Source organism: Oryza brachyantha, chromosome 5, assembly GCF_000231095.2.
Source record: "Oryza brachyantha chromosome 5, ObraRS2, whole genome shotgun sequence".
NCBI classification, from domain to species: domain Eukaryota; kingdom Viridiplantae; phylum Streptophyta; class Magnoliopsida; order Poales; family Poaceae; genus Oryza; species Oryza brachyantha.
In genome coordinates this window covers 13300853-13417788 of record NC_023167.2, presented here as the reverse complement: position 1 = coordinate 13417788, position 116936 = coordinate 13300853, and the positions used below count along the sequence as shown (strand labels likewise).

The 116936-nt window shown below is 39.3% G+C and overlaps 12 protein-coding genes and 1 non-coding gene across 18 annotated transcripts; 4 read left to right on the top strand and 9 right to left on the bottom strand.

Annotated features, from left to right (window-relative positions):
• Positions 1-10181: 10181 nt before the first annotated feature.
• Positions 10182-15966, bottom strand: LOC102709926. 2 transcript variants are annotated; one of them, XM_006654358.3, is made up of 4 exons: positions 15646-15966; positions 12231-13260; positions 10862-11726; positions 10182-10661 (listed from the first exon to the last, which is right to left on the bottom strand). In XM_006654358.3, the coding sequence occupies exons 2-3, from the start codon at positions 13197-13199 to the stop codon at positions 10869-10871; spliced, it is 1827 nt and encodes a 608-aa protein (XP_006654421.1). In that variant the 5' UTR covers positions 13200-13260; positions 15646-15966; the 3' UTR covers positions 10182-10661; positions 10862-10868. The 2 variants fall into 2 exon arrangements, with proteins under 2 accessions (XP_006654421.1, XP_040380059.1); XM_040524125.1 differs by lacking the exon at positions 15646-15966 and having other exon boundaries at positions 12231-13335.
• A 3742-nt stretch (positions 15967-19708) lies between these two features.
• Positions 19709-20787, bottom strand: LOC102721167. Its single transcript, XM_015837478.1, has one exon. The coding sequence runs from the start codon at positions 20639-20641 to the stop codon at positions 20099-20101; it is 543 nt and encodes a 180-aa protein (XP_015692964.1). The 5' UTR covers positions 20642-20787; the 3' UTR covers positions 19709-20098.
• A 2267-nt stretch (positions 20788-23054) lies between these two features.
• On the bottom strand, positions 23055-31210 carry LOC102720881 (uncharacterized protein At5g08430-like). Of its 3 annotated transcripts, none has more exons than XM_006655271.3 (14): positions 30957-31210; positions 30098-30177; positions 29460-29653; positions 28209-29079; positions 27848-27969; positions 27611-27670; positions 26464-26514; positions 26144-26214; positions 25845-26002; positions 25459-25515; positions 25327-25395; positions 24296-24352; positions 24089-24151; positions 23055-23663 (listed from the first exon to the last, which is right to left on the bottom strand). In XM_006655271.3, exons 1-14 carry the CDS (start codon positions 31100-31102, stop codon positions 23314-23316), a joined length of 2349 nt encoding a protein of 782 aa, XP_006655334.1. In that variant the 5' UTR covers positions 31103-31210; the 3' UTR covers positions 23055-23313. The 3 variants fall into 3 exon arrangements, with proteins under 3 accessions (XP_006655334.1, XP_015692824.1, XP_040380049.1); XM_015837338.2 differs by having other exon boundaries at positions 23055-23654; XM_040524115.1 differs by having other exon boundaries at positions 23314-23533.
• A 6096-nt stretch (positions 31211-37306) lies between these two features.
• LOC102709645 (cytochrome c) lies at positions 37307-40008 on the bottom strand. The gene is made up of 3 exons (XM_006654356.3): positions 39803-40008; positions 38803-38936; positions 37307-37707 (listed from the first exon to the last, which is right to left on the bottom strand). The coding sequence occupies exons 1-3, from the start codon at positions 39912-39914 to the stop codon at positions 37615-37617; spliced, it is 339 nt and encodes a 112-aa protein (XP_006654419.1). The 5' UTR covers positions 39915-40008; the 3' UTR covers positions 37307-37614.
• A 1310-nt stretch (positions 40009-41318) lies between these two features.
• LOC102709365 (proteoglycan 4-like) lies at positions 41319-47293 on the bottom strand. The gene is made up of 10 exons (XM_006654355.3): positions 46915-47293; positions 45503-45626; positions 44481-45158; positions 43094-44149; positions 42884-42945; positions 42747-42797; positions 42570-42654; positions 42020-42109; positions 41801-41892; positions 41319-41659 (listed from the first exon to the last, which is right to left on the bottom strand). Exons 2-10 carry the CDS (start codon positions 45572-45574, stop codon positions 41635-41637), a joined length of 2211 nt encoding a protein of 736 aa, XP_006654418.1. The 5' UTR covers positions 45575-45626; positions 46915-47293; the 3' UTR covers positions 41319-41634.
• A 13066-nt stretch (positions 47294-60359) lies between these two features.
• On the top strand, positions 60360-61053 carry LOC107304193 (ethylene-responsive transcription factor RAP2-1-like). The gene has a single exon (XM_040524370.1). The coding sequence runs from the start codon at positions 60360-60362 to the stop codon at positions 60990-60992; it is 633 nt and encodes a 210-aa protein (XP_040380304.1). The 3' UTR covers positions 60993-61053.
• Positions 61054-62926: 1873 nt separating this feature from the next.
• On the bottom strand, positions 62927-65962 carry LOC102709079. 2 transcript variants are annotated; one of them, XM_040524084.1, is made up of 3 exons: positions 65596-65962; positions 64713-64855; positions 62927-63818 (listed from the first exon to the last, which is right to left on the bottom strand). In XM_040524084.1, the coding sequence occupies exons 1-3, from the start codon at positions 65852-65854 to the stop codon at positions 63135-63137; spliced, it is 1086 nt and encodes a 361-aa protein (XP_040380018.1). In that variant the 5' UTR covers positions 65855-65962; the 3' UTR covers positions 62927-63134. The 2 variants fall into 2 exon arrangements, with proteins under 2 accessions (XP_040380018.1, XP_006654417.3); XM_006654354.3 differs by having other exon boundaries at positions 65602-65961.
• A 2681-nt stretch (positions 65963-68643) lies between these two features.
• TRNAI-UAU lies at positions 68644-68717 on the bottom strand. Its single transcript has one exon. It is a non-coding gene; the product is annotated as a tRNA-Ile (tRNA).
• Positions 68718-70374: 1657 nt separating this feature from the next.
• LOC102720607 (GDSL esterase/lipase At1g71691-like) lies at positions 70375-74486 on the bottom strand. The gene is made up of 5 exons (XM_015837852.2): positions 74112-74486; positions 71720-71841; positions 71380-71607; positions 71050-71299; positions 70375-70969 (listed from the first exon to the last, which is right to left on the bottom strand). The coding sequence occupies exons 1-5, from the start codon at positions 74473-74475 to the stop codon at positions 70743-70745; spliced, it is 1191 nt and encodes a 396-aa protein (XP_015693338.2). The 5' UTR covers positions 74476-74486; the 3' UTR covers positions 70375-70742.
• A 472-nt stretch (positions 74487-74958) lies between these two features.
• Positions 74959-77212, top strand: LOC121054447. Its single transcript, XM_040524161.1, has 3 exons — positions 74959-75274; positions 75937-76196; positions 77086-77212. Exons 1-2 carry the CDS (start codon positions 75187-75189, stop codon positions 76155-76157), a joined length of 309 nt encoding a protein of 102 aa, XP_040380095.1. The 5' UTR covers positions 74959-75186; the 3' UTR covers positions 76158-76196; positions 77086-77212.
• A 10083-nt stretch (positions 77213-87295) lies between these two features.
• Positions 87296-92043, top strand: LOC102708619 (KH domain-containing protein At1g09660/At1g09670-like). Of its 2 annotated transcripts, XM_006654352.3 has the most exons (7): positions 87297-87920; positions 88422-88507; positions 89000-89145; positions 89886-90002; positions 90111-90227; positions 91167-91310; positions 91419-92043. In XM_006654352.3, the coding sequence occupies exons 1-7, from the start codon at positions 87811-87813 to the stop codon at positions 91569-91571; spliced, it is 873 nt and encodes a 290-aa protein (XP_006654415.1). In that variant the 5' UTR covers positions 87297-87810; the 3' UTR covers positions 91572-92043. The 2 variants fall into 2 exon arrangements, with proteins under 2 accessions (XP_006654416.1, XP_006654415.1); XM_006654353.3 differs by lacking the exon at positions 90111-90227 and having other exon boundaries at positions 87296-87920.
• A 12883-nt stretch (positions 92044-104926) lies between these two features.
• On the top strand, positions 104927-109535 carry LOC102708338 (protein root UVB sensitive 6-like). The gene is made up of 13 exons (XM_006654351.3): positions 104927-105298; positions 106207-106305; positions 106391-106504; positions 106860-106931; positions 107020-107130; positions 107260-107379; positions 107557-107658; positions 107737-107809; positions 108154-108234; positions 108321-108385; positions 108488-108589; positions 108687-108872; positions 108996-109535. Exons 1-13 carry the CDS (start codon positions 104942-104944, stop codon positions 109062-109064), a joined length of 1551 nt encoding a protein of 516 aa, XP_006654414.2. The 5' UTR covers positions 104927-104941; the 3' UTR covers positions 109065-109535.
• A 1858-nt stretch (positions 109536-111393) lies between these two features.
• On the bottom strand, positions 111394-116102 carry LOC102720332 (PHD finger protein ALFIN-LIKE 5). Its single transcript, XM_040524071.1, has 5 exons — positions 115872-116102; positions 115672-115704; positions 114767-114995; positions 112020-112149; positions 111394-111953 (listed from the first exon to the last, which is right to left on the bottom strand). The coding sequence occupies exons 1-5, from the start codon at positions 115972-115974 to the stop codon at positions 111672-111674; spliced, it is 777 nt and encodes a 258-aa protein (XP_040380005.1). The 5' UTR covers positions 115975-116102; the 3' UTR covers positions 111394-111671.
• Between the last annotated feature and the right edge of the window lie 834 nt (positions 116103-116936).

Below are 116936 nucleotides of genomic sequence, written 5' to 3'. Positions count from 1 at the left end.
ATATGAATCTAGACAAGGCTATAAAGTCTTACATTGTGAAACCCAGGAAATACTAGTTTTAGGATAACAATGATGGTGCCAATAGTAACATGAAATGCAACATTAAATATAATATGCCTTTACATTACAGCTTCGGATAATCCCTGAGTTACAACCCTCAATCATAAATACTAGCAACCAAACTTAGTGGGTAGCAATCAACATGCAGTAGTTTAGGGGTAGGGATAAAGCTCGCACCTTCATATATCTTCTTCCTAGACTTAAGCCAAGGGAAGAAAAACTACAACAATGGGAGTGAGTACTTTGGTACTCTGCAAGCCATGGAAAATGTGTAAATACAAGCTGCAAAAGTGGGCTCATGTTTATTTCGCAAACAAGTTAGTTAAAACATTTTCCAAAACTCTAAGCGTGGGTTTCAATAGTTCTCACCTCGATCCATTCCCGAGTTTCTGTATAATAACAAGCAAAAATATTTAGTATTTAGTAAACATTTGTTCCATCATTAGTTTCTTCTCACTTTCAAAGCATAAAACAACATTTTCTCAAAACCAATCATTAGCAAGTCTCTTAGTTAACGAGCCTTCTTGGCTCTGGATCCAATCCCCTCGAACGGTTGACCCAAACTCGGTCGTCTTGGCCCCAAAACTGGCCTTCATGGCCCACACCCTCGTTTGGACATCTTAACCCTATGTACCAAAAAGACACCCCAAGTCACACAGGCAACGGTCCATCATCAATAAGGACTCTGGTAATGATTTCCATCACAAGAAATATTTTTCCAAACATATTTTAAAACAAATCTATACTAAGAGAATCACCTTACATTCACTCTTGACCATGTATACTTTATCGAGTCATACAACACCAATCATTAAAAAAAGATAGCATGGTTTATTTTATTAAAAATTATGCAAAATACTTGGGTGTAGTGCTTCCGTCCTTAAGTATACACAAATTTGTCTAGGGTATAGGAAGATTAAGCCCACGTTCGGCTTGGGGTATATTATCCGGTACGAAAATTGTAGTAATAGATTAGTACATGATTAGTTATAAAAAATTAAAAATATATTAATATGATATTTTAAAGCAACTTTCCTATAGAAAATTTTTTAAAAAACACGCCCTTTAGAAATTCGGCAAGTGTGCGCGTGAAAAATGAGGGAATCTGATTAAATAAGAGGGGATTGCTGAACGCGGCTAAGTGTCATGGTTCTAGGGGACAAGTGTCCCCCTGCTGCATTTATTTCTATCCTTATTCAAAGGAAATACTTCTTGAATTTATACTACCATTTTAACGTACCAACCTACTGATTATTATCATCGTGACGATAATAAAACTTCAGGTGTAAGGCTTCTTGCAATAACATTAATACATACTATGGAGGTAGTATATCATCATGAAGTGGAAATTCAGGTCGGTTGAGAGTTTTGTTTTGTCTAAATATGTTTCCTACAAATTTACAATATGTTAAGTTATGTGTTTTTTTATGTGTATAATCATTAACATGTGTTATTTCAATAATTTCTTAATATGAGATGAAATTTTGTATGTCAACTCAACTCAACTCAATATATGTCAACCCTACGTAATAGTAAGGACAACAATAAAACAATTGTGGTGTATTATTAACATGCTTCTTTTTTAGCAACCTTTAAACTGTAAAGGTCATATGTAAATCTAGTACTAAATTACTAATGCTATCCCACCTTATTGTAAAACTAACATATATTGCACATTATAATTTAAACTATCATAGAGTATAATATTATAACTTTATAAATTTATCAACTATAATGTAAATGACACAATTCACCACCATACACATTGAAAGTGCCCCACCAACATGAGAACCAATGACGCATATATGATTAAAATTAGAGAAAATCTAACAAATACCATTGATAGACACTTAATTCTAAGAAATATCATCGATGAGTGTGTGTTCTATAAAATGCAATCGTACAAATGAATTTGTCTAAGAAATGTCATCGCCGTTAGGGTTCCGTCAGTATTTTTCCGTTAAGTCATATAGTGTGAACAATGTATTTAACGACAAAACTGGACGAAACCCTAACGGCGATGGCATTCTTAGACAAATTTATTGTATGATTCCTAGAACTCGCACTCGTCAATGACATTTCTTACGCTTAGATGTTTGCCGATGGTATTTTTTAGATTTTCTCTTAAAATTATGGCTAAACCAAAAAAATATAGCTTCCATTGTTGCACCAATATATGATAAACTAACAAAATATATATACATCGATATGGTGACAACAGGTGTATCTTGCAGATGAACCTCAAGAAGATGTTGTCTCTCTCTGGCTTAATTTAGGCTCAAGACTTCGTTGCTACCGATGTCGAGTTTGCATTTCTGATCCCCCTCTAATATGTGCACTAGCTTGCGCTTTTGTTTTTGGAGTTAGGAAATTTGTTTGCCTTATCTTTTCAGTTACCTTTTCAGTTATGTTTATTATTATATTCCAAAGTTTGAATTTCCAAACTCAATTTAGAGTTAGTTTTGAAGTTTTTTTCATCATAATTTATTTTTCAACATTTACTTTCAGATAGCTAGGAACAGGTATATAAAATTTTTATTCACAAATTACTTTTTCTTTGTAAATATGTCATTTGGTTTTTCATAAAAAGGTGAAAAGATGACCACCCTGTGATTGTGCCTATGATGGATTGCGTCTGAATTTTGTGTTATTTTTTTGCCAATTTTTTTTTCACATGCAGAGTAACTCGTGTGAAAATTGATTTTTAACACATTCAGCCGATCCGTTTGTGAAAACCAATTTTCATCATCTGTGAAAACGATTTTCGTAGTAGTGATTATGACTAAACCACCGAGATATATAGAGCCCACAAAGAATCCAAATTCCAGGAAAAGACCGGCCAGACATCCGCGCACCCAACCTTGAAGATATGCATTGGCCACGTGATAGATAAGTATCCAGGGTAAGCTCCCTTTGCACATCAACTAAATCAGCAAGATTAATTAGTTACGATCCAATCAAACAAATCCGATCACATCTTACTTTCAGCCTCATCTTTTAGTTTGTGCCCAGAATTCTAATTAAAGTCTTAGCTTTTATTCACAAATTATTTTTCATTTATAAATATACTAAATAATCACCCCTTAAATTTCGCAGCCTCACGTAAATCAAAAGAGCTTTCCGATCGACGCACGAGCCAGGCAAAAAAGCTTATATCATGCACTGTTCGGACCCTGTACCTTTCAGAATTTAATTAGGTCCAGGAGATGCTGTGTTTAATTAAATTAATCCAGTCATTATCTCGAACTCTAATCATTAATCAAGGGTGGTGTTACTTTAATTCTCCGCTGCATTGCACAAAATCAGTTGAATCGATCGACGTACACAACGAAATTTCTCAAGCGATTAATTTGATCACGTAGATACTGAGAATAAATTGTTGCTCGAAACTTTGATCGTGTAATGGTGCGTGCGCGTCTTCCGTGTGATCGCGAAACAAAATAACACGAAAGTACGGGATGAGGTGTACGTGTTTACGCTACACGGATGATTAGCTAGCTGTTTGAAGCGTACGCGTAACCGAACGTACGCCCGAAAGTACAAGACGGATCGATCGACCTGGCGCCATCTGCCACGTCGATCGAGACGGGTAGTCGGGTAGTGTCACGTACACATCATGTGCAGCAGTAGAGCAGTAGCTATAGCTAGTGTGATCGATCCATGCATATATGTACTGTCCTTTTCTAAAATATTGTATTTTTATGTACTAATAACGAAATATCGAAAGATTTTCTCGGTTACTTAGTGATCAATTTTTAAATTTTAAATTAATTATATTCTCTTCACATGTGTATAATTGACTTAAACTATCGAAATAATTAAAACCATAGAAACACTTATCTTTGGAGTCAGCAACGAATACAACACGGATGTGGTGGGGACTCGAGCCCTCAGTAGTCCGTTTGGTCTATGAGAACCCTTATAAAGTTTTTTTAAAAAAATTTTATATTAAAGATGAATGAAAATGGATTGAAACGTATCGTTTGCTAGATCCATAACTATTTTGGACTGGGTATATATTCTATCGTTATCTCCTAGCTACCTTTCACGATTGATAGGAACTAGAGATTAATTGCAGCGATATATCCACGTACGCATGAATTCGTGTCTTGTCCTTAGCCGGTTAATTGGGCGTGTGCGTGCCTAATCGCATGTTTGACCAGTAGCGAGTGGTAATCCAGAAAAAGAAGATTAATTGTGGACTAAGTTAAGCAGGGTCGCACGTATCTGCATATATATATATATATATATATATATATATATATATATATATCGGCGTCGCAGTTTTGCGAAATAAATAATAAGCTTAGAGCTCAACACATCAGCGGCGGAATGCGGTTCGCCGTTGAAAGCAAAAGCATGGGAAAATTAATCCAAAGTTACTCGTGTGTATTTTTAGTGAGTTTTGATGCTTACCACCTCCGTCTAAAAATAACTGATCATGTATAGTTCATGATGTTAGACTGAAATGAGAGAGAACTCAGGCCGGTGATTAGATTGATCCCAGAGTAAGTACATATATAATATAGGTACTATATTTCATAAATCACATAGCATATCGATTATTAAAAATGAAACCACGACTAGAAATGAGGCTCTTAATTATCAAAGGAGAGCATAAGATATCACAAATAGTGAAAGAGCGATTAGGATGAGAAATGTTATGCGGCTAATAGGTAATGGGTTAAGAAAAACCATCACCAATCATAACGTGTTAGGGATCGCGGGAGGCGGGTAGGTGACTAGAAAATGTTCGAGGTCATGTGTGCAATGGTACTCATATCCATATACCATTCATGAGAAGTTGTTGCAAGATGGTGGTGTTTGAAAGAATCGACAAGGGACACTTGGTCCCATTGCATAGGCACTACCTAGAACCACCCGTGTGAGTCAGCAGCTAGGTTTACATCATCTGGGGAGGCACCATGGGCTGGAGAGCCTACTGAAAGGCCGACACCAAATAGGCAACATGTTGGGTCGGCTCAAAAGATGACCTAGTAAGGACGACACCAACAAACGGAGCAGTGGCATGCATGAGGCCGAGCACACTAGGCCTCACGTGGATGGTCTTGGCCCAAGGGTGATTGGGCGATGGCCTTGGCGATGGTAGTGGTTGCCGTAGCGATGGCCGCGTGAGTGGAATCGAAAGAAGGTGACGTCCATATGATGACGGGCGACGCGAGTAGAGAAAGGCATAAGCATAAGTACGCTGAAGTGAGATCAATTTGATACCATGTGAGACTGTAAAGGAGAAATGACTTAACACGATGATTATAATGATTCCAGAGTACATACATATATAGGTCAATCTTCCATGAATCAATCAACTGACATATATAAATAGAATTAGGTGAATAAGGATGATTGTTACCGAAAGTAAATAAGACAATATACACTTACACATAAGATGGAACAAAAAAGAGTAAAGCATCCATTATTAATAAAAAATAGTTAGTATTAAAGAGTCAACTGAGATCATCTGTAGTATTGCCCCTATAGTACTGCAGACTGATATATAGGCCCTACAACATGTGGGCCCCATCTATTAGTGAGCAGTACTGTAGAGAGGATAGGCGCTCTCAAAAGGTGGACAGTAAAAAGTATTGAATAAATAAATCTTACTTTAAGGACTAGAGGTAGACACACAAGTAAACTAAGGCCACGATCTCTATTGAGTAAGAGGAGGGTTGTTATCCGACGCAGAAAACATAATAATAGATTAGTACATGATTAATTAATTATTAATTATAAAAATATATAAAATAGATTAATATGATTTTTTAAAGTACCTTTCTATAAGATTTTTTTTGTAAAAGTACACTGCTTAGTAGTTTGGAAAGCGTACGTACGGAAAACAAGAGATTTAGGGTAACTAAGGGCCTTCACCGAACGCAGCCTAACTCTGGTATAAACGATAAATACTAGAAATTGATTTATGTTGGGATGGAGCAGTACACTAGTAGTATATCGAGGGTAAACGAATTATTACCTTCATAATTGAAAAGAACAGAAAAAAAAACCCAAGCCGTTTTGTTTCTCCGCGTGAGCTTCGATGTCCCCAGCATCAGCTAAAAAAGTAATAAGATATCAGAGAGAGGTTGAGCAAGCAAAACGAACAAAAAGGATAGCACTAGTCCACTTGAATTTGGAGATGTGATGGCGACCCAAAATTAACAAAAACAATATCGATTGCTTATACCACCGGCCGCTGCGTCGGCATCGGCATCAGATCGATCTGTCCATATTTTCCGTACAGAACGAAGATAGTTTACGCATGCATGGCCTCGCGAGTGATCGATGCATGAATGCCCTAGCTCCACGTGCTTAGCCCACCTTGCAGGATGATTTACTAATTTGTCAGGTTTAGGTAGTGATGATGATTGATTAGTAAGGGGATCATCTTATCGTTTTTTTTGCTTTAGTAGAAAAAACTCGAACAACATATTTATATGTGTTCATAGCAAGCTAAAAACAAATAATGAAAATAAACAGCGATGAAGAAAAACACAAAATCAACTTGAATTTTAAGATTGTAAATTTTAAATTTTGACTTATAAGCCAGCATATAAGAAAAAAAAGTGTAAGTATGAAATAATGGTTTAGTTAATAAGAAACGCCTGGATGGATGATGCATATTCAGGTCCATATAAGCTACCGTGCCTTGATAATCAGCTCAATCTGCATTGCCAAACCGGTTGGTTACTGATTAGTTGCCACGTGTGTGTCTCAGCCCTCTAAATGCTAGTATTTGGACAAATCCAGCTGCAAATTGATGCTGTACGCTAACGAGAAACGGAACAGAAATTTATTAAGCCTAGAACTTAATAATAATATATATATATATTTAAATAAACTATAATTAGAAATAGTAATTTCGCAATACAATCTTTTGGCTAGGCGTGGGCTTCAGCCCAACCAGTCCCACGGCTGGTACCGTCCTGAGTCGCTAACCACGAGAGTATTGACGTGTGCTGCGATTGCGTTGTTGTGTAATTAAGATCGAGCTGGTTAATTATCTGGCAAACTCTCCTGATGATTCCGTATCTCGCGTGCCTGCCTTTGCATTAACTATATTAATTCGTGTTTAGTGAGTACTGTGCGTCGTCGATCCGGTTGGTGTAGGAGTACGTGACAGCGGTCCCAACTCCGTCACAATTATTAGACAGAAACTTGGAGTGGCTTTTTAAATCAAAATTCGGATCAAATCGGCACGGAAGATAGGGTAGGATCAAATCGGCACGAAAGATAGGGAGATAATTCTTTATATACCACTAAAATTAGATTGGATGTCACTTAAAATTGGCCTTTTTGTCTGTCATATTATTGTTTCAAATTTACGCACCCTACTATGACAATATGACAATGGTCATCACCGAATCACTAGTTGGCAACTAAGTCAACGAAAAAAAGACACATTTAACCCTTAAGAGGTGCTATAGATAGTAATAAGGTAAAATATAACAGGTATGTGTGTGTATGGAACCAGTTGGATATGAACTACTAGAAACAAAATTTTGACAGTGGTGGCATAATTAGGTTGGCAAATGCGTATTTTTTTTTATTTTGACTTAACGATCAACTAAGTCTATTGATGGTGGTGGCATAATGAGATGGACAAATTTAAAATAACCACATAAAGGAAAAGAATCAATTTTGAGTGTTATATAAATAGATCAGTCTAATTCAGTGGCATATAAAGAAATCTAGATAATTTTTGTAAAAAAATATTTTACTTTGAATAGTTTTAAACCTGGAAAAAGAAAAACAGTATAGGTTATCGTCTAATTCGATTTCTCCTAGTATGGAGACAAAGCTTAAGCTACCATCTTTTGCGTCAAATTATTTCTTGTCTTTTATGCGTATGCTTCCTAAGTCGAGGAGCTGTCATACATTGGGGCCGTCCTAGCTTGGTTCGTGTTGGGCATCAGAGGCCTCTATGGAGAATAAGTTCACTTTGACTCCCTCAAAAGTGACAGGAATCTAATACATGACCCTAAACCGTAAAACCGGATATTTTGACCCCCGAACTATTGAAACCGGTACAATTTGACTCCCCGAGAGGTTTTGGAGAGCGGTTTCGCTGACATGGCACTCACTGACAGGGTGGGCCCCACATGTCATACTCTCTTTCTTCTCTTTCTCTTCTTTCTCCTCTTTTCACCTGTGACTGTAGCCGTCGTCGCCTCCCCATGGCCATAGCCAACGCGGTCCCGCGCCTGTGGTCGTCACCGACGTCGACGTCTCCCTGTGGCTGCGTTTGCCGCCGACACAGCCCGCGCCCACGACCGTCGCTGTTGCCTCCCCACGGCCGCGTCCGCAGCCGACATAGCCCCGCACGTGTGGTCGCCAACGTCGACGCCTCCTCGCGGCCGCTGTCGTCGCCGCTTCAGCACCCTTCGGTTCGACGCGCACTACCCGCAGCTCACGCCGGAGCTCCACGCCAGCCTCTTCGACGACGCTGTCCGGCCAATCTTGTTGGTCCCTGTCGACACCAAGCGCCAAAACTACTATGGCCCCGAAAAGTCGTTCCACGGCTACCTTGGCGGCCTCCCGGGCGTCGACGCCTACGAGAGCCTCGCCATCGTGGCCGGCCTCAAGCCCGAGAACGTCCGCGCCTTCGCCGACGTCATTTGTCCCCGCGGCAACGACGACTTCTGGTAAGCAATCAATCCCCTGTTCTTTGCACTCAAGTTCTATTCAAGATTTGGTTCAACTATCTCTGCTACGATCGACACAGATACATAGTGAGATCGTTCATGGCGCGGTGAACCGCATCAAGTTTTGTGCAAGATTTAATTGCAGTGCCACATAAGCGCCATGCGAGACTAAGACCAAGTCAACACCGCCCCATCAATGCCATGTCAGCAAAACCGCTCTCTAAAACCGCTGGAGGAGTTAAATTGCATTGGTTTCAATAGTTTGGGGAGCCGTCCTATCCGGTTTTTGGTTGAGGGGTATGAATTAGATTCGGTCTATTTTTAAGGGAGTGAAAGTGAACTTTTTCCCCTCTATGGACATCTCGGCCCAGACCCATGACAACGCTGTTGTGTGTGGGCGATCAGTCACCATGGATCATGTGACAGCACAAGCAACGCTCATCGTCACCACCATGGATCTTCAGTTGGCAATGACCATCGTCGTGGATCTTGGAGTCTATGACAACACTAGCATTATGGACGATATGACAATTACTGCAACGATCATAATACTTACAGCAGCGATAAGAGCAAGTACAATAGCAGGCTATAAGCCAGTTATAAACATATTTTAAAGAGACAAGAGAGGAGAGAGAAGAGTAGTACGCTACTAATTTGTTGTCAGCTGCAACACGGACTCTAAGACACAGTGTGTATGATATGTGGGACCATGTATTAATACTGTATAGGTAATTATTGTATGAATTGGCTATTAGATTGATTATAGATGAATTAGAGTTAGTAGTTGACTATACCGTTGAACTTGCTCTAATAACCTCTATGGATACAATAATAATTTTAGTTACATCCATCTCTTTGGATCCTATGATACCAGTCATTTTAATTCTTAGCTTTTGCTTCAGCATGCTTGCTACTTGCTAGAGTACATTTCAAGCAAGGGGCACAGTCTGTTCGGGTTCACCGAGAACGAAAAAACCAAACCAAATTTATTTGGTTTAGTCAGCTTGATTTAACCTTTTTTTTAAAGACAAATGCGTTTGCCGTATCTTCAAAACCCATACACACCACGACCGTGACTGTTGATGGATCATTGTGTAGCTCCTGATCTCCTGTGGTCTTTTCTTTCCTTGAAAGGATCATTAATTCGGTTCTAGTTGTAGAGACAATAGTGTTGTTTTGCCCTTAGTCCTCTACATGTACTAAGGGCAAAATAATATTATATATTTCATATTATAAGTCACTTTGTGTTTGTCTTAAATTAAATATTTTTAAGTTTGACAAAGTTTATAGAAAAATACAATAACATTTTCAATGAAAATAAGATATTTTATAGTCAATGGTGGATTTAATAAACATAATTTGGTGTTGTAGATGTTAACATACTTTTCTAAACACTTAATCCAGAAACCAATTTAATCCTCAAACATATACATATAACATTACAATATGAAAGCACAACGTCCATCCTGAAGAAAATGTACATTCAATCCGTGCAGCACATAGAAAGCAGTGCCACGGTGTTTGCCCCCTGGCAAAACTTCACACCAAAAAAAATAATAACAGTTTTGTCCATTCAAAAGCTGAAAAATCGGTGAAACACATTTTACAACACCGAACATGAAACTACCCCCAAATAGAACACACGACCGAACGACTGACAAGCACAACTAATCCAACATGGTGATGACTGATGAAATGATAAACGGCAATGAAAAAATCAGCCTCGTTCCCAATAGGATAGTTACAGTGGCACCAGCTTTGTCACTTTTGAAAGCCATTAGCCATTATTGCAGGACTTTCCGTAAGCTGGTTCCATCTAGTTCACAACTTTGTTTCCTTTTGTTATAACACTTCGTTTCAGTTTACTCGTACAGAAGACAAGCAGGTGGTTCCATTGTTTCCACTAACATAAGCAACACCAACAATCATCCTGAAGAAGGAAACCTGCAAATTAATGGAAACCAGAGGCATCTCAGTGACAACTGATTTGGACATAGTAAAATAGAAATGTAATCTCCTGGGTTGATAAGGAATATTGTACGTGAAAAACTTCTGGTCAAGACTTTGCAGTGCAAGCATCAAAATCACTTCCACTAATATTCATGTTTCTTCTTGCAAAGAATTTAACAGGAGACATAATTTACCTGGTTCTCAGCTTTTCTCATACAAATTTTGTTGGTGGCTATCATTCTTCCATTCAGTTTCATCGTCTGCCTCTCCAGTTGCATCGTTCTCAGCCTCACTTTCACTAGCTGTTTCCCACTCAGAGTCATCTGCCTCTTGACCAAAAGCATCACTAGCTTCTCCCTCACAATGGATTCCCCCATGTTTCAGAGCTGCCTCCCTGAATAACCAAGCTGCACGCATCTGCTTCTTCACCAGACGCTCAGCATAATCAGGAACTTTATTTTGTTTTAGTGACAGATCAGGATCATTCGACTGAGAGCATTCATTTATAAAAAGAATTGCATCCAACAAGCTCTCTTTTGCTAAACCAAGCATATCATATGCTTGAGCTCTTCTCCACAAGCTTTTGGCATGGCGATTCAAAGGACTGTGAAGGCACAATGCCCGGGTAGTATCACTTATGGCAGCCAATGGCTGCTGCAGCAGAAGATAACATTGCGCTCGATTACTATAAAGCACCACTCTTTCTTTCTTAGACTTCATTGGACACAGTGCAAGTGCTTCAGAGTATTTTGCTGCAGCTCCTGCTATGTTCCCTGAAGAGAAAAGTGAATTGCCTTCCAATTTTACAACCAATGCTGCTGCTTGTTTTATATGAAGATCCTCCTTTGGCATATTCTTTTCCAATTTTAAACTCTGCTTGGAACTCAAGAGTTCATCAATTTGTTCTCTGGTGTGAGTACTAATTGAATTCCGTGAATTCGTATATTGTTGCATACATTCTTGGAGCACTGTGACAATAGTATCACCAAGTTTTTTATAATCACCGAGCATTGAAATATCAGCTAAATCTATCAATGTTGAGGCAACTCTATCTATTACCTGTACCAAGGGAAACAAAACGTGTGACTAAAACTTAACAGATCTGTGTTGCTTGCATTCGGACTGTATTAGCAGCCAAAATATAAAATTACTCTTGCCAACAACTGAAACACATAAGGACCACCAATGTATCTTTAAGAAAAAGAAAGAACAGGCGACAACATAGGTCTCATCAAAACAACCTTCTAAAATGCTAATCAATCAACATAACTACCCATTATAAAATAGAGTTTGTGTATGCCTCCATTGACCGAAACTAAAATTTATCATCAGAGTTAAATATATCTGGTGTGGTTTGCTTAAAAGGGTTGTAATATGTTCCAGATAATTTGTGTGTTTTACTGTGTTAGGTCTTAAGCAACCTCAATTAAAGAGTTATAATCTGAAGTATCTTAATTCTGAATAGACCTCAAGTTATTAAGACAAAGACACTTAAATAAATTATTTGGTCATGCTGTAGATTCCCTTTAAGTAATGCATGCGATGTAATTAAGGAGACTATACCTTATGGCATGTATTTGAATCCTGCACCAACCAAAGCAAACAATCAACAGCCATGTATTGCCAGTCATCTGAAGAACGAGCAATGTTGCACAGAGCTTCGACAACACCAGGAATATTAGCAACATGACCTCGGCCAAGCTTGCTCTGGCAGATAGTTCTTAGCAAACCAACACCAGCAGGTGAATTCTCATTTACAAGTCCACCCCACATTCCAGGTAACTTGACTAGAAATTCAGCCTTGCAAATATCATGGAGAAATTCAGACTTAAATGCAAAGCAGTTAATGAGTTGCAAAGACCAGCACTGGAGTTGGCTAGCCCATTCCTCAGCTTTGCGGGATTCCATTTCCACACCACCCATGCCTCGTGTCAGAAGATCACAATGGTAACCAATCCTTCGGTCCACAAACTGGTAGAAGTGAGAATACACAATCTCTAGAGAACTTGAAGCAAGTTGAATGGCAAGTTCAAGTACTTCTCCATGATCAGAAACTGCAGGAAATGTACTGGGATATGTAGCCAAATGCCCCAGAGCTCTAACAGCAACCCTTTGCTCCACCCAAGTCAGCCTGCCCCGTAAGAGCTCAACCAATGGAGGTATTACACCAGCACGAACAGCACGTTCCGCAAACTCCTCCATATTCATTGTGTAGGATCCAATTATGTGTGCTGCATAATATGGGATGTAAATATTCTGATCATGAGAAAGCCAGCGCCTATTTTTCAGTCCCTTCCATATAAGAGCTGACATGCATTCAAATATCCCCAGGTTGATGAATTCAGGGTCATTTGGATGTGCCATCGCGGTGTTCCAAAGACCACTAATAGGGAGAACTTGACCATCATCGTCTTGGGAAGGAAGTTCCCTAAAAAACTTCAGTACACTTGCTCTTCGTTTACCAGGGTTTGCCTCTTTCATAACACAGAAGAAACATCCAGGATAAGGGCAATCAGATTGTATCTTATCCATCGTAAGAGACAGTTGACTTTACCAACTTCTTTTACTCAGATTCTCAAAATCATACTCCAATCTGTGTGAAAGGAACTCAGTAAATTCAGCAAATCCCTTTCTCCATTCATTCAATGAGAAAACGGAAGGAAATCTTCTGTATTGAATGATCATGACAGTTTGAGAGAATTATTTGTCAGAAAAGGTGAATAGAATTATGCATATGTTACAAACTATAGAAATTTAGAAAAATGTACAAGTAATCTGCATGTATGATGTAGGTGATTTACTGTTGCTCGCACCGCACATGCCATATCAAGTTCATGAAATTTGAGCCAACTTGAAATTATAAGTCAATGCATTTCTAAAACCTGAATGAATGTAAACAGTGATCTAGTCCATTCAATTGGTTCAACGGTTTCAGGAATATGAAAATGGAAGAAAACAGGCATACATAACAGTCAAAACTACAGCATCATGGTGACCATATACTAATCCAAAATTTTGCACTCGGTGGGTGATTTACTCCTCATAATCAGGTCCAGGCGTCCAGCACAGTCTAAACGACGCATCAACTGGTCTCTTAGCCTCACACGGGAGAACAAGCGACTGGCTCAGACTGAACGGATTTTTTGCCTCCAAAAAAGTCACAGGCTCAGTGCACAGCGGCACAGCCTCGCCACCACCTTCTCTGTCACCAAGCTGGCCCCAATCCCTGCTACTCCACCACGCGACTGCCGCTCCACCTTTGGTGAGACCCGCTCCTTGCAGGGAGTCCTCCTCCTTTTCGTTTCTTCCTTGTTGCCACTTCCCAATCCTCATTCTAGAGTTTCGCTGCCACATTACGGTTAGCTTATGCGTTAGGTTATCAGGAGGAAAGTTGATGGCTGGCAAATCTACTATTTATTGTCTCCAGTTCTTGTTGAGATGTGGCTTTAGCAGATAGGCCTGTTTATTTCTTTCATCTGTTGTTCTAAATTTTCTTAACATTTTCATTGGGTTTTTACTGTACTTGTGTTGTACCAAAAGTGAGAGAGCTCCCTCATGTTATTTTTGTGGTTGGAAAGGACTTCCTACCACAAAAACAAGGCTCCATGGACTTCCTAGAAGTTGCCTGCATATGGTACCATCAATGGCTCCAATATAATCCTAGTTGTCTATATAAAATTGAGTAAATTTCAGAAAGATACAACTATTTTGTCAGAACGTCTGCAACTATTACTAAACATTTCAGAGAACTGCAACAATAGTTCATGATTTTAACATAAAGCTGAAACCTTATATGTCTCACAAGCTTTGGCACACCTGCCATACACAGATGCAATACTCATGTTATTGCACATTGGGCCCACATGTCATACTCATATAGAGGATAAAGTTGCAGTTTTCCAATAAAAACATTAATTGTTGCAGTTTTGTGAAATACCTGGTTAAAGTTCTAGCAAACTAGTTTTAATCAAATAATTGAATATTTGCAAAACACTACTGAATAAAATTTAGTAGCTAAACAAAATCAACTTAACTCTCAAGCAAACAGTGGCTAATTTCATACCTTGGAATATTGGTCCTCCTAGAGTTGCCCGCAATTTTGATTGGGGTATCCAATGAAGGTGGCGTAATAAGCTCACTTCTGAGCTCTCTATGTCATGTCATGGAGGACAGCTCTTAAGTACCGGCTAACTGTTCCATTTCAATCTATCAAAATTGATAGCAGCTAACCTATTCCTAAGGTTGTGTTTAGGAATATTGCAACTTGCTCTTCAACACACATGTATGGTATCTCCAAGCAAGCCACATTCCCACATAACTTCACACAGACGGAAGAAAGGAGATCTTGGGGATGATTGTTTGGCTTATTCAAGGAAAAAGTAAAATGACGTATTTGCAAATGAAAATAATTTATAAATAAACTTTTATATATGTGCTCTTCGCGATCTAAAAGTCAAGGTTAAAAAATAAACTACTATAAAAAACCTCACCAAAATCTATTCCAAATTTAGGGCTGAAAATTCAAACTGTGGCTTATAAGCATAAGCAAAAGCGAAAATATGGGGCTGCTTGTAAGCCTCAACATTTTCAGGCAAGTTGAAGTATTCTGGTTAATTTAAGTATTTAGGCAGTCAATTCTTGTAATTTTGTTCTATATCTTTCCTCCATTGGACCATGGGTAACACCTAATCTGTGCTCTTCTTTTCATTAATCTAGACCTGCCTACCATAGAAGCAGAAAACGAACCAGCAAGCCCAAAATGTTCATCACCTTTCTCCTTTTAGGAGATCCTCTTGTCCATCAAACAATACATGGGTGCAAATGACTAGCTAGCTGTAATAACACTAACAAAATGCATTTAGCTAGTGAGAACATTGTAACATCACCATCAAAATGTAGTTGCAGATGAGCAATCAAAACATGCGGCATAGGTATTACTAGTAACAAACTGACAAACCGAATCGATTTGCATACGTACCCAAAGTTTCTGGGAGCGCCACGGACCAAATCGAGTAAGGTGGGAGAAAAGCACCGGATCTGACGAGCCGACGAGCCCCTCTCTCCCTGCCCACCAGCCCGACGAGACGCTGCAAGGCGGCGGATCTGGCCTGCCTGCCTGCCTGCTGGCTCGCCTCGCCTCGCTTCCTGCTGCCCCCGTGCGGCGTCGCCGGCTGAGCTCCTCTCCCCGGCCGCCTCCCTCGCCGGCTCGCCCGCCGCGCTTCCCGCCGGTCCCCCACTCGCCGGCTCGCAGCGTGCGCCCGGAGGTGAGAGGAGATCAGGAGAAGGTTTGAAAGGGAGGGAACTTCCGATGACGATGTTAATTAGCGTATACTGCCTCCAGTATTTGGATAACTATGGGTCTTATTTAACTTTTTCATAATTAATATTTTTATTGCTGGTAAATATTAAAATATAGATAGTATTTTACGATTTATAGGTGAATATTTTTTGATTTTTTTGATATTTTTTTATCAAACATTAACGTTAGATACATAAAAAATTAAAGTCTTTTTTTTACGGGGAGCAGTTGTGTGCTAGTTGCATTGGGATCCGGTTCAACTAAATTTGATATAGCAACTGCAACTTTAACGGTCGCATCTCTATCGCTAGATGAAAATCGGATGGCTCAAATTAGCTAGGGCACTATAGCAAAAATACTATAGTACAAGATCTAGACCGTTGATTCTCGGAATATACGGGCTAAATTTTGTGCAGTCCTAACTTGTAGTTGCCTTTGTAACTTCAGCTGATCCTAGCCGGTTGTGTTGTTGGGCACCATTTTGATAGGGTAGTCATATTCTTGGTTTGTCCATGAACATCATCACGTAAGAGTTGTCACTCCAACTCATCTATGGCTAGGAATGTCACAGTGTAATAGAAAAATGATCTTTTTAATGTCATGTCCTTCCTGTTTTCATGATTTTTATGCGTACGTCACTTGACTGTGTAATAGTTTTTATGTGTATATTCAAAAGTCAAATATGATCATACAAACATATGTTAATGCTTTGGTCGTGGAAAACAATTTTTACCACTGACGCATGCATGCACATGCACTGGAGTGCCTAGGGAGCCTTTTCTCTTCTTTTTTTCGAGCACTGGACTGCAGGGAAATAATATTTTGAGAGACTGAGGGGTGATTTAATCATTTCCAGTGTTTTTATAGGAAAAGAAAAAAAACATAGTATAGTGTAACCGGTATGGTCACGATAAAAGTGTATCACTATTTATAATGTCATTTTAGCAAATCCTACGGTTTTGTGATCATTTTAGTGAAACCATCTGATTTCGTAGCTAAAATAGAAAAAAAAACTCTAGCTGGCACCCCAAAAGTCATGGTCACCGCACCCAGTCCTCTTACCCTAACGCTCGTCGGAGATGCGCTGTTGAGGAGATCGGAGAGCTATGCCGCGAGCACGAGCGCCATTTATGGATCTAATGATGTCCCTCGAGGTCTAGACCACACCTCGGGATCAAGGTGAGGCTCCAGTGGGGGAGGGGAGGCGAAGCAGGAAGCCGTCTCTAGCAAGGACGGCAAGGAGGAGGTCGGGGCAAGGATGACGCCAGTAAGGGTGTTAGTGGCGACAACAAGCTCATAGGTATGGAGCCCCGCTGCCCAAGGGCATCGCACCGTCGTCAGCGCTGTCCGCAATGACACCGAGATGGTTCTTTCAGTGGTCGTTCCCGCTAATGTCGTCGGCGAAGCACATCAAGGCATTCTGGGGTGCCACTTCGGGTATCGCTCATAGATGTTAGTGCAGGAGCATGTCGCGATGCTACCCGCGAAGGTCACGATCCCAGAGAACGGGGGCAGCAGTGGCACGGAGGTGGAACACAAGCTCGACAAGAGCTTCATCTATGACAACCACTTTACGGTCAAGTACAAGTTGAGAAAGGAGATGGGACATGGCCACTTCAACCATAGCTGCCTCCCATGTCCATAAGGGCAGCAAAAGAGCCACCTCCTCATTGTCAAGGTCATCTCCAAACCCAAAGTATGACCAATCGTGATCTCGTTCTCCACCCCAGTGTTCACCAAACCATCGGTTTCTCTGTCGTGTTATCCACAATCGTGATTATCGCGACATAAAACTGTGGAAGAACCGTAATAATCACGCTCCATAGAGTGGTGGCTTTGGAGGGCTACGCGGTAAGGTAAACCCTGCTCCACCCTTACAGAAGCGCACAATCTATCGAAGTTTTTTATGCCAGGAAAGATTTGCTTCAAGTGAAGGTGAACAAGTTGACATCGATGAAAACACGACTACCTTACTCTTATTATCCCCTCCCTCTTACAGAATCAATAGTTGAAAGTTCAGAGAATCTTGGAGAAGTTCTACGTGGTGATCGCATTGAGAATTCTCATTATGTGGTCAGTACTGGACTAGTACTATTTTACTGACCGTCTGAGCGTACTCACCTATTAAAGTTCCAAATTATCATTTACTTGGCTCTCTGGACTATATATCGAGATGAGAGAGCCCAATATTAGCGAAGCATCCATTAGCGATAAACAAGCAAAGGAGCTAAATGAAAAGATAGAGGATGAGCTTAAGGAAAATATAATTGTGTTGTGTGGGTTGCTTTAAATCTTCTTTGTACGATGGGTTATATATGGAGTAACGTGGTTAAATTACTTTACAGGATTCTTGACAACCACCCACTGGTTGTGCTGCCTAATGCAAGGCCGGTAAGGATGCTGTTGTTTTTCAGGATGGATATCATGTTGGGGTTAAGGGCCAATATTCTGTTTTAAGTCTCTGCCCTCAGCTTACCATTTTTGTTTGGAAGATGAGTAATGATCTTTTAAAATATATTTTGCAGAGCGAGGATGAGAAGTACTTGATCCATAATCACTTGTAGGATTGTTGGGTTCGAGGTGAAACCATTTAGGTCTGTTCACTGAACCTTTCCATGTTTGTTTAACAGAAATGAAAATATCGCACCAATATCATCTAGCAAATTTGAGAACTCTATAGTTCCTTTTGGGTCTCAAAGTAAAAGGTAAGAGTCCATTATTGTTTTATGGTGCTCACTACATTCTCTAGTTATTTGCTAAATTGTCGAGTTCCACGTCGATGCTAATATTGTAAGAATATACGCACTCTATTTTTTACTCGATACTGTTGGCTTTTGGTTCTACATTTATCATATATTTTATTCAAAAAATTAAAAATTATTAATTAGTTTGTGACAATTTGATTTGTTACTGAAGAACTTTAAGAATGACTAATAATCTCGTATATTTGCATAAAATTTTTTGAATGAGATGAATTGTTTAACATAGATTCAAAAGCTAATAACGTCTAATAAAAAACGGAAGGAGTAATTACTAATCTATCACCATCGTGTAGGCAGTTCATATTTCCATACAAGTGTTTATATCAATGTATATAAGAGACATCTACTTTATTAATTACCCTAGCCTTGATAAGTGTGCTTATGTAATTCAAGCAATGTTTCTAGCTCCACTCTACTTTATCACACAACAAGTGTACGTTGTAGATGATGGTCAATATGTGCATGTATATCAGAACGAAGACATGTATGTAGTATTCTATCCATGTTTTTATACGACGTCATTGATTTTTAGATCTACGTTTAACTGTTCATCTTATTTAAAAATTGTATACAATATGTAAAATAATAAGTTATATTTAAAGTACCTATAATAATAAATCAAATTAACAAAATAATCAATAATCATATTCTTTTAATAAGACGAATAGTCAAGCGTAGATCTAACAGTCAATGATTTTATATAAAAAAAACATGGGCCGCATTCGTTAGGGAATCTAGCGCACAAACATAGCAATAGATTAGTACATGATTAATTAATTATTAATTATTAAAAATATTAAATAGACTAATATGATTTTTTCAAGCAACTTTTCTATAGAAAACTTTTACAAAAAATACACGGTTTAGCAATTTGAAAAGCGTACGCACGAAAAACGAGTGAGATAAGATAACATATCTCACCTGCCGAAAGCGGCCATAGATAACATATCTCACCTGCCGAACACGGCCATGGAGGGAGTATATAAATTGTATGCGAGAATAAAGATACATGTGTTGTATATAAACTGGTATTTGCAAGTGTGTATGCAACTCAACGTGGTTCTTTTATTAAATGTTTGTCCGTACTAAAATTAATAGTACGCAATATGCATCATGCATGTACGCATCATGCATCATGCATGTACGCAACTGGAAATCATGCTACGTGATCTCAATCATATTTGGGCCACCTAATAATAACTTGACAGAATATATAATTTCTGACATACGCACAGACGAGAAAAAAGATCAATAATAAATAAATATCCCAAATGAATCAAATGAACCGGTTAATTAGCAAGGCATTTTTGTGTTCGATTGTTTCGTCCGATTGCAAACAATAATCACTCGTACGTACTCAACGGGTGATTCTACATCACCGCGACGGCGATGGCGCCGCCGCTGTGGCGGTACCGGCACCGCGGCGACTCATCGAAGCTGTCCGCCGAGAAGGACTGTGAGAGCGGACCGACGTAGAACATTAGGTGGGCGGCGTCCGCCATGACGACGCGGTCGATGCCCCAGTTCATGAAGAAGACCCTCACCGTGACGCCGTGGAGGTCGCTGATGCTGCCGCCGGACACCCTGCCGTAGATCCGCCGCTGGTAGGTGAGCCGGTACCCGCCGTCGACCTCGAACTCGCACGGAATATCCTCCGTCCCCCCGAGGTACACCTCGAACTCACCGCTCGACGGCCGGAGCGTGTAGCCCGTCACGCCCTCCGGCAGGATGCCCCTTGGGAACCCGAACCGCTCCAGCATCTCGTAGGCGCTCGGCTTCTCGTCGCCGCCGCCACCGCCAAAGAGCGGCGTCTCGGGCGCGGTCTCCCCGGGGGGAGCGTCCCGGGCGGTCGAGACGGGCACGGCGGCGCAGGCGAAGAGGAGGAGGAGGAGGAGGAGGAGGAGCGGGAGCATGATGAGGAGGAGGAGGTGGTGGCGGCGCGGCGCGGCGGCGGCGATGGCCTTCCGCGCGATGCTGCTTGTCTGTTGCTAAGTTTGTTGGTGCTGAGGTTTTGTTGGTGGGGGATGGGAGGGAAGACGTGAAGGAGGTGGAGTTAGCGTGAGACCTGACCGACTTGGGTTGTAATTTAAGGTGGATATATATAGCCCTCACACGTGCCAGTTAATCCTCTGCTTTTCGAAACGCCGGACGCAATCTGCTCCACAATTTCAGAGACGTTTACCGAACGGTATATTTATAAGCGAAAATATGTATTTTATATCCGTATTTTTATCTAAAAATCGATATTAAAAAAATAAAAAAAAACTTGAAATCAACTTTAAATTTAATATTGAAAATTTAATTTTTGACATATAAACATAATTGAAAGCGGAAAGACAAGGGTGTTAATCTAATTGGACAATGACTGGAATAGTGCCTCATGGTTTGCAACTGTTTTGCAGATGACAAAGCCGATTGTATTTGCTCCTGTTTTGCAAATGACAAGTGTTGGCTTGAAGACAAATCTGTCACCAGATCGAGCTTGTTCGATAAATAATCGACGAACCCTCAGCTGAGACAAACCAAATACTTTTCTCTACTCCTCCTAACATCCGAATTAGTATCTGACCCAACATTAATTGAGTTAGTTAATCTTTGGGCCAACATTAATCGAGTTAGTTAATCTTTGAGCCAGTATTGAGCCACGTGTGAGGGGGTGCAGATGGCTGTATTGGTAAGGAGCAGGCAAGCAGCCAGCGTCCATATAAGTCGACTCCAGCTCATACGTCCAAATAAAAGATTTGGAATTAGCTATTACAAACTTAAAATTCTATTTTAGAAGGTACGATGATAAATTTCTGTATAAAATTATTTTGCAAAAAAAACATCGTTTAGTTGTTCGGTAAACATCGCATAAAAAGCTAACGAAAATCTAGAAAATCCAGAGTAAAGAACGTTTGCATTGCTCGTATATACCATATGCATCGGAGCTCCAAGTACATACGGGTGGGCACAAAAGATATTCTTTGTCTGCAAAGATCGAAGTTTGTTCGGTTAAGACAAGTTCAAATACAATCGTCGTCCTGCTAGACCCAATCAGGGTATACAAAACTGCGGTAATAGTGACAACTACCATGATAATCGCGTCAACCGCTAGGGCACGATCTCAATTTTTTTAAAAAAATTAGAAATAAATTCGTAAAAATGTGGAGATAGTTCTCTTTATTAGAATTCTATGGTGAAGAATTTTTTTTTCAAATATAACACATGTAGCATCATATTATGGTCAGAAGGTGAATTGTTTTTTAATAAATAAATACTATAGAGGTCGCAACTGTTCATACTAACCAATTTTTCAACTAGCCAAAAAACCACATTTACTCCGGAGATATTACATCAAAAGAGGTAAAAACCTTGTGATTATCGATATTGATCGTGCCACTACCACCACGATTATCGATATACATATCGTGATTATCTATACTGATAGTGTCACCATGATTATCGAAATATATATTGCAATAATCACAAGATATCACACAATTTTGACACATAAACTGTCGCGGCTCTATTCAAACTTTTTGGATTTCGAGTGTTTTTTGCGTGATAATCGTCAGGTGGTTTCGGCCTAGGAAAGGGTTTTGTATACGCTGGACACACTATAGTAAATCTTAACCTCCATACTATCCCTGGATATACAGCCGCTCCACTCTTCGCAATAAAACTCTAGATAATTTCTGGATTTCTTTATATCTATGAAATTGTTGCTGGTATTAGCTATAAAAATTTTGAAAATGGTTCATAATTTGCTGGTATTAGCTATAATTTGTGAGAAAATCCCGTAAAACTTGTAAGTTTAAAAAGAAAAGATTTGAGCTTGTTGATTGGGCTCGTCTTGCTGATCGTCCTGTTGAGTGCTTGTCTCTCACATATAGAAAACAGGTGCAATAGCAATGTGTGCACGATACAGCTATTACGTATAGACGCGACGTTGACGCCCACAATCATATTACTCATCCAAAATAAAAATATTGATTAGATTCCTGGCTCCTATAATTTGCAGGGTTTTTGCTATTCTGGAATCATGCTGATGCCGTGCAAAGGAAAAGAAAAGCAACAAAACTAGAAAGTTAAGTGACCTAACCAAATAAAACCACACTTGAATCCACAGCGAGCTTGCTGCGACAAGAAAGTGAATTCAGACGTCAGGTAACATGATGTAAAGTTCACTTCTCGCAGCAGCATCGCCACGGGTCCACGGCACTCAAGTCATTTCAAAGCAGCTCTCTTTTCGAGCAGAACAAAAAAGGAGCATAAATTCATACAAGATGAGCACCAGTTGCAACTTGCAAATTGCAATAGGTAAAACACCAAGCCAACGTCCACATCCCCAGTACCTTCGCATAAACACGCTAATTTATGAGCACAAAATACATCCGTGGGACCAAAAGGAGCAGCGCTTTGGTCCAAAAAAAAAGCCATTCATTCTACTACCGTCAGACAATACATACATTATACATACCCCGCTGACTGGCCCTCCCCCCACAATATGTTACATGAATGGGGGTCCTCCTGCATTCTGCCATATATGTACATGCATCTAGAGACATCAAGTTAATTACAAAGTGAGGCTCTTCAGTAGTGCTTAGCTTGTCAGGAGCAAAGCATCTTTGAGCAAGATGGCGGAGTCACAAGATTGGCCTGTTCTCCAGACTCTAAAATCATCGCTGAAGTGTCCGGATTTCAACCAGTGACGCAACAGTTCCATTGTAAATGGGCCTTGTTCGTCACCTTGAGGATCGTTGTAATACCACACACTTGAATGCTCTGAGATTTTTTCCTTCGCCTTAACAGCTTCCTGACCACTGCATAATAGAGACTTAGTCGTATCATGACCCCCACTTCCATCGGAATCCAGATCGACAATCGTGTCTCCACTTTTACCATGCCGATCATCTTCATTGTCATCAATGCTAATAACTTGAGCTGCAGTAGCTACCAGAATAGTATGTTTGAACAAATAGTAAAACTGGGAGTAACCAAAGAAGAATAAATAATTCCTAGACGACCAAGAGTAGCATGTGAAAATAAGATCCCACCCTATCAGCACTAGAAAAAATAGGAGCAAAGATGATGTTTTCATGTATTAGCACTGTGCAACCACCTGGCTTTGTTACAAGGTTAAACATATAAAAAAATTGAGAGCAAATGTAAAACCATACTTTTTCAAGGAGAAATAGTGTCAAGCAATGCCTCACAATTATATTTTAGTAAAAGGTAAAATAGGAAAATTAATCTAAAAGTGTCTTGAAATCATACAATAATTTACATTTAGGAAGGAAGACAAATCTAAAACGACCTACTTCTGTTATCAGATGGAGTATAGCATTACTAGTGAAAGGGCTCTAGTAAGTTCAAACCTTCAGTGCCATCGTTTTGAACATGTGTTCTGGGCATATCACCAGGAGGATTGACTTCAATTGCTGCATCATTAAACATGGATGATGGAAACCAGCCAGGTAACCAGAACGGCGAATATGTCAACAGAATGAAATTGCAACGGCAACTTTAGGAATAACTAGAAACTGGTGGAACAACTAATGGAAGGATGGGCAGTAAGAGCAAACCTTTAGTGACAAGCTTTTCTAAACACATTCCAGGTGCATCAACATCACCGTTGCTACCTGCACATGTAACATGAACAAATAAAACATGGAAAGTGGTCAGCCAAAGACTTCTCTTACAAGTTTTTGTGCCATATTTCAATGGGCAAGTACTATTTACTCCAGCTTCAAATCCTACCAGCATGAAACCATGACGAGGTTATGCCATGCAACAATGGTGAATGATCGGTCAGTTATTAGCCACACTAGAAGATAGTAACTTGCTAAGCGAACAAATATTATAGGGCCTTAATAATGCAATCTCGATATGCATATGGACAAACCTTCAGCTATACGTTCAGCAAGGTTTCGTTTATCGCGGAGGGAGCCAAAATCGCTGCATGGCAGTAGCACGATTATCAGTGATAATCGCGCAAAAACCATGCAAATTTGAATCCGAATTTTTTGAACAAAATTGTCATGGTTTTGGAAGGGATACTGAGCGAGTTGGTGCGATAATTGTGGCGGTTTATAGTGGGTAAGTTTCACAAAGAACAGCACGATAATCGCACAATATTATAAAATAAACCACAGCAGCAGGAGTGATTATCGCGATAATCGCTCCTTATCGTGTGGCACTGTGGCATTCTGTCTATTTTTTTTCAATTTAACTCACCTCAAATCACTTTGCGACCTCTTTTGATTGATTCACATGCTTTTTTCAAAAAATTTCTTCACCACTAGGTTCAGGAATTACATAACTATCACCAGGATTTTTTTAAAATTTTTCTACCAATTTAATTTTTTGAATTCGCACGATATTTGCCGAATCCTACAGCCAAACACCGCAGCCTATCCCCTTGCAATTCGCGCGATTATCACGATAATCGCGGTTTCGCAAACCCTGATGTTCAGTGGTTAGCAGTTTCATAGTGATGTTCCACTGACATTGATTTAAAGTTAGACAGAGCATAGTTCAAAGGGTCTCAACCTCCACCGCCATCGAATTTTAAAGATAAGATAGACATAGTGGAAGCTGTACAAGACATACGTACATATGAGCAAGACTTCAGATTTTTCTTCTGAGGAACTTTTCGAACAAAAAACTTGGTTCCTTTTGTCCCCTATGCAAAAAGTAGCGTTCAAATTGTGTTAAAAACAATTGAATGTACACTATATAAGCCAACCTTTCAGTTTTTCTTCTGAACATCGTTTCAAGCAATCAACTCTATCCCTGTTGGTACCTACAGAAAAATCACAGGGTTTATACAGAAGAAATTAAGAACTTCATAAAGGAAAGCATTGAACAACAACAATGAAAAAGGTTATTAGCAATCAAAATTTAACTCTTCCTGAGCAACACAATAGTGTTACTTTCCTTAAGTTTAATATATATAAAAGTTCAACAGAAACAAAAGAAAAATATTCCAGAAGGGAAACTAATCAGGCTAAGTGATTTTCAGGTCTCTCTAATCATTGTTTCCAACTTTCCATTGGCTTCATGACACAATATGGAATCGAGTAGTAAATGCAGAAGCACAAGCACCAATTTCTAGGAGTCCTAAAAACAAACCTGTATTCTTCTGAGAAGATTTGTTTGCTGCCGTAAGTAGAAATTCAGAGTCCTTACTATCCTCTAGATCAGGAATAACTTGAGGGACCTCTTCAAGAAGGCGTTGCCTTTCTGATGGTGCTCGTAGTAGCTTTCTTTTGTCAATGTATTCGTGCATCGTAATATACAGTCAAGGATATAATTGTACTGTACAAAGTTTACTACTCATATAACTGCTCCACAGTTAGAAAATGAAAACAAGATACATTCATTTTGGCAGACATAAACATGATTACAATAATTCAATCTGGTAAGGATATGCATCACGCCAACCTTTCTCGTTTGCCATTTCAATCAATTTGTCCAGTCTCTGAAGTTCTTTGTCGATCCACTGCAAGAAAACAAATTATAAGTTGGTTGGTATTTTTAATACTACCAACAGTAAAGTTACAAGGAGAGAATCTATAGTTTTGAACATGTCACCAAAGTATTCGCTATAACTTTTTTAATATAAGAGCATAACAATGGGAAATAAGATAATGGAAATAGTGATTAGCAAATGAGAAAGTTTGTTTTATACACAATTTCAGAATGCACTGCGTGATGCATAAAAGTTCATCAGATTTCCTAATAAACTTACATGACTCACTATGTCCACATGCATACTTCTTGCTTTCTTCTCAAACTCAGCCTGTACAATAAATAAATCTAGTTCAGGGCACTGAAAGAAGCTTAGGCATAGTTACATGTGTGATGTATTTTTTTCAGGTAAAACAAGAATTCATACTATCATTTCTAATTACTTCTCAAATGAAAAGAAATATAGAATGGTATCAGGATAATAGCACACAGATAAAACAAGTATATAATGTCCCAAAACTCAGATAATGCAAGATGCAAATGGTGAATCAAACACTGAGATTGCTTCTAGTGTGAGCAATCTCTGAATCTATTCCCAAACCATACGGCAGAGACCAAAATGCCAGATACACATGATAAAGTGTTCCATTTGTCGATGGAAAGTGAATTTCAGCGAGTATAAAGGCTAGTTAAATTTGGTGCTTATTTCCTCAGACCAAAAGCACTCCATTTTCATAATGCTTAGTGTTGCTTTACATCCTTTGCCTGCTTTAAAATCCTTGAACTTTTACTAGGGTGGCACTAAATATCTTCTATTTTTACCGAGTGCAAAACCCTGCACGTGAACTTGTAGCCATTAAAAATTCAAAAACAGTTTCTACACTATACTAACAGATAAATTCATATATATATATATATATATATATATATATATATATATATATATATATATATTCCTTTAAAGTTTCACACTACGGATTTGTTAGTATAATAGCGATAGTCGATAGAGCACTTGGCTATCAAAATACAACCTAGGTTAGTTTGTTGCTTCTTCCATTCCAAAATAAGTTCATCTTTCTAGTTCAAATTAGATGAACTTATTTTGGGATGGAGGTAGTAGTAAGCTAACTTTGGAACAGTTCTAATTTTGCATTGACTGCCACGACAACAGGCATTTCAATCTTCTTTGCTACCATTGCCTATGTAAACTGTTCACCTTTCCTTTAGCCACATCATCAGCCATCTTGTGTAAGGAATTTTTGCTTGTAACCCAACCATGTTCAACACCGCCAAGCACCAAACGTTACCTTTTTTTCTCCTATCACTAAAGTATGTGTGCCAAAACAAGAGTTTAAGCAGCCTGAGTTACATCTAAGGTTAAAACCGTGTATTCTGGGGAAATAAAGTTTCAACGAAGATTAACTTACAACAGTTTGCCTTTTAGAAGGTTCTTTCCGGGACAGCAAACGAAGATCTTCACATTCTTCCTGTTATCAGCAAAAGATAATTGTACATCAACAAGCATTCAGGGCAAAATACTAAGTTATAGCGGGAGGGAAAGACATTGTACTGCAAAACAAAAAGAACTATGCACAGTAAATGCAGTTCAGGAAACAACTCATAGGCAGAGTTGTTGGAACAAGGTAGGGCACAATAAATTGTACCTCCTCAAAGTCTTCATCTGACAACACTGAAATTTTGACATCAGACCACGTGTTGGAAATACATAAAAGAATATCAGTAGATATGCCCCTTATCTTGTATTCTTCCGAGGATTTCCTAATGCCTGCTGTGTATGCTTTGGTTAGCAGATAATAAATTAATGCTTTATCACAAAAAATTACAGGTTAGGGTACTGTCTGCCTCAGATTCAGATGTACAATACATTATAATTTTTTATCTAGCATGCCAAAGGAATAATACATTTACAGGTGAAACGATAAACAGCATGCTAGAACAACATGTTGACTACTTCACCGACCACCAGGGGGATAGCAGTAGGCAATGGTAAGAGATGAACATCACCTGTCACTTGTCCAAGCTGGTACAATTTCTGAGGCTTGTGGTGATTATACCCTTTGGGGTCATTCTTTACTCTGACATAACAGCCAATAACTTTACGTTCAAACGCATCTGGTTGCTTTAGCAGATCGATAACTAGAGTTCTTCTCAAATAGATTAATTTGATGTTATCACAGACAAGAGAAGCAAAGCATCTCCTGTATCTTTCAGACACCTCTTCTGGAGTACTCAATTCAGAATTCATGGTCCGACGTTTCCTTTTCATAATTGAATCAGTATTGTCCTCGGAACTAGCAAGTGATTCATCCTCTGATGTGATATTTGCTGCAATATGCCTTTCCAACAAGCTATATATCTTGTTATATTTCAGTTTTGATTTCCTAAACAGAGACAAGAGCTTTCCATCACATATGACATGCTTTTTCTTATCTTTCTGCACAAGATCTTTTTGCCGAATGTACTCCTTCACAACTTCAGCAGCACCAAATTGATCTAGAGGTTTTGATGTATCTTTTCCTATCGATGACAAGAACTCAATAAGCTCTTTTGAACCCCAATCCACATAAACATTTTTCTTTGTTTTTCCTTCCTTCAATATGGTTTTCACTTTATTTGATGTCCCATGTAAAACAGATGGATAAGCTGGCTCATCATTGTCATCACTATTGCCCAAGAAATCATCATCTGAACTCTGCTCACTATCTGGAAGATTCTCTGATTCTGATAGTTCATTATGGTTTAAGCCACTTCTGAGAAGAGCACAGGCTTGTCGAATATTATCCAATGTCAACCCTTCTTTCTCTCTAACTATCTCCCAGTAGTAATCCTTGAACAAAAATTCATATGTCTCCCTGTCACTGAAATCAACCCTCTCCTAGACAACAAAGAAACATCTATATATCATGAGAGAGAGCAAGGAAGAAAAGAGGCAAAATAGTAGAGATTGGTTGGCATATATCTACTTGCCACAGGTAGCATTAACTCAAATTTAAAAACCTTAGAGAAATTCCTATAGAGGCTAAACATGAACTATAAAATGCCACTGAATATTATGCAAGCGACAATACCATAAGAAACACACCTATTAAACAACATTAAAGGAACTGCTTACAGTTGTAAGGAACAATTATTTGCAGCATACAATGTTATCTAAGATCTCGATATTATGGAAAACAAACAAATTAGATAAACCAAAATGCTTTATGGCACTAACATAAGGCAACTTGAAATGTTTATAAGGACGTGCATCATTACCCCATCAGAGTCAACATCTACATTCTTCTCAATCATGATTGCCAACCTCAAACAGTTGTTACAAAATCCCATTGTTTTCCTCATGACAGGGACAAATTCTGCTTGTTTCACACAAGCACGACAAACAGAGGAATCCGGACAACAAAAGCATCGGTAGTATGAACGCCCTTTGCAGATAAAACATGTATGCCAATCTGTCATGTTTAGCATTGAGGTCAGTTATAAAGAAATTTGTAATCCACCAGGAAACTGAAGACAATTTGAAATAAGAAAAATGGAATCTACAAAAACCATGAGTGAACATGTCAACTCCTAATTGAGGTAGGCTGTCACATGCATTAGGTTTAATAAAGCCTGAACATGGACATGTTAGCAGCTTATGCAGAATACTTCTTATGTATTTCCCCAGCTTAGTTAGCTGAGTGACACTACAGAGTTTTGCTATTCACGGGTGGTGGCTCTGTTTCATGCCACAGGGTGTCGCAACAAAGGTAGAAAGAACAATCACTACATGGGATATCTTATTCAAAATATAATATTTCAAATACCATGAATCAAATCCGTTCATGTGCCCAACCAAAAGCATTTTCGCAACAGTCAAGTCATAGCAATACTACCGAAAGAACGGCAATACTCACCACAAATGAACTGTTCATCTGAATTGAGGAAGCTGTCATCCTTCTCCAAACATTCAGGATGGTAAGCCTTGTGGCAGTTCCTGGAAGACGATTGAAGGCATAAATGTATAACCAGTAAAATGAAACATGTAATCCATTAAGGCAGCGATCCATCTACCTACCAGACGAACAACAATGGATAGATACTATGTCAAATAAATAAATGCCCAACACGCAACAACCTCCACGAACTGAACTCACTGCTACAACATGACACTGCGTCATGCACTCAACTAGACGAAATGTATCTTCCGCCTACAACTACAAACCCAGTAAGTTTATGGACACGATTATCTAAAGTGACATGTTATCTAAAAATGTTTGAAACTAAGGATAAAACATCCTCTCTCGATGCATAGTTTCATCTGTTGTTGTTTTTTAGGTTACATGAAAGACACGAAGAATTGTCTAGATAACTGTGCATACAGGGTTTTATTTCAGCTCTCCCTTCATTAATAAGCTCATATCATAAAAAAATATCTTCATGGTATCATATTTATTACCCATAAAACTTTCGCTCACTGGCCTAAAACACTGCAGCCCAATGGTGCCGTGTGGTACCTGCAGGCTGCAGCAATGGCTGGCCATCAATGCCTACTGCTCGGCAGCGATACACGGGTCCATAGCCACAACGTCACACCGACGAGTCCTGCCTACCAAAAACCTCGCTTAAACCCTCGCTCCGGCAGCTCGCACCGCATGCAGCTTCAGTACTACCGACCCTAGGGAACTCCGGCCAGCCACGACAGAGCGCCCGCGGAGACGGGAAGCAACGAATGGTGGGGAGGGGGCATTGGATGGAACGGAACGGGAACCGAACCTGTAGTCGCAGAAGCGGAGGCGGCCACCATCCTTGCAGACGAAGCAGTAGTCCTCATCGCTTTCCCCCTCCCTCCGCCGCTTCCCTCCTCCCCCACCCTCCGCACCGCCACGGCGCTTACTCCCCCTCGCCCTCCGCTTCCCCATGCAATGCAATGCAAACCCCGCACCCCGCGGCCGGATCGATCCGCAACGCGGCGCGGAGGAGCCGAGGAGGAGGAGGTGGAGAGTGGAGAGAGAGAGAGAGCAGCTCAGTTCGCTTCGCTCGCAGTTTGGGCGGGGGGGATTACCGAGGCTTTGGTGAGTGGAGGAAAGGTGGCAACGTTCGTGCTGCGTGTGTGGGGCGGGGTCCTCTCTGTGGCTGTCGGCGTGGGGCCCGCGGGCGGAGATTCCCCCGACGATGGAGGTGCTGCTGCGGTGGCCTCCTACGGCCGTCCGATCAGGCGGGGGCACGGGGAGGATGCTCGAACTTTTCTATTTTTCACTTCTTACATCTTTTTTAATACTGCTACTAAAAGATAAAAGCACTTTGTCATGAACGGTGCAGGTGAATGTGGATCAATCCTTGGTGCGGTGACCATCAGGGCTTTTGAAGCAACAGACAGGTTCATCCACGATAACCTACAAATAATAATAGACGCCCATGCAACATTGTTCTTCCACACTATTGTTGCACAAGAGTGGATCCTAACAATACTAACAGCAGCAGTACTTCTTGTTTTGGCTCCTCTAGGAGTCGTCTCACCAGTAATGTAACGAAGCCATTAAACTATATATACTCCTTTTTATAATGGTACTACTATTTCAGATATGTTGAATCTTTGTACCTTCAACGATGCCTACTGTCTCGCCTGTAACATCCTTGCCGCGCCATCTCGTCTCTCTCCTCCAGGCAGGCCTCGCACCGGACTCGTACGTGTGTAGCTCTTTTGTTCTTAGATATTACTGCGTAAGTGCGTAGGTCTACTCAGATTGATGAAGACCGAGTGTTTCTTTGCACATATGGGTGAACGAAGCATCTTTGAATTTTTATAATGAAAATGTATAGATATAGATATAGATTAAAGATGCATGCATGTTGCTTGCACACAGCATGTGGCATGCATGGTTGGCTTGTTAGGATCTTCACAATGCGTCAACGTGTCAAGTGGTTCAATGTCACCAGCTCAGCATGAATCCACCTAACTCAAAATCGTACGTCTTCGCTAGGACGCTAGCATAAGAGTTGATGTCCTCGTCAGGAGTTTGTTAGGAGGCGACCACTCGCTGGATCCGCCGCCACCCCGGCAGGATAAGCCGCCGCCTTTGAGCCCACCACTTGTCGTGAGCTCCATCCACCACCGCCGGCTGTCGCGAGCTCCATCTGTCATCGTTCACCGCCGCACGCATCGAGCCGCCTCCTACCGCCTATCACGAGCCCCATGTGCCGCCGCTCTGGCTAGATTCATGTCGTCCCCTCGAGCCACTTGTCCTCCTGCTTGAGCCGTCGCCTGTCTGCCTTCTTAAGCCGCTGCCACCGGGCATCGCTTTGTCGTCCGGTAGAGGAGATGAGAGAAGGGAGAGGAGTCACATGCAGAGTAGGTGTGACTCAATTAAAGCCATTTGCAATGAAACCACTTAAATTGGAAGAAGAAATATCTTCTTTGCTTTTTTTTCCTAGGTGGCGTGCTAGAACCACTGACGTGGACGGCCCGCATTGTGAAGGCCCTTAGCCTTGAATTCAAATCGGAACTTTGCAATTTGCTTGCATGCGTCCATATAGATTTTGATATGCTTGAATCAAGTAGAGTTTGGATAATTTTGACTATGCATGTTTCCACTATCCAATTTGTACTATGCATGTTTCCATTATCCAATTTGGAATTGCATACAACTCCTTATATCACGTGCTTGCCATAAAATTTGTGCCATTGATGGAGGGACGAACGAAGTATTTCGAATTTTTATAATAGTATATAGATATAGATTTATGTTTAAAGCTAACTCATTCACCTATTGTATCTCAAATCTACAGGGTAGTCACACTATCATCCTTATTGGCATGGAAAGATAACAATGTTCCGGCGGAGTCTACTAGCATGATGATTCCATCTTATTTGTGTGCCCATATAATAGAAGGGACGTGTCTCTTGTCAGTTGCCTGGTGGTTCTCAGAACCTCAGGTGCTCCTAGTGGAGGTCATAACAGTAAAGCTATAACGAGATTAAGAAGCGATTATACCATGATACCAAGAGTTGTTTGGGTGTATAGTTATAAGAGCAAGTTCAATATATAGCCAACTACTAGCTTCAATTCATCTATAGTCAATCTAATAGCCAATTCAGACAATAATTATCTATAAAACATTAATACATGGTCCCACATGTCATACATACACTGTGTCTAGGAGCAAATGCTGCAGCTGGCTATAAATTAGTAGCCCACTTCTCTTCTCTCCCTCTTATCTCTTTAAAATATGCTTATAGTTGGCTTATAGCCTGCTATTATACCTGCTCTAAGGTTACAACACTTTATCACTCACAAAATGACTATGGGGGTGTTTGGATCCTCAGGGTCTTATTTTAGTCCCAGTCACATCAAATATGTGGACACTAATTAGAAGTATTAAATATAGACTATTAATAAAACCCACCTCATACTCTAGACTATTTCATGAGCCGAATCTATTAAGCCTAATTAGTCCATGATTAGCGAATGTGATGCTACAGTAAACATTTACTAATCGTGGATTAGTTAGGCTTAAAAATTTTGTCTAATGAAATAGCCTTTATTTATGTGATTATTTTTGTTATCGGTCTATATTTAATACTCCTAATTAACGTCCAAACATCCGATGTGACAAGAGACTTAAAAAAATTCCCGGATCCAAACCGCCACTGTATTTCAAAAGGACACAACTGTATCCATAAGCAACTGTCGGGCGGTACTGACCTCGCATCAAGGCATCAAAAATTGACAAAAAGACGAGCCAAAAAAACCGTGGTCGGCAGGATTCTTCGAACCTGCGCGGGCAGAGCCCACATGATTTCTAGTCATGCCCGATAACCACGTCCAGTGATCACCTGGAAAAGAAGCTTTAGACCCTTTCTATTTTATTTGTCAAGTCCAATTTATTTTTCACTCTAGCAGTATCTCCATTCATCATCTCTATTCCAAGTTAATGACATCGAGGTCCCACTTATCAGCTTATGTATCTTCTTGTCTCTTTCTTTCTCTCTCTCCTTCCTGTACGTGGATAGAGATGGCGGCGACAACCACATGCGGCGACGGCGGGGGGTTTCGGCATACATGAACAGCGCCGGCGACGGCGGCATCCCCGGTCGGCGATGGACGAGATCTGGAGAGGGGAGAGCGGTGCGGCTCTTCCTCTATGTCGTGACATCGATGGAGACGGGGGGAGGTCGGGGAGAAGAAGATGGTGGGCAGGGGTCTCGGCATACACGAATAGCGCCGGCGATGGCGGCATCCTCGGTCGGCAACGGACGAGATCTGGAGAAGGGAAAGCGGTGCTGCTTTGCCGCTGTGTCGTGACGGAGACGGGGGAGGGCGGGGAGAAGAAGATGGTGGACCCATGTTTAGCAGGTGGAGTGGACTGGCCAAATTTGGTCAGTGAGGGAAAGGTATCTGAATAGCTTGAAGGATGAGATGGAGAGACTATGGGATGAGAAGTTGTTAAAGATACTCTTAACCATGGTCGATCATCACCAAAAACGCTCACCAACAATCAATTAGTTCGTTCAACTCGAGAACATCTCCATTAAGTAACTACTGCCGAAGTCCCAAGAGCAAGTTCAATAGTATAGCCAGCTACAAGCTTCAATCTAATAGCCAATTTAATAGCTAAATTCATACAATAATTATCTATAAAACATCGATACATGGTCCCACATGTCATAACACATTTTGTCTTAAAGCTCGTATGCATCTGATGGTCCCACATGTCATACATACATTTTATCTTCGAACCCATGTGCAACTAGCTATAAAATTAGTATCCGTCTCTCTACTCTCTGAAAGTGCATCTAGCCCCTAAACAAAGTTTTGAATGATTAATGACAATGTTAGCCAAGCATGTGTGCGCTAATGAGTTGTGATTGCAGAGAAGATGAGAGATCATTTTGATTGAAGGATCACTTGATCAAACTTAGAGCATGTGTGACCCGAAGCGACGGCTCTACGAAGACGAAGGCGCTCGAAAGCGTTTTTTTTTTTGAGTTGTAGGAACTCCATACTACTAAGAGGGGTCACTGGAATCTCTGCATGCATCCCGAAGTAAGCCTAAGCCGAGTGGAGTAAGTTTAGGTTCAGTTGTAGCCTATGCTGTTTTTCCTAAAGCAGGGATAGGACGGTCCGGTCCTTGGTCCGGTGATAGGACGGTCCGGTCCTTGGTCCGGCCCCTGCTCAAGTCGAGTGTGTGGATGATCGGGCCTCAAGCAGGACAGTCCGGTGGCAGAACGGTCTGGACCTTGGTCCGGCCCCTGCTCTGAGTGAGTGAGTTAAGTGTCGGCCGGACGGTCCGGCCCCCTAGCCGGACAGTCCGGTTAGGTTTCTTTTCCAACGGCTAAGTGACGTCTACCAGCCTATAAAATGGGCTCTTGAGATCTAGCCGTTGGTGAGGCTTTCTGTTCGAGTTTTCTGGTTGCTAGGGCAAGTTTAGCACCTCTCAAGCCTCCCCACTAACCCAATACACCTCCTAGAGAGATTAATCGTTGGATCATGTCTTAGAGAGAGTGTTAAGGTTAGTGAGTGATAGAGTGTTCATTCTCGGGCGTTGATGGATGCATGTGGAGTCAAGGTGGCCTATTACTCTTGGAGATTGATCTCCTAGACGGATAAGCGTCGCCCGCGAGCCTCCGATTCATGTGGATCGTCCAGGAGCAAGTTATGAAGGTTGGTACCTAACCTCCGCAAGGGAATAGGTAAGATTGATAGTGGATTCTTGTGTTTTCTCATAGAAGGCTGCAGGGTAGAGCGAATTGCAATCTAGGGCTGGGCAAGCCGCCTTGATCTTGATCTTGGTGGTCGATCGAAGGGGTTTCTAGTCCGTAGTTGTGAATTTGGAGACTCGTGTTGGCCTTGTGGGAGGAAGCCAAGAGAGGAAAAGGATCGAGAGAGATCCCGCTCTCAGGAGCGCCTCAACGGAGAGTAGGATCGAAAGATCCGAACTTTGGGATAAATCTCTCGTGTCTTTGTTCTTATGATTTCGTGTTCTGTTTGTTCATGCGATCTTTCTACTGTTTTATTACACACATAATCACATCACGTTCCCAGAAACATCATCGAAAAGGTATACTGTCAAGTCTGCATTTTTTACTGACCGGACGGTCCGGTGTTCTAACCAGGACGGTCCGGCCAGAGCTCTCGGCCCAACCCGAGAGTGCCGACCGGACGGTCCGGCCCCTGTACTGACCGCTGCAATTTGAAAGATTTTTCGAGACACCTATTTACCCCTCTCTAGACTCTTTCTGGGACTTCACTCTCTCCCCTCTCATCTCTTTAAAATATACTTATAGCTGGCTTATAGTCTACTATTGTTCCTGCTCTTAACATATAGTAAGGGGGTGTTTAGTTGGCGAAATAAAAATTTTTACGTGTCATATCAGACGTTTGATCGTATGTCGGAAGAGGTTTTTGGATAGGAATAAAAAAACGAATTTCACGACTTGCATGGAAACCGCGAATCTTTTGAGCCTAATTAATCCGTCATTAGCGCATGTGGGTTACTGTAGCACTTATAGCTAATCATGTACTAATTAGACTCTAAAGATCCGTCTCACTTTTTCTCACGTAACTGTGAGATTAGTTTTTCGATTTATCAATGTTTAATACTCTATTTATGTCCAAAGATTTGATGGGATGTTTTTAGGCGAAAATTTTTGGAACTAAACGGAGCCTATCTAGGCCAAAATTATCAACCATCACGCCTTGTTTAGTTCTCAAATTCTTTTTCCAAAAACATCATATCGAATTTTTAGACACCTAAATAAACATAAATCAAAAAACTAATTGCAGGGTTATGGAAAAAATCTCAAGACGAATCTTTTAAGCCTAATTAGCTCATAATTAGTCATAAATGCTACGACATTCATAATTAGCCATAAATACTACTACATGTACTAATAATAATAACGGATTAATTAGACTCAAAAAATTCGTCTCATGATTTCTATGCTAGCCGTGAAATTCGTTTTTTTATTTATGTCTAAAAACCCCTTCCGATATTCGATTAATCATTTGACATGACAATCTTCCAAAATTCTCAGAGCCCTCAGTTATGTTGCCAAACGTCACAATCTAAAGGCGGCGGTAAGCACGTCGCAAGCACACGAGAAAGAGTGGAAGACAACTGATCGTAGCAAATGAAATGGATCAAAATATCAAGACTTCGAGGATCTCAGTATTTTCCAAACATGATGCACTCCAGTCCTACCAACTGGCGATCAAAATACTGGCGTTTTCCAGCAGCCGAAGTAAAAGATGTAAAAGACTTTCCTGCTAAACCTAGTGATATGGAACCCATACCATACGAAAGAAATATTCAAGAAGATAATTGTCTCGTGGATTACACCCTGTAAAACCAGGGCGACCCAGATGTCTAAATCTTTTTATTAACTGTAGAATGAATTGTCCGATTTCTCATGTTAAGACGGCCCTTCCTTTTAAGACGTTGCCTCCTTCAGGTAGGAAATGAGGTCAGCACGCTCCTGTGGTTTCTTCAACCCAGGGAAAACCATCTTGGTTCCAGGAATATACTGCATGGAGAAACAAATAAGTCAGTACTGTAATGAAGATATCGCGAAACTAGAGCATGTCACGTAGTGAGACAAGGCATCACAGCAAGAAACTGATTTACAGTATACAAAAATAAAAATTGAGACAGATAGCTATAATAACTCTCAGAGTGATCATGGTAGTCTTCCTTCATATTTTTTAATTTGACGCCGTTGACTTTTAAATCTACGTTTGACCATTCGTCTTATTCAAAATTTATATTCAAATTTGCAAAATTATAAGATATACTTAAAATTCCTATAATAATAAATCATATTATCACAAAATAATTAATAATTATATTTTTTTTGAATAAGACGAATGGTCACAAGTCAACGGCATCATGTACTACTTTAAAAGAAGGTAATGGTGGTGGTAGTGAATCCACTACCCACCAACTATATATATTGTCTTACACTACTTCTTTATATATATTGTCTTACACTACTTTATGGTTCTATTTTTCATTTCCAAAATACAAGTTCCGAACAATACTAACATACATATAATTCATATTTCTCCGTAGCAAAGCACGGGCATTTAGCTAGTAATACATAATGAATACTGACTTTACATGGCCTCCAGTTGATACCGGAATCAACATAATAGAATTGCATAGACCAGATTATCCTAAAACTAAGCTTATTTTAGATCCATCCATTTCCATAATAGGAGTACAAACTTAGTTTAATAAGAGTTATATTCAGATGAGACCACTGGAAAGAACTACATCGTGCATGGTTGGAAGCATGAATCATACATCAGCAAACAGAATTTACCTTCATATCCAAAAATGAATCAGCAAATGGCATGTAGATAAGTTTTGTAAATGCTGGCGTTTAAATATATCAGCAAACATAATATAATAATATCAACACAAAACACGCATGCTTATGTTTAGTTTCACTAATTACATAGGTTCTGTAAAATATGCCAAAAATAAGTAGATAGCATTAAGATGCTTCAGTGTCAAATGCAGCAAGAATACATCATATATACAAATTGGAGAATGGAGGGTACTAACAAAGCTCAGAAAATTTATACAGATTAAAGGACAATGTTATCATTAACCGTACCTTCTTAGGATTGAGCAGGTAGTCATACAGCGTGTTCTCCTCCCAGATCACAGCCATGTTCTTGTTGGCCGTAGAGTAGGAGTAACCAGGGGTAGTACCTGACTGCCTCCCAAACAGACCATTCAAGTTTGGACCTGAAAGAGTACGAACAAATGGATCTCAGCAACAACCACGACAATCTTCTAAATGCTTATATAAGCATATAAACATGAATAGACAGACAACAATAATGGAGATCTTAGTGATCGCAGCCAATAAGGGCAATGAATTTAACAAGTAACAACATCAACAATCACGAAACTTACACAGGCAGATAAGAAACAGGAAAAAAACTGATAAAGAAAGTAGCCGGTTTGGTATTGTGCATTAATGATTATCACATGGAGCACGAAATGCATAAATAAATAGCTTACAGATCCATCCTAAGCAATGGTGTCAAACAAGCATAACATAAGCAGATGCAACAGTAATGGAAGTACGAATATTGCATACTATAGCAGAAACGATAATTTACAAGTACGCACTACTACTCTGTTCGACGAGAGGATGAAAAACTGAACTAACAAAAGCGCATACAGGCCCTAATCAACCTGAACGAACTGCATCAAGCAGCCATATCTCACAATCCATACCGCTAAAGCAACTCGAGAAAGAATCAAACCCAGGGCCTCAGACTATACCATCACCAATCTTATGGAATATATCCGATGCTTAAGCAACTCAGGAAAGCATCAAACCCAACGCCAAAATCTGGCAATCCCATCACCAATTTCACAGATCTAAAGCGCCATTCCCACGCAGCACGAAGCAAACACGCAGATCTGCCCGCCACGAGTTCCGATCTGAACCGCCCCCCCTCCCCCCCATCCTACCCGAGGCCTCAAGCAGACGAGGCATCTCGAACCCCCCCCCCCATCTCAAGATTTCCACCCCCACCCCAACCAGCAAAAGAGAAAAAGGCCAGACAGAAGAAGCTCCGAGACCGCAGGGAGGCGCTCACCTTGCTTGTGGCCGGCGCCCTTGTCGACGGTGTGGCACTGGGCGCACTTGGTCTTGAAGATCTTCTCGCCGGCCTTGGGGTTGCCGGGGGGAGCCTCCGAGAACGACGCCATCGCCGCCGCCGCCTACGAGGAGAAGAAAGGAAGAGGAGGGAGGAGGCGAACTGCGACTTTCCGATTCGCTCGTGGGGCGATTCCGAGGAACGCGTGGCCCTTCCTATACGCCCCGCGCGGCGGAGGTGGGGGAGGTGCGAAAGTACTGAAATACCCCTGGGGTGTTCCGAATGGAGAGGGCGCATGGTGGGGGGGGCGTTTCGGGGAATTGAGGAGGTTCCAGAAGGTTTCCGTGGCTTGCAGAAAAAGGCAAGGGGGGCGGGGAGCATCGAGACGGCCCATTCGGTGTAGGCGGGCGGGTAGGGGGGCGTTGGGTGGACCGGGTCCGTGAGCTGGCAGTGCTGGAGTCGTCTTTGACTCGTGAGGTGGTGGTGTTCGCCTCGCGTTTGGTGGACGGTGGCCATGCACCCGTGGCGGGGAAGATATATATATATAATTACTAGTAGTATCTAGAACTTTTTATTTTTATAAGTTTATTTGAAGCTAAACGTCGTATAATTTATTTTTAATCTACACTGGCCAAACAAGACAATTACGTAGTGTTTTTTTTTCCTTGATGTAGTGTCTACGCTGGCATAGTTAAAATGTTTAATTCTGAAAATAAGTTTTAAAGAATTATTTTTCAAATACAAAACTAAAAAGCTCCAACTAATAAAAAATATAGTTGGAGATGAGTGGATCCATGGAGGTTTATTTCTGAGTTAGGGTTGACAAATACACTCATAATCGTTTGGTGCCATGCATCTTTATCTTTAATTTTACATCACACATACATAAAAACGTGTTTATAAATTATTTTTTGACAAATATATTATTTCGTTTTTCTCGTACAATCATCTTTATCGAACCTATCAAGCCGGTATATACTCAGAAACTTTCAGTAAACCGGCTCAACTTCAAGAGATCAAAACGACATTAAAATTTCTGACAAATCTCTACCAGATCTCACCTGTTTGCGTTGGCAACTGAATGATAATCGTGGTTAATCAACAAAGCCACTATGATCTGGTATTCACTGACAGCCCAAGAGCGATTGCCAAGCAGTATATTTCCAACGAGAAATAATTTATAAATAAAACTTATATATATATATATATATATATGTTAACGATTAAAAGAAGCCGCAAAACAAACTTTGATAAAGAAAAACAAAATCAACCTTACATATAAAATTAAAAATTTAAATTTTAGCTTATAAACATAAGCATAAGCAATAAAATAAGATGCCAGATAAAAGAGCGTATCACAGATTGGAAACAGATTTGACAGATCCATATCTCCATTGTTCACAAAACAACGGCGTTGCGATTGGTAATAATAACTAAGCAGATGAATCTGTAGCTGCAGATGAAGATGATCCAACAGTTCAGGAAAGCCTTGCAAGATTTCGTTGCTCAAGGTTCATCAGCTAAAGCTCGATTTATTTCAGGTATATACAATGTTCTAGGTAAATTCTTGGACGGCAGAACTACGGGATTAGTGGAGAACTGGACATATTACAAGTAGGTAGGTTTTACAAACACTACAGCGGTTAACTTCTAAATAGGTGACAAAAGTGGTGGTAAGTGGTAAACGACTAACGACTGAAGATAACAGCAACCGTGGAGAGAGGAACGGCACGGCTGATGCTTTCCGATGCGTCGAGTGCTTAGTTTTTCTCCTTCACATTTTCACAGCTATCTTGTTCTGAAGGATCCTAGATTGCAGACTTTCGATTGGGTTAGTGCCAGTGTGGAGTAGGAGCCCTGCACTCGATTCAGAATACCATTTTTAGGTTACAGTTCACAAATGTTGCGCAAAGAAGCTTACTGTGAGTTGGTATTTTAATATGATCATCCAAAAATGCAATTTCAGATTTATGAGGCATGATAAAAAAAAATGCTTACTTGGGCTTCCTTCCACCAACAGACAAATTATTTGCGTTTGCCTTGCTGGATATCTGAGAAGGTCGCCGCAGCGGGGGAGGAGGCGGAGGTGGCTGCAGAATCAAGGAAGCGAAAAGTTTAAATAAAACTTCAAGGTACAAACATGAAAAGTTATGCAACAAATCATGAATGAATTCCAATTATTGTTACTGAGAAGTAGTTCGAGTCAGAAGTCAATACATTGGGAGCCCTCGTTTTTATAGTTCTAGTCTGTGAAGGAGTTGCAGTCTTTGGTGCAGATGTTTGGGATCGCACTGTCTCCTGAATACTCTGAAAAAAGACTCATCATTATCAGCAAATTAAAATTCAAAAGTGTGTGTTGTTGTACGAGTTTTACTCTCTCAGTTGAGTTGCAGTTTGTCTCCCATAAGATAACTTTTAGAATTCTGAGGGACGGGTTAGCTTATGGCCCTATAGTACAGCGACTGTGAAGTGCAGTGCAAGATTTCAGTATAAGCTGGAACAACACACTGGAACACCTTTAAATATAAGCCACCCTTTTCATTTTTTCATATTGTATTGTTAAATTTCCCTATATATTTCCCTATGGAAACAAACTGTGGGAGCATCAAGGATGCAGAGAACACGCATCATGTAATTAACCTAGTTGCAAAAGGCAGCAGACAGCAATAAATGACCAAGGACACCAGCACTGCATATGTCACTACAGTACTTAATGAATTAATTTAGACAAACAGCATGAAATAAAAATAAGCTCAGGGCATGTCACCTCCTTGTTTAGCTTTCTGAAGTTTTCTAGGACTCTATTGGCTCTAACATTTGAAGTCATTTCCCTTGGGGGGAGGTTAACAGAACTGAAGAAAACGATAAGGTGTATTAGACAAATAGTATTTATATTAATTTTGAAACAAAAAAAGGCATTCAAGCTCCTTAGTAGAAGTAGCACCTTGCTTTGTGTTTCCCAACTACTTGAAGTTCCGTCCTTTCTTTAGCACAGCTGCCAGATGTTACAAAAGGCTGTTAAAATGTCCAGTGCAGAAGTAATAGTTTAAGCATCTCTGAATACTTTTGCAAAAGTAATACCTTTTCATTTCTGTCTTGCTACTCTTAACAAGCTTTTGAGCAATTGCCTTCTGGGGAGTGACCTGCATGAAAAACGAAATGGATATAAGAAATTCAGTATGAGAAACTTTGATGTGTCTTGCTCTCCACATTTTTTAGATAATAAGAATTATTTTGTTTCTACAATACAATCTTTGTTGTGTTCTTCTGATAAGAGGGGTAGGAACGTACTATTGTAGCCATGACATCTTTTGGATTAGCCCGCATGCCTCTCAACTTGATAGGTGTTTTCCCATCCAATTTTGGCATAATCTCTTTGGCAATAGGGCGCCTTTCTCCAGTAGATGGGCGGTGTGGGGTGGTGCCAACGTCAGCGTGAATCGGTGCACTTCCCCTACTGATGTGCCTTTCAGGAGTCAAAGGCCAACATGAGCCAGCAAAATTACTATGCTTCAGTGCAGTATCTCTGATGGCAGGGCGTCTTTCAGAAGTAGATGGCCGGCGTGCAGGAGTGACATCAGCATGCTTTGGTGCAATATCTCTAGCAAAAGATCGTCTCTCAGCAGTAGAAGGTCGATGCAGTGCAACAACACTAGCATGCTTCTGTGCAGTCTCTCTGGTGATAGGGCGCCTATCGGCAGTAGAAGGTCGATGCAAGGTAGCAACATGAGCATGTTTTTGTGCAGGCTCTCTGGTGACAGGTCGCCTTTCAGCAGTAGATGGCCGAGATGGGGTGGTATTACCAACATGCTTTTGTGTCATTTGTTTTATGGTAGGGCACCTCTCAGCAGTGGAAGGTCGATGTGTGGTAGCAATGCTAGGAGGCACCAGTGCAATCCCTCTGGTTATTGGGCGTCTTTCAGCTGTAGAAGGTCGACATGGGGTACCAAAGCTTGAATGCACTGGTGCCAACTCTTTGGTCATAGAACGCCTGTTGGGTGTAGATAGTCGATACGGGACAGCCATGTTGGTTTGCTTTGCTGCCAACTCCCGGGTGGCAGGGCGCCTTTCAGCAGTAGAAGGACAGCATATGGTGGCAACTTCAGGAGGCTTCCGTGAACCATCTCTGGTGGCAGGTCGTCGTTCCCTGGTGGAGGGGCGTTGTAGTGCTGGAGAGGAAGGTCTTCTAATACCCATTACACCAGGGACATCTTTCACCACAGGTTTGCTTCTTCCTATAGTGCCAACAATGACATTGCTAGTTGCTGATTTTTGCCTTTGCAATGACTGAATAGTTTCTGTCTTCACTCTACGGTTCACCACACTGGATTTGCCAGAATCAGATCCCTGAAATTATAAATGAGAGAAGTAGATTATAACCTTATGAAATGAATGTTCATGCAACCATGCCCCTAGTCTAATATATGCAGAGAACATATATTTGTTCGATCAACTGCAACTTATGTGGCAAGCCACGATATTGTAGAAATCAATCTAAGAAGGCAGGTGGGTACCTCAACTAAGAGAAGACCTACGTACGTAATAGTTATCTTAGTTCACAAAAAGTGGGTGCATATTATGTCCTTTCAGGACAATGGAGATGATCATTGCGAGATCATGACAAAGCATGTGCCACCTGCCTGTATACTGGGGGAAGATAAGTTAATTGTGCCATTACCTTATTAACAACTGCATGACCCGGAGTATCACTAGAAGTCATCTTGACAGTCTTTGGCATTATTTTTGCAGCTTGGCCAACCTGGGAGTTTTTCTTGAAGGTTCTCTTTGGAGTCATTGTAGATTCACTGGGCATTCTCAGATCATCTCGACCACAATTGGTGTTTTGCTGCAACACATCCACCAATCTGTCAGAATCATTGTCACAACTTGCACTTTCTCTAAATTGTTGCCCAATTTGTCGCATGCCTCCAACTGATGGAGAAGTATCCTTATCTAGCATCTCTTTGTCATTATCATCATAGCATTCTAAATCGTGCTCAAATATAGTCTGAACTTCTGTTTGTACAATGGAATCAAGAAGTGCTCCAGATCCAGAAGGAGATCCCTGATCTGCGGTTGGCACATCCTCTCCTGTCTGACTAGAGTCACTGCCATCACCACTGTACTCTAGATTAAGTTCTGTTTGCTGGTTTTGTTGTTGTAAAGCCTTTAGTTCCCTAATCCTCTTGAAGTATTCCTCAAAGTATGCCTTCTTCTTAGCAACTAGCCCATTGAACTTACCAAACTCTTCATGGCGCCTATCGTTGGCAAATACAGACCACTTCTCCCATGCTAATGATTCCAAATCAAATCTTCCAAATGATATGGAACCATGATCAAACACTTGCGGTGCTCCCTAAAAGAAGAAATAGCATAGATAGAAATGAGAAAGATTATTGACAAAGACAGTTATTAACTTGTTCAAAAACTATTATATCTTAACTAGCTTTTAAGTAACACTAACAAATGCAGGTATGCCTAATACTAGTTAGAGTGAAGCTTCTACAATTTCTACTACATCAGGTAGATAGTTACTCTCCAATTGTTAGGTATCAATCTCTACTTTGTCTAAACAGCATATATGTTAAGCAAAATAAACAAATCCTTCACCGATATACCTAATGGGAAGTTACCATGAAGTGCTAAAAGTTTTCCATTGATCCAGCAAGTTCTGATTGGATATGATGAGAGAGAGATTACCTGAGAACTGTCTTGCACAGGTGATTCCTCCTGTGACCATGCAAAATAATTCTGAGTGACCTCTGTTGCCATCTTATATCGTATGTCTAATTCATTAGCAGTGGAATTTCACTATAAGCAAACCCTGCACAATCAAGCATGCAAGAATCATGAGTACAAGATGACCGTATCTAAACTCAGGTTTTACTTTGATATAATCAAGCAGAAAAGCACTTGACAGAACTGCCAGTACTTCTTTCAAACAATTTTGCAGGCAAAAACACCATCGCTGAGCGCACTAAAAAAATTCTCTAAATCCAATACATCCCAGCTCACTGACCCGCAAAGACTCCTACACCGTTTGGATTTTCAAAAAACCGTATCACCATGCAATTCGTACAGATCCCCCAAATTCCACACTTTTGGAACCAAAGAACTTTCCACCGATCACCACAAAACAAATCACGGCATATTGGTGGATCATGACCCACTTCTTCCACCGGCTGAGCATGACCACTTCGAACAACACCGTCGTGGCCTTAACACCCTTTCCGACCACCATAACTACCCCCGGAGAAAACCAACATGTTCCCAGCAAGTGAACATCGATGGAGTGCTAAAACTACACTGGATCTCCATGACTAGCAGCCTTGCAGAGGAAAAAACAATAGAAAAGGAAGCTAGAGCATACTATCACGTACAAAAAGCTGCATTCTTTGCCTTATCTTGCCATGACCAAGCAAGCTATTGAAACTGAAACACCCCGAGCTGCAGATCAGAGAGCGAAGAGGTGCATGTATGCTTCACCCTCTCAGAAATGGTGAAACGAAAGTATTAAAAACAGCACGAAAATCTTCAATAATGACAGGTCGCCAACCTAGCTCGCAGGATTTGGCACTGTCGAACGATTCGAAGGCAACACCAGGAGAACTGTTGCTGCTCGCCAAAAAAAAAAAATCAAGCACTCCTACGTAGCAAGCCTTTGAAACGGATCAAAAAAGAACCTTTGGAAGACAAAATTTGCGGGAAATATGCGACACTGCCAACGATCTTGCCGCCATTAGCGACAAGATAAGTAGTAATAGAAGGAAAGTTGGGAGGAAATACCAAAATTAGAGCAGAAAAAATGGATCTTTTACAAAAAAAAAAAACAAACAAACAAAAAATCGCGGGGAGGAAAGGAATCGCGCAGAAAAAAGCGAACCAAGAAATCCCCGCCTCTCCGGCTCTCCACAAGCCAAGAACAACAAAATGCGGGGGCGCGCTAAGAACAAGCAGAGAAACCAATCCACATTGCCGAATTCCGCCCCCATCTCCCAAGAACCCAACCAGCACACACACACACAAACACCCTCCAAGATCGCGCCTTCGCTACAAACTCAAAAGAGAAAACCCACGGAACGGAAAGGAACACGAAGCTCTCCCTCGCGCACCTGCAGCCGCCGCCGCCGCAGGCTCACCGGCCCGTCGCCCGCCCGCGCATCGCAGAGACGGCGCCAGCCGCGTCGTCGTCCTCCTCCTCCCCAGATCCGGCCCAGACCGAGCGCCACCGGCCGCTGCGGTTTGGTGTAGGTGTACCACGAGGAGAGCTTCGATTCGATTCTGTTGTCGCTACGGGGAGGGGATTCCTTGCTTGCCTGCTCGCGTACCGCGCGCCGGATTAGGTGCGGTGCGGATGGATTAGCGAGATGGGGAAAGAGAGAGAGAGAGGCAGCAGTGTGAGTGTCAAGCGGAAGCAGCTGAAGCTACGCAGGAGGAGAGGAGAGGAGAGGAGCTGCGTGCGTAGGAGTGGGCTGTACTGTGGTAGCAGCCAGCAGGCAGCGCGCCCCTCTCTCTCTCCGTGCTTGGACTTTGGCTGCAACTAGGGGGGAAATTGGCGGAAAGCACAATTTTTTTTTCAAAAACACTGTTGTTTTGTTTGGTTTTGTGTCAGTTTTTTTCGCACCCTCTTTTCGAACCCCTTTTTTCGTACCGTTAAATGAGATTTCTTTTACAGAATATTGTTACATGGAGGGGGCTTATTATCTTATATTTTTAAAAATAATTTTTTTGACTTCAAAGCAGTTAGTTTTATCATTTATATCGTTAAATATTAACGGAAAATTTTTCGTTGTATTCATTTTATAAAATAACACATATTTCAATATGCACGTGTGTACTCGTCCAGAAATTCTCCAAGATGTAACATGCTGGACAAAGTATTTTAAATTCAGATTTCAAAAATCAAGATTTAAATTTGGGATCTTAGTAACTTGTTTAGCTTTGTAGTTTTTCAGGTTGATTACTGTTACCTCAATCCCATAAAGACTTTGTTTCTCTCTTTATTTGTCTAAAAAGATCTAACTTTTAAACAATCAATGTATTGGAATTTAAGAGACTAGAGGACAGATGTATCTTAAGTTTGAGAAGATGATAATATTTTATTTTTTTTCCTTTATATTGGTATATATGTGTCATATGGTTAAGCGAAATATTTTTGGACGAAAACAGTGGCATATACCGCTCAGTCCATTACTGATTATATCGAGCGGTTCTTGACTTATAACTGTTTCGATTATTTACTATTTCACTGTATTAGGTTGTATGGATCCATGCAAACAATCACCTTTATTTTTTTTTTTTGCAAAAGATCACCTAATCTATAAATTAAGAGAAGAAATGTATTAACCGAATAAAGTGGGATTCTTGGATGCTAAACTAGTAGCAAGGACTTCCAGGTTCTGTGCTTTTCTTGAGATAAGAGCATATCTGTTGTAAAAGAAATGCGACAGCGTTTTAACTTGAAGCCATCACTAATCTGTTTTCATGGCGGGTTAGCAACTTTCTTCAAATTCAAAAATCTTGCTAGAGCTATAGATGTTGTGGGGAGCACCAAAATAATAAAGAAACCAGACGAATTAACCTTTTTTGACTTTTTGTGTTTTTTAAACAAAATCTAATGCACACTCCTTCCTCATCAACACCTTTTGCAACTTTAAGATTTGGTCTACTCTTCCTAAAATAAAAAACAGAGTGTGTTGCTTTTCAATATATATCCACACACTACTACAAAAGTTAGCGCATGAGATAAGATATTTGGCTATCAGTAGGACCATGCACAATTAATTTCCCTCTCAAATTATTGAATTAATCATGCATGGGATGCAGACAAACCACTAACAAGTTGAAGTCTTTCATGGCGTTTTCTCCTTGTACTCCTCTGTGGCTCATGCAGTGAGCTCCAAAATCTTCTCCTTACTGGTACTAATACTCAGTCTGTTTCATAATGTAAGATATGTTTGATTTTTTAATAATATTTAATTATTTGTTTTATTCTAAAAATTATGAAAATATCATTTATTTTATTTGTGATTTATTTTATTATAAAAAAACTTTAAGCACAAGTTGTATTTTTTATATCTGTACTAAATTTTTGAATAAGAAAAATGGTCAAATGTTACAACACAAAAATTAAATATCTTACGTTATGAAACGGATGTAGTAATAATTTTTGTGCTATTCTGCATTTTGTGGGGACGATTAATTGTTGGTCAAGTTTATTATTTTGTCCTGAACTAACACTAATAAACAAGAAAAATAAAAGCTTTGCTGCATGATGGGGCATCGTCTCATCGCCCACAGATGATGACCATGGACCACTGAGGTATAGAGCTGCATATATAATGAGAGGTACTATAGAAGAATGCAGAGATTAGAGTAGGTAATCAACACGATGAGTAAAGCTAAAGCTCTGATTTTGTAGGTAAAGAAACCCTCCTACTCCAATTACGAAGTGTAAATAAAGCATTTTAGGTGTAGTAATTACTCCACCGTTTCAGATTGCAACTTATTTAACGAAAAACTTAGTTCTACTTTAAGAATGAAGGTATCAAGAGGTATCATTGTTTGAATATCTCTTGGTACCTTAGAAGATACCAAATTTTACATAGAAAACAGTATTACCTTATGATAACTCTTTAAGAATAAAAAAAATGCTCCTATTTTAAACCTATTCAACCTATTCAGATCTTCCAAAATTGCAAAAGTAATAATGGTGCTTTCAATAAAATAAATATACCATTAAAATATATCTTATAATGGATTTGATCAAATTAATTTGATGTTGCAGATGTTAATATAAAATATATATAGAAATTTACAAACTTAAAAAAATAACTTAAGAAAACTAAAAGAGAAACTACATTCTCATTTTTTTCTTCTGCTTACACGTATAAGCCAAAATTTAAAATTTCAACCTTAAATTTAAATCATCATAATTTATTTTAGGAATTTTTATCATCATGGTTTATTTTTTCAGCTTAGCTTTCGGATCACTTAAAAACATGTATATAAGAGTTTTGTTAATAAATTATTTTTTGTTTCCAAATATATCCCCACACCGAACTACAGAACGGAAGGAGAAGAAAAAAAATATATCCCCACTAAACTACAGAAGGGAGGGGGAAGCAAATACGGGCACATGCCAAAGCATATGGAACCAACCATATACTACGAGTGCGTACAGAGTACATCTGCAACTGCACAGCATGTGCATGCGTGGCTTGGATCGGAGAAGCAGCATGAACAGGACACGCCGTGCCGTGCTGGACTCAGATCGAGCACGCATGTCCGAATGGACGCGTGCGTGAGACGGATCTTGCACCATCTGCGTACCGTGGCCGGGGGTGATCTATTTGGTTTTTCCACTAACGAAAAATATTTATAAATAAAACTTATATATACGTATTTTTAATAATTTAAAAATAAAGGTAGGAAAATAAAACATGGATAAACAACTTTAAAATTATTTTTAAATTAGTTTCTATCTGTATTGTATTTATCATTATCTATATAAGTAATTTGGTGATGTTACATATTATTTATTGAAAAGAGAGAGACAAAAATAAAGAAACTAGTTCTGGGTTAAGAACTAGTGTCTTCATGTAAAACAATATTGATTGTGAGAGAGATGAGTAGACCACGTAATAACAAATACAAAAATTATATTATTTAAGATAGTTTTTTGACACGATATCCTATAGTATAGAAACCATTGTAGTTTCTAGCATTAGCAGTGTTTTAAAAGACCGTAGAAAACCGGCTTTGCTCGGAACTTTTTTTTTTGGCTATTTTACGTATGTTGCTAAATGTCATGTCTTTTGCAAAAAGAAAGTTTATATATATTGAATTTTTTATCATCACACATTTTAAAAGTAGATTTTCAATTTACTTTTATCATCTATACTATTAAATAACTATAAAAAAATAGGTATTCTTTCATCTTTATCAAATAAGGACATGTTTTTTGTTGGGGGTCGGTAACCAGCACGGAAAACGTAGCAATTGATTGCATATCATTAATCAATTAATTGTTATAAAAAATTTAGAAAATAATTAATATGATTTTTAAAGCATATTATATATAGAAAATTTTAGCAAAAAATACATTGTTTAGCCGTTAAAAAGTATGCACGCGAAAAACGAGATAATCTGGGTTAGTAATAGGTCCAAAAAAACGCGGCCTAAATCTAAGTTAAATATGAATGGGTATTTGACGTTTTAGGAATATTACGTTGACACTATCTTTAGATGTAATAAGTAAATTTCATGTTTTATAAAATTATGCTTTGCTACGATAAACATTGAACAGGTGCACATCTCCCAATAATAATGAATGAGAAACATAAGCAATAAAAACATCACATGTAATTTTACTGTGATGAAAGCGATGTGGAATAATTTTTAAATTGAAAAGTGCTCATGTGATAAATATTTTTTGTATTGTATGGTCAACTAATATTTGATTAAAATTATATTTTATGTAACAAAAGGAGACGCAATGACATTTGTTCTTAAACTCACAAAAAATTGGATGTTGAAGTGTGTGTTATTTGAGAGTTGCATAATCTTCTTGTTTATTTGATATATATATATAAACATCAATAATTTTACATTTAATGTAAGAAGATAGTAAGTTGTATTGGACACGACTCATGTTTGAATAAATTAGCTTTCATTAAATTTAGTTTTATAAAGTTTAAATTTTATGCTAATATTAGGTAATATAAACAAATTATTTAATAAAATTACGGTTATAATGTGTCAACTTGATTATACAATGATTCTAAAATCAATGTTTGAACTTGTAGTCGCAATGTTTCTAAAATTTGGGTATGAACTTGGTCTTACTGAATTCTTGTCTAAACTTCGAAACTTGCAATTGCAATGTGTGCTAACCTATAATTAATTTTGTAAAATTATAATAGTCAGGGTTAAGTGGTGGTTTACTGCTATTTTTGTCATAATTTATTAGATAATCAATGTTTCTATTTTGTCATAATTTATTTAGATAATCAATGTAACACATACTTAATAGAGTGGCAACTTCGATTGCATTTGAAAGAGTTTAGAATACGCTATTTGCATCACTAAACAGGGCGTAACGCATTAAGTAATACATATAAGCAAGTTTCTGCCCATAAAAATATTTCGTATCTGTTTTATTTATTTTTCTACCATTGTTAGTCCCCGTATCTCAACCAATCAAGAGTTGGATCCAACGGCTGATGCCCACCTGAACTGCTTATTGAATTCCGTTGGAATTTGATGAAAAAATCACACCAACGGGGCTATGCAATGCAAAGTGCAACGGCTAGCCGTCGGTAGAGGAGACCGTTTTTAGATTAGACCGGAGATTCGGAGTGGGGCCAACCTAACCATCATGCATGTTTTAAATTTAATTACGAGCAAACTAATGACAGGCAATGATCAGTGATGATGGACCCAAAACTAACCAAAAGAATTATAGACCGGCGGCAGCTGCAAAAGCAGCTAGCCTTCATCGCAAGAATAATGAATCAAGGCCACGCAAAATCGATCTAAAACAAACAATCGATCTGGGGGGCTAAGTACTCGCAAGTGAGAACAACTTTGGGAGCAATAATATTCTAGCTCATGTGTTGATGCTGGGGCAGATGAGAGGCAGCCATATGGTTAGGCAATCATAGATGCACGGCTTGATGATTAATTAGATAGGCATATATGGGGCTTAATGTTGGAATCTTTCGTGCAGGAACAGATGGAGGAGGGAAAAAGATAGATAGGATCGCCCATGACCAAACACAGAGAGAGGGGAAAAAACATCATCCTGTCCTGTACCAATGACAATAAAAACATGCATGTTCGCGACATAGAAGTTGCCAGTATTAATGTCTAAATCTTTTTGGCATATTTACAAATAAAAAAGATAAAATTTGCCACAGAGCATCGAAAAAACGTGTAATTAACCGGTGGACACCGTAAGATCACAAATTTGCTGCAGGACACCACAAAAATATGGTAATTAGCTAGTAGACACTTCAACCATTATTTTATTAATTTTGGAGTAAAAAAATTTAAAATAACGAGATTGTCCTCAATGATTGGTTCATTGCCGCCCTCGCCGCGGTTGGGTCGTCGCTGTCGCCGTCTGCTCAGCTGTCCTGTAAGCTAGGGTTTAGGTGTGGTGCGGCGTCGAGACCGACTGGGTCTGGTTCAACCGGATCCAGTCGGCATGACGGGTTGGCCTCCGAGGACAATCTCGTTATTTTTTAAACGTTTTACTCTGAAAGTAATAAAAAATGGCCAGAGTGTCTACCAGCTAATTACCACTTTTTTGTGGTGCCCTGCAACAAATTCGTAATCTTACGCTGTCCATCGGCTAATTACATGTTTTTTCGATGCTCTGTAGCAACCAATAAAAAATAACTTATAAATTAATTTTTTTATATGTTTTCTTAGCGATGTAAAACAAATGCTGAAAAATAAATTATGACGGAGAAAATCTAAAACCAACTCAAAATTTAAAATTTATCTAAGTAAACATAAGTCGAAGGAAAAGAACGGGGCTGACAGGTGCTAATGTGGCAATCATCCAATGGTCAATGAACTATCTGCATTTTAGCGAAGCCAAAAAAAATAAACAGAAGTGCAAATTTCACTTCATCGTGAACACGTTAACCCTGCCCGGAGAAGGCTGCATTGATGAAGTTTGGACATAGCCAATCTAAACATCCAGTAGTAGAGGGCCACAGAATTAAATTTGGTAGGAGGCAAATTGTAGTTACCAACTTTCATTTGAGCTCGATTTGCAGAGAAGGTGCCACCGTGCCACAGTCCCTTTTTTTTTTGGTGCACTCAGCCGCCCTGTCCTAAGAAAGGGTTCAGTACAATTTTCAGGGCGAACTGCTTCATGTAAAGCTGCCATGCTCCAAATAAGTCTTTATACACAAATGTCGTATTTACAAACGAAAAATAATTAATAGATAAAACTTTTATATACATATTCATAGCGATTTAAAAACAGATGTTGAAAAAAAAGTACGATGAAAAAAAACCTCAAAATTAACTTTAAACTTAAAGTTAAAACGAAAAATATCAAAATTTAGTTTATAAGCACAAACAAAAACCAAAAGATAAGCCCCCTTTCCTCCTTTTCAAATCTTATTCAACTAGCTGTTAATTTGAACAACCGGAGAGCATATATTGCATTTACACCGAAGTACTGAACACATCTCTACACAACCCCAACTACTTGAACCTGATGTGCGATCAAAATTAGCTAAACTTCAAACTCAAAGTTCAAAAAGGCCCATGCGTCTTTGGTCTTTCACGAGACAAAAGGTTAGCTTTGCACGAGTGCCCTATCATTGCATGATTCGAATCGAGCTAGGTGATTGAGCTACCTCTGGTTCCTCTCCCTTTTCAGCTTCCGCAACGCACACACAGTGTGTTACATTAGGACAGCACCAGAGAGCGCGACGGCGCGGCCGATTTGCAGCGGAAAAACCGGCGAATTAAGGCGAGAGAACGAGCGAGATTAGCATGAACGAACGTACTACACACATGCATGATTGAGCCAAAACCGTGTTAATGCAGGGGTCCCAACCGTGTTAATTTGATTCTTGACTACGATTAGGGGAGTAGTATAGTCGTCGACGGAGGGCACGGTCCCCCACGAAATTATTTTGCACTCATAATTTTTTCCACTTCTGTTTATATTTATAAGCTAAAATTTAATTTTTCAATCTTAAATGTGAATTTAAGGTTTTTTTGGGAGGTTTTTTTCATCGAAATTTATTTTTTAGTCTTGCTTTTAGAACACTAAGAATACATATATGAAAATTTTATCCTCATATTATTTTTTATTTATAAATATGCCCGTTGGTTTTTTTTCTTTGAAAAAAATCACCCCTTTGATATCTAAAAGGAGTGTGTTCGTCGCATGGCCTGAGCTAGTTAATGTATTATTGCAGTCCATGAGTGACCAGGCAAAGCCTTAATTACGAGGTCGTGAATCCACGTCAACAAAATACGCTACCAAAAGACGAAACGGTGGTTGCGGCATGTAACCTCACATCCATTGAGAGTTAATGCCAGTTTAAATGAAGATTTTACGAGCAATAGATAGATTGTCATGCAGATATTTTTGATAATATTGTAATATATTAATAAAGAGAGATGAAATGAGTTTCGTAGAGATGAAACCTTGTATATGCAATTATCTAGACAATGTAACCTAAAAAACAACAATAGATGAAACTATACACTGAGAGGAGTATTTTATCCTAGTTTTAAATATTTTTAGATGATATATTACTCTACTCTAGTAATCATGTTTATAAGTTGAGAATAGTCTTATATTTTTTTTCTATAGTGTTTATAGATTTTTTTCTAGCATTTAATTATAAGTTTCCGTTATGCTTCGACTATGATCGTTGATGATGATATTTGTGAAATTCGATCGACACAATGATTGCCCGTTGTTTCAAGATTCTGTTTTGTGTTCGAGAAAGTCAGGATTCAGGAACCACGTACAACTTGTAATCTATTGTGAGAAATAATGGTTATGCATACTCTTATCAAACATAGATAAAAGAACCATCTTTGATTTATTTTATTAATTAAGAAACTTTAAGTATACATTATATTTTTAAATATTCGCAGAAAAAATTAAATAAGCCACGGTAAAAGATATATCTAAAAGTCAAATGATATCAAACAAGAGTATAAGTTTTAAAATTTAAAATTTAACCACGACCGATAAAGTGATAAGCCAATAGACAAAAGATAAGGACTTATGCCCCGTCTATTTCAGTTTAAGATTATTGTAATCTGGATTATAAAAATAATTTAAAACAAATAATAGGATTATTATACCATCTTATTATAATATAGAGCCCTAAATTATTATAATTTGATAAGCTATTTCGAGGATAGTTTTTCTAGATTATTGAGTGACTAAAGACTTACTAACCTTCACTTTAAATTAATTTCTGCATACATATTTCGTAATCTATTTTAATAATCTAGATTATAATAATCATAAGTGGAAACAAATAAGACCAGCAGGGCTGCATTATTTTCTAGTCTCCTCCATTTCAGTTGGACCCGGCCGAAAATCAAACCCACATGGGCTGTCTACGTGGATATGGCCCATTTCCATATAGGGCCAGTTTGAATGTGCTACGGAGTACGAAACGGGCCCGTTGACTGTTGACATATCAGTAGCACTAGTAACGTACTCCGTGCTGTCGTTGAAAATTAATCAGCTGACACTCTGTCACTCTTGACTTCATTGGCGATTAATAATTCTTGTGTTGACAAAGAGGATGCTGGTCAACTGGTCTATGCAGGGCTGCAGGCGTTGTTCATAGTTCCACACTACACGTATGATATCAAATACAACGTATTCTCTATGTTAAAATATATTTGTCGGTTAGCATAAGATTTGATCAGGTTTCAAAAATACATTGTTATTGTTATTAAAGTATTTATATTGATAAAAACAAGTCATAACAAAATAAATAATGCTTCCAAAATCTTTTTAATAAGATGAATAATTTATATGGAAAGAGCATGATAAGTGTATTCTGACATTGATCACATCGAGAAACTGATTTCTAGCTCCCTGCTAAAAAGAAACTTATATTCAAATTTGACATCGTTTTCCTACTATGCATCCATAGTAATTAAGATAGCTCAGGTATATTACACAAACCACATCTCCGATTCAATCTAGTCAACACTCAACATTGAAGAAACCCAATAACATAGCCACTGACAACCACGCCTAATTTCTACACCGGAGGGTTTTCCCTACTCATGAGATATCAATATAATAACAACATTGGTTTCGGTCAACAAAAATATAGCTATTGACAGCCATACAGGAGCTAAACATGTATAAAAATGTGTGTGTTTTTCTCTGTGGACACCTTAGGCCAAGTTCGTTTGCTCCCGGTAAGACCATGTTTAGATGGCAAAATCTTTTGGAAAAAAGGTCACGTATAACGTTTGACTAGATGTCGAAAGAAGTTTTCGTATACGAATGAAAAAACGAATTTCACAGCTCGGCTGGAAACCGCGAGACGAATTTTTTGAGTCTAATTAAGCTGTCATTAGCATATGTTGGTTACTATAGCACTTATGACTAATTATGAACTAATTAGGCTCAAAAGATTCTTCTCAAAATTTCTCCCATAACTATGCAATTAGTTTTTTGGTTTATTTATGTTTAGTGCTCCATTTAAATATTTAAAAATTCGATATGATGTTTTTGGGAAAAAATTTTGGGAACTAAACAAGGCCTAAGTTAACTTACCCCTCGTTTTCCGAACTGTTAAACGGTGTATTTTTTATAAAATTTTCTATAGAAAAGTTGTTTTAAAAAATCATATTAATGTATTTTATATTTTTTAATAATTAATAATTAATTAATCATGTACTAATTTATCACTACGTTTTTTATGACATCCCTCAAAACGAACACGGCCTTACTATTGGACGAACCCTAATTGCCGGGGTATCACTCATCAGCAAAAATACGGTCCAGCGTAGCCATCGAGTTACGCAATCGCTAACCCTCCAAGCTCTTCAGTATTGCCAGATAGACCACAAGTGAAGCACAGGCAGAGAGCACCGAAGAACCGTTTTTCCAGAGAACATTGTCATTATCTCCGTCCAGACGACACTACTCATAATTTGACTACATATTAGTGAGAATGAAGAAAAATAGATATTTTAATTTCTAATGAAAACATGTCTTGTAAAAAAAATATCACATGTACGACTTGATTTTGAGTTTTACTGTCTGAATGGTGTAAGTGAACGCGGTCACTGGTATTATCAGAGACCAAAATGTCAAACTCATTCACCGCTTATACATCTGATTTTCTTTAATTTCCACGGGAGGTAAAACTCATGTCACCTCACCTGTTATTCCCCACCCTATTTTAATAGATAACGACGTTGAATTTTTTTTGACACATGTTTGATCATTTGCTTTACTAAAAGAAATTCATGTAAAGATGTGAATATACAAGTTATAATCAAAATGCATTTAGTAACAAATCTTGTCACAATAAAACAATAATAATTACATAAGTTGTTATTTAGAGAAGGACATTTATCCCCTCAAATATCAAATCTAAAATTCATGCTTCTAGGAAGATTTGAATCTAAGACTGACGGCTATATACTCTTTCAATGCTGTTTGATAAGATAAATAACTAAACATATATAAAAGTATTTAAGTGTCCTCTGTTAAAATATAGAGCATGCAGTTACTAACATCAGCTTTGACCGAATTATGCGCGAAAAGCATGTTTCTCATGCACATATAAGCGCATGTTTTTCATCCTTAGCCCAGAGTGTCCAAACACGGAGCAGTAGAACTCTTCTCCTCCTCGACCCGTGTACCAAAGTCCACTACCTGAATCCGCCGCGGCGACCACACAAACACGGCGACGGCGAGTCACAGCTGACATCACCGCGCACTACCGTTCCGTTCCGTTCCACTCCACTCCTCGTGGTGCATGCAAAGCAACAACAAGAACACTTCAAACCCAGCAAAGAACACTGGGAAAGCGATGCCACTGGCTAGCTAGCTAGCTACCCTACTGTCAAGTGTCAAGGGCCCCATTACCCGGTAACAATTTCATTTATTGTCTATTCATTTTTATTTTATAAATCTCCCGAATTTACAGATATGAATCTTTTATCCATGCGATCATGTTGCTGCTGCCTTAGGGCATCTTTAATGTGCATGCTACGAAGAAAGAGAAAGAAACACCGGTGTAGCTAGGGGTGGTCTGGGTGGTCTCCGGACCACCCAAAAAAATATCGATCAGCCCTTAATACCCAAAAATGATAATTTTTATCGATTGGTATTCTCGCGAATGATGTAACATGATCATCTTTATTGAGCATGATGTTTTTAAAGTGGATGCAGAAGATATAATAAATACTTTTATAACCATTAGAATTTAGAAAGCATATACTTGATAAGAACAAATGTAGTACGATAATATCCTTTAAATTTTTCTAGGCATTTAGGCTTCTATTTTATTGCGGGAAAGCCATATAAGTTTCTTTGAATCAAAATTTTACTTAACTACTAATTTTATATGTTTTAAGATGATTTATTCATATATTCTAGTGCACTTGTAGTTTATTCTATTATCTATACTTGCATATATATATATATATATATATATATGTATATGTATGTGTTAGCATCGTTATATTTACTGTATTTACGAAAAAAATCGGTCAAACCACCCATATACTAAATCCTAGATCCGCCTGAGAGGTATATATTAGACCAAAGGTGCTAGCTTAGAATTTGAAAGCACCTGTTGTTTTTTTCTAGCACATGGTGCTAAAGACTTTTTGAGAGAGTTAATGCTACTGCTATACTACAAGTCTATCCATCGAATATTTTTATAATCGGTGGGATGCATTTTAGTATAGACTATACATTAGAGCATACTGAGTTATGGTGCTAGTGGCTGACGTGTCCTTGCTAGCAAATTCTAAAGAACTAAACTAAAGTTGCTTAATGTAGTTGATATAAAGATAAGTGGTTAGAAAGTATAGTTTTAAAATTTTAAATGAGAAGGTTTAAATATAATAAAAAAGTAATTCCGCAGTAATCATGCCTACGCGCGAAAACCCACGCTAGCTTTATCGAAAAGTTAAATCGGTTTTAAAATTTATCTGAATTTAATAGATTTTCAAACGGTTATCACTAACGTATTACTACGACGATAGCACGGTAACATGGCGGTTTGGTTTACGGTGAGTTCAGTTTGCAAAATTATTTTGCAAAAACATGTACGGTCACATATTTAAAATATTAAACGTAGTTTAATTAAAAAACAAATTTTAGATTTCGCCTAGAAACCGCGAGACGAATCTTTTTGAGTCTAGTTAATCCGTCATTAGCATATGTTGGTTACTGTAGCACGTATGGCTAATTACGTACTAATTAGGCTCAAAAGATTCGTCTCATAATTTCCCCATAATTATGTATTTAATTTTAATATTTATATATATTTAATGTTTTATTTAAATGTCTAAATATTCGATACGATGTTTTTTGGAAAAGTTTTTTTTTACTAAGTAGGGCGTTGGCGCTGCTCTCACCACGAATACAGTAGCAGCAGCTGGTGGTAGCCTGTCTGATCTGACCCTTGAAAAACTTGGGCTCGCAACGCACGGCACACCATCCATCGCATTTGAGATGGTTTTCAATTTTTACCAACCCGAGAACCGATTAATACATCACGTGCGCTAACATTGTGTTGGTTGAGGTTGACCAAACTGCTAATGGCTACTAATGCCCTCGCATTGCATGCATGCTTAATGCGTAGTGAAGGTCAGCGCTGACCTCGCTAACCTATAAATCGAATTCGAATGCGCGGAGGACGGACGGACGGACGCACTCGTCGATCAGATCAAGCGCGCGCCGCCGGCGACGACGAGCTGAGCGAACTAGCTAAGCTAGGTAGCGGAGGGCAGAGCGCGTCAGATCGCCTCGCCGGAGAGGGAGCTAGAGTGGTGCTACGCGACATCGGACATGGGCGGGGTGGCGGCGAGCGGGGCGGAGCCGCGGCGGTACAGGGGCGTGCGGCGGCGGCGGTGGGGGAAGTGGGTGTCGGAGATCCGGGTGCCCGGGACGCGGGAGCGGCTGTGGCTCGGCTCCTACGCCGCGCCCGAGGCGGCCGCCGTCGCGCACGACGCCGCCGTCTGCCTCCTCCGGCGCGGCGGCGGCGGCCGCCGCGCCGCCGCCGGGCTCAACTTCCCGAGCCGAGCGCTCGCCTACGGCGGCGCCCGCGCCCGTGGGGAAGGTGCCCTGTCGCCGAGCTCCGTGCAGCGCGTCGCGTCCGACGCCGGCATGGCCGCCGACGCCCAGATCGTGGACCTGCGACGCCGCCGCGACCACCCGACCGCGCCCGTGCCAGCGCCGTGCCAGCCCGCTGACGCTGGCGCCGCCGTCTACTCCTCCTCCTCCTCCTCCTCCGGCAGCGGCGCCGTAGCCGTCGCCGTGGCGGGAGACGGTGCAAGAAGGCAAGGGACACGTGGCGAGGCCACTGATACGGATTGGTGCAGCCATGTGGAGGATGGGAGCAGAAGCTGGAGCTGTGGGAGTGAGCAGCAGCTCATTGTTTATGGTGACTTAAGTGTGGATGACATGGAGATTCTGATGTAACCTGTCATTTTTTAGAGGAATATGTGAAATGCCATTCTTTACTTAGTAGTAGAAACTAATAAAAGCAGCACAGAAAATAATGTTTTGCTAAGAAAATTTGTTTTTTAATTTATCTTAGATTTGTCGATAAATCATGTTGACAAGGTTAATAACGTCCCCCCTATACCGAAAGAATGCCCATGCACAATTTGAGTCTGTTTGAGAAAAGCGAGTGTTTGGTTACCTGCATAGGGGCGCGAAGCCACGGTAGGCTAATGCAAATTACTTCCCTTGGCCAGGCTGAGAAAAAATGCTGGGTTCGGGCTTCCCATCCTTGCCTGGCCCGAACGATGCAGACGCGCGGCACCCGCAAGTGCAAAGGGGGCTGAAGGGGTCAGGGGGTTCACGAGACAGAAGGCTAGGGATTAGGTTTTTGGCTATGACTAGCCTGGCGTCATCTCCTCTCTCGTTCCGTCGCCACCTGTGAACTCAGGTCATCCATAACAAATTCATACAAATAACCAAACACAGTCAATTGCATGACTCTATCCAGGCTGAGAGCAGCCAGGCTAGAGGATACAGACCAGGCTAGGATTATACAAGCAACCAAACACACCCCTGTTGACGTAAACTTTGGTGTTAACAACCGCATATGCCCAACATTATACGAAAGTTCGGAGTATTTTAGTGAGATTAAGGTAAAGTGACAAGAAGTTATGATGGTTGAGATAAGAAGATATATGAAAATATCCTTATTATATTATTGGAAAAAGAATAATTTCAAGATGTTCATACATCTTTGGACAGTGGGAGTACGTGTCTGTTTAGTACCACCTCAGTTTCACGATATAGTAATACTTTATTACATTGTCTAATGTCTAAATTTCATACATATGCTAATGAATATAATCTAGACATATATACAAACAATATATATTAATTAATATATAGATTTAGGCATAGCCAAAAGTCTCATAATATAAAACAAAGTAAGTATTTTTCCCTTTTTTGATAAATGTAACTTTCTACCACCGAGACTAATTTTTTTCTCTCATTGATGAAAGTAATTTTTACCAAACTCTAGGTACTTTGATCAAATTATCATAAAACTAGATCGAAAGTTGCATATCACAGAACTATAAATAACACCAAATTTCTCAGAAAGCTACATATTTGAGGTCTTGTGTTGCAAAACATATTTAACAGCTTCACTCTTAAATAATCTTTTTTAAGTTAGAAAAGTTAATAGTTGTATAATAAAATCGATAATAAATCTGTAGTTTTGTGATACAATGCCTTAACTATGGAGTTTTGAGAAAAAAAAATCGTGTTAAATCTGTAGTCGCACGGTCCGACGGTCGCAGTCAGCAAGTTCATTTAGCAGTCCAGATGCAGTTCGAGGTGCATGGATTCAATGATGAGCTATATATTTGGTCGTGCTCGTAGCCCCGTATATACGCACTCGACATACGCCTTTGACCACAAGATCACCAGACAATCATGCAATGCTTTTCGAGATCGACTGAAATCTTGGTCTTGCCAGGCTGCCAGCCCAAGACGACACAGCTTTTGACCTTCGGTTTGACACAGCAGAAGGTTCCAGAAAGCCGTGAATTTAATTTGGAAAACGAACAGCTTTGACTGGTATTAGTGCTACAGTACACGGCCACTAATCTTGCTGGACCTGACAAGCATCTCGCATATGCAACTGCAAGCTTGAGTGGTCAAAGACTACAGAGTATAGAAGAATTTTGGAACTGATCTGCTGCTCAAGCTTCCACAATACTACCACCCAATATTGCTTTGGAGTCGCCTTTACAGCATTGATATATGTACACTAACATGTAAACTGGCATTGCCTGATAGAACATTTTTATACAGGAAGGATGCAGTTTGTCAGCATCTTTCTTGTAGGATAGGGTATTTCATCTGAGGGTAGCATTAGAAAACTACAATTTCCCATCAATCATGCGTAAACAGTCGTATAGAGCTTATTTCCGTAAGAAAATGCATATGTAACAGTTGAATATATAGCAGTTGCTACACGAAGCGTGGAAGGCATGAAGGTAGAGTTGCAGCCTTGCAGGTGAGATTTACACTATTCCAATTATGTACAGGATTGGATACAGCCTTAGCTGTTGTGATGGTACACATAAGCAGCATCTACTGGTCGTCTTGCTTCGGTTTCTGGCTGAGCTCCGAGTAATGCCCTCCCATCAGTTGCAATATCTCGGTCCAGAGGCATGAAGGATCGCCTGTCAGGGCGTCACTGATCAGCTCTGTGCTGCAGGAAGCTACAGCCCAATATCCTGCCCTGATCTCACTTAGCAGTTGTTCATAGTCCCAGGCTGCATGCCCGACGAAAAACCTCAGGTCCTGGCTCCTAATTGCTCCACTCTTCATCAGAACAGCAGCCTTTTCTAGGTCGGTCCGGAAGCCGAAGCGAATGCCTGGTATAACCTCCTCGAACCCCTTGAGACGTGAGTTGTCGGCAGCCCTCACCAAGAACATGCTCATGTCGACAGGGCCTCCAAAGAAGAGGGTTGAGTCACCAAACGGAGTTGCCTGGTCCTGGAATGATGGATTGACATGCTTGATCTTTGTGTAGAGCGGACGGTTCAGGATTACTCCAAACGGACCATCAAACGTGCCTCTGGTACCTAGTCTAAGGAGGAGAATGACAGTTCTTTCGAAGATGCTATCATCATCAAGAACCTCGGTAGCAACCAACACACACCCTGCCTCTGGCATTGTAATAGGGTGAGCCCATTTCTGAGGAAGTTGCTGTGCTGGTTCACCCGGGGATGTCTTTGACTCCGTTGGTGCAATTGGATCTACCAAGAGCTCCTGAGTCAAAGAACGGATTTTAGTAGTAGAACAGAAATAAATCAAAGATATGAGAGTGGTAGTTAGAAGGTAATTGGTTTTTCTTTCTTTTCAAGAATTTCAGTTAACAGTTAAAGGCAGTGTGAAATTATGTTGCACTAATATCTCTACTGCTTAAAAGCAGAGATGTCTATCTGATCTTCCCAACCGTCACCCATTTGCGCTCCATCGCCAGTCGTATGGGCTTGTTGCAATGCATGGGCATGTTATTAGTGTAAAGAAATACATAGATATTTGCAAAATAGCAATCTATATGATGTAAATTTCATGCAAGGGTAAGGAACTGGAAAAGATTGGCATGCTATGCGTTTTTAACTGTTCGGAGTGAATATTGCTTGGCTGCTTGCTAAATACTTCCTCCATTTTAAATGTACGGTGATTTGATTTTTGGACATGAAATTTGATGATTCATCTTATTCAATTGTTTATGAAAATATTATTTATTTTACAGTGACTTGTTTTATCATTAAAAGCTTTGAGCGTAACATATACTTTTTTTATATTTATACTAGATTTTTAAATAAATAATAAATTAAAAGCCAAAGCATCATACATTAAAAAAAGGGAGGTATTGATCACCAATATATTTATTACTGTTGAAAAAGTACATATACTTCCAAATGCACTAGTTGAATTCATATTCTCATGCATGTACTAATTCCACAAAATATAGTACATGTTCATGTAGGAGCTGGAGCTGTTTTGTGATCAGTGGTATCAAGTGAGCTTAACACAATATTCCTAATTTCCTTTGCAGAGAATGTCTGGATGTCCAAAATACATGTATGAACATTGATACAGTTGAGGAGAAGGTATAAATGCTACAGATCATAAGTAAGAACAGGTTGGCCTCACCTGTTCCCTGCGTACAAGGTTTGCTCTGACATCTCTCCAGTAATTGCTGTTAGAAATATTAACCGGCTCGCTGGATTTGGATTCATCATGCATTTGGTTCAATCCATCAGAGCTGTCACCCGTGGAGGCCGCATCATCATTGCCTGTACAAATAAGCCATCATCTCAACACAACACAGATCATGTGAACATCAGTTGATGCTTTTAACTAGAATATACTACAAAAATACGAATGCAGAAATGAAGTGTTGTATACAAAGCCTGAAGCCCTAAAGTTTCCCTGTCCTACTGGCTACTGCCATCTTAACAAACATGTTATCATGTAAATCCTATATACCGAAGGCAGCTGAGATGCAGAGCAGAGCAAAAACCATCGAAATTGGTAGACTTGCATCAAAGCCCTAGCGTCCATAAGTAGTTCACTGCTACAACTCGAAAGACAAAACCATGCGCAATGGGGCACAAAAAGATTCAGTTCTGAACACATGCCAGAAGCAATACCGATCTCACTAGAACACTCAATGTAATATCTCTCAGTCTAAGTTTCCATCTGAAAGATAGTAATTCATACCAGGACCAATTCAATCAAACAAGGTCAGGGGGACATATAAGTAGCAAGTGATTGTGATTACTCTTCTAATTTCTCTAATTTAGCGCGCGATTTTCCACCGCTATCTCGTCGATCAATCCCACAAAAAAAAAAAAACATAACGAACTGGAAATTTTGGCAACCCGAATAAACCGCCCAATTCCCCAAGCGCATGGCATCGCATCTACGAAAAGGTTCCACCTTTTTTTTTTTCCAATCGCGCCAAGATCCCACCTTTTCCGTCTCTAACCCCACAAATTCGCTACAGCTACGTTGTCGGAGAAAAAGGTCTCACTCTCACCGGAAGGCGAGGCCTTGCCCTTGGCCTCGTCGTCCCCGCCGTCGCCGGCGCCGCCGCCGGGGCCGTCCTTGCTCCCCCTCCGCGACGCGCCCACCGCCACCAGCGCGGTGCCGCGCCTCCGCCCCGCCGCCGCCACGGAGCACGGGCCGGCCTCGCCGGCAGAGGGGAGAGGGCGGCCCCAGGACGGCGGCGGGGCGGGGCGCCTCGTCGGCGTGACGCAGGGGCCCCCGGCCTTGAGGTTGAGGGCCCACATGCCCGTGGCGCGGCTTGGGTAGGGGTGGGTGGCGGTGAGGGCGAGGGCGAGGGCGAGCGGCGGAGCGCCCCGCCGGGTTGGTCGGAGTGGAGACGGAGAGTGAGGACCGCACGAGGCAGTGGAGTGATGGTGGTTGGATGGATGGATGGGTGTTTTCATCAGTGTTTTGTTTGGTTCCGGAGGCGGGTTTGCTGCCTAGAAAACGCCTTTCATCTACCAAAAAAGATGATCTTGAACATAACATGAGGTTTCATCCGGAGCTCACTGTCTTTTCACATATGTTTATATTTATAAATTTAAATTTAAATTCTAAAACTTAAAATTATAATTGATTTTGAAGTTTTTCATTATGGTTTATTTATTGATCTTTGTTTTTTATCATTAAAAATATGTATATAAATTTTTTTACTTAAATTATTTTGTAATCGTTAATAAGTTGTTTCGGTTATATTTAATTTTAGCCAATCAATCATCAGTTTGTCTGGCCGTTGGATTGTGCTATTCCTTGGCCAAAACGGTGCAGTTACTGCAGTAGAGTTTCTCGTCTCGTTCTTAGTATTTGGGTTAAAAGAACTGAGCAGTGAAATCATTGGCAATACAACAGTGGACGATTGTTGTCTATTTGACACACACGTATAGTTAAATAGACAGTTTGTATAGTGACTTGTCTATTTTTTATCTGCAAAACATTTAATTTATCCTTTGACGTATAAATCAAGGGAATCAATAATACTAGTGCATAGACGAGACACAGCGTACAATCGTGTTAGTGGTAGCACACATCCCTGCTGTCTCTTCGCGAAGAGACGCTGTGGTCGTCTGTTAGATGGATAGAGTTTTTTTAAAAAATTTCGTAACATACAGACGGCTTAAAGACAAACGTCGTACATGTTCTTAATCGTTTTTACCATCTCGATGTGTTTTTAATAAGACGAATTTACACCTCAATCTTTATCATTTTTATCGAACAAATAAAACATATTTACACCTCAATCTTTTATTCCAAAGAGTTCCATAGGGCAAACCAATGAACAATCTTGTCAGCACATATCTTATTTGCTTCAACTACACAGTCTACACCATCAGAGGCATTGTGTGATCCGAGGTACTCTATATTTTAGCGGTCCAACAATTAAAATTTAATAATAAAAAGATAAATCTAGTTAAATTGAACATTATGGCATTATCTCATTCAAAATAGTGAAATTTATTTTTTTACTTAAAAATGTAAAAGAAAAAGAAAAATCATCGACCCATTCTTCTTTCTGACTTTAGTGTACACTTTCAGGGCTGTCTCTAGAAATTAGGGGCTCCGGTTCAAAATGCTAATTGAGGCCCTTTAATGAATGACCAACGAAACTAATTTTACTCATCAAATAGATAACTTACATATATATTCTTCAATATAAGTATATAATATGCAGAAATATAATAAACATCAACTCTAAAATAAAAAAGTATTACTGACCTTAAGTTCTATTGAAAAGCATTATCCATCGGAGACGACGCAAGACGAAGAGATGAATACGAGACGGTGCGATGATACGGGATGAATATATAATACGAGAGGTCGTGATGATACGACTAATGAATACAAAATACGAGAGGTTGTGATGATGTGACTCGCGGCTCACTGCTCGCGACGATACTGTTGTTTTCACTAACACTTTTAAGTATCGCTTGGTACTATATATGTATATGTCGAGGGATGCAAGGTGGAGGCCATGAATCTGGGTCATGTTCGGTCTTCCACCTCGCACATACCCATCAATGGCCCTGTACACTTTGAGTATTTGAGAACGTGAATGTTATTAACATAGTCTCAAAATAAAAAAATCTAAGTACTACATTATACTTGTTCTATTCGAGTAGTGCGAATCTGAACATACTTTTTTTTATTTTACAACGAGTTTATACATTGTACCTCTCTGCTACTTAAAAATAAGAGATGTTTCCATGTCCGTCATTTTTCTCCTTTTGAGCGTGTCGTCGTACGTCACAGTGTTAGTTTGACACCAATGTTTTTTTACTTTGCTTACGTTTATAAGCCTAAATTTAAATTTTTTTATCTTTAAATTTAGAGCTGATTTTGAGGGGTTTTTTTACTAAAGTTTATTTTTAAACCTCGACTTTTAAATCGCTAAAAATACATATATATATACTTTATTTGAAATTATTTTTTATTTTGACTTTTTTTCATAAGACAACCAAACAATCATCCCTATCAATATATGTAGTTACTACCTCCCTGTCAAAATTTTTAAAAAATATGTACTAGATTATACATATCCTACGAATTTGGATATATAGCATTTGTACAAGGAGCTTGTATGTTGTACGTAGTATATTATAGTATACTTTTTAATAAATATATCCTACCTTTTTTGGCTAGCAAAAGGCATCAATCAAGCAGGCCCTATTCTTTTCTCATTATGAATTGTGAATTATCATGGACACGTTTACCAATCTACGGTAGTCTTCATAGAAAAAATTGTAGATGCAAAATTTTACTAACATGACATTTTTTTCTAAAATAAAATTTCAACTTTAGAGTAGTTAATTAATTTAATCATTTTTACTCTAACATAGCTATAAAAAATTCAAACAATTCAGATATATGAAAATGCCATTAGAAAAGAACATGACAATATGTATTGCTTTTGTTTTTAAATGTAACAGAGCAGTGGTCAAATCTATTTTTTAAAATTTAATAAAACATTGAACAAATTCAATTATTCAAAATGCAACAAAACATTGAACAAATTCAAATTTTGAATTTCAACAAAAACTGGTCCCGGCGGGGCTCGAACCCGCGACCTTCGGCTCATAAGACCAACGCTCTAACCAACTGAGCTACGGGACCGAGTTGTTGGAGCTTTACAATTATTTAATTTGATCTAATAAAAGTTTGGAGTAACTGTAATTTTATGTGACTCTTCTTTTGATAATTTTGTGCATAGATGCACACGGCACACCCATTGAACTGCACTGTATATAATTGTTTTCTGGTTTTTTTTTAAATGATGGTTATTGTGTGATGTGGAGAACAGAGCCGACTGAGGTCCTAGGCAGCAAAGGTCCATCCAAATATATATTTATATGCTCACGTGATCTATTTTTACATCTATTCTTTCTAAAATATTTCTAGAAAAGGTATATGATTAATCAACTTACGAAACTAATATATAATGATGATATATTTGTTAAGTTCAGTAGTTCTATTATTTTTCTTGTTGGCTTCTTTGCCGTCGCCAAAATTTAATTTTAAAACCTAATATTAGAGTTAATCTTAATGTTTTCTTAATGTAGTTTATTTTTCCTATGAATGTATTTTAAATCGCTAAGAACATAAATAAAAAAGATTTAATCATACGTTATTTTATGTTGATTTCAGTTCATTTTCACATTCATTTTTTATTTTAGTTTTTAGTTTAGTTTAACAATATTTATCACAATTTACAACCAAGACTAAGACTATATTGCAAGTTAATTCTTAAGAGTTAATACTTGATTTATCATGTGATGGTATTTATTTGTGTCACTTTGGTGGATAAATGGTCATATAATATATGTTAAAAGTAAAATATATTTAGTTTCTATAACATTAAATTCGTGGCTCTCGAAAATATAGAACCGGCCCTGATGCCGTGGGACCGACCGTTGCTTCCCTACAGTGGCATGGCCATTACCACAAAAAACTATGACAAATTCACAAATCAAATGAACACTAAGCGATAAATCATGGTGCATTGAAACTAAAAAATAAATAAAACGAAACAAAAATTCTAGAAAATTCAGTAAGAATGTACATATCTCTTGAAAAATATTCTAACAATCGTATGAATTTGTTGGCATAAGTTATAGTATATTTTATTAAGTAGAAATCATATTCCAACCCATATATTGTTTTTTCATTTTTTAAAATTTCAGTTGAGCTCTAAATATGAAGTAATCTATGTTATTTTTAAATTCACTGGATAGCAATACAAATTAGGTACTAATTGTAAGAATTTATTATTATTATTATTATTTAATTTGAGTTTACATAAAATTCATCATTGTACCGCCGGTTACTGTCAGTGCTGCCCAGCAGTAAGGTTCGGTTACCACGATTTTGTGACTCTGGTCCTAGTCTCAACAGTTAACGCATTGTGATAATATTAAGACCCATGACGATTTTTTTAGCAGAATCCCCTGTTTCAAAAGGGTTGAAATATGAAAACTAGACGATAATCTCTCATGCAGAGATATCCAGCTAACCAAACCCACCTGAGATTACCGTTGAAATTTGGTATTATGGTATGCCGGAACGACGCAAGCACGATGTACGGACATCGTGACATGGATATCAACTTTCAAAACACCTTCTCTTACGATTCATTTATTTTTTATAAAAAAATAATATACCTGTGGCTGTGATGCCACTGGCTGTGGCAAGTGCCAACACAGATTTTAGTTTACAATTTTTTTCTGAAAAAAAGATATATATTACTAAAAGATCATGAGAAGAGGCTATAATTTGAAAACTTAATTTTGATAATATCCAAGTGTAATTAGAGCAACGCGATCGATCGATCAGACCGGCGGCGTAATTTATCACTACCAAGACACAGCATCAGCATAAGCCCAGACAGTAATATATCGTAGTACAAACCACAAAGCAGCACTTGCCCTGATATGATCCAAACTGAACACACACACAAACACACTCTGGCTAGTAGCTACTACTACAACAACCTATATAGTACTCATGCATGCATCACCATGGATCAACCAACCATGCACCAGATCGATCGATCGATGCAAAACCAAATTAAAACCACGTACGAACAGAATGATGAAGAGTTCAGAGCTCGATTCATCCGGTCTGGGCGAGTGGTACGGCGGCCTACGGCTGCCAGGCGGCAAGCTGCTGGATGTTGATGGGGTGGACGAGGTCGGCGCCGCCGGAGTAGGCCGCCCTGCCGAGCAGCACGTTCACCCGCTCCGTCGGGTGGAAGGCGTCCCAGAAGATGTAGGCGTTCCTGTCCAGGCACGGCCGCTGGAACGGCAGGCACGTGATCATCCCCCTGTTCCTCCCGATCCCGCAGCACCCCCTGTCCACCACGCTGAACCCTGCACACACACACACCATCGCCGGTGATGATGATCGATCGCCGTTCATGGCGATGCTAGCTGCGGCTGTACATACGTACCGTAGGACCACGGGTTGCGGAGGACCTCGGAGATCATGGCGTAGGTGTCGACGAAGATGAACCTGGCGCGGGGCAGGTTGACGTTGAGCGTGTTCACCATGGACCTCACCTTGCTGTTGAAGGGGACGATGAGGTCGTCGACGTCCGGCGAGCACATGTTGGCCGGGTTGCGCGCCCGCATGTTGGGGATGCACGCCATCGACCCCACGCCGGCGATCACGAACCGCCGCGCCCCCAGGTTGTACAGCCTCTGCACGCAACCAAACCAAACCAAATCAAATCGAATTGATCATCTGTTCGTCGTCAAGAACGAAGTGTGTGTGTGCGTACGGTGAGCTGCTTGGTGTACTGCTGCACGAGGAGCGTGGAGTACTGGTCGCCGTTGTACTCGTTGCGGGTGTTGTAGTTGGGCATGAGGTAGTTGTTGAGGTAGTCGTTGCTGCCCATGCCCACGTAGAAGATGCTGCGTGCCAGCTCGCCGGCGCCCAGCCGCCGGCGGACCTGGTCCAGCGTCGCCTCGAAGTTCTTGATCTGCCCGTTGAACGGGGTGCGCCCAACCTGCACCACGCATACACAGAATTAACGCAGATTAACTCGTCTCCGTGAACTGATCGTTGAGGACGACTGGTCGATTGATCGACCGGCGTAATGTGTGTGGGCGTGTGCGTACGAAGTTCTGGCCGGTGTTGTCCAGGATCCCGGCCGCGGCGGATGCGTAGTTCACGCCGTGGAGCGCGGCGTCGCCGGTGGCGTCGTTGTGCGAAGGCAGGAGCGGCAGCCCAAGCAGCTCAGCTGATGAAAGATCCAACAAGAATTTAGCCACAATGCCAGAATCGTATAGAATTAGCCACAAAAAGCAATCTCTTCACTTCGCTTATGCTTATAAGCCAAAATTTAAATTTTAACTTTTAAATTTAAAATTGATTTTAGGGGTTTTTTTATTAAAGTTTATTTTCTAATTTTAGCTTTTAAATCGCTAAAAATATATATATATAAAACTTTTTTTTCATAAATATGTCATCTGACAGTTGCGTGAAAAAGCCAAACAATTACCCATATATTATCAGTGAAGTTTAATTTAGCATTTGCTTTGATTAATTTATGAGATTAAATCAAACTTGGGGTACGCAAGTAAAGATCTGGCCATTCATGATACGCAGTGATCCGATCCGTTCGTAAGGACAGGACTGATCAAGGCTGTAGCATCTATCCATCCATGCACAGTGCACACTCTGCATTCACAGCCGTAGCCTCTGGAATTCCGGGTAGAGTCACATGGAAACATTGATGCCCACAGGCAGGTACAGTGTTTAATTACTTCGTCGATAAAAATTCATCACCATCATGTGTACTGCATGATGAGGCGATGAATCAATGGTAGGGCAGAGCCTGCCAGCCATGGGGGAGAAATTGACAGCACAGCCATTAATATTAATTACTCCATGGATCACTACGGAGCTCTCTCTCTCTGTTTGAAATTTTTGGATGTGCACATGCAAGAGGATGGTGAGCATTATAACTGCAGCACTTACTCTGGCTAGCTAGGATGCTCATGCAGAGCTAACCAGCCTAAAATTTGCATGGACCATGGATGGATTCACTGTGCATGTTTGGGGTTTCAATTAGGACAAGTACTATGTATACCACACATAATCTAGGCATCCACACTGGTATGTATTGATGTTTTGCGGCTGCTTCTTCAAGGAAAACAAGGAGATATATAGCTGCCCAAACAGTACAAGATATCTACAATTTTTTCTGAGTTGCTGAAGAAGCGTAGGTTTTCTAGGACTAGTTACAGGTCCGTGCGTTACAATGGTTTTTATTCGATTTAGAAGAAATATTTGGTCCGAGTGGGCTATTCGAAATTTTTAGTGGCCGGTTGTTATGAGAAATCGTTTTTTAGTGCTAAATGATTTTACCGGAGAGAAGAGGTTTTCATGTGGAAGTGGAGAATGGAGGGACAAAGGAGGATGACTCCCTCCACTGAAAGTAGAATCAATCTAGCCTTTTTATCTTCACTCATCCTACTGCCACAACTTTTTTCTATTAGAATTTAGAACACATAAATCACTATTAGCTTAGATGTTTCTATTAATAGTATGCTACTCCTAATTAACAGTTTCAAATAGAGATCACTGTAAAAGTACTCAACAAATTATATTATATATGGTGGTATACTACCCAATACATCTAACCTGGAACAATGCAACACTTGATGTATAAAAAAATCACCTCAGCATATAGCTTAATTTTAAAACAAAATGTAAAGATTGATATGTTATTAAACATTGTCAAAACTATTCAAGTGATACTACTACACATTTTGCAAACTAGATTTTCTTCGACAACAAGTAGTTAGTTAATTTATTTGCAAGATTAGCTCAGTTAAGGATGAACCAGCTTAATTAGATTATCCAACTAGCAAGTATGGCAATGCACTAGTAGGTCAAAGTTAGCACTAGCAGAACTTAGAAGTACAATTACAAAACCTTCAATTGCTCTGCAGCATGGGCCCTTCCTCAGATGCATCATTCCCATTTCTAAGCCAGTTTGTAGTTGTTGTTATATGCTTTGGAGGTTAGTTGGTTTGGAAAATCATTTTGTAGTATCAGTAAGACTTTTCTGTCAGTCATAATTGAAATCCTCGCAATAATCTCTCTTAGATTCAAAAAAAAAAACTCCTTTTAAAATCACAACGGACACCGTTAGATAATTATACCCATTATAAATCTGTTAAAAAAAAAATATTGGTATGGCTGTAACATGTTGCTTGTCAAAATGTAGGAGACAATGCAACCTGAATAGTGTTAATATGGGACAGTTATGTTTTTTAAATACCTCTTCAATTCACATCGAAGCGTGTAATTGAAGACATTTTGTTTCGACACACAAGTATTTACTCAAAAGGCTATAAAATTTGATGTCAAAGAAAACTTACTCCAAAGAGTACTGTAAAACTAGTTAAACTTAAACCCTAGCTAAAAATAAACAGCAAGATTAATGAAGCCCCAGCAGCACACAGGGGTAATGCATGGAGCCATGGAGTGTAAGCGGCGCACCTATCTCGTCGACCATGGTGTAGCCGTTGGAGAAGCGGCCGGTGGGACCGCCGGCGAAGTCGATGCCGTAGGGCAGGTAGTTGGCCTTGGCCAGCGACGTCATGTCGTTGTTGTTGCCGTTGTCCGTCAGCGAGTCCCCGAACACGAACATCGCCGGCACCGTCGCCGCGCCGCCGCCGCCACCTCCCCCGCCGCTCCCTCCGCCGTTCGGCCCCATCGGGAACGTGCCGTTCCACGGCGGGAACACCACCTGCGCCGCCGCCGCGCCGCCCCAGCCCAGGAGCAGCAGCAGCAGCAGGACGACCGCGGAGCTCGCGGCTGCGCTACCGCCGGCCATTGCAGCAGCCGAGACCGAGCTGAGCATGCAGTGCGCCGGCGAGGAGCGTGCGTGTGTGCGTGTGCGCTCCTGTGCGAGTGCGTGTATATAGCGGAGGAGGAGGAGGAGGAGGGTTTAGGAGGGGGTGAGCCGGTTGTTGGTGGGTGGATGGGGGCAGAGCAGTAAATGCCGGTGAGGTTTCACCACCTGCCATCTCTGGTGTGGTGAGTAAATGCCATGGTGGAGCTCTCTTCTCTGCTGCGACGACGACGACGACGACGACCGTGCAGTCAGATCACCGGCCATCTTGCCCGTGTAGCTGGGCCGAATCTAGCTTTGGTGGGCTAGGTGTTCTCAAATTTGGGCCCACTTAGGCCCATGGGGGATACTGGGCTTTAGAAACAGGCCCGGGGTTTCTGAACTGACCGCGACGTCTACCCGTCGGCGATAGGGCCCACCGCCAGCCCAACGCGGAGCCGTCGAGAACGACCAGCGATCCGTTCGATTATACCCACCGGGAGGAGGCGTGGCAATCTCAAGGACGGCACCGAAACCGCACCGAGCGCGGAAGCTTCCGTTCCACCTCCTCCGATTCCCACCGCCGCCGCCGTCGGCGCAGGCGCGAGGAGGAGAGGAGAGGGGGGCTGCGTCGGCTGCGGGCCTGCGGCGTGGGGTGGGGGTGGGGGTGCATCCGCATCGGCGTCCCGTGTCTGATCCGAGCGGGTGGGGGGGTGCCGCCGCGTCGCGAGGAGGGTGGAGATGAGGCGGCCGCACACGGGGTGCGGCAGATCCAGCACGGCCGCTTTCCTCCTCGCCGCCGCGGCGATCTGCGTCCAGTTCGCGACAGGTGCGTGCTCGCTCGTTCGGTTGTTGGGATCTCTACGGTGAGGGCCGGGGGGGGGGGGGGGGGAGGGGGGCTCGGTTGTTGGGATTGCTAGGGTAAGAGGCAGGCGGCGGCGGTTGTGTGTTTTTGTGGAGATCTGGTTGCGGATTAGGGATTCGTTCCATCGTACTCGAGTTACACCAGGTTTGTTGCGATCTGGGGGCTGCCTCATAGAGTCGCAACGAGCAGTTTGAACTTCAGATCGCGTTTTAAGGATTTTATTGCAGATACTTTGGATCTGCGCAATATGGTTTCAGTTAATTAGGTAGGAACTTGCCGGTTAACGGGTTACTGGATCCAGCTTCACCCATCACCTCAAGTCATGAACTTTGCTGATTCTCATATCCTTGCAATTTGTCTAAGAATCCCTAGTGCACCTGGCCACCAGCCATCCTACTTGTGTTAACGAAGAAGTAAAGAATTGGATCTGTAATTTAGAATTTGAGGTGCAAAACGAGAAATTTAGGTTCATGACATTGAAATACCGATTAATATTACGCTTTGATATTGTCCAACTTAAAAGGGTACATTTTTTTTATAGAAGTAATGTGAGCAGCTTCAGTTTCCATGTATTCCACCTTAAGATTTTGATTTTAGATTCTGAAACCTGCACAAAATGTTTGCAGGGTTAGCTGGTGATACTGATAAGAAAGCTGAAGCTCAGTCAAAAGGTCATACTGGGCAAACAGTTTTATTTGTCCTGCTAGGGGTTGGAGCAGTCTTCCTGGTGTCATTTTTGCTTTTCAAGTATTGGCAGAAGAAGAAAAGAGAGGAACAACATGCACGCCTTCTGAAGCTATTTGAAGAGGACGATGACATTGAGGTTGAGCTTGGTCTTAGAGATTGATAATCTCCATTGTACAGCAAGAGTATCTTGGCTGACAAGGTAATGTCTATGGAAATATTTATAAATGATGTAAGGCTATGTACATTTTAGGATTTCCCATAATACTTGTTTGATTTGACCATACATTCAATGTAAAGTGTGTTGTTTGACATTTTTATACTAAAGTTTGATTTCATTTTTTTGATAAAAGAAAGTGATGTTAAGGTGATTGTCTCGTGCCATTTGATGGCCTAACATAAGCTTTCTTTCTTACAAAACTCTGTTCATAGTTTAACTTTGCAAGGTTTAATTTTTCTTATTAGCTCAACAAAGTATAACACTATAAACTTTTGGCTGAATACTTAGAAGTCTGACATTACTTGTAGTCTTCTGAGCAACTTTCTTGCGTTCTCATCTTTTCGCTTTTGCTTATGCTTATAAGCTAAAATTTGAATTTTCAACCTTAAATTTGGAGTTGATTGTAAGGTTTTTTCATTATAGTTTATTTTTCTGCATTTGCTTTTATATCGTTAAGAACAAGTACATAAGTGTTCTATCACAAATTATTTTTCATTTGCAAATATCCCGTTTAGTTTTTTCAGGCAAAAAGCCAAAAGTTGAGGGCCTTGGGCATTATATTTTAGTCAAACTCTCCAGTTTGAGTAAATACAATTTGTTTTGCTATGTGCATGCTTTCTTGTTACTAAACTATAGCATCTAATGTTTTACAAGTGAAACTTTCGATTCCCAGCATCAATCCTTATGCATGAACATGTGCAGATATACACAAATAGATGGTGGTATCTAAAAGCACTTGAAAAAAAAAAAACGTGGCCTGATTCCTTGCCAGTTCTTGTCATCTGTTAAATGCAACACATATTCAATTATCTTTACAGTATCTTAGTATTTTTCATACCTCAAGTTTTAATGCAAATTTCTCCGTTCACAGGTTTTCCTGGCTGGTCCTCACAGAATTTTCATGTTATTGTAAAGAATTTATTGTACTTAAACCCAACAGGTCTCCTTAGAAAGACCTACTGTATTTTAGTTTTATGTGGTGAGTGTCCTGGCATCCACGAAGAATGAGTAATTTGGCTTTTAGTTTTGAGGATGAAGTGCAGAGGTTTGGAAAAAAAACATAATTTTCTTCTTTAAAAAAGGAATTCATCAGAATATAAACAGAAATCTAGCCGATGATTGTTCCTGTGTGCCATGCTCTCCTGGCTGTATCGCAGCAATTCAGTGTGTAGAATTTGCTACTTTAGAGGGTGATTGTTCGGCCATTAACAGGAAATAATTTGTAAATAAAACTTATATATATATATATATATATATATATATATTCATAGCGATCTAAAAGTTAATACTGAAAAATAAACCTTAAATCTGGAGAAAAAAAAACTTAAAATCAACTTATAATTTAAATTTTGGCTTATAACTAGGAGCGAAATATGGGGGGTGGTAGATTGTTGTACCTGTAGGATTAATAATGGTTATCTCCTGGTAGAACTCCCAATTGGGGCAAGATGATGTTTAGGGATGATAATTTCATTCGTTTACCCGTAGGTAAAAACCCTAATAGGGTTGGGTTTGTTCTTCATTTGATACCATGGTTTTTAATTGGGTCAAAGTCAGTACCCAATAGGACTGACATGTGGGGACAACTTCCAATATATATATAACCAATTTTAGGTTTCCCCTCCCCACAGTCTCCACTCCACAGTCTCCACCGGACCAGCCGCCAACTGCAACCCACTAGTTGCCGCCCAACCTGATTCCCTCCCGCACTCTCGCTGCCGCCGGTGTCCCTCGTCCGTCGCCCCCGACGATGCTGCCGTTGCTGAGAATCGAACGCCCGCCACCGCCGCCCTTGTCCTCAACTCCAACATTGGCGGATGCCGCCACAGCGGTCCCTCCTCCCGGCGCCGCCCCCATCCCCTCGAAGCTCTGCCGCCGCCGACGTCCTTACCTTTGACGTCGCCGCCGCCCTCGTCCTCAACTCCAACGCCGGCTGACACCGCCACCCTGGTCCCCCTCCTGACGCCGCTGTCCCTGACTCCCTGTCGCTGCCCTCGTCCCCCCGATACGCATCTGCCGCCGGCCAAAACTGCCTTCGACACCGTCGACCGACGCTTCCTCCGGTTCAGTGTGCGACACAGGCGCACAGCAGCAGTATGCATAGTTTTTCTTATCTGGTTCTGGAAATTATATGCTGGTAGTTCACAAATCACAATGAAATATGCTGTATATGCAGTGTGTATATGTTGTATATTCAGATGTGTGTATATGCTGGAAATTATATGCCAAAACTAGAGAGGATCATCATGCACTTATATTCTGAACATCTGAACTTAGTTTAGTCACCTCCTTCCTTCTACATGCATGGTTGCTTCTGCATTTTTGAGTTTTGGGCGGGTATACCCACGGGTATCTTGCGCCGTGTAAAGGCGGGTAAATGGGTATACCCGTGGGTATACGACGCCCGTGAGTAACGAGTATGGACAAATTTTATACACGTAATGCAGTAACGGGTATACCCGCGGGTATAAATTTATCTGATAAATACATATATGGGTAGTTAATACCCGTGTCCGTCATGCCCGATTGCTATCGCTCGATGTTCCTGTTACCAACAGGATTAATATGGTCCTATCAGGCTATACCCCAAAACAAAATATCTTTATACAGCTGAGCAACTTTTTATGTACTTTTTACAAAACTGCCCTTTTGTACGATCCAAACCCCTTAATAGAATCATAACGTTCTTTTGAGTAATACCACTAGCCTCTTATGCAAATTTGACTAACTAGTCTGGTATTATTTCACAAAGACCTGTAATATGAGCAATCATATCCCTCACTTGAACTATACGAAATTATCAATCCCTACCTTCCTATTATTATATTGTTTCATTAGTGTTTCTCAACTTTTATATATATATATATATATATATAGTCTAGCTACGGTGAGTTGCAACTCATGAGTAGCTCCGTGAGTCGGGGTCTAAAAACATATCAAATTATCTCTAAATTTCGATTTATATGGCTCACTAGATTATTTGTATCAAAATCTTGTAGCACGCAATTTTTTTTATTTTTGGAGATTTTTAAGTATTTTTTAAAGATTTTTAAAAGTGACTGTACTTTATTAATAAAATAATCAATGTGTTATGTATCACTTTTAAAAACCTCAAAAAAATACTTAAAAATCTTCAAAAATGAAATTTTTTTGCGTGCTACAAGATTTGGATACAAAGAATCTAGTAAGCCATATAATTCGAAATTAGAGATGATTTGATATGTTTTTGGACCCCGACTCACGGAGCAGCCCGTGAGTTGTAACTCACCGTAGCTAGACTATATATATATATATATATATATATATATACCCGTGCTTCGCCACGGGGATAAAAAAATCATTACATATTAAATTCTATTAAAATATATGATGAATATACATGTCATATGTATATAATTTAATGAACAATCGAGTCTCATAGAAACATTTAGTCCCTTTGTAGTTTAATAAATAACGTTGTTAATTTTTGGCACATGTTTAATCATTCATCTTATTCAAAACATACATAATTATTATTTGTTTTTGAATAAATTTATTACTGTATGATTTTTGAGTGATTAAACTTGTATCAAAACTCAACAGCGTTATCTGTTAAAATAAGAGAGTATTAACCTTCCCTCAAAATATTATCATAAAGCTAAACAATCACAAATAATATATCTAATGCTAATGGGTGACCCAGGCATATTGAGCAAGGTTTAATTAGCTAAACTAACTAATTAATTAATAATAAAATATTACTCAATTTGAACAGTCTAATACCAACCGGGTTTAATGTAGATGTATGAATCATCGCAGTTCCTATGAGAGAATTAAGGGGAAAAAAATAAAAGGGTGCATGGGCTGTAACTGGGAGGTATAATTTGGCTAAAATCAAGTATGGCCCATACAGTAGATGGGTTTTGTTTCCAACGAATGGCTGGGATTTCTTCAAGATTCGCTCATGGGCGAGGCCGGCCCAGCAGCGTGCGACTTGTGCGAACGGACCAATCGGCGATAGGATCTTGTGCGCGAACAGCACGACCCACTCTACGTGCGTGGCCTGGTGGCCCACTTGACGGACAAAAATATTGACAGACTCACTATTGCTCTGTATAATAGTATAAATATAGATATATATATATATATTCGAAAATATACGCATTCATATAAGTAGTATTTGTAATACTACTTGTCCCAGCAATCATTTTTGTTTAAAATTATTTTCATTTTACCTCCACATGCTCTCTCACCCCCATCCACCTATCCAGTATAGTCTTTTTTTTCTTAACCTTAATCACTGCTAAACAATATAAAAATATTTATATTTTAGAATAGAGGTATAAAGATAGTAGAAAAATAATAATTGGATTCTAGGTTGAATTATATTCTCCATGTTTATAATGGCGCGATTGTCCGATTCCATTGCTTCTGTTTTTCCATCTTAAATTGTGTTTCCCCTTTCTTTTAATTTTGACCAAATTTATAAATAAATATTAGAATTCACAACACTAAATTGGTTTCAATAAATCCACAATCGAATATATTTTCTATAATATATTTATTTTGTGTTAATAAATTTGCTATAAACTTGACCAAACTTCAATATGTATGATTTAGGACAAATCTAGAGTGACTTATAATATAAAATAGAGAAAAAGACATAGCAGTTAGCAACTCATCAAAACTGATCAATTTACCTTCTTGATTTCTTGTGCCAATGGCGATGGGTCAGGTTGGGCATGGTTATAATAAATCTATGCTTAATCAAGTGTCTGACTTCGCCCACCTGATCATCCACACACCTAAAAGGGTCGGCACATACTCCCTCCGTCCCAAAACAAATCAATTTTTTAGTTTTTAAATATAATAAACTCTTCGTCTTATTTAAAAAAATTATGATTAATAATTTTATTTTTATTAGATGATAAAAATATGAATAGCACTTTATGTGTGACTAATTTTTTAAAAATTTCTTGAATTTTTTTAAATAAGATAGATGGTTAAATATTCGACATAAAAACCGAAAAGTTGGTTTTTTGTGGGACGGAGGGAGTAGAGCTCAGTGTGTACCCACACGCAATGAGTACTAATTTCATCAAAGCTCAAAATATTAAACATGACTAGAAGAAAGGTATGTGAGGAATGGGTTTAAATCAACTAATACATATATATCGGATTGGGCATAGATTACCTTCAATAGAACTTAAAACCAGGTTACTAGTTTGTTGTGCGCTAGGTCATGGGAACTCATGCGGGTATGCGGACATGTAGAAAAATTGAACCCCTGTCCATACCCACAGTGGCGTGGTATATGCAGGTGCCTATCCCGTGAACAAAATTGGCATCCCTACCCCTCGCAAAAACAAGTACTCTGCATTTGTATTCTTGGGATTACAGTTAGGAGAAATTAGTGACCTAGAAATGTTTTTTTATTATATGTACTCTCTGTTTTTTATTTGAGGCTTTTGATTTTTAGATATATGTTTGACCATTCATCTTACTTAAAATAATTGATAATTATATAATTTTTGAATAAGATAAATAGTCAAACATTAATCTAAAAATCAACGACGTTAAATAAGAAAATAGAGGGAGCAACATGTAAATACACACCGATACGCACATGTACATGACTAAATGCCCCCATATCTCCCTAAATTCATATTTACTCGTATAAACATTTCTAATGGTGGTGAATGGTTGAAGTGAATCTGCCACTCACCCCACCAACTCTCTGATTTTAAAATAAAAAATAATTGTAGACCTACATGTCAACCACCTCTACTAACTCTCTATTTTTTGTGGGAAAAAATATGTAATAAATAGACTCACATGTAATTAAGAAATATATGTAGTAATTAAGAAATGATACATGCAAAAATGATATTAATAACATGCTAATGATACTTTTTAAATAAATCTCGTTGCGACGTATGTGCAATATGCTAGTAACCCCATAACATACAAGGAGAGAAGCAACTTGTTTACATATAATGGCATCCACAATGTGTATCAAAAGTGACCCTTATACCTATATATAGACTATTTTACCATTATGAAAGGGGTATTATGGAGTGAAATATGATGAGCACCTTTAGCTATATGGACTACACATTCGGATTAAAATACATTTTCTCTTCTCTCTTGTGAGCTAGCTAGGAATATTGTATATGATTTGTGGGCCCTATCTTATATCAATTGATATCTTTATATCCTGCAAATTGAAATAGTAAAATAACATCTATATGGATGTACCAAGTAGTCCATATATATTGGTGATGCTTTAAGGTTTCAACTTGGCTGATTATATTACCAGGAATAGCATTACAAAGTAACCACAACTAGTAAAGTGTCACACATAAAGAAGCATATAAACTATGCACATGCCACACATTAATTCAATCCATAGGCCGGACTCGACAATAATGCAGTACTTGACTCCATAATTAACCTGGACTTCACTCAATAATGGTGGAGTAGTTCAATGATCCGCTGGTTGAAAATTGGTCGGGTAGAATGGATTCAGTACCATTGGCTCTTTTTTTTTTTTCATTTGCGATTAATCCCATCCATTCATGTGCATTGGAACGTCCAGCCCAATAATACATCACAAGACCGACAAAAGCAACAAAGGAGGCACTGACCGTGCTTGAGGAGTTTAAGATTATGCTTCTTATATTTTAAAAATGTTGGGTTTTCCAACTTATGACTTTAATTTATTTTTTAAATTTTACAACTGCAGATTCTCAAAATTTTAATCATAATTTAGGATGTTTGTAGGAGCTAAAGACTCCAAGAGAAATTATAGCTGCCTGAAGCTCATCCAAATAGACCCATATAGTTGAGAGGATAGGAGGAGAAAAATAAAAATTACCACCATATATTGTAAGGGTAAATTAGGTGAGATACTTAAGCGGAGAATTTAATTTTTTTGATAAAAGAAAAACTGCAAATTTTATTTGAAAAAAGTTGAAATATTCAGTTACTAGGCTATTACCACATATACGATTTTTCTTGAGATGAAACTAATAAATTGTTCTATGTGATATGCCATAACATTAGTACATGTTTTTTACGAATCATTCACAGGATGCAAAATGTGATTAATTTGTAACAAAAGGACAGAAGGTTATACATCTATTGTTGGCTAAAGCCCATGACCCGTTAGCTCACTGGCTCATGGTTAGCTTGGTTTGGTTTAGTTGTGTTTTCCTAACGAGCCAAGACTCATTAGCACCAATGAACCAGCTCACGAGCCCCCATGGGGTTCGTGCATGCCGCTGCACTCCATATCTTGCCCGCGACACCGTTGTGGAGGAGGAAGACGAGGGGATAATCAAATGTGTCCGTAAGCATGACGTCATCACCCAACCCCTGCAACAGCAATGCCTCCGTGTCCCCAGCCCCTCTCTTGCTCCAGTTAAGGAGCTAAAATGAGTTGGCTCAAGCTGCTAATGAGCTGAACCGAGGCCAGCTCGTTATCCAAATGAGCTAGAGCAAACCGATCTAAGCAACAACCCATACATCCTATTTTCTTCGGAGGTTCTTCCTTTCATTATCTTTAAGGTCATCTAGGAAAATCATCGGTACCGAAATATGATATAGTATTTAAGATGATTTCTTTTTAGCGGTGATCTAAAACCCAAAGAGAAAGGGACATGAAGTCGAGGAGCTCTCTACAGGAAGAGGTAACCATTCATTGGGACTCTATCTCATGAATACCTAAATATTGTAAAGTACCCATAAATAAACTAATTGAAAACATAAGTGTAAACACTTATTACTTACAATTTTTCTCTCCCTATTTTTTCTCCAAATCTGGTTACTCCATGCTGCCACCTCATTAGCATTGAACCTTTAGCTTCTTTTCTCCTATTGTTGTTATTGTTATTAACATTTCTCGATCATCCCATTTTGTGCCTCTAATATTGGCCACCTACATGTCACCCGTATACACACAAGTGACTAAAACGCCATAAAACACAACACCTTGCGATGCTAAACCTGATTTTTAAACATAAAATTCATGGTTACTTTAGTTCAAATTTCAAATTCTAAGTTGGAAGTTTGAAATATGCAGGAGGGTTCGAATGCAACTAATTGAAAGAGAATTCCAACTGCGAGATAGCAGAATAATATGACGTTGCAGGCTGGAAGAGAACTTTGTAAAGCCTTACCACAAAGAAATATTTTATTCCATATTAATTTCCTGGAAGAAATAAAAATCCATCATTGGGTCCACAGATGACACGTCCAGCTGCGATTGGGCCAAGACTTTGCATGGCATATTTGTCGGAGGGCCCACCTGTCAAGAACCAGCTCCACGTGGACCATGTCCATGCATGCAAATTCGTTTTATTGTTTTTTCTTTTCTTAAAAGAGCTCATAAAAAAATCCAACAGTTTTCACTTGACGCGGTTAATCTAGTGTAAGTATTTCAATCATATATCTAAATATTTGATGTCATTGACTTTTTTATAACGTTTAATCATTCGTCTTATTTAAACTTTTTTATAAAATATGTAAAGATATATATATATATGCATAAAAGTATACTTAACAATAAATAAAATAATATAAAAATAACTAGTAATTATGTAATTTTTTTAATAAGATGAATGGTCAAACGTATATTAAAAAGTCAACGGCGTCAAATATTTAGGGACGGGGCAATATGTCTTGCTCCAACCATGTGATCAAATTGGAGAAGACCATGGCTGCGTTCGCAAGTGATATTGGCTATTAGTCGAATCAAAGCACGTAAAATGAGAAAAACCATTAGTATATGATTAATTGAGTATTAACTTTTATAAACTTAAAAATAGATTAATTTGATTTTTTTAAAAATAACTTTCGTATATTTTTTTCTTGAAAAAATACTCTATATAACAGTTCGAAAATGTGAGCACGAAAAACATTGAAAAAGTTTCAGATGATTGTCCCTTGCGAACGGTGCCCATATTTACCGAAGCACAAGTAGGAGCAAAAGTTAAAGTATTTTGATAGGTAATCGTTGAGACAATGAAGCATCACATTGGACCCCACTTGGCGACACATCCGAAACATCAAAGGGAGCTCACCAACATGTGTAAGAAGACACGTAGGCTTATGGCAATACATGGAGGAATATAACATGGTACACAACCAATGGTATTTGTTAATTATAAAGTAAACATATTTATAATTGTCAAGGTACATTTTGATTTTATACGTTTTGTATGTCATTTCAACTCATCAATATGTATTATTATATTATTGTGGTTGCCAATTAGAAAACATATAATTTCTCGGTCTCAACAAATGATTCTCAGCCAATATACTTTATCAATATTTTTTAGCTAAGCAACACATGCCGCGTTTGGCACGGGGAAGAAAGGGTTATTTATCTAACGTGAAAAACATAGTAATAGATTAAAACATGATTAATTAATTATTAACTATTAAAAAATATAAAATATATTAATATATATTTTTAACGCAACTTTCCTATAGATTTTTTTTGCAAAAAATATATCGTTTAGCCGTTCGGGAAACGTGTGCGTGAAAAATGAGGGAATCTGTTGGGTTAGAAAGTGGAGTGTTGAACGCGACCACACTCATTTACTAGATAAATATTGGAGACGATGATTACGGTGATATTTGAATGATGAAATGTTAAAATAGGGCGTCATTCGAAATTTAGAGAAGTCATATCAAATGAATGGTACTATGGTAGGACATTTAAAGTGTTGCAATAACACTTAAAAACACTGCTGTCTGCCTGTCTCAGCTACGCTCTATCGAACCTCTGAAAGCTGCTACTTCCTCGAAAAACTACTTTAGAAATATATAATGTTATGAACCTGGGTAAGTTTTTTTTTTTAAAAAATTATCGGGATGGCATGTCTTCGGGTAAAAGAAATACTTAATGACAAGAGAAAATACATTTGCTGTGATCAGTCCTAAAGATGTATGGACTATTTATAAGAAAAAAAAACTTATGTGCCAATGACTTTTCCCCAATCCATTCTATACCATGAATTTTGCCTCATTTTCTACATGTCCCTAAGTTTTTTATTTTGATATCGACCCATAACTCAGTTGACAGTAATTGGCTGTTTCTTTTTTGTACAAATGACCATATTACCTCTTTTAATACTTGTTTGCTACTTTTTTTTTCTAAAAAAATATAGCTACGTACTATTGGGGGTAACACTAACTAGTACACAGTTTTGGACAGGGGCATGTCTAGATTCGTAGTTAAAGAACATGATTCTCAATATAAATAATATATTCATTTGTAAAAACACAAAGGTGATTAAATCATTTGATCATAAATTTGACAATTTCAATTTATCTTTTATAAATGAATTTTGAATAACATTTTTACCCAGATTTAAACCAATATAAAAATAATTTTGATATCAATTTCTTGGGAAAATCTTGTATGGATTTAATCGCTTTTCTAAACAAATTGTTGATATTTTTTCTCCAATTTGGCATCAAACAACTCTGTGCCGTTTGATTTTATTATAAACTACTTTTTCACATTGTATTTTTTAAGTAGGCTGCATATGGTTGTGGGAGAGGGGAAAAATAGTCACTTTAGAATAATCTAAATAATCTAAATGTCAATTCGCGTTTAGCTAACAGAGTGTGTATATTGAGGATCAAAGCAAAAACTAAAATACATGAAAAGGATGTGACGAAATTCAGGGACGTACAAGTAATCAAGAGAAAACTCATTGGCACATGAAAACTCTCTGTAAGGATCCATGCCCCGACTCTCGGATGACTAGATTATTTAGGTAAGAGCGCAATGCTTCTTGTGAAATTCTTATATAAATAATGATTTCATAACAGCACTGATTTTTTCTAAGACTCCTGCTAATTCTCTCTACAATTGTTTACTACTCCTAATTTAACCCGCATAAATCACCAAAAAAATAACAAAATAATAATGATAAAAGAAACGTGCTCCACCCTCTAGAAGCAGTCAGGCAGAGGACTCCAATCATCTGAACTGGCAAGACATACAGCAACAGCAGTGAGGGGGAGGAGAGCATCCAAAGCTTTCTTCTGGGTTTGTCTCTTCCTCCTCCGGACTCACCTCCCACCCACCCACCCCCTTCTCCGGGTTCTCTTTGTGCTTGCTAGCTAGCTGCTGTACAGGCTAGTCAGTACACAGGAGGAAGAGCAAGCAAGAACAGCAGCAGCATGCACGCAGGCAGGCAGAGGCAGCCACAAAAGAGAGCTGCTGCCAACTCTTACACAGCCTGGGCTCCTCTGATCACTGATTGATGCAAGCCCAGCTACTACCTTCCCTTTTTAATTTTTATAGCACACATATATAATCCCACACCCATCCCAATACTTATAGTTTCTTGGGTTCTTGGCACCGTTCTGTCCTTTTAGATTTCCTTGGATTCCATTCAGGCCAGGCCTTGCCCCCCTCACCATAGATACATCTGCTCTCTGATAGCTTCCTGCTTGTTTGCTCTTCTTGGCTTTCTTGATTTTCTTCTTCTTTAGTCTACCTTTGGTTCTCTCTTTCTTGATCCTGGTTTGCGCCGAAAGATTGCAATTTTGCCGTGTTTTTTCCTTGGAGTTGTTCTTGTTGTTGCTGCTGGAGGCCATGGATGAGAGGATCCCACCGCCCCCTTTCTTCCAGTTCTCACCGTCCGGTGCCCATTCTTCTCCTCACCATCAGAGCCCCTTGAGGTCTCCTGCCTCTGAGAGGGAGAGGTATGCGTGCTCCAACTTCTACAAAGTTTTGTTTTTTTTTATAATTCTTTTCCCTGATCTCATTGGCTTGAATCATTCCGAGTGCTATTAGATTTTGTTTCTAGCCATGCGGGATTTGTGCTTAATTTTTGAATCTTGCTGTGATTCCGGCATTGATCAATGCTGCCCCCACGTTGATAAATGATCTGCCGAGTTGGGGATTCTGGGGTTGGTTGCTAATGACAGATTTGCGGCTGAGTTGTTGACTGTTGGCAGCCATTAGGAGTTAGTAGGCATTATATATTTGATTGGACGTTGATAGCTGTAAAGGTCGTGTGCGTAGTGCTCATTGTTTTAACTAGGCCATAAATTCTCACTATTGTTAAGCATTTTATTTTTTTAGATAAGTATATCATTTTGTTTTAAATGCTTGGAGTAACATTTTTCCTTATTTGATGGTTAAGTAAATCCATGCCTGAGATTCTTGTGATTCAGCTGACTGATGAGGTGTTTGTTTTGCAGATATCTTGCTGAGTTACTTGCTGAGAGGCAGAAGTTAGCCCCGTTCATGCAAGTTCTTCCATTTTGTAACAGGCTTTTAAACCAAGGTTTATTTCCTTGTTATTCATTTATATAGTTCTTAATAGTTTGAATATGAGTTACCTATCAGAGTAGTGCATTCAACCATTTGCTACTTTTAGCTATTCCTCTAGGCTGCTACTCTGTTGATCTTGGATAATCCAGTCCTTCCTTATCAATAGGAGATGCTGTTGATGTGAATCACATTCACATCTTAATGATATTATTTATATAAAAAGTGATAGTATTTTAAAAGCACAGAAGATAATCCTTTGAGATCAAAACTAATCACACTGAAGATATTCAGTCATATCACTTGGCATGTTCAGATCAATGCTGCATTTTATTATAAGATGCAACATATTTTGGGTGTGTCAGTTTCTAAATTCTAGCTCCTTGCTGTTGTTTATGGTCTGAGACATGTTGAAAGAAAAAAACCTTGCCTGGATATTTTTCTCCCTGATTTGATGTGGCATAAATAGAACTAACAAATCTTATATTGGCTTGTTTTTTCAATGCAGAGATTTTGCGGGCATCTTCTTTGCCACCTAACCCAAATTTTGTTGATCCTGAGAGAGTCAATCTTGGTAGCCCACTAAGGTTAACTGGCCGCCCTATGAATGGTCAACCAATGGATCTGGAGGGATGGTCAGGAATGCAAACAGAGGTAATGCATATTCATACAATCTTCTGTTCATTGGTTCTGCATGTCTGAACTGCCTTATCATCTTCTGTATATATCACACACACAAAATGATCAGGAAAAATCCTTATCAACTATGCTAATATGCATCTTCTCTGCTTTAAAAAAAAATCCTTTTGGTTACTACATTTTGAAACATGCATATCTCTACCTGTGCCAACTAATGTTTGTTCCCCATTAAGGATTTCTTACATTTTCAGAAGTTAGAGTAATGAGTGAACTTAGGCAATTCCAATTCCTGACACTGTCTAGCTCACAAATAGGCAACCCCATAGAAATGCTAGATGTAGTGGGCAAATGATAGGAATGATCTCAACGACACTAACGTGATTTACTATCATCCTTAAATGTATTGTTGTTATGTATGAGAAAAATAATGAATCATAGTTATTGAGAATTTTTTCTTCCATCTTATTTGTTGTTTTAGGAAATAGGAAATGTGCAACAGTGTGAGTTTACTGCTTATTTGGCAACAGTCACTATGAGATCTTAATATTAGAAACAGCTGGTTCCTCCAATGAACATATCATATTTAAATACTAGTGCTTGGAAAAACCTCATTCCTATAAGCAACGCTGGTTTCTATCATATAATCCATGTGCGAAGTGCGATTGTCATTGTCTCCAAAATCTCGAGCACTAAAATTATTGATGGTTTGATACTACTTCTCTGATTTGCTTATGCTTATAAGTGTTTGATTTCAGCATATGGTGGTACCCCAATCACCATCCATGGGCTGGAATGGTGCTCCTGGAGTTGCTGGAGGCCCTGTTGTTAAGAAAGTTGTCAGGATTGATGTTCCTGTTGACAAGTATCCCAATGTATGTGCGGTCTGCTTTAAATTATAGTTATTTTGATGAACTATTTTAGCTTTCCTATTTATGCAATATACCATGTCCAAATCATTTATAATCTTTTATTATGGTTAGTACAACTTTGTTGGCCGTTTGTTGGGGCCACGAGGAAACTCTCTGAAAAGAGTTGAAGCTACCACCCAATGTAGAGTCTATATTCGTGGACGGGGTTCAGTGAAAGATTCTGTTAAGGTAATTAAACATAGTTAGAACTGACATGCTATAGTTGCCCATTACTTATTAAATAGTTTGGAACCTTTTAGGATCACATTTTTCTGGTACTATACTTACTATGCTCATAGAAATATAATACATATATAGTAGTCTAGTTGGTGGTTAAATCAGCTTATTAATTGTATGAGTGGTGTCGTGGCATATAAAACGTAAGGTTGGTTCTGATTGATAAAACATGTTATATTATAGAAAAGGACATCTAATATAGCTTTCACAGTAAAATGTTAATAGCTAATCCTGAATATCTATATTTCTAGTTTGTAAAGCTGCAATCTGGTGCATACCAAGATTGGTCGAGTGCATTAGCCAGAAAATGGAGTCCAGAACCACAGTTTTTGTAGGATATATCTGCCTTACCTATGTTTGATTCATTGGTGATATCTCATCCTGTAACTTTTAATAGTATGGTTTTGGTTTAGTTTGACCGCAGAGGTGTATAAAAAAGCGGATAAAATAAGGCATATTGTTTAGTATATTCACTTTTTCTATGGTCTTATTCTCTCATGTACCCTGGACAATGGAATTATTCATCTAGGCGAAGATTTTTGCGAATATTCTTGCATAGTGGCATATTTGAAAATGTGTTCCTTTTTGTTATGTTTGGCTCAAAAATCCATGTTCTCTTAATAATTTTCCAAAATTAACTGTGATCCAAACATTTCATCAAATGAAAGTTCATGACGGACTATCAGTCTTGCATTCCAACCTTTTGCTCGGTCAAATATGTTAGTTGGAATTCTTTGGTTACGTAAGATCACATTAGTAATTAAGAAAATCCTAGTTTCAAAATATTTATTTGACGTAAACATCGCCCCTTGTGTTTGACTTTTGCTTCATTTCTGGACTATAAAACATCAGTTGATAGAGGTGCTAAAAATTGTTTTTATTCGTAAATAGGAAGACAAACTTAGGGATAAGCCTGGCTATGAGCACTTAAATGATCCACTGCATGTACTTGTGGAATCTGAGTTTCCATCGGATATCGTTGATGTACGACTAAACCAAGCCGTGGCCATCCTGGAGGATCTTCTGAAACCAGTTGTATGTACCCTTACTCCCTACCTTTTTTCCAGTTACCACTTTCTTGTATCATTTACTTACTACTATTAAATCGGTATTACCTATATTTCTAACTAGCATTGTAATCAGGATGAATCCATGGACTACTACAAGAAACAACAGCTGCGGGAACTGGCAATTTTGAATGGCACTCTAAGGGAGGAGAGCCCAAGCCCCCACCTTAGTCCCAGTGTATCCCCCTTCAACTCAACTGGGATGAAACGTGCAAAGACAGGACGGTGACTGGAGATCGCAATTTCTGAAAATCTGATGTCTGAGCTGATGATGAGCTGAACTGAACATATTGCAAACCTGTTCTACTGCTGCAAATGATTGCTGATGCAAACAAAGGAAGGATCAAGCACGGCTGGCATTTAGGCCTGCCGTGATTTTGTGCGCTTGACCGCAGATATATTGTTGAATGGAAGAAAAATCTATGTGAAAGTGATCTGTCTGCCTCCTGGGGTTGTTGCTTGCTCATATTGTTGTTTATTCTTTGTGTACCTGGCTCCTAAGTATTAACATTGTTGCTTTGGATTAGTTAAGGCAGTTGATGGGTGGTTCTAGATATTGGGATTCAAGTGGTGGACAATAATCAGGTCTTGGTCTGTACAAGGAGTTGTTGTGGGGTGTCAAAAAGGTTGCTGTTCTAGTGGACAACTGTGATTGATACAGTTAGTTCTCAATAATATTATTTGCATTGGCTATTCTTTTATATTCCTATCCTTTTCTCGATTTTGTCAGTGATTTCAGTCCGGACAATCTGTTTGATAGGGAAAGTCTTGCTGCAGACTTGTACCGAAATGCGCGATAGAATCTGATTTTAATTCTAAAAGTCTTATTATCTATTGTTGACATAAGTGGTAGGTTGCGCAATATGGCATACCCTCACACTGACATAGCATCAATCTGATGAGACGTTCCGGCTTAGCATTTTGGGTTCTAATAGCATATTGAATTTAACCCGTTTAGCATATTTGGTTTTAATCGCCGGGTTGCTGATGAAGTGCCGGTCGAATTTATTAAGAGATTAAGACCTTTTTTTATTTTTTTTGCTATGGTACGTTTTGGCCTTATTTGTATCGGCTAAACAAAGTTCATGCACCGAAATACACGTTTTGCAAGTTTATATACTACCCGCTTCGTTTCACGACGTAAGACTTTTTTAAGCTTACCTAGATTTATATGAATACTAATATATAATATATATATCTTATTTATTAATAAATAAATAAATTTAAATAAGAATAAAAATATTACAATATCAAAGTGAACACCTGACGTAATCTACTCAAAATCAAAATACTAGGGAGAGCAAGCGACAAGTCAAACAAAGTGCAGCGTGCTACCGAATGCATGAACTGACATCATGTACTTCCTATAGATTACTTGCCTCCCTTGCCTTGCAATGAACCGGTCTCTTTGCCTGGTAATCATGATCAACGCCACAGTTATATCATGCATACTAGAAAGCACGGACCCATCATTTCGTATAATCATAGTACATGCCTTTCTTGGCATGTCGCATGAAGATGAACCGTGCCATTTGACAGAGTTGCTTTTGCACCTCTATGCGTGTGCGTGTGAGAGAGATTAATGGTGCCCATTTTTTCGCCCATTATAGAAATAATACGCGCAAACGAAACATAATTTATGAATAAAACTTTTACACGCGTGTTCTTATCGATCTAAATTAGGTCTAAAAAATAACTACAATGAAAAAATTCCAAAAATTAACTTTAAATTCAATACTAAAAATTTAAATTTTGGCTTAACTGTAAGCGAAAAGATGATGGTGAACGTGTCCCGGACTCATCATGGTTAGGTGCTCCCATGGATTCATATGATCGATCCACCGGGCTCACGTCATCATTTCCATGGCTACACGCCATTGCTGGCGTTGTGTGCTTTGTTTTGGGGCCAACATGATGCTTGGTTACACCTGGAAGAACTCCAGCTGAACAAATGGTTTCAATCATGGACGGGTATGGCCCTGCCCTGCTTTACTGATTCTAGGGTTCTTGAGAAGTAACTATTGAAAAGTAGTACCTTACGTTTTACATTTCAGCGTTAGCTCATGGTATCTTCTAATATCTCGATAGTATTAATATATCAGGAATAATATTAAAAAGAATATGATACTTCATGGTATCTACCTATTAAGGTTCATTGCTGATGTAGATGTGTGTTAGTGTGTATTCATAGTTCATATAGAAACCAGAAATCATCCTTGTATTTAACATTATCTGAAAAATGCCTCTTCCTTTAGGATGAAACACTTTCGCTTCCACTAATCACAGTACGCCCTCCAATGGGATCTTAAACCTTAATTAGCAAGGTAACATGCCGTCTTTTATAAGGAACTTATTGCCGAGTTAAGATCAAGCTTATCATGGCATATCTGTTTGTCACAAAAGTGAGACTGATGGCAAAAATAATGGGCAACTTTTGTCTTCAACTGAAGTACAAAACCGTTTAATATGTCATAGAAGATAATGATTAAATCTTGTTGAGCAAGGGTTCACAAAGATCAAGGTTACACTTTGCAACTTAATTAAACCCGGCATTAGATTAATGGATGGCATAGCTGAGAGCGTGAACATAGAAGTAGAGTCCAAAGAGCAATTCATTTCGTCCACAGTAAAACGGCTATAAAATGGGCATATGCGTGCTAACCAGACAATACATCCATATCAAAATAAACCAAACCTAGTTCTATATTTGATATAATCTAGTATGATAAATTCCTTCACATTCTTTATATAGATTCATTATAGTAGGTTATATCAGATCTAATAATAGGTTTTTCTTTCATGGAGTCGTCTTTTAGCATTTTAAATAAAAAAACCAAACAGTACATTTACAAACAAATAAAAAATTACGAATAAATTTTTTATATATGTGTTCATATCGATGTAAAAGTCAGGTTAAAAAATAAACTACGATGAAAAGACTCAAAATCAACTCTAAAATTAAAGTTAAAAATTTTAAATTTTGATTTATAAGCATAAGCATAAGCAAAAGAAAAAAGAAAAAAAAAGTTGATAGAGTAGCACCCAAGATTTGGAACCAAGTGTCAGCAGAATACGGATCAGTCAAGTTGTGATCACATCACACATCGCATCCTAGCACATGGTCGGTAGCATAAGGCCCGTTCCAAAAAAAAAAAACTTTAAACAAAAACATTACATCAAATCTTTGAACACCTAAATAGAGTATTAAACATAAATAAATCGAAAAACTAATTGCAAAGTTATGTGATAAATCGTGAGACGAATCTTTTGAGCCAAATTAGTACATGATTAGTCATAAGTGCTACAGTAACCCACATACGCTAATGACGGATTAATTAGGCTCAAAAATTCGTCTCGCGGTTTTCACGCCAGCCGTGAAATTCGTTTTTCCATTCTTGTCCAAAAATTCCTTTCGACATATCAAACGTCTGATATGACACGCAAAAATTTTTATTTCACCAACTAAATCAAGCGTTCTCTACGAGCACGTGGTCGGAGCATCATGATTCGACAAACGTTTTACGGTAATCAATCAGGCTGCTGATAACTTGTGCCATTTGCAGTCTGTCGTGACTTCGCTTCGAGTTCGATCAGTCTCAGTATTTTCAGTCAACTCATCAACCTCATCATACCTGCAAGAGGAATGAGTAATAAACCAAATGTACTGAATCAGGATCGATATCGACGCAAAAGCTAACATGGACAATCAACTGACATCGAAAAAGACAAACGATATATTTATAAATACAAAATATTTTATGAATAAATTTTTAATGTATATGTTGTTAGCGACCTAAAATCAAATACAGAAAAATAAACATAATGTAAATCCTTAAAATCAATTCTAAATTTAAAATTTAAATTTGACTTATAAACACAAGCAAAAATGAATTGACGAATGCAGTTATGGTTTAAAATTCAGGGGAGGCCGGTGGGGTCCCTACCGTCGCCGAGGCCGACGCGGGGGGAAGCCTGTGCCAACGATGGAGGAGGAGGGTCCAGCCATCCCCGGCGCGGGCTCGACCTCGCCGCCGGCAGGCCCCTTCTTCTCCCGCCGCCGCCGCTCGTAGCGTGCTTGCAGCGAAGGGGGAAGCAAGCCATCAAGCACTGGGCCAACGTCGGGCTAGGCCTGGTTCCGAGTAGAACTTGACGAATCTCAAAGCATTGGGCCAGTGTTGGGCTAGATATTGGCCGAGTGAAGAAAAAAACGAAAACGGTGCAGTTCATGGGGTTGATCTCCGTCCTCCAATTTGACAAGGGCTTTGTTATTTTTGGATAGGAATTAATTTGATGAAAATTTTTTTCCCGAACATGCAAAAGGCTCCTTTTGCACGTCAATGTATTAAATTTTATTTTATGAAAACTATAATTTTATCATCAGGGTACCTATCAATGCATATCAATTTGAAGGGGATTTTGGGGGTGTACATTGGTTATCCAAACAAATTACTTGATATATCTCAAAATATAAAAACCTAGTAGTGGTACTATGTGGACAGAGGACAATCTAGCACGTATTAGGTTTTCATATTTTAAACAAATCGAGTATAATAAGATGTCAAAAATAATAGAGCGTATGATGCATGCCATGTAATTCAACGTAATTAAAGTCCAACCATTGGCCATAAAGACCGGGTTTGAAGACATGTTTTGGTCGTGATATTAAAAACCGTTTGTGTTATTTGCTTGGTGCTCCGTTCCCAAGCACATGTACTTATCACTGATGCCTAGAGTCGTTTAGACTTTGAGTTTTTGACCACTAAAATTGTGTAAATGATTAAACCACGATGAATTAATGTTTTATTCTCGATCACCTTGATAATACATGATTTTTGGGGGCACTTATAATGTTTTAACAAATTAAAGTTTAAATATGAAGAAATCATGTGACAAGGGGTAATCGTTGACTTTTTCATGTCAAACAACATATTTATAAATAAAAAATAATTTATAAATAAAACTTTTATCTAATGATCTAAAACCCAAGGTTGGAAAATAAACTTTGGTATAAAAACTCTAAAATTAATTCTAAATTTAAGATTAAACATTTAAAATTTGGTATAAGCATAAGCAAAAGATGGGGATAGAGTATTTAGAAACGGATTTTCTTCATAATGCACATCTACCTCTACCGTGTTCAAGAGAGAATTTATTTTTCAATCTCCGTGCAAAATTACGGACCAAACATTGCATAGATATAGCCAAAATTTTCTTCCATGCACAGAAGTACACGTCAGTTAAATTCGCAAGCAAAAACTTTCTCCAAATTTTCGGCAAAACCTTTCTTTTTTTTTTCTTTTTGACTGGTAACACTTTATCCTGAGATATCCAAAACTTGGGAGCTGGGAATTGCACCCTGGCACAGCATTGGTCAGCGAGGTGGGCCCCATCCCATCCACTGCCACGTCAGCGCCCTCTCCTTGCCGACCATGGCCGGGAGAAATGGGCGGTTCAACCATCAACGCCTTCCTTGACTTTCAAAATGGCCTCCGATATAATTTGCAGCCGGAAAAACAAAAATCGTTTTCGCTGAATTTCGTTAGACAACGACTAAAGGTTTGGGTGGTGACCGAAAATTCGGCCATTAATTTCATGTTTGGTTAATTTTATGTTTTTAAAGTAAGCACGAGGTGACCCACGATGGATGGTTGCGTCGTGGTATTATTTAGAAAAGTCACGTACCTTTTTGAATTTCTGAGTTTTAAAATAAAAACCGACAAAAGTAAGCTCTCCTCTTTTAATCTTTTAACCATTTGTTCTGAGTTTTGGGTGAGACATCGACATCCATGGTTCTTATGCTTTCTAATGGCTCCACTAGTGATTTTGTTTTTTCTTTTCTTTTGCAGCGTACAGCACGATGCTAGAGCACAGAAACCTTTTTTAAATAAATAAATAAATTATGTTTTTGCTTGCGGTTAGGGCAGGAAACAACGTGCATTTTATATTTCTGTGAACAGAAAATGGATACATGTTTATCTATCTTCTTGTTTTCTTACTAATATTATTAAAAAGGCACGTCGTTAATAGTAAGAATGTGTTGCACATCTCGGTCCTATTTACGGTAGCTCCAGATGCTAGTTTATGTTGGATTTGGAGTTTATCACTTAAATTTAAGTAATTTAAAATTTTATATTTCATAAAAATAAAAACTACACAAAACAATGGATTTATGGAGCTAAGAATACAGAATCCAAATGTACTATACGGGGCCCTAATCAGCAATTTTAAATGTTTTTAGCCGCTCATTAACTTTCATTTATATTATTTTTAAGATAATAAGTACACTTAATATGAAACCATAAAAAATATTCCTCGTAATTTAATATATGTCGTCCTTAACATTTTATATACATACTACTGTTTGTATGTAATAAGGTGCCAAAAATATAATTTTATAAAACTTATAATGGGATAAATTAATGGTTAACCGTGTGTATCTATGAGGATATTTTAGCGGTTTTTTTTGGGAAAAAAACCCAGCCCAATAGCATATTATAGAATCATTGATACACTTATCGGTATATTATGGAAAAGACGATGTCAATGATAAATTATTAAATCGGTGTAAAGCCGATGGCATATAAGTAGATTCTCGACGATTTATACGGGGTTGCATGCATTTTAGTCAGAACGATCGAGTGCAAGCATCAGTAAAATTCGCCAAAGGTTTATGTAACATCTTTGGAGAATTGGAGGTTGGAATGTATAATATTACAACTTGCAAGCGCAGATTCAGAAAAATAGTTTAAATACCGAAAAATTGTTATGTCAAACAAGATTATTTTCCAAGGTCATTTTCAGTTAATACAATGCTGTCAAGTAATAATAATTTGAAAAAAAAAGTACTGTATCTATCGTCATCAAGACTAACAAAATGATGCTCGAAAAACACGCCGAATCAAATATCACTATCATTTGTAATCACGACAGTATTGTATATATTGAGGAGCTTTCATATATATGTAGCATCAACATTCAGTTGGTCCAAAAAAGAAAAAAGAAAAAGAAAAAGATTCTAAAGCCATTCTTAGTGTAAGGTTTCACTTTGTGATATCCAATAGGATCATGTCATCAAAGTATATTGTGAGTGGATCAATAAGAAGTCATGTAATACAAAACTTCACTTCATGGTTTTATAGGCTAGTATATCACTTAAATGTTGTATCCAAGTGACCAATACAAGTTTACTAAATATGTAAAAAAAACAAATTAATCTTAGTGAAAGCTTCAATCTAGTTTCATACTCCAAGTAAGTGTGCAAATCAGATTTCATCATAAATCTCCATAAAATACAACTTTCCCTTTTATCATAAGTTCTATGGAGCATCATTATTCTTGCCTATGAGATATACTATTATTTAATGAGATTGAAACAACTCTAAAATTTGCATTCAGAGTGACTTAACGTCACAACTCACAAGTACTCTAGGACCGCTTGATTAGCATATCTAAATTATCATTTAAGAGGAACTGACCTAGGTACGATCATAAACCAATAATGGGGCAAGCTAGCAACAACGTGTTTAATTAGCAAGAGAAAATGATTTGATCTTGGAAGGAAATTAAGCACCCCAATGTTGACACACTCCTGCATCGAAAGCGACCGGCCAGCCAGCCAGCCAATCAAAGCATTAATTCGACCTCATCTTGATTCTTTTTGAAAGGATTTCAATTAATATTTCGATCTATTCATTACCACGTGCTTTTGCACGGAGAGGAAAATAGGCCAAACTACAACCGAAAGGAATTTAGAATTTTAACTCGTAATAATAGGAAACTGAAAAACAATAGGCATGCATTTACATATTAATCCATTCGTATTTTTCCATGCGATTACAGTTAATGTAAAATTTCTATTGTTATGGCTGTACAACTTGCATGACCGATTTTTTTGGGCTTTTCCTATATTTTTTATTTCAAGTCGAATACTTATAAGAATTATTTCTTAGCAATCCAAATTTCTTGTTTTTCTCCTAAACGAATTAGCCATAAGTGTCAAGACATAAATCCCCGCAAAGGCGAAAAAATAGGAAAAAAATACAAGAGTTATTTGGGTCACCGAGCACTTTGGAGGCAGGCTAATTCTAGCCCACCTGTACAGTAGAATGACCCTTCCCTAGAAGAATCATTTTCCTACTTGTGTTCGGTCGTAAGACACGAGTGTCCCGTCAATGGCTGTGTATATCCAGCGTAGAGATCATGTCTCATGTCTTATTTTGTCTTAAATATGGAGATGAATTAAAGTGTTACAAAGAACTGAGGTTGTGTTCTTTTATGAATGAAACATGAAAGATTATCTAAATTTTTTGATAACTATTTAATGATGTAAATGATAGAAATAAATAAAATGCTACAAAGTTTAAAATATATTTTAGAAATATGAGATTGTGAACTATATTTTTTAAAAATATATATATATTGCTTAGTAATTCGGAAAACATGCGTATAAAAAACGAGAAATAATCTGCATTGTATCAGCAAATCAAACCGAGCCTAAATATGCTAGTATAACAAGGCAGACGCTCACGACACAGTTGGGGAGCGCTAGTGTTGGCCTCCATTCGGTTTAATTCCTTGTTACTCGAATTTGAACTCATTTTAATTTAAAAGGAGAATTGGTCGATGCTCGAAATGTAGTACTTGGAAACCATAGCTGACCGACAATTGTTTAGTGATTACAAGACAAGATGCTGACTATAGATGCTGGTGTTTGGTCTATAACGCTGAGTAGATCCATATAGTGATTGGGACTTTGGGAGCCATGTTTTTAGGGCAAATGCCAAAGAGATATGCTACTATAGTATTACTCCTAGGGATGGCAATGGCCCCGAACCCAAATCCCTGACAGGTAAAAACTCTATTAGAGTATAAAAATATGGTGAAATCGATGCCCGTGGGGCTAATATTGGCTTAAAAGTCCCTCATCGGGTAAGGTGGGGACGGGCACGTTCCCTAGCCCCCGTCCCCGCGTACCCGTGGGTACCCGTATAAATTATGAATATATACTTAACTCAGCATGTAGCCCAATAAAAACAACCCATTAGACCCATATAGAAAATAGAAACCCTAGCTCTCACAGCAACCCTACCCGAGCGGCCACTCCGTCGCTTTCTCTCGTTCTCTCATTCTCTCTTGTTCTCGTTCTCTCAATCTCTCTTCATCATCGGAGTCTACACGGCTGGAGCACGGAGGAGCAAGGCCGCCAGGGCGCCGGTAGCCGGTTGCGCCGTCGGCGGGTGCAGTCGCTCGCCGTGCTGCCATCCTCGTCCTAGTTTGCCGCACGCCATGCAGCTCGCCGTGTCGCCGCCCTCGCCCTAGTTCTCCACGCTGCCCTAGTTCGTTGTGTCGTCGTTGTTGCCCCAGTTCGTCATGCCGCCGCCGTCGCCCTAGGTCACCGCACCGCCAAGCTGCTCGTTGGGCCGTCATCGCGCAGGTCATCACCGTCGCCTCCGCTTCGCTGGTTGTCGGGTATGGACACCCATCAGATAACCCGTACTTGCATGGGATGGGGACAGGGAGAAATCCTCCCCCGTTTGCTGGGATGGGGATGGAGAAATTTCATTTCTATGGGAATGCGGTGATAAAAACCCAACAGGTGCAGCCTGTTGCCATCCCACTCCCGATAATTGGCATGGAGATGGTCATGTTAGGTGAAGTTACATAGAAGACGGACTCTACTGTTTGCCTATTTGCAAATACTCACTTTACTCCGTCATCCTAGATAAAAAAAAAGAATACATACCATTTTTTTGTTTTTCATATGTATACAAGGCAACCATGAACAAATGGGCATTGTCATATACTCCATCACAAAATATACTACCTCTAGTTTCAAATATATGATGTTTAAGACAACCAAATTGACTTGAACGTAGTTATATTTTTATGTCCTAAATGTCATATAAATAATAACATGAGGGAGTAGCATTTTTAGAATTTGTGGCAATATATATTATAATTACTATTGTGCTAGTTTTTATCCCACCAGTCACCCTTCATTTCATTTCACCTAATCTTATGACCAATAACCATACTAATATCTAGGAGTGAGTATAATAGGATAATATATGCGAGTTATATATAAGAATTGGCACGACAAATTTATGTTTAGACAAAGGAGATAACAGAGCTATAATATCTTCTAATTGGTTCGATGCTAGTCGAAAACGGTGATATAAGTGAAATTCGATTAACACAACGACAGAAAGTTGATTTTGGATATTTTATTTTATAGTTTGAGTAAGACAAGGGCTATCTACCACTTGCAAACTGTTCAGCAAAAATAATGGTTATGCAGATTCTAGCCAACCATAAATGAAAATTTAGCAATATACTATCCCTGTCTTTAGGTTAGTGTTCTATGCAGTTTTTGCATTTTTAGGGAAGTTGTGATTTTGATATTGACAGTTTTTCATTTACAGTCTGTATAATAATTGGTTTTAGCTTCTATAAAAAAATCAAAACAATTTCTGTTATTTAAGAAATTATTTAATTTTCAGAAAAGGAAAAATTGACGGAGAAAGTACAGTGTATTCGTGAGTGCGCATACGTTTAACACATGCTTAAGAATATCAAACGCGCTTAACTCGTGAGTGCTCACATGCATGATTAAGGACATTTCCAGCAGAAGGCTTTATTTTTACGTTTCTAATAGTGCCACACATAAGCAAAAAAAATGATTGAAATAATATATACTTCCTCTGTCCCGAAATAAGATCATGTTTCAGTTTTTGATACAATGTTTTGACTCTTCATCTTATTTAAATTTTTTTCAATTAATATTCTTATTCTTACTAGATGATAAAACATAAATAGTACTTTATGCCTGACTAATTTTTTTAATTTTTTCTATAAATTTTTTAAATAAGACAAATGGTCTGGACATGGAAAAACGAAAAATGGAGTTACCATGTGATGGAGGTAGGTAGTAACCATTTTAGTATTACATAGTCCATACATTCAAGAGATAAGTTATATTAGAAACAGTGTAAATAGAGTTTTATTTAGATAGAACTCAAATTCTTTTTTTTTTACCTTACCACATCATCAAAAGCGAATTACTAGTATGTTAGTGAGAAACATGGGAACGGTCTAATGTAAAAGAGTGACAGGATGGCATAAGTGTAAGCAAGCAATTACGGAGTACAGCAGTGCAGTTACTTGTTGACGAAGCGGGTGTAACCGCGTAAGGGCGGACGGACAGAAGCAAATTCTATCTCACCTTTTCGGTTCAAAGTTTTAATCTTCAATTTAAAATTGAATTTTGGATTTTTTAATTATATTTTATTTTATAGCCTTAACTAACAAACCTATAAAATTTATTTATAAATTATATTTTAAGAAATATACTTTTTGACAATCGCCCTCTGCGTATCGCGGCAGCAACCCACGCACTATCATTTTTTCGCTTATGCTTATAAACCAAAATTTAAATTTTCAATCTTAAATTTGATATTGATTTTGAGACTTTTTTTAACCAAATCATATTTTCCAGCTATAGCTTTTAGATCGATAAGAATATATATATATATATAATTTATTATTTTATTTATAAATTATTTTCTATTTATTTATAGCCTAACAATCCCCCCCCCCCCCCCCCCCCCCAGCGGTGGGGCAACCGGGCCACCCGCGACCTGTCGCCTCTCCATGCGCCCCATCCTCTCCGATCGAGACGGACGGTGATCCGGCCGGCGAGGCGACGACGGAGATGGGCGCGGGGCGGTAGAGAGAGAGAGAGAGAAAACAAAAAATCTGCAGCCACACACACGAGCGGCGAGGACGGAGAAAAGATCAAGGGGGGAGGGGGGAGGCGGGGCCGGGCCGGTTTTGGCCGCGGTGGATGGGGGGACTCCTCACGGAGGACAAGGCTCACATGGATGGTTGCGGCGGCGGGGCGGAGGGAGGGGGGTGGCGCCCACCGGCGGAGATTGGGTGGGTGGGGGATCTCCGATCGGCCGGCAGCGGCGCCCACGATCTCGTGGGATCTGCCGGAAAGGGATGCCCATATGGCCTCGCCATGGCCCGTTTCGTCGTACCACGCGTGTTGAAGTTTTGGTGATTTTCAGCTTCCCACATGTGAAGATTTTAGTGCCTGTTCGTTTCATGTGATTTCCAAAAATTCATACGAACATGGAAAACGGATTTGGATACATCGTAAGTCATAGTGTGACTGCAATATAAGTCACACTAAAACTGTTCAATGCAAATATAAGGCCCCGTTTAGATGACAAAAATATTTAGAAGAAGAGTAATATCAGATATTTGATCGGGTGTTGGAGGGGTTTTTCAGACACGAATAAAAAAAGAATTTCACAGCTCTCTGGAAACTGTGAGACGAATCTTTTAAGCCTAATTAAGTCGTCATTAGTACATATGAGTTACTATAATATTTATGGCTAATCATGGACTAATTATGTTCAAAAGATTCGTCTCACGATTTCTTTTATAACTGTGCAATTAGTTTTTTTGTTTTATCTATATTTAATGCTCTATTTATATGTCTAAAGATTCGATACGATGTTTTTGGAAAAATCTTTTTAAACTAAACAGGGCCTTAAGTGCCCAGATTTTACACACTAATGTTCACACATTAAATAAACTTTAGCAGTCATAGTAGAATCAGATCTTGGCAAAAATGGATGGCCATAATTACATGCACTTTCTAATGGGGAGGTCTGACTAACTGCGTTGGATCTTATAAACCAAATGGATGTATAGTGTTTCTACAGGAATGTTGTTCCTATACTTCTCTCACAGACCATCTGTACTTTGTTAGTTTATCTAGAGTCAATAATGTATTAGTGTATATGTTTTGTATATATATCTAGATTTATCAGCACATGTACAAATCTAAACAATACCAGCGAATCTTATAACATGGAACGAAACGAAATAACATTACATAAATGGATTTGTGGGTTCTATCCCCTACAGAACTGCAGAAATTGGCTCCGACCATGGCCAACCTGACATCCTGTCCAGCAGATCACACAACAATGCGTCTCAGGAATTCCAAGGATAGGATAATGCACCGGCCAGGTCACAAGGATCAGATCATCTAAAATGCCCTTTTAAAAGGAAAAAAAAACATTATGACAAACCCTTTTTATTTTAATTATTATCGAACGGAAGACATGCTCTGTTGAACAGCAAGACACCAGCTGTTGAACAAATCTGGAAAAAAAGAATAGACGATTTGTCTCACGCCACAAAAAAAATCGAATAAAAATAAAAATAGGTAGTAACCAAAAACCATTTTCTCCTCCAATTAATCCTACAACGCAGGAGACAGACATGTGGGACCGGCGAGCCACACACGGTCGAGACGTGGAGCTCACAGTTGTACGCGTAGCCATTCTCCCAGCTGGCACCAGCAGCCGACCACCAGCAACCCCACGCCACTGACATGTGGGCCCTGCGTACGTGGACCCCACTTTCCAGTGACTGACGAAGAATGCTGTGCTTTCTCTCTCTCCTCCGGTATAAAATGGGATTTTTCTCCCTCCTTGGCGAGCGCCTCGCAGTTTCGGCATCCGCTCGCAAAGCACATCTGAATCTCACGCTCGCCGCGGCGGCGCCCACCCACTCCCCACCGCCATGGCGCCGGCGATGGGGATGAAGCGGCCGGCGGCGGCGGCGACGCAGACCGTGACGCTGCCGGCGCCGCCGGCCGTGCGGGAGGCGGTGCGCGTGGCCGTGCGGGAGGCCGCGGCCGAGGCGCAGGCCCCGACGACGCCGCCCCCCCTCCCGCCGAGGGCGGCGCCGGCGGTCGCGGTGGACGGGTTCCTGTGCATGGAGGAGGTGGAAGGGAGGAGGTGGAGCTACGTGGTGGAGGGGGGCGCCTCCCCCGGGAAGGCCGGGAGGGTCGGCGGGAGGGGGAGGGGCGGGTCCGCGTTGCCGATGGGCGTCACCTTCAAGGCCGTGCCGCTCCAGTCGCCGCTGCCGCCCGTCGAGGTGAGTCCTAGGGTTCGAGGGGATTTGGTGCATTTGTGGTGTCTGGTATTAGGATTCGGTTCCATGGTTTCGAGCTTCGACCGTAGCGAGATCTGGTTTTGACTGGAATGATGCGTTTTCTATGGCTATGTAAACAATTTGAGCGATTGGTTCGTTTCTCCGTGGCAAATTTAAGGTTCGTGGGCTGCAACATCTCCTGATTTGCAGTCAGGTTTGATGGGATACGGATAATCATGGTTTAAGCGGATTTGGCGCTTGATTATCAGTGTTTGTTGGGGGTGAGATTTGTGGCCATGCTTGTCCTGAGTGAAAAATTGGACCCAGAATTGTTGGTCCCGAGTGCAAAATTGGATCCGAATTGCAGGTTGTGGTATTGGTTTGTTAAAAACAACCCCAGAATTAAAACGCTATGATGTTTTGTTTTTGCGTTTTTTGGCTGTGTGGAGGCAACTAGTGAAATTGAGGGGATTATATTTTGATGTATTTTTGCAACCTGAGTCGCGCACGAATCGATTTTTCCTTTCAATTCGAGGATTAGAGGATCAGATGCTTACTATGGGTCTGCAGATTTAAATTAATTCAAGTGAACTAAATTCATTTTGTGCGAGCACCTGTCTCGTTCTGGGACTGCAAGTGCTTGATTTATGGGTATCTAGTCGAGGCCCTTAGCTGTTGAAGCTATGTTGCAATATTTGGAAAAGAGATGCCTGTGAGTCTGTGACTCATTAGAGCTACTTGTTTGTTGGATGGTTCTTGACAGCACCGATTTCTTCTGTAATCTTTTGGTGCCAACTGTCATGTTCCACTAGTTTGTTCTATATAACATTAGGTGCATCAACTTTGATCTTCTGGATGACATGGCGATGATTGATGAACTACGAATTGATTATTAAGCTTTTCTGTTGCAGGAAATAATGTCCTTCATTAGGTCATATGTTGTGCCTGAAGGCTTTCCAGATAGTGTCACTCCTTCATATGTCCCATACATGTCATGGAGAGCATTGAAGGTATATTTTATGGACATGACTTGATTTTCATCATTGTTGACTCTGTTGAATATATCTTGCTAAATCCAGTTCTATCTCTTTTTAGCACTTCTTTGGTGGAGCAATGGGCGTGTTTACAACAAGAACCTTGCTAAACTCACTTGGAGTTGCTCAAAGTAGGGCTACATCTGGTGCTGTGGCTATTAACTGGATACTCAAGGTAAAATTGGTTTTGTCTAGAATAATCTAGAGAATAAGAATGTCCTGTCCTAGAATAGCTAACAAACTAGTGTGATAAGCATAATAATGATATCCCTGCGATTGTATCATCCTAGCATTCATGTCTAACAAAGAGCTAGGTGTCGCCCTTCTACCACACCCTTCATCATCCTGCCTGGCTGGCCAGCTAAACATACCAGTGCCCTCTGACTAGTTGTCTCCCTGCTACCTGCCTAGCTAACATGTAGTGCCTTAGTGCTCATCAGTGACCTCCTCAGTATGATTTAGTTTTTTCTCACATTAACTTTTGGTGATCTTGGTATTCTCTGATGGCTAAAGTTGTTTCATTACGACAGGATGGTGCTGGCCGTGTTGGAAAAATGATTTTTGCACGGCAAGGGAAGAAATTTGACTATGACCTAAAGCAGGTGCAATATTTGCAATCAATATTTTGCAACTGGTTTTGAGATTTCTTTTCTTTATGCAAAGAACTGACTGAGAGCACTTCCATTTTAGCTCCGCTTTTCTGGCGATCTCTTGATGGAGCTAGGAGCTGGGATAGAGTTAGCTACTGCAGCTTTCCCCCAACTTTTCCTACCTATGGCTTGCATCGCAAATGTTGTTAAGGTTTGACCTTGTGACTTACTATGACTAGTTCTGACATTAATATTGCTTGTTTGATGAAAGTGACTGCAACAAACCTTTCTGTACATGCAAATGTAATCAAAATTATTTACTTGGAACTGGTACATTCAGAATGTTGCTGCTGTTACATCAACCTCCACCCGTACACCAATCTACAAGGCATATGCAAAAGGAGAAAATATTGGAGATGTCACTGCGAAAGGAGAAAGTGTTGGGAACATCGCTGATCTGGTAATCATTTACCTTTTGCATTTTGTTTCTTATATTGGTCTGGTAAATATACATGCAATTTATCTTCTGCTGGCATCATTTATGTTAATAGTATGCTCATTCAGTACTGCACTTGTATGAATATTTGTATTCAATAATTCACTGATATTTCTCTTTATTGCCTTTTTATGTGCGAAGTTGGGAACTGGTTTGAGCATTTTAATTTCTAAGAGGAATCCATCATTGGTGACTTCATTTGCCTTCTTGTCTTGTGGCTATCTCCTTAGTTCATACCATGAGGTTTGCTTTCAAACTTTCTGATTAAATCATTCTGATAAAGTTTCCAGCTAACCAAGCATATATTATATGTATTCTCAGGTGAGATCTGTTGTGCTGAACACTCTAAACAGGGCAAGATTTACTGTGGCAGTGGATTCCTTCATTAAGACAGGTATGCCAACTTTGAAATCTAGAATCCTTCGGACTTTGTAGTTTGCAGTAGGAGAAAAGTTTGTAGTTGTGTAAACTGTTGCACCTTGAAATACAATGTAGTCATCCTTAGGAATTTCAGATGATGCACCAAGTGTTCTGGATACCATGGATAGATTTGAGTGTGAACATCAAATATACTTGAAGACATTTATCAATATTCAATCTGCACATATTATTCGGATAAAATGTGGAATTTCCTAAGCAACATATTGCAAAGAACTCTATTCATTTAGAAAAATATAATTCCGTGAAAGGTTGCAGTATCCAGTCTAATATTAGAATTCTCGATATCTATTGATGCAGGACATGTTCCCTCATTGAAAGAAGGAAACTCACAGGAGACAATATTTAATCCACCATGGCAGCATCAACCAGTTGCAATAGGTTTGTATCTATGATTAAAGATGTGTATGTATTTGTTCATGCATCTGGATTCTAGAGCCTTTTGATAATTGAGTTTGATTTTATAGGATCAAGATTCGGAGAGGCATTTCAGGAACCTGCTTCTTTTGTTGCCATAAGGCCTTTGTTTGAGGTACTGTCTCAATGATGTCATCAGTGTTGTCCTTAGGCTGTTCCTTTCCTTCATTAGCACAATCGAAGATTGGCATTTGAAGTTGATACATATTAATTGCAGGATGAGAGGTACATTGTTACATATAACCCAATAAAGGACAAGGTATATGCTTTGCTCAAGGACCAAGCAAAGCCAGATGATATTCTCAAAGCTGCTTTCCATGTAAGCATTGGTAACACAGTTAACAACTTTGGGAACACCATACTGGACAAATTTGTTTGCATTATATCATCCTACTCAAATGTGTTTTGATTTACAGGCACATGTATTACTACATTTTATTAATGCATCACATGCTAACTTGAATGCTCGGAAGCGGATGAACTCCAATCGGTCATACCAAAATGCAAACCCGCTGAACATGGACTTTATACCACACATCGCAGAATCTTGTAAGATTGTCACTTCATCATATGGAGTTTTCAAGAAGAAAGCGAGAGAACAGGTGAAACCTAACTGCATTTGTCATTACTCGTTAGCATTTTGTACCTGGGCTAGGATGAACTACTAGTGAATAAGAAAAAAAAAAAGCATGACATGCTTAACGACTCACTTTTCTGTTTCACAGGGATGGATAATGTCAGAATCATTGCTTAACCCTGGGCGAGCTCGATTGTGTGGAATAATACCACAATGATCCTTAGTATTCATTTCTGATGGTTGAATGGATGGTATAATTTTATTTCATACATCGGATTCCGACCTTATGTGAGTCAGCGAGCCAGCGAGCCTCATTGAAGTGAAGTACTTGGCATGCATCCCCAAGACCGGAAGACAAGGAAGGGTGCTTCAACTTCATTTACAGCTCTTCTTCAGGGGCCATTGGTCAACATCATTAGGTATGCTGACTCATGGAAGATGGGGAAGGATCGATCGACTAACCCGAAAGTTTACTGGACTAACAAGCTCTTGTATATCTATCTCACTATCTGTTTTAGTACTCTGTAATCTGTATAATGAGACGGCTATCCGCCCTATATTAGTCGGTGTATGTATTGGCCGGCCGAGTTCTTGTTTCGACTCATTGACTTCGTTTCTGCTAACTTTGCGAATCAGTTGGTGTTGTAAATGCCAGTTTTTCCATAAAGAAGACCTCTGTTTGATTCCAGTTCCATCTCAGATTCTTAGTTCTTGAATTGTTGCCTATGCACGTGTTATTGGTTGTATGGAGTTTGTTGTAACTTCCCTACTTTTCAACATGAGACGTCTTTGTTAGGACAAATTTTGTTATATATTCAAGGTTCAAGTAGTGGCCTCGATGATAGCCCATGACTTCAATCTACTAGCCTAATAGGTTATTGATCTCTGTAGTTGGTTAGGTTAGAGGAGTATATTTAAACTCTCTGTAGTTGGTTAGGTTAGAGTTGGTTACGTTAGAGTAGATTTAGGGGTGATTAGTTGGCTTATTGGTGAAATAAAAATAATTTATGAATACAACTTAGCCAAGACTAAAAAATAAATTATGATTAAAAACTCTAAAATTTACTTCAAATTTAAATTTTACAATATAAACACAAACAAAAGCAAAAATATAGGGTTGTTAGCCCAATATCAATGAGAGATTCATGAGCAACAAATAAGGTGTCATGTAGACATTTTTGATAATGTGTCAAAGTATTAATAAAGAGAGAGATGAAATGAGTTTTATGAAGATGAAACCTTCTATGCACTGTTACCTACACAGCTTGTATCTTATAGGTAATCTAGGAAACAAGAATAGATGAAACTATGCATTGAGAGATGAGTGTTTTATCTTAGTTTCAAACTTTTTAGATGACATATCACTTTAGTTAATCGTGTTCATAAAACTTACATTAAAGATAGCCTTATACTCTAAGTAACTTTTAATAAATATATATAAATAAGACTAGGGTTATTACCTATAGTAGAAGAAGGCCTCAATCTATATAAGAACCTATAGATGGGGCTCCAACATCATATTTACAAATAAAATTAATTTATGGATAAAATTTCTGTATATATATTCTTACATTAAAAACCAGTTGAAAATAAAACTACGATGATACGTTAAATTTAAAGTTAAAAATTTAAATCTTATAGACAGATACGGAACCGAAAAGATAGGTCACTGCCTCGCTGGGATCTTAGACGACAAAACGTCCTACTATCTTTCCATTTTTGTGCAAAGATTGCGTATCGACTTTGATCTCACAAGAGGATTTGACAGGGAGAGAACCCATGAAGGCACTCAAAGGACCGCGGGTACACCGTATGTCTCTCCCCTTTTCTTGACGTATATATTTTATACTTTCTTTATCTTAAAATATAGGTATTTGTTATGAATCTAGATATGTGCCACGTGTCTAAATTAATGGTTGGAAATAGTTATACCGGGAGTACGATACTTTTGATTCATCCAGCGAGCTTAGAAACATCATTTGAACTTATACTATGTTTCTTCATGTGTTACGTTCCCTTTCAAATCTTCACCACCACACCCATTTTTTCCGTTGCTTATACTTATAAGCTTTGAATTTTTAATTTTAAATTTAGAGTAGATTTTAGTTTTTTCTATCTTACTTTATTTTTTTCAGCCCAGCCCAGCCCGTGCGTGCATCTCCTCAGCCCAGCCCGGGCTCCCCCAATGCCGGAGACCGCACCTCCCCGTCGCCGCCATGCATGCTTCAGGAAAAAATTGCACAAATGACACTCCACCAAATGCTTCAGCCAACTAAATGCTTCATTTCACATTAATCCACCATGAATATTTGCACCGAACCTGGTGCTCGTACCAACTTTAAGTGACCAATATAATACCTAAAAAAGGATTAGGAAATTGGCTAAAACTCAGAAGAGAAATGTCTGATGATCACTTGGCTCCCGTTGCCAGCGATAACCAGTTACCACAAGCACAGAAAACCACAAGCTACGATAAGAATTGCAAAACAGAATAGCAGTGAAGAAATAGGCCAAGATCAAGAAGAACTGGAACGAGACTACAAGCCAAGAAACAATGGTCAGAGAGGTCCTTCAATTCAAGAACGTCTTTGACAGCATGTCTGCAGGGGCAGCCACCAGAGATTGAAGCTAGTAATTACTACAACGACCAAGATGTTTAGAGGCACAATTAAAGTCAGAGCAACAGGAACTGCTGGGGCAGTGTTTTTAACTTGAAATGAGAAAAAAAAGGCGAGTCTACGGGCTAGAAAGCTAGGCCATATCTGCAGACATCGAAGATTTGGCGCTGGTTTTGGTTCAGAGTACTTCTGCTTGTGCTTTGTCTCTATGCCCTCGCCCTCTTGTTGCCGCAATCTGGGCACTTGTAGTGCTTGATATGCTCAGCTCGAGCAGGCGTGATCTTGACGCACTTCCCATGGTACCACCGCTCGCAACTATCACAACAGATCCAAAACTCATCCTTGCCATCATTTGTTCCACAAGATCCGCACAGGGTGTTATCGCGCTCTTCCTCCTCTTCGTCTCCATATTCCTCGCCGCTCTCATCATCATCCTTGGGGGGTGCAGGTAGCTTTGGGGCCTTTGAATGAGACTCTGGTCTTGATGGCTACAAGCAGAAAAAATTAAAAGCCCTGTATGGCACTGCATGCAGCAAAAAGGTTTATGAAGATACCATTTTTGAGCTTGGCTTGCTGCTTTTGTTGGTACTATTGGGCACCTTCTCCTTCGTTTGTTTCTTGGCAGCGCCAGTCACAACTTCAAATATTGTAGGTAAGTTATTTATCATGTTGAAGAGTCGCCTCCTGTGTAAGTGAAAGTATAGCAGACATTTCAAAACATCTTGAATAGCAGAATAAAAATGTATTCAATTTAACTTCACTGTAAAGTTGTACAAAAAATGCTAAAAAGGATTTACTTATGCTCATAAAAAGTGTCACAAAAAACTACTTGCGATTCAGGCAAACTTTAGTTAGCACCACAGAAAAACCATCTATTGTTTACTCCATGGAACTTTTGGTTGTATATGGATTGATCTAGGATCGGAAACTCCCAGTTAGCAGGAATGCAGGATAGTGCTCATCACTCACTGTCCGATGGATTTTTTCAGTGATTTGCAAAACCAAATGCTATGTACAACTAAATTCAATTTTACGGAGTTAACATGCTAGGTTAGCTGTGACCAGGTTTAGCTTTTGGAGCAGGTATGAATTGCATTAACCTCGATTTCATGAAAACTTGACATGGTCACATGAAGCATTTTTTCGCTCCACGCATATTTTCTAATAATGGGCAGTTGATTATATGTATTTTATTGAAATGCGTAAATAAACACCTCAAAACCACCCTCTACCAATAACAATCTCCTCCACCATGAAACCGGCTAGTTTATAGAGAATAAATTTTAAACCTGGAAGTACCTCTAAATGTTGCTAAGCTTGGTTATGGTTGAATGCTAACAGCCCAAAGTTTTTATTGAAATGTTCAATGTGGTACTATGACTTGGTGCAATAGATATCAATGTGTTTAGGTCATCAGGTAGGATTAATGTCAATAGGAAGAACACAAATCCACAGTATAGGATAGCTAGATCACTGGCACAACTAAATACTCCCTCAGTTGCATATTGTAAGACTTTGTAGTCTTGCCTAGATTCATCCATTGATGAATGTCTATAATTTATATATATGTCTAGATTCATTATCATACATATGAATCTAGGCAATGTTATAAAGTCTTACAAAGGAGGATATAACTAAACTACTAAAGGAAAAGGATTGGGTGATTAGCAAATATGTAAGTAAACTACCAAAGCAAGTGAAAGATTTCAGACTGTTTTGAGCTACAGAAAATTAACTGAGTATATTTTATTAAAATAAGCGACAAATGAATTGCATGATCAGTACAAACAAGCTAAATGAATCACCAATTATCAGTAGAGTCTATTAACCTTTCTTTGCTCATCATTTGTTAGATAGTTTCAGTCTTAACGTCTTAGTTTCAGTCTGAACGTCTTGTGTCAGAAAGTTTCAACACACGAAGAAGTACATGCATCATATCAAAAGTAAACGGCTGCAATATACATAACCATGTCCCTATGAAATGCACTAGCTCTTGTAACTCTCTACACAGTCTGAAACCCTGAAGTGGACACTACACGCATAGGTACCATGAACTTACTTTGGTTTGTATACTTGTGCACTGGACAAAAAATCTTTAGAAACACGCATATGCAAAACATGTGCACTTGCAAAGTTTAGTACTACCTCCATTTCACAATAGCGTTGTCAAGATTCATATAGATACAGTTGAATATATACACATATATAAATAATATACATTGGTCAATAGATGAATCTAGACATAGCTAAAAATACTTAACAATATAAAACAGAGGGAGTACACAAATATGCTCGTATCTGCATGTTGGGGGAAAAAAACTTGTTCTTTTGCATTGTGCACCATGTGCAATTCTTTTTTGAAGCATGTAGAACCAAAACACAGGAACTTAGGTGCATATTTCCAGTTTTCTGTGGAATGTCCCATATCAAACAGAAATACTCCAAAAAAAATAACAGATAGACAATTTACCCATAATGCGGGTGATCAATACTCTGGTTGCTGAATTGCTGTTCATTCAGCCTTGGATTTCACCACTTTTTGCCTCTTGGCACAAGATTCTTGAACTTGACCTAGAGATGAGCATTCTGAAACTGGGACTAGTTTCATTATCTGTCAAGCCATTACAAACCACGACCCTTATTGGATAGTGGACATGCTTATAATGGAGTGACATTATTGAACAAAGAAAACAAAACTCTTTGAATAGTCTAGCAGTCCACGTTCACCAAGTACATGATGCCATGAAGCTGGTCTGGAAGCTAATAAGGCCCTGGATGCAATCTTTCATAAAGTCTCTAAAGTTTATTGCCATTATTGGCAAAGAAAGCTTCCCTACGAATTCATACACAGGGCTGCCTGCATACAGGTAGTCTATGCATATACTGCTATCATTTCTGGTGTGCCATTTTTCTTTTTGGTAGTTTTGAACATGAACAAGGTGCTTTTTTGAGTTACCACAATGTTAAAGGTCCAGTTGGGATGATAGTTATTCAGCCATGCAGGATTAAGCTGAGCAAGGAGTCAATCTCAAGATATAAATTTTCCTAGGTTATTTTCGCATGAGAGAAAATCTAAATGTTGAGACAGAAAAAAAAAACACTGAAGAAAGGAGAATCATAATAATTTAAGAAAAGAATCAGAAGCTCCCAGTGAGGTATTTTAGCCATGCTAACATATGTCTAGGTAGAAGACTAAATTGTAGGAGAAATCCACAAAAATACAACAAATAAAAAATTATTAAGCTATATATATATTCTTGTACAAGAAAAAGTGAAGTTTGATGATTAGGGAAATTATTACCTGGCCTCTTTGTCAAACCCAAAACGTGCTGCAAAATAAAACGCAACAGCCAGTAACCATGAATCACTGTGGACGGCTACTAGTGCCAACCAATCTTTCTCATTCATGCCGTCCCTAGCAAAGTTGATTCCTAAAGCTGGTTCAGGGATCTCCGGAGGAACTTCCTCAGCTGGCAAGGTAACTTCCCATGTTTCATTAGGGTACCCATAAAGGCACAAGTTCTCCTTTTCTGCTCAAATAAAAAAAATTAGCAGCGACATAAGAGTTCTGTCCAGGCACTACTTGTTATGCAAGAAGCAAGCAGGTGCTAGGCAAGACAAAGAAAGAAAGTTAATGTTGGTTGCATACACTAACAGGCAACATAAATGAAGTGGCCTCGTTCTTACAATGGCGCAAGAAGGCTAGCTAATTTCAGCAAACTCATTCAACCAATTCAAAAATGGATGATGACCCTACACTGCATTGACCGAGAAACAGCTTTGAATCAGACAAAGCAGCCAAAAGAAAAAAAAAAGTCAAGCGTCAATGAGTGGGGCAATCCCATCAGAACACTGATACTTTCCTCAAATTCCTCCATCTCGTAACAACGGCAAATGCTGAACTATCAAAATAGCTAACAAACAAAAAAAATTTCTCAAGAGTCATCACCCATTAGACAATTCCAATCACCCAAAGAGCCCACATCAGGCTCTAATCTACAATTCGAAACGCTCATCGCACCGGTATTAGTCACTGCATTGATGAAAGCTACAGGGGCCACTACCAACGCAGAGCAGCAAAGCCCGCAGATTACACCAAATTTAGCTCCAGAACTCCCAGCAGAGCAGCCCGACGCCCCATCCCAAGCAACCCCGCGCAACTCCAGCGCCCAAAACCCCACACGCGAGGAGATCGAGCGGACTCACCGGGGTCGCAGAGCTGGTAGAACTTCTCCACATCTGCACACACAAAAACAGGAAAACACACACGCACCAGCCAAAGCGGCGGCCACGAGGCACGTCAGCGACATCAGGGAGGAGGAACAGTGCAAATCCGGAGCAAGAGGAAAGGAGCCAAGAGGGAGGGGCACGGGATAGGGTAGGGGGGAGGGGGGAGGAGGGGATACCGGTGGTGAGGGCCTTGATCATGCCGGCGCGGCGGCCGCGGAAGTCGCGGAACACCTCCTCGGCCGTGCGGGAGGTGTACGGCCCGCCGGAGCCTCCGTCCATTCTGGGTCCCGGCGGGGGGCGCGGAGTCGTCGGCGGCGGCTGCGGCGGCGGCGGCGGGTGTTGCGGCAGCTGCGGCGGCGGCGGAAGGCGAGAGAGAGGAGAGGGTTGGAGGGGGCGAGGAGGACAGGGTCGCACGCCCGCAGCGAGGGGTGAGATTTTATTTGGGTAGAGGGGGTTGTGTGCGAAAAGACTAATTAGCGAGCGTTACTTCCAAAATAGGTACTCCCTCCTGTAAAGGAAGTTGACTTACTGCTTGCAATATTTAACTGATCGTCTTATTAAAAAAATAAAATATTATTTATTTTGTTTATTATTTTCTTTATTATTAAAAGTAGTTTAAGTATTACTTATAAATTTTATATTTACATTAAATTTTTAAATAAGATGAATGGTCAAAAATTATAAGTAATAGTCAGAATCTCATATATTATGGGACAGAGGTAGTAACCTTTTTACTCTCTGTGTATAAAGTTTGCATATAAAATTTTATACGTATAAAGATTTCTATATATTTAAGTTTATACCTATAATATTTATGTATATAAAAAGTTTACATGTATAAAGATATATATGTGTAAATTTGTATACATAAAGTATATATGTATTACATCTATAATGTTTTATATATACACACACATATCATATGCCTAAAGTTTACCTATATAAAGTTTGTTATGTATGTATGTATGTATGAGAGAGGGGAAAGAAGCGTCGCGCGCTCTCTTCGTACGCGAGCGGTCACGGATTAGACCCCCGGGTTGTGTGTGTGGCGTAGTTCCCGGTGGATTTCGGGCACCATCGTTTTCTTTTTAAGATGGATCCGTGGATGTGCTTTTGGGAAGAAAGTTATGCATTGCCTCCGTTCTTTGCAATCCGGAGGACCATGTGTATGAAAGAGTAAATCAAAGCCTAAAGGGATATATAGATGATAAAAACTTTAAACAAATTAAGCAGAGTTGAAA

Coding starts and splice junctions, on each gene's coding strand:
- LOC102709645 (XM_006654356.3), bottom strand. CDS start 39,914: ATGGCGTCGTTCTCGGAGGCTCCCCCCGGCAACCCCAAGGCCGGCGAG. Junction 38,937..39,802: donor GGGCGCCGGCCACAAGCAAG/GTGAGCGCCTCC, acceptor GTACTCTTTCAG/GTCCAAACTTGAATGGTCTG. Junction 37,708..38,802: donor ACCTGCTCAATCCTAAGAAG/GTACGGTTAATG, acceptor TTCTCCATGCAG/TATATTCCTGGAACCAAGAT.
- LOC121054447 (XM_040524161.1), top strand. CDS start 75,187: ATGAGGCGGCCGCACACGGGGTGCGGCAGATCCAGCACGGCCGCTTTC. Junction 75,275..75,936: donor CTGCGTCCAGTTCGCGACAG/GTGCGTGCTCGC, acceptor AAATGTTTGCAG/GGTTAGCTGGTGATACTGAT.
- LOC102720332 (XM_040524071.1), bottom strand. CDS start 115,974: ATGGACGGAGGCTCCGGCGGGCCGTACACCTCCCGCACGGCCGAGGAG. Junction 114,996..115,671: donor CTACCAGCTCTGCGACCCCG/GTGAGTCCGCTC, acceptor TTATTTGAGCAG/AAAAGGAGAACTTGTGCCTT. Junction 111,954..112,019: donor GCAAGCCAAGCTCAAAAATG/GTATCTTCATAA, acceptor TTCTGCTTGTAG/CCATCAAGACCAGAGTCTCA.
- LOC102720881 (XM_006655271.3), bottom strand. CDS start 31,102: ATGGGGAAGCGGAGGGCGAGGGGGAGTAAGCGCCGTGGCGGTGCGGAG. Junction 27,671..27,847: donor CAGATGAAGACTTTGAGGAG/GTACAATTTATT, acceptor TGCTGATAACAG/GAAGAATGTGAAGATCTTCG. Junction 25,396..25,458: donor TTCAGAAGAAAAACTGAAAG/GTTGGCTTATAT, acceptor CTTTTTGCATAG/GGGACAAAAGGAACCAAGTT.
- LOC102721167 (XM_015837478.1), bottom strand. CDS start 20,641: ATGCTCCCGCTCCTCCTCCTCCTCCTCCTCCTCCTCTTCGCCTGCGCC.
- LOC102720607 (XM_015837852.2), bottom strand. CDS start 74,475: ATGCTCAGCTCGGTCTCGGCTGCTGCAATGGCCGGCGGTAGCGCAGCC. Junction 71,608..71,719: donor ACAACACCGGCCAGAACTTC/GTACGCACACGC, acceptor TGCGTGGTGCAG/GTTGGGCGCACCCCGTTCAA. Junction 71,300..71,379: donor AGTACACCAAGCAGCTCACC/GTACGCACACAC, acceptor GGTTGCGTGCAG/AGGCTGTACAACCTGGGGGC.
- LOC102708619 (XM_006654352.3), top strand. CDS start 87,811: ATGGATGAGAGGATCCCACCGCCCCCTTTCTTCCAGTTCTCACCGTCC. Junction 88,508..88,999: donor TAACAGGCTTTTAAACCAAG/GTTTATTTCCTT, acceptor TTTTCAATGCAG/AGATTTTGCGGGCATCTTCT. Junction 89,146..89,885: donor GGTCAGGAATGCAAACAGAG/GTAATGCATATT, acceptor GTTTGATTTCAG/CATATGGTGGTACCCCAATC.
- LOC102709926 (XM_006654358.3), bottom strand. CDS start 13,199: ATGGATAAGATACAATCTGATTGCCCTTATCCTGGATGTTTCTTCTGT. Junction 11,727..12,230: donor ATTCAAATACATGCCATAAG/GTATAGTCTCCT, acceptor CCCTTGGTACAG/GTAATAGATAGAGTTGCCTC.
- LOC102709365 (XM_006654355.3), bottom strand. CDS start 45,574: ATGGCAACAGAGGTCACTCAGAATTATTTTGCATGGTCACAGGAGGAA. Junction 44,150..44,480: donor GTCATGCAGTTGTTAATAAG/GTAATGGCACAA, acceptor TTATAATTTCAG/GGATCTGATTCTGGCAAATC. Junction 42,798..42,883: donor AGCAAGACAGAAATGAAAAG/GTATTACTTTTG, acceptor AACATCTGGCAG/CTGTGCTAAAGAAAGGACGG.
- LOC107304193 (XM_040524370.1), top strand. CDS start 60,360: ATGGGCGGGGTGGCGGCGAGCGGGGCGGAGCCGCGGCGGTACAGGGGC.
- LOC102709079 (XM_040524084.1), bottom strand. CDS start 65,854: ATGTGGGCCCTCAACCTCAAGGCCGGGGGCCCCTGCGTCACGCCGACG. Junction 64,856..65,595: donor GGCCTCGCCTTCCGGTGAGA/GTGAGACCTTTT, acceptor TTATTTGTACAG/GCAATGATGATGCGGCCTCC. Junction 63,819..64,712: donor ACCTTGTACGCAGGGAACAG/GTGAGGCCAACC, acceptor TCTTTGACTCAG/GAGCTCTTGGTAGATCCAAT.
- LOC102708338 (XM_006654351.3), top strand. CDS start 104,942: ATGGCGCCGGCGATGGGGATGAAGCGGCCGGCGGCGGCGGCGACGCAG. Junction 106,306..106,390: donor TGTCATGGAGAGCATTGAAG/GTATATTTTATG, acceptor ATCTCTTTTTAG/CACTTCTTTGGTGGAGCAAT. Junction 107,659..107,736: donor TCCTTAGTTCATACCATGAG/GTTTGCTTTCAA, acceptor ATGTATTCTCAG/GTGAGATCTGTTGTGCTGAA.